This window comes from Hemicordylus capensis, chromosome 4 (assembly GCF_027244095.1).
Source record: "Hemicordylus capensis ecotype Gifberg chromosome 4, rHemCap1.1.pri, whole genome shotgun sequence".
Taxonomy (NCBI): Eukaryota; Metazoa; Chordata; class Lepidosauria; order Squamata; family Cordylidae; genus Hemicordylus; species Hemicordylus capensis.
Window position 1 is genome coordinate 189,414,965 of NC_069660.1, and position 144,179 is coordinate 189,559,143.

General features: G+C 43.7%; 1 long non-coding RNA gene and 1 other non-coding gene across 2 annotated transcripts; one reads left to right on the forward strand and one right to left on the reverse strand.

Moving 5' to 3' along the window:
* The first annotated feature begins 13,004 nt into the window (after positions 1-13,004).
* On the forward strand, positions 13,005-116,038 carry LOC128324503 (uncharacterized). The gene is made up of 4 exons (XR_008306904.1): positions 13,005-13,074; positions 75,430-75,535; positions 80,152-80,197; positions 115,467-116,038. It is a non-coding gene; the product is annotated as an uncharacterized LOC128324503 (long non-coding RNA).
* TRNAA-GGC (transfer RNA alanine (anticodon GGC)) lies at positions 50,642-50,719 on the reverse strand. The gene has a single exon. It is a non-coding gene; the product is annotated as a tRNA-Ala (tRNA).
* Positions 116,039-144,179: the final 28,141 nt, after the last annotated feature.

Here is a 144,179-nt window from a genome sequence, read left to right on the forward strand (position 1 = left end):
TCTCGGCAAAAATTGGAAAGGGACAGTCTTGCTTACAGGTTCACAATGCAATACATTCAGTTCTCTTTTCATGTTTAAAAGCATGCTGCTCCTCTTTATGGTTGCAAAGACTGGGGTTGAAGTGTCAAGGCCAATGCCGGTTGACATCTCAGTGATCAATGGGTGAGCTTTCAGAGACTTGTTTTATTGAATAAGTATACCTTTGTAAAATAATTTAAAATCCATTATTTTATATTGCTTGCAGAATTTAAGTTCTCTTAGTGCAAAATTCTAGTGCAGAACATTAAAAATATCACTGATATGGAAGGAGGCTCTCAGCCTAAATGGAATGGAGTTGGGCTTGGATTTAATCCAAGACCTTTTCTTAAGTCAAACCCAACCAAATCCTATTTAGACCAAGAAATTTTCAGGCAGCCTTTATTTCTGCCTCTTGCAAAGACTTGAGAGAGCCCAGTATGTCGAGCAACCTTTATGAAAATAAAAATGAGATGAAGTTGGATGGACTGTATTCCAGGTAAGAAGTTGCTGTGATTTTGTTCTAGGGGTGCTCTTTGGACTGGACATCTGGTCTGAGGTCTGGTCCTCCATCGGAGGAGGTCTCCAAATGCCCCCCTCCTGGGGGGCCTAGATGTCCTCCTGTGATGGTGGGAGGCCATGTGTGTGGGCTTCCAGTGGCCATATGCATGCCAAGACCCACTGGGGGCTCTTCAGTGCCCTCCAGGGCCCAGATGTCCCCCTGTGTTGGTGGTGCCGGCCCATGCTGCACCGCCCGGACAGCCATGTGTGTGGGTGGTCATGTGTGCAGCAAGACCCATGAATTTGTGCTGAGGGCAGCCACAGCCCACTCAATCTCCTCTCTCTAGTGTGGGGAGTGTAGAGAGTGGAAGAGAGGAGGAGGAGTGATGTTGGAGGAGGAGGAGGATGACAACAACAACAACAACAATCGCCAAGCCAGAGGCTTCCTTGTTCACCTGACAATTTAGTCTCTTCCCTGCTTTCTGCTGAAGTGATTTTTCTTCCCCATCTAGTGAGTTCCTTATGGATTTGGCACTTGGCTCCAGGGTTGCGTTTAGTTTTGGTTTTGTTTCTTTCCTCAGGCTCAGAAGGCAGCTAGCCCTGGCTGAAAACATTCCTGGAGATTCCCTATCCCACCCTGCAATATTTCTTCACAATATCAAGTCATTAACAAATCCAGGGTCTGTTTGTTATGAGGTGGCAAGCAAAAGGATGGGGTGAGGGGCAGGGTGGAAAGCAAAGAGTCAGTGAGACAAGCCAGAGGCTTCCTGGCATGCCTGTGAATTTAGTCTCTCTATACACACATGCACCCATATATGCATAAATATACCTGTTTTACATCCTTGTGAGTAAAGAACCCATGTGTTAAAATACTGTGTGTGTGAGCACGCATGTGTAGGGGGAGGATGTTTATCTTGCAGTGGTGGTGGGGGCGGGGGAGGGAAATGGGTAGGGGAAAGATGAGGAGAGCAGTCAATAAATAGTAAACTGGATGTTTTCCAGCCTGTCATCGCCTTCTCAAACTCAATATACAAAACCAAGCTCCGAAGCATCTTCAAGAAATAAATAAAATCGCTGGGAGACAGAGGCAAAGAAGTGTCTGGACAATGGATATGAGAGTCCACAATTTTGAGCGGCTGAATAAAACTGAATTATGGCTGTGTATAAAATGGCCTTGAGATGAACGAGGAAGATATGTCTTTTGTCTTAACACTAAGATATATGTCTTGTGCAGAGGATATGCAAATGTGGGGATACAAAGGGCATGTAACAGCACATACCCTCTAACATTTCACCGTTGGAAACAGGGACAATCTTGTGTGCATATCACCTCTATTCTGCTTTCTTCCACCAAAGATCAGTGCCTGAGTACTCCTCCCATATTACGCATTGCTAATGTTTCCTCTCTGCTTGACATACACTGGGCTGGTTCTCACGATTTGTGCAATGCTGGAGGAATGGGAAAGCGAAAATTTGCAAGATGTGCATGCTCCTGATTCAGGAGCATGACTGCGTGGGGACAATGCAGTGGTGGAGAGATGAGCATCCCTTGGCCACCAGGGTCTGGGGGATCCACCAAGGCACTCCATATGGCCACCAGGGTCTGGGTCTCCATATGGCCACCAAGGCACTCCATAACACCCGCGTCCAGCCGGCAAGTTCTCTGGCTAGGAGCACGAGGCGTGCCCCTCTCCTTCCCAGCCAGCATTTCATTGCTGGCTGGCTCAGGGCTCCTCTCCCTGCCTCACTCTTAGCATCCCCATGCCCAAAACATACTCCTGCTCCTAACCTTCCCACACTGGCAAGTTTGCTGGCTGGGAATGTGCCCCTCTCCTTCCCAGCCAGTGTGTCTATGAAACACTGGCTGAGAAGGATCCCTAGTGACCACTCCCTCTGCATCCATGCCAGACGCAGGAGCTGTGGTCAGTGCCTGGACAGGACCATTCAGCGCTGTTGTTGACTTCCCCCACCCCAGTTAGTGGTTCATTGTATTTCTGACTGGGAGCTCCTCACAAGTCTTCTCCACGATTCTCCCCTTTACCATTCCTCTGGCATCATGGGGACCGTGAGAACCAGCCCATTGTATCATTTATTCTTCAGTGTCATGCACTGGCTTTGGAAGCAGGCTGTGTTAGTAACCCTATCAACCTCCCTCCCTCCCCAAAACATTAAGAATGTTTAGTTTGACATTGGATCATATAGAATAATTCAACCGAAGCACATTCAACAGCATTGCCTATTTGTATAGGCAATTATGAAGAGGAAGTAGAGTACCAGAAGGCATATTTGCATACACTTTTTTTAAAAAGGCATTCTCAAAATTCTCTCATAAGACAAATTTGTGTTATTAGTTTGGCTGTCGGTGACTGTGAGTGTTCCGAGTGTGCCTTTGAAAAGTGACATTCTTTAGCTCATGGGAGGGGCAGAGAAATAGTGTAGCGGCAGTTTGATTTTTGACAGAGGAGGAATTATGGCCAACACTGCACAATAAGGCAGGGCTATTCAACTGACCCTCTTGCTGTTTTTGGACTAAAGCTCCCAGCATCCTCAGCCACAGTGACCAATAATTGGGGATGATGGGAGTTGCGAGCCAACATCTGAAAGAGGGCCAAAGTTGAGCAGCCCTGCATTAAGGCAGCTACTTTCTTTGGGTGCCTGATACAGGATGAGTGCATCAAGTGGCTGGGGATTATGGGATTTGTAATCCAAAACCAGCTGGGGAGCATAAGTTGAGCAGACCTGCTCTAGCATAATGGTATCCCTGAGTGCCTTTATATTCTTGCATATAAGTAAATGGCTGCCATTGATTCCCACAGGGAAAAGTAAAAAGCACTGAGGACATAGTCACACCTTCTAAAAGCTGCCCTCTGCTTTTCTCACAGGGTGGTAGGGACCTACTGACAAGGGTTCCAGGGGGGCGGGTGCTGTGAATCTCAAGAGCAGAGCACAAGAGATGCCCTGTGCCCCTCTGGTCCATGTGTTATAAAGACTGTCCCACCACATCTACCATAACGAGGGACATTCAACCATGGATGAAGCCAGAATGGAACTGCCAGAAGAAATTCACTATCTTGGCTGAAATATTTTGCTGTAGTGGAAGAAGTAGAGGGAGGCTATACCCGTGACTCTCATTTCATTCCAACTGCTTTGAATTGATTCTCTTTCCTCCCCCTGCCTTTTTAAAAAGAAAGACTAACATAAAAATGGGCTTTTATTTAATTTGTGCCTTTCAGGTTTGGGATTTACAGTTAGCAGTTGCCTGACAGTAGCAAAAAAAAAAGGGCAAAAGCAACAGTTTTCATGAGTACTGTAATTAATTGCATGGTAGGATTACATTTAAGAAGTCAGCTCAGGAACACCTGGCCCCCACCAACACCCTCTTATTTTGTAAGTGAAATTACCTCATTGGTTCAGTTATTGTTTTAATAGTAAAACCTTCCTTGGTTTTTCTTAGATTTTGTCCCTTCTTTCTGTGCTAACAGAGGTCAGATTTCTTCCCTATAATTTGTGAGATCCACTGTTTTCATCAGTTTTAGGTTTTGGAATTTTAAAATACCATGTTGCACAGTTTCAGGTTTCCATGAAAACTTTCCAGTACCATAAGAGCTATTTTTAATTTAAGAATGCATGCTAGGCAGGTAACTATGAAACTGCCTTTTCAGCAAGGTGCTAGGAAATATGCAACCTTTATGCCCAATCGTTTTGGAGATCAAGCCCTGGTTGTAGATGGGAAAACATGGTTTTTACAAATTTTATCTGGTGTTGATCCCTCTTCACATCAAATATCTCAACAGATACAGGCTTCCTGGTACAAGTCCAGCACATTACCCACTGAACCATACCAGAAGGTAGTCTTAAAGGGGAAGAGCTTTGCTATGCTCCCTCCTTCAGTGTTTTTAAGAAACAATTGAAGACGCATCCTTTTGGAGAGGCTTTTAAATATTTTATCCATTGCTGCTTATATCTGGCAGGTTTCTTAGTTTTTAGTTTTTTATTTATGACTTTTAATTTGAAACTTTTAACACTTGAAACTTTGAAATGTGGTTTTGGCTGGGTCTTTTAACTTTAATTTTATCTATTTTTAGCCTACTTTCCAGTCAGCTTATGAGAGCACCTGGCATTCTGTGTGTGTGTGTGTGTGTGTGTGTGTGTGTGTCCCATCAACTTCGCAACACCTGGACCAATATGAACCAAATCGGGTACAGTCGTAGGGACAATGGCATAGTTTGCGTCTGCCATCTTGGATCCACCCCAATCCAAGTTGGCGGACACATAAACTTTGGAGGTGCAAGTGGGCTAACTTGTGAACCACCTAACCGATTTGAACCAAATTTGCTACAGCTGTAGGGATACATAGAAATGCCCAAAGGGCATGGTGGGTGATGATGCCATCCACTCCAATTCAAGATGGCAGCGCATGAACATCTGAGGTGCAAGCGGGCTAATTTGTGGACTGTCTAACCAATGTAAACCAAATTGCATATAGTTGCAGTGAGTGACACACAGGGACACCTTAACAGCATAGTTTGTGATTATGCCATCCCTCCCAATCCAAGATGGCTGATGCATACACTTTTGAGGCGCAAGTGGGCTAACTTATGGACCTCTGTCTAACCCATCTGAACCAAATTTGATACAGTTGTAGTGAGTGACACACAGAGACACCTCAGTGGTATAGTTGGCAATATGCCATCCACCCTGCAACTATTTTGTTGATGTTGTAATCCACCCCCAGCAGTAGTGTACAATAGGGGTGGGGTATAAATATTTTAGAGACATAAATAAAAATAAAGGGCCACAGGAGTGTTTGTGCACTGCACATCTGCCCCTCTGCAGTATGTAATGTATACTGTGCTTCTACCCCAGGGCTGTGCATAGGGCATGGCAAGCAGGGTGACTGCCCTGGGCGCTGCTCTTTTAACCCCCATTAGAATTCACTGGAAGGGGGCTCCCCCCTGGCTGATTGGCCCTGGGCCCCGCACCCTGCCAGGGCTCTCTAAGGACAGCCCTGCTCTACCCTTCTTGCCCATCCTTACCAGGAGTCACACTGTTGTGGGACTAGTGTTGGCCATGCACTATGCACTTTATAGTGCTACTCGATACACACCTTGGCAGATATGGCTGCCTTCCGGCTTGATTTGCTTAGTTTAACAGGCAGCAATGTCACCGATGGGCCTGAGAGTGTGGGAAGCCGCCAATGCCCCTTTGCCCGGAGTCTCCAGGGCCTGCTGGACACTGTAAATCTGCGGGATCCTTTTATGAACAACCTTTTCAGGTATCTTGGCTGCTTGATAAGCAGAAGGAAAGGCTGCACAATTGTTTCTCCTACAAATAAAGAGCAGCTCAGGGGGATGGCTGAGGCAGGATCTGCTAGACTCATTGAAGAGGCTATGGAGAGAAGAAGAGTCCCATCACAGCTGTTAGGCAGGAGTTCAGATGAGATATTGTTTTGGCCTGAAAGAGCTTTCGAAATGCAATGCCAGATCAGAGCTGTTGATGGGGCCTTAGAGAAGCATACATCCTAAACCAAATGCTGCAGTCCCAAATGACATAACTGGCCCTGTTTGTTGCAACCCCCACATCCGGGAGTTTCTCTCAGTTTAAGAACTGCTTTCATGATTGGGCTGGTAGGCACAGTAGAATTGACGTGGCACTGATATAGATACATGCTAGATACAAGAAAAGATACAAAGATCTAGATACAAGAAAAGTCTTCGACTGTGGTGTACATGTAGGGATAGTTTACATATAAATACCCTGGGTGTCCAGTGGGTTCTGCACAGAATTCTACTGCATGTGCATTTACACACACACATGCCCTTTTAGTGAGGCAGAGCTACAACTGGTATCCCCATGCACAGCTCTTTACTTTTCCCCACAGGGAGAAGTGACAACCATTCACTTATAAGGGATTAAAGGGGTGCGCTTGACAGAACTGAGGTTAGGAGACAGAATTTCCTCTGGGCCACTAAAGGTCAAGTGTGCCGTCAAGTTGATTTTGACTCCTGGCACCCACAGAGCCCTGTGGTTTTCTTTGGTAGAATACAGGAGGGGTTTACCGTTGCCTCCTCCCACACAGTATGAAATGATGGCCTTTCAGCATCTTCCTATATTGCTGCTGCCTGTTATAGTAGCAGTGGGGATTCGAACCAGCAACCTTCTGCTTGTTAGTTAAGCATGTCCTTGTTGCACCACTTAAGGTGGTACTCTGGGTCCCTAATTGTACCAATAACCTGGGCCATTGAAGGTAATCTAACTACATAGCCTTGGGGGAGGCCTCTTCAGAGCTCCCTCCTGTTGGAGTACCATATGGTCCCCACCATCCTAATCTTTAGGTGCCAACTGAAGACCGGGCTATTTTGAAAGCTTTTTGGACTGGATGAGCTTGTCTTTGTGGTCTGGTTCCAGTTGACTGGTCAATGGGTGGCTTAATTATGCTTTTAATTATGACTGGGTTTCTGTTAATGGGGCTCTGTCTTTTGCTGCTGTTTGCAATAAATTTTCTATTGTAATTACATGTATTTTCTTGTGTTTTATTCTTAGTGGGTTTTTTTAAAGCCATCTGGTATTACTGTATAGCTAGAAAATAGCTCCACCCATTCATCTGCATAACACCATCATGAATTCAGTTTCTTGGTCACACTAGAATGTGACAAAATACAGGACAATAGTGTGTGTCTGTCACTCAGCAAAGACGATTATACTTACATCTTATTAAGCATTTAATGTTTTCAAGGCTTTATTTTCACGTCCCTACTCAGTATAAATGGCTCCTGCTTCCTTTTTAATTTGCATGCCTCCTTCTGAACTAACTGAAGCTGAAAATACACTGATTGAATTTTTTTTTTTTTTTTTTTTTTTTTTAGCATTTTGTAAAATAGGCTTAGGGTGGCGAATTGGAAAGGTCTTGGGGTTCAGTATGGGGCAGAGCCAAATACTTGCAAGCAAACCTTTGTTTTATTTCTCTTTACTAAAATGAAAGGTCAAGTAATTTTGAAAGCATTGTTTCATATCTAGCTTTAAGATGACTGCTAAGAAGCTTTTTTCCCTCCATTAATCAGAGAGGCTTCAAGAAAAAAGTATCCAGTTACATGCATGCCTTCTGAATGCATTATGTATGAGTCTTGAGAAAAGCAATAGGAATATAATAAATTACAATACATTGTAGATTAAGTAGCCCCAGTCAGATTTGTGGCTCTTGGAAGAAGTCCAGTTGCTCATTTCTCTCAAAGGTGAAGAGAAGCTCTTGACCAGTTTCTGGAAATGGAACTTGCTGTGCTACATTTTGTGTTGGTGACTGTTGCCATTATTATAGTGTTTACCAACCCTCCATCACTGGCTCAGAAGAGGAGAGGCTCCTCTCCTCCAGGAGAGGCTCAGAAAATGGATACACATCCACATAGGGCTGGTGCTAGGGGTTCTGGTGCCCCCCCCCCACAACCTATAAATCCCGCACCTCTAATATTTTAAAACTGTGAGCAGAATGAGTTTTGTTCTGGGTGGCAGTATCAAGGCAGTGTGCGCACAAGTACATTGTTAGGTGCTACTATAGATAATACAACACGTGTGTGCACAAGAACACACACACACACTCCAAAGATATGAAAGGGGGGAAATGTATTTTACAATTCTATTATATTTATTATTGGTTGAATTTGCCAATTGCAAACAGACTTCCCTTCCTCTCAACAGTTATCTCTACACAACCCAGCTAGGGCACCCCTTTGCAACCCCCTAGACATGCTGCTCCTATTCCCACCCCAGTCCTGTACTTTCCCAAGCCCAAGACAGGACTGCCTAAACCAACCAGCATTCTCTTCTACCATTGCAAACTCCGATTCGCAGAGAGGTAGAACCGGCAGACCTTGTCACTGTGGAGTAAATTAGTGGCAAGGGAGCATTGGCAAAGGCAGCTGCATGCAGGAGCCTCAGACAGAGACACTGATAGGAAGGCGGCAGAGGCAATTATTTTTCCTCGCAAACGGAAGAGTGTGTGTCTTGCTGGTGAAGGGATGGGGGAAAGTTTGGTTGCTTGCACAAGCATGCTCCTGCACTTTAGCAGTGAAGGAGGGAAAGGAGAGAGCAGGAGCGGAACCAGGCTGGCGGCAGCCCATATGCGGCTGCCATGGCGGCCCTCTGGCCCCAACCCCCGTATCTGACGTCAGATGCACCCGGCTAGCCATGCCCACATCTGATGTCAGACGCGGGGATGTGGTCTCCCTTCTAAACGAGGCTGTGAAGCCCCATTTGGAAAGGAGATCAGCCCACGCTGCTTTGAGCAGAGCGTGCCGGAATGACTCTCCCTGCCGACTCTCTCCTGCCAAGACTCTCCTGACTCTCCCCTGCCAATACAGCATGGGCCAATCTCTCTCCTAAATGGGGCCGTGTGGCCCCATTTGGGAGGGAGGGAGATTGGCCCCACTGCGTTGGCAGCAGGACCAGGAGCGACTCTCCCTGCCTTTAACACAGGGAAAGCTGCTCCAGCTATGCTGCCAACCCAGCGCGGGCTGATTTCGGCTCCAAATGGGGCCACACGGCCCCATTTGGGACCAAAATAATGCTCCTGAATCTGACATCAGATGTGGGGTGTGTGTCTGGGGTCACGCTCGCGGCCCCTGATTGGGTGCGGCCCGGGTTCTTTGAACCCATTCTCCCAATGGTGGCTCCACCCCTGGAAGAGAGATGTCTTGCCTCAGCACTTGGAAGCCTCACTCATGACTTGAGCTCAGCTAGTTTCTTATGTGAAAAGAGAGTTAGGGCTATGGTACTGCACACTGTCATCCAGCCAGTGTTCTCTGCTGCATCAAGATCACCAGGATCATATGCCCTGCCTATTATCCTGGCTGTGGCCACCGGCTCTGTCCAACGGCAGCTTGCTTGCTGGCTTCTGCTCCAGACCAGTGATGGCTGTGCCACCGCCTGCCTGCTCCTCCTCATCCTGACCTTCTCCTCCACCGCCATCGCCATCGCCATCCATCTCCACCGGCAGATATGGAAGTCTCATGAGAGTGTCCAAAGTCCGAGAGAAGTTCTCATGAGACTTCGGACAAGGTTTATGGCCAGAGCTGGAGAGGACGGAGGAGATCCAGCTGGGCAAAGGAGAGAGCGGGAGAAAGAGGAGGCGGTGGGTGGGGGTAAAAGGGCGTTAGTGGGGCCATAACAGGCTGGGGTGACCCGGGAATGGTTCTGGTGGTGGGCCAGTCAGGGAAATGAGGAGGAAGCTGAGCAAGCAGTGAACCAAGGAAGGGATTAAGGGAATGATGAAGAAAAGGTGCAGTGGAGATGGGAGCAGCAGGCACGCTCCCAACGTCGGTGCCCCCCACCACCATGCGGTCCTTGCTTACTGCATTCTGCCAGCCCTGCATCCACAGACTATACTATCATGCAGCTGTCTGCTATTACACTCTATTCTGTTTCTCTGTCAATGCAGCAGCCCCTGTGATTGGTTAGGTATGGTCAATGAACAGTCTGTGGGCAAGCTCCAGCACCAATAACATTTTGTTAGCCCTCCTGATGGTTGTATAGCTTTTTGTCAAGGTGTTTGGTCAGACGTTTGTATGCTGTTGGGTGTATTTGAGCACAAGTTCCTTGTGAAAGAGCACAAGTCTCTTACTGCTAGATTGTGCCAACTTTATTATAAGGCCTGGTCATTTATAGCTAGATCAGAATGTATGGCAAATACATATTTTGAGACTATTCCCTGAGGAATAAAGTGGTGCATAAGAACATGGAGTTGGGCAAAGATGCATCTTTGTGATAGATATGTAACTAATAAGGGACACAAACTATAAATGCAGGGATTGGAATGAGAGCCCTCCCCCCCCACCACTTGAAAAACCATATTCCAATTCAGGTTGGGCCCAGAGCCCTTTTGAGTGTCAGTACAACTTGAAAAGGGATTCATTCCTCCCTGGATATTAGCTAATCCCCTTCCCAAGTGAATCCCCTTACCTTTGACTCTCCTGAGCATGATCACGAGGTTTATTTATTGCCAGGGATCATAGGGTTCCCCCTTCTGCCACCTCAGTTGAATTGCAGACCTCATGCTCTACAACAGATTATGACAACTTGCTCCCTGGCAATCTTCCTTGCTGCATGTTATCCCCCCCCACTTCAATAAAGGTGAGATTTTTTCACTTGGGAGCGGGAACTGACAGGGGATGTGTACTTCACCTATTTGGACTTTCAAGTGTCCCCCTAAAGGTTGAGTATTCAAGAGGAACATTCAAAAAGCCAAAATGGTTTGCGGTGAGCTGGGCAGAATTACACATATAGGCCTAAATACAGTTTTATGTAAACATGTACCTAATCATAGAAATAGAGATCATACATTGTGTTGTTGAATTATCCAATTCTATCCCTTTTTACCCCCCACCCCCCCACTACAGTCCTGCTATGCTGCCTCATCGTGGTGGTGGTGGTGGTGGTGGTGGATGTTCCTGGGAGGGATGAGGAAAGTATGCCAGGAGGTATACTCCCAGTAGGGTAACCAAAAGCGCAAAGGTCATTCCAGCTGCCCAGGTAAAGCAAGCAGGAACCTATATTGAGCAGCAGCGATATAGGAAGGTGCTGGAGGCAGACGATCACTTCAGTGACAACGACAAAGGCATCACTTCATACTGCACGGGAGAAGGCAATGGTAAACCACTCCTGTATTTTACCAAGAAATCCACATGGATAGACAAAATAGAATGATTTTTGATGTAGTGCCGGATGATGGGCCCCTCAGGTCAGATGGTCCTCAACATGCTACTTAGGAAGAGCTGAGGAGATCCGTAAAGACCTTGAGGATGGAAATAGACATGGAAAAACAAGGAAAGTTTTCCAAAAGATCTCTGAACTCAGAGGGAGGTTCCATCCTCCAATTGGTAGATTAAGGGATGCCAAAGGACGGATAGTAACTGATTAAAAGAAAATCAAACAGAGATGGAAGGAGTACACTGAAAATCTGTACAGCAGGGATGTCAACATCCAAGATACTCTAGAAGATATTTTCTACTTGCAAGAATCTCTAGTACGGGAAAATGAAGTCAGATCAGCACTCCGGTCATTACCAAGTCAGAAGGCTACAGGAATTGATGGAATAGCTACCGAAATATGGCAGGCAACAGAAGAAGAATCAGTCAAGGCTCTAACCAAACTATGCCAGCAAATTTTGAGAACAACACAGTGGCCAACAGATTGGAAGAGGTCAGTCTACATACCCATACCAAAGAAAGGAGACTTAACAGAGTGTGCAGACCATCACACAATCTCCTTAATTTCACATGCTAGCAAAATAATGCTCAGGATCATCCAATGCAGATTAGAGCCCTACGTGGAAAGGGAAATGCCGGATTTTCAAGCTGGTTTCAGAAAAGGCTGAGGAACAAGAGACATTATTGCTGATGCATGCTAGATAATTGAGAAAGCCAAAGAATACTAGAAAGAAGTCAATGTGTGCTTTATTGACTACAGAAAAGCCTTCGATTGCATTGACCATGTCAAGTTGTGGAATATCCTTAGGAAAATGGGCGTCCCAGAACACCTCATTGTTCTCATGAGAAAACTATACACAGGACAGCAAGCCACAGTCCAGATGGAACATGGTGAAACAGACTGGTTCCAGATTGGCACAGGAGTAAGACAAGGCTGTATACTTTCTCCCTCTTTATCCAATTTATATGCTGAACATTTACTGAGAGAAGCTGGATTGTAAGAAGATGAGCGTGATTTTAAAGTTGGAGGAAGAAACATCAATAACCTGCTCTAAGCTGATGACACCACTCTGATAGCTGAGAATGCAGATGATCAGCAAGATCTAGTAATGAAAGTCAAGGAGCACAGTGAAAAAACGGGACTACAACTAAGACAAGACAACTAAATGGGACTACAACTAATGACAATGGGTACAGCAACCAGTCTCAGAATTGACAATGAAGACACTGAAGTGGTGGACAGCTTCTGCATTTTTGGATTGACTATGCGGAAGCATGCAATGACAGGAACTATATGAAGAGATGCATGCTAAAAATCATCATGTCAATTATTAGTAATATTAAGTTGCATATTTTCAGCCATGTAAATGGGTGTTCTTATGCTAGCTCTTCATTGACCACTCATTCTGAATTTTGTGGTAGTTTGCTTTGAAAATGTTGCCAATCCCTGAGGGGTCAAATATAAAAAATGAATTCTGTGTATGTTCTTTCCCAGCTGTATTAACCTTGTTGTGTTTGTGTGTTTCAGAGTTCCCATCCCCACTTGAAAGCCTTTGTTTGTGTTTTTGTGTTCCATTTGGAACTGTGTGAGAAAAATAGAGATCACACAGACACTTGAAGTTTCCATTTGTGTAGTCTTCCCTTGTTTGTGCATGAATGAGTGAGAGATTTTTAACTTTAAAAAAAAAAGATTTCCTAAGAGTATAAACTTTGTAGTGTAGTTGCTAACAGAGTTTCCAGCAGTACTACAGATCCCAGCAGTCTGTGCAGCCGAGACAGGAAGTGGCCACAGAGATAGGATGTACCCGCACAGAGACTCAGAGACAGAGATTGGTAGAAAAGAAAAGGCTTGGTAAACATGGTAAGTGAAATGTTGTTGTTGTTCGATACCTTAATATAGTTTACAACTCTATTTTTAAGGAGTAAACAAGAGAGTACACAACAACTGGAGACTAATGTGAGACATCAAACACTCACATCAGCGTGGCTCACTCTGCCCTTGCAGCCCCACAGCCTGTGAATATAAATGAAGATGACTTGGACACAGAGTACAAGCTGTGGATGGACTCTTTTACATTCTATGAAATTGCTACCAAATTAGATAAGGAAGATGATGAGATTAGAAGAGCAACATTGTTGCATTGCTTGGGAGATCCGATATAGCACATTTTCCCCAATCTGCCAGGGTAAAAAGGTACCTTTTTACAAACTAAAGCTGCTTTAGAGAAGTATTTCATTCCATGCAGAAATGTTGAAATGGAATGCTTTAAGTTTGGACATAAAATACAAGCACCTGGTGAATCTGTAGATGCATATGTTAATGCACTTAAATAATGCGCTAAATCCTGTTAATATGGAGAATTAGAAGCCAATATGATTTGGGATCAAGTAGTGGGAAAATGCATATACAAAGATTTACGAGATAAGTATTTGCAGCAGGATGATCTGACATTAGATGAAGCGATTAAAATGGGCAAGCTGTATGAGAGTGCTCAAGAAGAAAGCCACTTAATGTCTGCACTAGGGATGTGCACAAACCTGTTTGGAGGCCATTTTACAGGCCTCCGAACAGGTTCGAGCACTGGGTGGTTTGAAGTTTGAAGGCGGGGGGTGGGATTGCACTTTAAGAGCGGAGGAGTGTGCACTTACCCCTCCTTCCGCTTTCCCCCCGCCAGCGCCCAGTATTTCCCAAGTCCTACAGGGCAGCAGCGTACTTCCCTTCCACCCCGTTTGCTCTTTGGCCGGAAGTAGCTGGTGCATGCACATCGGGTGGGCTTGTGGATGCTCATGATGTGCGCCAGCTACTTCTGGCCACTTCCAGCCAAAGAGTGAATGGGGTGGAAGGGAAGTACACTGCTGCCCTGTAGGACTTGGGAAATACTGGGCGCCGGCAGGGGGAAAGCAGAGGAAGGGGTAAGGGCACCCTCCCCCACCCTTAAAGTGCACCCCCCTGCCATCGAGCCACCCACATGTGGTTTCATGCACATTCCTAGTCTGCTCTAAGTAGTGACTCTGCAGACACTTCTGTTAGCCATGCCACTCATCAGGTAAAGACCAAACAATTTGTTAGAACTTCTAGGGGTAGAGCATTCCATGATACAAATACGAAAAATAGATACCGCTTTTCAACAAAAATTTCCCAAAGTGGTTTGCATAGATATGAATGAATGAATGAATAATGAATGAAATGGCTTGAAATGGCAATGAAATGAAAATCAGCCAATTACAGACACTCCATTTTATCATTGAATTATTGAACCACACTATTGGTCAATAATCCAATAGTGTGGATTGCTGAACCACATTAGAGAACAGTGTGGTGCCCTTGATGCTACTTGCTTAAATCATAAAAAAGTTGGGCACTTTGCTCGTGTCTGTCAGAAAAAAAGGTAAGGATCCATTATACAACCAGGACACAAAGCAAACCACAGTCAAAGGACAAATTGATTAGAGCTGTATTGGTGACTGAAAGTGATGATGATGAGGAAAAGTTTGTTTATTTTGTGGATTCTGAAAGTAAAGTAAAGTGTACAAGTAATAGAAAGTAACTGGTCATTGATACTGGGAGTGAATGGAACTTTATTTGCACTAAGCTTTATTCTACAGTATTTGCAAGCACACGGCCAAAGTTGCTACCAACAAAGAAGAAATGTTTTGCTTAAGGTCAGTCCCACGCACTCCCATTTTTTTGTTGCTTTGAGGCACAATTTGCTTGGAAGAACAGTGTGGTAACTGATTTTATATATGTTATTGAGGCTGACATGGAGCCCCTCCTTGGTTGTAAGACTTGCTTTGCTCTACATATCCCTCGGAAAGGAGACACTGAGGTCATTCACACAATCAAAGCTGTGCTCTACCCGGGTTTGGGAGCTGTGTGTGCTCCCAATTTTTGGTTGTGTTGAAGCAAGGTAGGAGGAAAATCTGGGTAGAAGTGATTGTGTGGAAGCAAAGTAGGAGGAAAAGCTACCCAGGTTTTCCTCCTATCTTGCTTTTCACACAATCACTTCTATCCAGGTTTTCCTTCTACTTTGCTTCCACACAACCAAAAATTGGGAGCATACACAGTTCCCAAACCTGAATGGAACACAGTTTTTGATTGTGTGAATGACCTCATTGTGAATAATTTTGCAGACACAGCTGCCCACTCCCGGTCTTGCCTCAATCACCTGGTGGGTAAGTTTAGCTTCTTGTTTAAAGGCCTTGGGCAGATAACACAATACTCCTATAAAATTACAGTAGATAAGTCTGTTTCACCTGTTGCTCAGAATCTGAGATCTTTACCACATGACCTTTTAGAAGCAGCAAATGAAGAATTAGACAATATGTTGGAGAATGGCGTTATAGAAGTACAGTTGTCCCTCATGAACCGCGATGGTTCAATTCCTGGAAACCCCTGCGGTTGGCAAATATGCGGATGATGAGGCATAGCAATGCATGGGAAACAGAGGATTAGGGGAATTGGGGTTGGAAAAGACAGAACAAATACGGTAAAAAATAGAAAAACTGCTCACTGAACCCGGAAATGATCCCTGACCATCAACAATTATCCCCAGCCCCCCAATCACTCCTGCCCCCCCAATTTGCCCCAAACCCCTGAAAATTGCTCCCTGACCTCAGAAACAACCCCCTGACCCCCAGAAATGACCCCAGAAACCACCCAAATCTGAAAAAAATGTCATCAAACAGTGGATACTTGGGTTGCAGTTGGCGAGGGTGGACACAATTTCCCAGTCGCGGATACTCAAATCTGCGATTGGGAAATCTGTGGTTGGCAAGGGATGTTTGTACATGAAGGTAGTAACTGGGTTTCAAATATTTATTTATTTATTTAACAAATTAATATACAGTCCAAAACTTAAGTCTCTGATGGTGATGATTGTGCTAAAGAAAGACTCAAATGAAATCAGACTTTGCATTGATTTGAGAACAGTGAACAAAGCTGTCGTGCAAGAACATCATCCTGTACAAACCATAGATAATATCTTACATACTATGTAAGGTGCAAAGGTTTTTTGCCAAGTTGGATGCCACCAAAGGCTTTTGGCAAGTGGAACATGCACCAGAGTCAAGGAATTTGATAACCTTTATTACACATGGAGATTGTTACAGATTTTGTAAAGCTCCCTTTGGACTTTCAAGTGCCCCAGGGGCGTATTAAAAAGCTATGGATTCTATTTTGCAAGGTCTTCCTGGGGTAGTGTGGTATTTGGATGATATGTTTGTGTATGCCACAAGTGTTGAAGAGCTCTGTGATAGATTAAAGATAGTTTTTGAAAGATTCCAAAAGAGAGGACTGAAGCTCAATACAAATACATGTCACTTTGGCCTTGACAAAACTGGGATCTTAGGCTATGTTGTTTCAGCTTAAGGGATCAAGCCTGAGAAGCCCCCAATCTTACAAGCCCCCAAACCCATAAATTTAGAACTACTGTGGTCCTTTTTGTCAACTTGTGGCTATCTCATGAAATTTGTTCCTAATTATGTAGATATTTCTGAACCACTTCGTTTGCTGACTAGAAAATGAGTCACTTGGAATTGGTCTGCAGAGGCTGACTCTGTGTTCAAGCAACTAAAAACTGTATTAACTAAGGAATTTTTCGGGCTTACTATGACCTGCGTAGTAAGTAACCTCCTGCACCCACATAAAAGCAGTATTTTACCACCTCACATTCAGCGTCTCAGTTGGAGACTGCAACTTTATGATCTTACTGTTGATCACATCGCTGGCAAACGGAATGCAGCTGATTCATTGTCATGTCTTCCTCTGACAAAAGCTCAGGTTCATTGTTGGATAATTCTCTTCATAAGGTTATCGATACATGTATGCTGTATTTTGAGGCACTGTCTTTTGAGGAACAAGACTTGCTTCTCAGCAGGATGCTTCACTGACTATGCTTCAACATATTCTTCAAACCAACAAATGACCACAGAACTTCCTGCTCCATTGTGTACTTTCAAGCATATTGCTGCTGAGCTTTCAGTACATAATGATCTTCTGTTGAGAGGTGAACAGATTGTAATACCTGAATCTAAAGTGCATAGACTGTTGAAGATGGCTCATGTGATACACCAAGAACCAAGCAAATTCTGTGTGCCAAGTTTTACTGGCCAACCTTGGACTTGGAGATTGCACATTTTATTAAGAACTGTGCCATTTGTGTACAAACTCAACTCTTGCACAAGGATCAGCCTTTATGCCCTCTTCAGCTACCACTTCATCCTTGGACCAAACTGTGTATAGATATTGTTGGACCAATCCAACAAAACTACGTGCTTACTGTCCTTGACTATTATTCCTCTTACCCAGAAGCAATCATATTGCCAAACATTTCTTCGGACATCGTTATCAACATACAGCAAGGATTTTTTGCTTGTTTTGGATATCCTTGTGAAGTAGGTACTGATAATGCTCTTCAGTTTGTGGGTTCCCTTTCTGTACAGTTTTTCAGCTCTTGTTGTATCAAACATATCCATGCTTCCCCTTACTATACAAAAAGTAATGGGAACATTTTCATTGATATTTAAAGAAAACCCTCAAGGCAGCTCACTGTGAAGGGAGGAACTGGAAAACAGAATTGCCTAAGATTCTAATGACATATTGTTCTACTGCACACAGGGCTTTACAGGAGACACCAGCCAGATTGCTTCTGTCACATGAGATTCGCACTAAACTTCCTAGCCTTGGCACTCAAAGAGTGGTGGATGATTCATATGTTAGAGACCAGCACCAACACGACTAACACCAGATGAAACTTTATGCTGATGCCACCAATAGGGTTAAGGGCCATAGTTTTAAAGCTGGGGATCTTGTCTATATTGCTAACAATACTGCAGGTGACAAACTTCAGCCAACTTACTGAAATGGACACTACGTTATTCTTTGGAGCAAATCACATTCTTTCCTTTAACTTTTCAACACTCAAGATGGCAGTGATTTGATTATAAATGTCAAACATCTGAGAAAAGTTCCATCTCAACCAAAATGTGTTGATTTCGCAGTCTCTGGTAACTCAGATTTACATACTCCTGTGATGCAGGACACTGAGGAATTCTCTGAGAACAGAGACAGCAGAGCAGTTGATGAAACTGATACTCCTGATGTAGAACCTACTCCAGAGAAGACTACAAAAAGTGGATGAGTAGTTAAAAGATCTTCCAGATTTAAGAATATGGTTATGTAGGTTTTGGCAGCATGTTAAGGGAAGAAGTGTTCTCTTCCAAAAATGTTTTTAAAGCTGGGCAGTGTTTTATGTTTACGTTTGTTAAATCTAACAAAGGGAGGGGTGTAGTGTAGCTGCCTACAGAGTTTCCTGTAGTACTACAGATCCCAGCAGTCTGTGCAGCAGAGACCAGAAGTGGCAGCAGAGTTTGGAAGTACCAGCACAGACAGAGACTCAGAGACAGAGACTGGTAGGAAATAAAAGGCTCAGTAAATATGTTAAGTTAAATATTATTAAAGACCTTAATATAATCTACAACTCTGGAGCTATTTGTTGAAGATTAAACAATAGAGTAAACACCAAACTTGTTAAAAAAAACCCTCTTCTCCCCTCACTCCACCCCACAATACATCTTCTTGTGAGGAAATAATGGATAATCCAGCCCTGTGGATGCCCATCCTCACACATTAGACATATTAGGGGACCTACACATTATACACAATGCAAATATGTTTCTATAGATCTATCTTGGAGGTGTGCAATTATGAGAGTGCCAAGGGCCTACAAAGACTTCAATCCGGCTCTGCCTATGGGACTAACAAGGCTGCTGGGCTCCTAACATGTATTAGTTTTGTTTAAACGCATTATAATCTGCCTTTTTTGTGCACACAATCGGCATAGTTAAAGACGTTTCTCCATTCTTTCAACAGAAGCTCTTGAGTAATTGTGGACAATTGTCCCATTCTAGACAGAAGCAGACCTGCCACACGAGATGAGGTACTGCTTCCATGCTCAACAGTTGATCAGTCTAATTTTCAGTTTCTTCTTGTTCTTTTTTTTTAAAAAAGGCTCTTCAGTTAGCTCTGTTTGAACCAGAGCTTGTGTTTGATGAATGCAGAGCCAAAAGGGAAGGGTTTTCCCAGGTTAGTTAATCTGGATGGGGTGGGCTTGGATATGTCTGATGAATTTCACTTTCTGAAGTACATACTTGTAGTACTTTTTTTCTTTTCTTGCCTAGCTGCTCTTGAAATGCAGGTGATTTTCCTGATACCAATCTAAATCTGCTTGTTGTGAGTTGATCCTATTACTTTTTGCCCCAGGCCGCTAGAAATTTACCAATGTAGTTTACAAAAAACAGGTTAACATAATACTAATCCAAATACAAAACAAACAAGAGGAACATAATGTCTCTTTGGAAGGGGGATATCCTGCTTAGAAGAGAGGGGTGAAACTGAAAGAGGCACTAATAGATGTGGTTATTGTCTAAGCTAATAAACCCACTATGGAGTAAGAAAGAAAATGGAAGGAAAGGAGAAAGAGAAAATGGAGTTGTTTATTGAATAAAGTCTTAGAGGCTGTACTCCCAGGGAAGTCCAGCCTGTGTTAGTCTGCATGTGAAAACTGCTGGGATTGGGCCTGATCCCGGCGAGGCACCACCGCCTAGCCTGACTTTTTAACCCGGCTGTCAGCCGAGGTGAAGGGAGCGAGTGCTCCAGCCCAACCACACACAGAGAAGGGGAACCCATCTCTTGGGGGAATCCCCCAATGCATTGTGTGTGTGTCACATAGGGCATTTTGGGATTCCTAGAGGCCGGGAAGTGTCGTTCCAGCCTCTGGAGCTGCATGCTGTGCCACACAGCACTACTCATATGGGAGTATGGTCCTTGCTCCCAAAACAAGAACTCGCTTCTCTTGGGGGGGGGGGGAAGGTGAGTTAAGCAAGTCTGCCCTCCCTCCTGCACGCCTGGAGGTGTGAATGACAAGCAAGCATAAGATTCCTTTGTATTTATGAGGGAAGCAGGTACAAATCATTTGGAAATGAGATTTTGAACCAGCTATGTGTGTGAGCCTGCAAAGCTTGTGAAGGTACCTGCATCTTCATTTCATTGCATCACTGGGCCTATGTTCCTGAACTGCTGCATTCTACTATTGCTGGTACTGATTGTTTCTCCAGCTTCCTGATCTGTACAACCCATGAAAGTACTTTCCCCTTCTCAATCCTGGATTCTGTTGTTCACTGGATGCCCAGTGCAGCATGGCTCATATCCTGCCACCAACTATTTTTCTTCTCCACCCCAGGAGAACCTGCTCTTCCCTGGAAACAATGGAGATCCTATTTCTTCAAATACCTCCTCATTACACAGAGCCCTGACAATTTAATTCCAGCAAAGCAGAAGGCTATATTTCTTCACTGCCTGGATCCTTAAGGATAATATATAATCATTTGTCCTTTTCTTGCCAACTTGAGAAGGGGATGCTAATTCTTATGAAGCTACTCCAAGCCTTAGATGATCATTTCAACCCTACTTTGAATGTGATTGCTGAATTATAAGTTCTATTCTAGATCCCAACTGCCTCGTCAATCTATCAATCAGTATATCACAGCATTGCATACCTTAAGTGTAACCTGTGAGTTTGCCAACTTTACTGATGAAATGATCAGGGATCAGATTGTTAAGAAAACAAACTGCTCCAAACTGTGAAAAACTGCAACTGGAGCAGAAACTTACTTTGGATAAAGTTATAGAGATGGCTAATAGAGTGGAAAATGCTTTTCACTGTGCCAAATTGCTCTCTTTGGTATCCCAAAACCTACTTCCTGAAATCCAGGCTGTTCAGTCTAAACCCTTCCAATTCCATCTTCTCATATGGCATTGCCCCAGAAAGCAGCAGCACAAGAAAGGATGAGCTACAGCTGCTACTGATGTGGAGACTCTGCCCACAAAGCCAATTTTGCTCACTGTCCTTCACAGAAGGTCACATGCAACAGATGCAAAAAAAGAGGCTACACTTTGTTAAGGTCTGCAAGTCTGTTGTCCTCTCCATTACTGATTCACTGAGGTGGGTTTCATGATCAAAGAGACCCGCCTGGGGAGGGTGAGCAGGGAGAGCGGGCCTGGAAGCTCCAGTATGCCCTGTGCGAGCATACTGCTGGCACAGTATGGGAAGCTGCTTTTAAGCTTCCCGGTCGGGAGTCTCCTTGTGAGTAGCTGTGACACGGAGCCGCACTGCAGCTATTCACAATCCAAAAAACTGGGTCACTTGAACGGGTTACCAGCTCAGGAACCACCGGGCTCGCAGTCGAGCCCAGTGGTTCACACGATGAGATGATATCGGGCTAGCAGAAGCTAGTAGGATTTCATCCTATCGTGTGAATAGCCTCACTATATAATAAGGATGAGGCAGCTGAACCACTTCTTGACAGCATTTTAAGTATAACTCAATGTTTTAAGCAGAGTTAGGGTCTGCTTCTACACATTGTCAAGTTAAACTTAACATCCATGAAGTGCAGATGCTGGCTGATTCTGGTTCTCTGTACACTATCATTTCTCATTTACTTTACAAGAAACTCCTTGCTACACCATATCTGCACTTGCAGCTTTCAGACATCCACCCTTGGAGATATGGAGGTTCCCCTGTTGCCATAAACAGATATTTAACTGCTGTTACGGAATACAAAGGACGTTCTGCAGAAGGGAAAGTGTACATTTCACAAAAAGGAGTCTCAATATTGGGCTGGAAACACCAGAAAGATCTATAGATAGTGTTATACCCAGGAACCTGTATGACAGATGATGGAGCATGATTTCTCTGATGTTTTTGCTGATACTCCTGGCACTGTCATATATTTCAAACATAAAATTCAGATAAAGGCAAATGCAATACCTGTACAATGCACTGTGAGGAATGTACCCATAGCATTGTGCCAACCACTTAGGGAGGAGCTTTCAAGACTACAGAAAGCTGAATCATGGAAACTTATGATTCATTAGAATAGATCTCTCTCATTGTTCTTGTATGAAAATCAAACGGTACCCTTCAAATGTGTGTAGATTTAAGAGATGTGAATAACATGATAGTGGATTGTCATCCATTACCCAATATCAATGCAATGCTGCTTACTTTGAAAGAAGCCTCCGTGTTCACAACTTTGGACTTGTCTTTGGCCTGTCATCAAACTCCTCTGCTCAAAAGTTCTCACAAATACATAGCCTTCATTACCACAGAGGGTCTTTTTCAATCCCAAAGCCTGCCCTTTGGATTAACCTCTGCAGCTTCGGTATTTCAAAGAATGATGTATGTAATTCATACATCAATAAATGGACTCACTTACTTTTAGGATGACATCTTAGTGTATGGCAAAATCATTGAGGAGCATAATATTAAACTGACAGAAGTCTTAAGAAAACTCCAACAACACGTACTTACTATCTCTGCAGAGAAATGTCAGTTTTGCACACACTCACTGATGTACTTACAACACATAATGGCTGCATTCAGACATAATGTGAAACCGGAGTTAAACAGGGCAGAGGTTGGAACTCTGTTACATCCAATTCCATGAAACCATGGTTTTGAGCAGAGAGCGACCCGCTGTTTGCCTCACCAAACTTCAATTTGAATCTTCTCTTTGCAGTAAAGTTCCCCACCGAAATGTGAGGTTTAGCTGCTGCAGCATTATGTCCGAACATGGACGGCGTCATCACCACAATTCCTTGGAGTTTCTGGAACCGCAATCATAAGAGACAGTGGTGCAGACCTGCCCATGATTGCGCCCTCTCCATGTCTATGGTGATTCTCACTGGCCACCTCCCAAAGCACTTGCACCACCCCTCCTGACTCCAATCCAACAAGATAGTAGCCTGGGAACAGGGAGGCCACCATGTCCCAGTCCTTGCTTGTTAATCTGTCAAATGGCAAAGTCTCACTAGGGCATTCCCTCTTCCCACTCTGTCCCTTATTCACCCCTCCTGGCAAGCAAGAGGGAAGGGGGACAGGTTGACAGGATGGGCACTAAGTGCCTTGCTCCCTGAAAATGAAGTGACAATGATGTATGTTCACAAGCACAAACACTCCAGGTGGCAACATAAGCAGGGCATCCCATTAGAGCACCAGGATGGAAACTTATGGCAGGGCAGAGATACCCAGGGTCGGATTTAAAAGGCAGCCCCAACCAGGGATTCTTGAATGGTCAAGGTTTATTTTTTTATACAATGATGTTGGGGAAGGGGAGCCCAGCCCCTTCCCCTTGGGGGTACCTGTGCAATCCCTAGGCCTACTCATGAGAAGGGCTGGGCAGCAGGATCATTATTGCTCCCAGTGAAAGGAGAGATTTCTCATCTGTGATAATGATGGATACTGTTCCTGAGTGGACCATTCATTCATGAGTGTGTAAGGCCATGGGGATACCCCCTCACAATTCATGAGAAGAACCATCTGTGAGGACAGGGTATCAGGCTGAATCACAATAATGTGTGACAACAATCTGCTTTCTTCCACGGATTGCTCTCTCACAGGAGTATCAGACCATGGGGGCTGGATGGCAAATGCTACCAGGTTGCTCTATACAAGCTAGCAGTGGGGACTGGCACCCCACGAACATCTCTCTCTGTTTTGGTGACTGCCACCAAGAAGCTGTCAAAGCATGCCCTCTGCCCTTTTGGTCATGACCACCCTTGCTTGTGCCCTGAAATGGTCACCCCACTCTCCTGGGGTTGCTGGAAACTGGGACTCCCCTCTCCCACAATTCCTCATGGCGTCAGGTCTGCATATCATCCGGTGCCGGTCCAAACCTGGGAATTTTGAATGAAAGTAATCAAAATCTCCTTTGGGTCCATGCCTGGCTTTCCAGGGGAGGAGGGGGTTGCAGTGCAAAAGTTATATCATTAGCCAGAGAGAGTGGGGACCACATGCAAGCGAGGGGCCCTTTGTTTTGTTTGCTCAATTCACAAGCACACAAGTCCGACAGGATACCATGAGTGTTTGACCCCAAGGTCCTCCCAAGTAGCCTGGCCATCTCATGAGAGTGCTAGTTCGCTGTGGTTTGGTCTGCATGAACTGCTTTCCTGGGGTGAGCCCTTGGTCATAGCAGTCCTGACCCTGCAGGATCCTTCGTTCTCCAACATATACATATCTGCTCCTACAAATTCATCATGTTCAACTCTCTTTCTTGAGTAACAGAAAAACAGTGCCCCACAAGATTGCCCCCGCAGAAATCATGCATGTGTGAGACAGGTTTTTTATTTAATTTTTTTTGACATTTTGTATTTTACAATATCTTTCCCAGTCCCCACCCCCACCCCCTGCCCCTGAGCCCAACCTTCCCTTGAGTTGAAATCACTGTCAGAAGAAGTGCTGGCATGGCATGGCATTTAATGGGATGTAAATTCCCTTTCCATGCCAAAGGCTGATGGGCCATTCCGAAAAGGCATGATCGTGCTTGGCACGCCCCCTTTAAGAAAGTGACCAATCGCAGCCATGCTAGTGATGTGATGATGCCTTGCCCACAGCTTGGTGATGCAAGCTCTATGGAGCTTGCTCGCATGTAGCCTCAGCGGGCCAGGAAGAGGGAGCATCTCTCCTGTCCTGAACTGACAATCTCCAGTTTTGCATCACATGCAAATGCAGCCAATATTTCAGAGTGGAGTACATCCCAAAACAGAGTTGGTGAAAGCTATTTGGGAAGCACCAGAGCCACACAACACAGACACACTTTGATCATTTTTAGATCTCTTTATTACTCTAAATTTCTTAGACAGTCTACCTCGAAAGTTGTTCCATTGTGGCTAGTTTTCAGACTATAAAATTGGCCATTGCTGAAAGCCCTGCTTTCACTTCTTTTGACACCAACAGGCACACTATTGTAACCTCTGGTGCTTCTGAATATGGTTTGGGTGCTGTCTTGACCCAGCAAAAAGGGGACAGGAAAGTTACAGTTGCCTTTGCTTCCAGAGTGCTTATTGCATCAAAGAAGATGTATTGTGTCATTGAAAAAGAAGCTCCAGCATGTTTTGAGGCAGTGAAGCACTTCAGGACTTATTTTCGGGGCAGAAAATTCACTTTACAGTCAGACCATAAACCCCTATCTGTTTTATTTACTACTCGGGGATCAAGTTGAGTAGTTCCCCAAATAGCCAAATGGATCACCACTTATGGACTTTGATTTCCAGGTGGAATACCTGCCAGGTGTTTGGAATACAACTGCAGATTGTTTATCTGAAGTTCCACTTCCAAGAAGAGGATGAAGGAGTAGTAATTTCACAAATAGCTTCATCCACTCATGAAGTGATCATGTAGTCTGAATGGAAAGCAGCCCTCAGTGCTGATCAAGTGCTTACTGATCTTAAATCTTACATAACTAAAGGATGATCACAGAAAAACAAAACCTGAACATCTTCAAACATATATGTATGTAGCCAGTGAACTGTCCTTTCTCAATGAATTGGTACTGAAGACTGATTGATTGGTGGTGCCAACCTCCTTACAAGCAAAAGTGATAAAAATTGCTCACAAAGGTTACCTGGACATGAACCTGACTAAAAGGTGAATCAGAGAAAGTTTCTGGTGGCCAGATATGGACAAACACGTTGAAAATGTAATCAAGCACTGTATGGCTTGTGCTGTATCTGACAAATTGCAGAAGAATTTTACCACCCGCTTCACTCCAGTAGAGTATACCAGTGATCCCTGGGAAAAACTTGCTCTGTATATATGGGACCTTTTGATAACCAACCCACAAAACAAAGATATGTTATAGTGATGGTGGATTACTGTTCCAGATGGCCAGAAGTTTAATTTGTTGGCAACATTACTACAAACAAGGTGATCCATTTCATGGCAGCAGTTTTTTGTTAGAGAAGGTCTTCCTAAAGAACTAATGACTGACAATGGGACACAGCTTACCTCATACGAAATGGAGCAATATTTGCATAACCATGGATAAGATAGAAGACTATTTCCTTGTACTATCCTCGATGTAATGGCTTAGTGGAAAGAATGAACAGATTATGAAAGAAAGTTTACAACTGGCTACTACACAACAACAACCCTGGAAAGAAACAATCTGTGAAACTCTATTTGTTTATTGAACTACTCTTCATTCTACCACAGTAAAATCACGTTTTGAACTGCTGAGAGGACACAAAGCTACCACCAGTCTTACCCAATGGCAACAATTTCCGTGCCATCTCACCCTGAGGATGCAGAGATTAGTAATTGGGTAAGAAAGAAACAACAAAAATATAAATTGTATGTGGATCAGAAATGAGGTGAGAAACAGTGAATATTCCAAGTGTGGGACTTTATTTGAGTATGACTGCCTTATAAAGTGAGAAAGGGATGTTATGAATATTCTGGACCAAAACAAATAAAGTCCAAGGAGATTCTGTCTGTCAATCAATCAATCAATCTTTATTACCGTCACAGACCAGCACAAAGTATAAGGGCAATTACATATTAAAAGTGGGAGTAGATGAAAAGTGATTACATATAAAATAGTACATATTAATACTACAAGGACTAAAAACACTAAATATACTAAAAATAGTAGCTAATATACCAAGGGCATGAGGGCCCAAATGCCTGAGAAATGGTAAAAGTCATAAAAGTGCATGAAGGGCATAAGGGGGGGGGCATCAAAATGGTTGCAAAAAAGTTAAAATACTTGAGAAGACAGAAATACAGGTGAAACTCGGACCTCTGAAAAGTATAAGCATGCATATGTATTCAGTACTTGGTTTGGGCCCCTTTTGCAGCAATTACTGCCTCAATGCGGTGTGGCATGGATGCTATCAGCCTGTGGCACTGATGAGGTATTATGGAAGACCAGGATGCTTCATTAGCGGCCTTCAGCAATTCTGCATTGTTTGGTCTCATGTCTCTCATCCTTCTCTTGGCAATGCCCCATAGATTCTCTATGGGGTCAGGTCAGGCGAGTTTGCTGGCCAATCAAGCACAGTACACTGTATACTTTTCAGAGGTCCGATATTGTTCTATTCTTCAATCCTTGTCTTCTTGGTTCCATGTAATATTCTAATTTTCTGGGATTGTGGATTTGGGGTTTTCATGAGCTGTACGCCATGATCATCACAATTATAACAAATTAAGGCTTGACTTATCTCGCTTTGCATGTAATGCGTCTGTCTCATATATCAGTTTCACCTTTTAATTTGCATTACTGAAATTAATGGACTTTTGCACGATATTCTAATTTTCCGAGTTTCACCTGTATATAAAATCCTGAGTAATAAAGCTGGAAAGCTGCCAAATAGAGGTTATGAGGAGCAATAAAAAGGGAGGTGCATGAGCAATAGCAGGGCCTGCCCAGAGTCACCAAGAGTCAGATTAAGACTGATAGGACTCACTGTCTGTCATCTGCAAGCAAATTCTGTCATATTGGATGATGCAAAGAAATGGAACAGTTTGAGACTTTCAAGCAAGCATATTATGAGAAAAGAGGGAAGGGAGTCTGATTTCAAGAGAAGGAATTTGATCTTGCAGCCAGTTTTGACCTCATGGATGAGGCTGATGAAAGTGATGGGCAATCCTCTGTACCAGAAAACAAATCCTGTACCAGAGACCCTAATAATTAGGAGAAGTGTGGATGACAGGGAGACCACCTAAAAGACTTCAAGACTTTGTCACCAAATTTTAATCAGTGTAATCATGTTTGTTATAAAGGGAGGGAGGCGTTGTATTCTATCTAGTAGTGCTTTATGTTCTATTGATTAGAAGTTTGTCTTAATGGGGATCCAGTAGAGAGTGGAGTGGAGTCAGAAAGAAAAGAGAGGGAAAGGAGAAGGATAAAATGGAGTTGTTTCTGGAATAAAGTCTTAGTTAAACAAACATAATATTGCTTTGTACTTACAAGGGAAGCAGCTATAACAGATAGGTACTAGGAAATAGAGACAGGTGTAAGATTCAAATTTCTGGCTTTTATAGGTTAACTTTCATTGTTATGTTTTGGACAAACTGTACTGATCTCCCATACCCAGGAGGGCTCAATAGCTTTGAAAGCTTCACCTTGGTATTCAGATCTGATGGTAACAACAGAAATGAGGAACAATCCAAGTTTGTCCTGCCCTCTTTGCAGTTTATTAGCACCTTTGTTCCACATAAAATTCCTTTTCTATGTACAGTTGACTTGTGTGAGCTGGCTCGCTTTGTGAACTTTCCTAAATTAGATGTGACCAAAAATGCCTGCAGCACTTTGCTCTAACTTGTCTGTTGTTAAACTCTCCCCAAAGCCCTATTTGATTATGAAAAGCTGCCCTAAGGAATGAAGTTTGCCTCTGGTTTATGGAAACTGGTTGCATCTTCAGTAAGTGACTTGTGGAATTGGCATCTAAGTGAATGACTTGTCCAAAAAAAAAAAAAAAAAGCTAATCTATGATTTCCCCCCACCCCTTGAGATAGTTATATTTTGATTTATACTTTTTAATTAAACAAAATGAGAGTTTCAGTGATGATCTGAATTTTAAAAAAGATAAGAACAGTAACATAAAATATAAGGCAAGTACTTATTTCATAGGATTGTGAGGCTTTGCAATATAAGGTTCAGAATAATGCAAGTACTTTGGCATTATATATTCTGAAACTTCAGTGTGTACTAGAACCTGCTACTGTGATGCAAACAATATTTTTGTTATTGATCTGCTAGTAACCCATCTGATGTGTTTTGCCCCCATTGCTAAGTGATCTTAGACCTTTTCATATGATATTTTTCCAATGATTTTCATAGATTAGCATCATGATTTTTCTTGGCTTCCATGCCACATTGTCACTGAGCACCAGTTGACATGTTCTTGTTACCAGGTAGATGCCTCTTGAAATGGCCTCTGTACAGTATCCGCTCTACACCACTGCCATTACATGTAGCAGAACTCACCCCAAAGTCTACTTCCTTGTCTGCACTTTTTTCCTTCTCAGTAGAGTTGTACTGGCCATTCTGAGTAAGGGAGGACATGGTGTGTGTGTGTGTGTGTGTGTGTGTGTGTGTGTGTGTGTGTGTAGATAGATAGATAGATAGATATAGTAGAGGCCCAATGCCCCCTTCACTGGATAACTGAGCTGGATTGAGTCACATTGATTTAATGGATAAGAAAGTACCAACTTGTATCATACAGGTGACAACCTTGATCTAAAATAACCCAAGGAAAGCAGGTACATCACAAATGGAATGATATTGATAGACAATATTAGTAGTTGTGTCTATCACCCACCTCCCCCAAAAGGCTCCTATGTTAATAGAACTGTGTCTGCAGGAAGAAGAGAATGACATACATCTAACATAGATAGTTAAGTACTGAGAACTCTATCACATCTTATTGGAAATAGTAGTAACCCAAGTTGAAGTGTGGCTCTCCTGTGTTTCTAGACAAAACAACCTTTGTAGTTTAGAGCCTGTTATACTTTTGGCAGTTGGTGACTCGCGTCTTCCTTTATGGTGGAAGTCCCTAAGCCTAATGTATCAGCAAAACCCTCCATTTTAGCTTGGTAAAAATGGGACATCCCCCCCCCCCACACACACAACCAATACCAAGGACAGAATAGAAAGAATTGGGTTTGAATGCACATTTGCATAAATTTACAAGGAGAAGCTGCCCCCAAGTTTGGGGTGCCTCTAGCCTTGGGCAGGAAGCCTGCCTTGTCCCCAGAGCAGCAGCACCACTTGCATTCACTGCTAGCCTCCCAAATGCAGTGAGTGCAGTGGGGAGAATGGATTAGGGATCACAGTACAATCAATACTCAGAGCAGTGGTCAACATGTTGAGCAGCCATCCAGTGCTGTAGCAGAGCTGTGTCCCTGCACAGTGAGGATAGATAAGTTTATTCGGTCATTGACTAGCAAATTGTGAGGATGCCCTGAGCTCAGCCAAAAAGCCTGTGTGAAGGAGCATTTATTGGTGACCCCCCCCCGCACCTGCACTGGTGCTCTTTGCTTCCTAGAAATGTGTCCCTGAGGGGTGCACAGCCTTCCAGTCTGGAGTCTAACACTTCTCCTTTGCTCCATCAAGTTTCTCCTGGCCTACTGCTGGCACCAACTTGGAGGAGATCAAGATATTCAATGTGAAAGAGGCCAGTTCATTGGGAGGCTGGCTTAGGCTCAGTAAGTGCTGGCTCTGGGCTCTCCAGTTCTGGGCTCTTCCAGCTGGCAGGCTTTGGCTTCAACCTGGTGTCAAGGCTTGGAACCAGGCCTGAGACTGGAGCTCTCTCCTCCAGCCTGACTTCTCATCTCCCTTTAAGGTCAGGCTCTTCACGACTGCTTAGGAATGGGTTCATGACACTCTGCAGAAGCAAGCACTGAACATTTCTCCCCATAATCTCAGGAGAACCCTGTGTGACAAACAAGCATTGAACAAAAGAAGAGAGGATGGGGTATGACTTCAGAGTTTGTTTGCACAGAGAGCATGGCTAGCCAGCACACTCCCATTGCCTTTGTGCCTGGGTGTAGTGTATCCACTTATGAACACATGAAGAGGGCTAGGATGGCTGGGGAAAAGTGAGACAAAGTAGGCAGTGGACTGAAAAGCAGATACCGGAGGGAACAATGGGTAGTGGAGATATGCAGCTGAAGAAAAGAAGAGCCAAGAAGGAAGTAGGGCTGGGACAAAACTGAGTGGAAAGTAGGACTGGGGCTGTGCTTTGTTAGCAGGACTGAAATGGGGAAGCAAGGGTGGTTTTCAGGGCAGGGGCTAGGAGGCTTGCTAAATTTAGACCCTGGCAGGGGAATTGTGCCTGTTTGTGGCTTTTACAGTAACTGCAGCATTGTAACCTGGTGCCTCTCGGGAGCAAGGAGGGCCAAAAAGCTGAAGAGGTGGGGTCTGTCTTCGACAGTGACAAGTGATGAAATGATGGGCCCACCACAGTGTATGGCCTTCTTTAGCATGGAGGAAAGCACAATGATTTGAATTAAGCAGCCAGTTATTTTGCTGCGGGCTTCTAATCTTCCAAAAATACTTTAAAGAAGATTGGGCAGGAGGTAGTGGTGGATATATATATATAAAGATACATATATATATAATATGTAATTCTGAAAAGCCGTATTGTGATACAATTTTCCAAAGAAGCCTGTGGGTATTATGCTTTGGGATATCTTTAGTTTCAGGAAGTTAGAAAATAGTAGTTGCTACTTACTGTCGACATGAGTGACACAACGGATTGAACTGAGGATCTCTTTCAAGCAGATGGACGTCTATAAAACAGTCATAAGTAGTTGATTTAAAGGTTTCCCCCCACAAGGGATGTTTAACATATATAAAATATATCTGTAAAGATTCTCTTTTGTTACCACATCGTTTGTGGTTATTTGCATTTCAGTTCCCCATTACAGTTTTCTTACCAATTCTGTACAGCAATTTGTATTTCCTGTTTGTTGCTCCAGGGATCCACACTTTATATGGGGCACTGGGAACAAGAGTATCCTTCAGTTCTTGTTGACTAAACTGGGAATGTGTGTGCTGTTATTACTGTCATTTCCTTCATGACAGAAATTGCCACCCCATAGCTGTGTCAAAGAGAAAGCATTCTTATGAGGCACTTGGCTTTGAAAACACTCAGGGTTTTGTTACTGGGGTGACGCTGTCAACAGAACTGGGAGAGTTGATTGAAGGAAGGAAACAGTCAGGGGAAGAAGCCTGAATCTAGCAGCTGTCTCTGAGACTTTTCAGGAATTGGTATATTGGAACCAAGATTCTATAATGCACAGCCTGCATGTATTTTTATTTTGTTGTTTGTTTGTTTTATTTATTTATTGTTAAATTTTTATACTGCCTTTCATTAGAATAATCTCAAGGTGGTTTACAAAACATTTAAAAACAATATAGAAGCATGAAAAAAAATACACAATAAGAATTAAAATGGAATAAAACTACACAAGAATTCAAATTGAATATATAAATACAAATCTAACTCAAAAGTTTAAAAACTTGTACAATATAACCATAAGATACAAAGCAGCAGCAAACAGGACGTTCATTTAAAAGCCTGGGTTAAAAGCCGAGATTTTATTTGCTTTCTAAAAACTGTGATGGAGAATGGGGAGCGGATGTCCAATGGGAGAGCATTCCAAAGTCTGGGGGCAGTGACTGAAAAGGCCCTGTTCTGCATACACGACAGGCGAACGTCCCTTATTGTTGGCACATGGATCAGGGCCCCCTCTGATGACCCTGTCAGGTGGGCAGAAACCCTTGGGACCAGGGCATCCCTCAGGTATCCAGGAACCAAAGTATTTAGGGCTTTAAAGGTCAAAACCAGCACCTTGAATTGGACCTGGAAACAGATTGGCAGCCAGCATAGCTCTTTCAAAATGGGGGTAATATTTATTTATTTTATTTATTGAAATTTCTTATATACTGCCTCCTCCAAAGACTCTAGGTGGTGAACAACAGAAATATGGCCCCAGTGAGCTGCTCCAGATAACATCCTAGCTGCCACATTTTGCACTAGCTGCAGTTTCCGAATCTTCTTTAAGGGCAGCCCCATGTAAAGCGTGTTACAGCAATCGAGCTGTGATGTAGCTAAGGCATGGGTAACAGTGGCCAGATCTGCCTTCTCAAGAAATGGACACAGCTGACACACTAGCCGAAGCTGTGCAAAGGCACCCCTGGCCACTGTCTCCACCTGAACTTCCAAAAGCAGAGCTAAATCCAGCAGTACCCCCAAGCTGCACACTTGCTCACTCAAGAGGAGTGCAACCCCACCCAGAACCAGTAGAATCTCCTCATCCCGATTGTCTCTCCTACTGACCAACAGTACCTTCATCTTGCATGGATTCAATCTCAGTTTGTTAGCCCACATCCAATGCATCACTGCCTCCAGCCCCCGATTCAGGACATCCATTGACTCCCTAGCATCAGGTGACAAGGACTGATGTTATCAGCTAAGAACATAAGAACAACAGGGCTGTTCTTATGTTCTTATCAACAGCTACTAGTCTGAGGGCTACAGGCCACCTCCAGCATCAGAGGCAGGATGCCTTTGAATACCAGTTGCCGGGGAATAACAGCAGGAGTGAGGGCATGCCCTCAGCTCCTGCCTGTAGGCTTCCAGCGGCATCTGGTTGGCCACTGTGTGAAACAGGATGCTGGACTAGATGGGCCTTGGGCCTGATCCAGCAGAGCTGTTCTTATGTTCTAAGGAGAGACAGAGCAGCTGAGTGTCATCTGCATATTGTTGACAACTGGATGACCTCTCCCAACGATTTCATGTAGATGTTGAACAGCATGAGGGACAAAACGGAATCCTGCTGGTCAAGCTCCCAACGTAGGTAATTCACTAGAGTGACCAAGGCAGTTTCAGTCCCATATCCAGGACAGAATCCAGATTGAAAAGGCTCTAGATCAGGGATCCTCAACGTTGGGCCCCCAGATGTTATTGGACTTCAAATCCCATAATCCCCAACCAAAGGCCACTGGGGCTTGGGATTATGGGAGTTGAAGTCCACTAACATCTGGGGGCCCAACCTTGAGGATCCCTGCTCTAGATAATCCATATAATCCAAAACCCTCTGCAGCTGGGACACCATCACATGCTCTATCACTTTGCCCAAGAAGGGAAGGTTAGAAACCAGTCTAGGTTGGAGAAATAAAGGGAGGGCTTTTTAAAACAAAGGTCTTACCATCGCCTCCTTGAGCATGGTGGTAGTTTGCCCTCCCTTAATGAGGCATTGATTATAGCCTCCAACCACCTGCCTATACCCTCCCTGGCAGATTTTATTAGCCACGAGGGTCAAGGGTCAAGAGTGAGTGTGTGAGAGAGATCCCATCCCCAACTGAAAGCCTCCCTTGATGTGTCTCTTCCCTTTCCCCAAGACGTTTGGCTTGTGTGAGACATTTTTAACTTTTAAAAAATGATTTTAAATTATTGGGTTCTTCCCAAGAAGTCCTGACACATGTGATCTTCCCCTCGGAATTTGCAATGAGTTGTTTTCCTCTCCATGGAAAGGAAAGCAGAATGTAAGAGAGAGAGCACGAGGGGGTGGTGGTGGAGTTTATTGGTTGATCTGTAGTGGTGCTGGTGGTTCTTAAATATATATTCATTTGTTTTTCAACCAACAAGTTCTCGAAATAGTATACATAGCACAGAGAGAGAGAGAGAGAGAGAGAGAGAGAGTTTTAAACTTAATTTTTTTTCAAAGCAGCACAACAAGGTGCCAAATGTAAGCCAAAACTATTCTAATACAAACTTGTAATAAACCCTCCCCACCCCAATAGTATACCTTCTTATGAGGACATTAGTCACTACAAAAACTATCAAGAGCTTTAAAAACAACTAGCTTAACCCTCACAGAGCTCCCCTCACCCCTGCAACAGCCCTCCTCACCTTAAAGATCTCTCCACCCTCACATGAGCTGCACTTCTGCTCCTCCTCTTCCATCCAGTTGCTTCCATCCCCCTATCCCTCTTGGTCACTCCTCCATCCCTTTACTCCACCCCCCTCACCCCTCTTGGTCATGGCTACAGCGTTGCTGGTGACTATTGGCCAAGCTGCAGCCCCCTATCCCCAGAGACCTCCTCACCTGAGCCCCACTCCTGATCCGCCCCACAGGAGCAGCAGCAGCAGTGGTTGACCAGGCCCTTCCTTGCTGCTGCTATCACCATGGCTGCTCATTCCCCTCAGGCCTCTGAAGGTCCTGGGCCCATCCCTTGCCTGCCTGCTTCCCTCTGCCAATGGCCTCAGTAGCCCCAAACAGCAGCAGTGGATGACTGGGTCCTTCTTTGCTGCCAATAGGTGCCACCATGGCCACTTGTTCCCCTCAGGCTGCTGACAGGCTTTGGCCTGTCCCTCACCCTTCCTTCTTTCTCTCTTCCTCTCCCTTTCTCTCTCTCTCTCCCTATCTCCTCCACTCCCTCTCCCTCCTTCCCTCCTTACTGAGTTAACAGATCTTGTTCATCTTGTTTCCTCATCTAATTCACACAATGGCAGCTCCTTCTCCTGAAGGGGCTCTTTCCTCCCTCACAACCCCTCTCTTCACAGACCCTTGCCTATTATCTATCTATCTATCTATCGTCCTCTCCTCTACAATCAAGAACATCTTCTGACCAGTAACAGTTGCTGACCTTAACCATCACAGGCTCCTCCTCCCTATCTGCATATGGAATCTCCACTGCTCAGTCACCATGGTGCTTTGGCTTGCGAACTCTTGTGAGAGCTGCCACGCACGGGATTAGCCACGGGTACACCTTAGAATTATATAGATAGAAGATAGATAGATAAGAGAGAAGAAAAATGCTCTAACAACATAGATATTTTTCTGTTTTTCCTTGCCTTTTGGTTTATTCAGTGCTGGTTGTTGGACTTGAAGACTGGATTGTTAGGGGTTGTATGCATGCATATATCAGGTCACAGTAGTAAGTTTATGTTAAAAATGTTTCTGAGCTAGGAGAATATGTGTACACAAGTGTGTGTGTGAAAGTATGCATATATGAAGAGGGTGTAATATTATATGCATAGAAGGGAAGGGAAGGGAAGGGAAGGGAAAGGCATGCTAAGAATCTTTTTTTCATTATATCCTTACAGTTTTTCTACAAAAAATATACGGGGGAGGAGGGAAACAAAAAAGATGGGGAGCAAGGGGGCCCATCTTCACTTTTTTTGTCCCTATGCCCACTCCAGCATTGCTATGTCCCTGAATTTATTTGTTTGTTTGTTTGTTTTTTTATTTATTTATTTAAAATATTTATACCCCACTGTCCACTGCACTACTGCTTGGGGCAGCTCACAACAATAAAATAGATACAAGACACAATAAAAGTAATAAAATTAACAAACAAGTAAAGAGTCAGGTTAAAACCACACTCATTATTAGGTTCAAATCAAAGGTTATTTTAAAAGCTGATAAGTGAAAATTATAAAAAGCTAAATAACCTACCAGATATAACAAAAAATGGAGCATTAAAAAGTCTCCTTAAAACTGTGTTTTACATGTTTTTTAAAAAACACTGAGTGAGGGAGCAAGGTGAAGCTCTTCAGGGAGGGTGTTCCAAAGCCGAGGGGCCACAACCGAAAAGGCCCTGTCTCTAGTCCCTGCCAACCGGATCTCTGTTAGTGGTGGGGTCATGAGCAGGGCCTAAGACGATGAGCAGAGGGCCCTGGCAGATTCCATATGGGCAAACATGGTCCGACAGGTACACCAGCCCCAAGCTGCGTGGAGCTTTAAAGGTCAAGACCAGCACCTTGAATCTAGCCTGGAAGCGGACTGGTAACCAATGAAGCTGCCACAGGATGGGTGTGATACTCATGAAATGACTTGTACCCATGAGCATCCTTGCAGCAGCATTCTGAACCAGCTGAAGCTTCCGAACAGTCTTCAAGGGCAGCCCCATGTAGAGCTCATTGCAGTAGTCCAATCTGGATGTTACGAATGCATGAGTGACTGAGGTCAAGTCTGACTTCTCCAAGTAGGGGCACAGCTGGCATACCAGCCATAGTTGGTAAAAGGTGCTTCTGCACACTACTGCCACCTGCGCCTCCAAGGACAACCTCAGGTCCAGAATCACCCCCAAGCTGTGAACTTTGTCTTTCAGAGGGAGTGTGAACCGCAGCCAAGACCAGATTTACCTCATTACTCAAATGATCAGTTCTACCAACCCAGAGCAGTTCCATCTTATCTGGATTAAGTTTCAGCTTGTTTGCCCCCAACCTATCCAGAACAGCCTCCAAGCCCCGGTTCAGAGCATCGACTGCCTCCCTGGTGTCTGCTGACTTAAAAGATAGTTGAGTGTGTGAATGCAAGGTAGCGTCATGATGTCCCCAGAATCTCCCTGATGCCAAAAGAGGACTATATTTATACATAAGTATATTTCAGCAGGGAAAGAATGACTAGGATAAAAAATTAACACACACCCACCTCCTTATATTTGAGGTTCTGCTATGGGGAACTGGGACTAGGGGTGTGCAAGGTCCGGAGGCCCCCTGGTCCGGCACGGGGGGGCCTGTTACTTTAAGGGGGGTGGTACTTACCCCCCCGCCTGCCCCTGTTGTTAGTCCTGAAGGCTTAAAAGCAACGACCGCTAGCAGCGCGCATGCACCCTGTGCGGCATGCGTGCGCCAGTGTCAGAGGCGTGCGCGCGTGCGCGCCGCGCAGGGCACATGCACGCCGCTAGCGCTCGTTGCTTTTAAGCCTTCAGGACTAACGACGGGGGCAGGGGCGGCAGAGCTCCCTGCCGCCCCAAGAAGATCTTTAAACGGAACAGCGCAAGAGGGGAAGAGCGGCGGGGGGGGGGGGAGTACCACCCCCCCTTAAAGTAACAGGCCCCCGCCCATCCGGACTGCCGAACCGGTCTGGAGGTCTGTACAAGTGTGCCGGACCAAACCATGCACACTACTAACTGGGACTGGTCTATACAACATGGCTGCAACAAGGAAGCCACTTTCAATGGCTCCACATGGTAACTGCTCCATGCAGGAAGCTGTTTGTGTGCAGCAGCTTCCCATGCAGACAGAGGGATTGTCTTCACACCTGGGCAAAATCATTTTTAGGCTTGTGTGTTAATGTGGAGAAAATCCATTGGATTTACATTGCAATGTGCACGAATGGTTCGTTGCGTGGTGGCAGCTGCCATGGCGAGCTTTTCAAACCAGCCTTTGTTTTGTGCCTGCCTGTGTGTCCACAGTGATTCTGTGGCGGTTCAGAACAAGCTCTGAGCTTCCTGAGAATCTTACCTGATGTTTCAGGATGCCCTCATCTCTTGCCTGTGGGCTTCTCAGAGGCAACTGGTGGGCCGCTGTGTGAAACAGGAAGCTGGACTAGATCAGTCTTGGGCTTGATCCAGCAGGGCTGTTCTTCGGTTCTTATTTTGTTTTTCCTTCATAAAAAGCACGTTTGTAGCCCTTATGACTGTGGAGATATACAGTGTTTGAAAGGTAAACTAAAATTGTAGAAAGCAGACGATATCCAGATGTAAAGATGCTGTATGCAAGAACAAGCATCAAAGAAGTCCTGCCCTGGTCTGTCACTCACCCCTGGCAGTGTGCCCGTCAGTTACAGTGGCACTCATCTAAAGAGGTGAAAGCCATATCTGCGCTGGTGGCTGCTTCTGTGATCAGGAGGCTGGGGTGCCCCTGATCATTAGGGCATGATTTTTTGTTTTTAAATGCAAGTGCACATAGCCTATGGGAAACACCTATATCAGGCAGCAGTGATATAGGAAGATGCTGAAAGCTCATACTCCCTGGGAGATGGCAATGGTAAACCCCTCCTCTATTCTACCCAAGACAACCACAGAGCTCTTGGGTTGCCAGGAGTCGACACCGACTTGACGGCACAACTTTACTTTACCCATAGCCTAGCCTCTAGTGCCAGTATTCAAGGTCTTTCTCTCCCTAAGGGGTGGGGCCATGGCCCAGAGATAAAGCACATGCTTTCCCAGCAGAAGGTCCCAGGTTCATATGCTGGAGAACTGTTACTAGTCAGTGCCGAGTCGACAATACTTCCCTGCTAACTGAGCAAAGAGGCACCTTTTTTTAAAGTGGTGATTCTTTTTATTTAGCAGGGGGAGAGCAACTGGCCCTATCCATCCCCAACACAGCATCCCTCCAGTGGCTGTTGCTGGTGTCTATCCTATGTTTCTTTTTTTAGACTGTGTGCCCTTTGGGGACAGGGACCCAGTTTTATTTATTTATTTATATCCATGTAATCCGCTTTAGGAACTTTTTGTTGAAAAGCAGGGTATATATATATATCCGTCATATTTGCATACTGAGCTAGATGGGACAATGACTTGACTCCATATGAGGCACCTGTACACTCTCTCTCTCTCTCTCTCTCTCTCTCTCTCTCTCTCTCTCTCTCTCTCTCTCTCCCCCTCCCCACACACTTTTTCCTTTAGGATTTCAGTAATCAACCTGCTGGTCTTTATTTATTTAAAGAAAGCAGGCAAGATACGCTATGCCATTCAAGTCAATTTATGGAGTGACATTAAGAGTCAGTCTAATGCTATTTCAATTTCCTTCTCCAAATTCCCTCATTCAGAGCAGAGCACATTGCCTAATTTAAGTGGTACTTAGATATGTATCTTAATATCTAATTATGTTAATAGGATGGATTAGAATAAGCCTCTAAGAAGAAAAGGGTTGACCTGCCTGGAGATTGTCAAGGAACTGAATTTTAGAGAACCGTAAGACAAACTCCCCTTGGCCAAGCTCCAGGGTCCTGCAATTGCTGGCTTTCCCGCCTTTTCTATGAGCAGCAGGGAACCTTTCTCAGATTCATTTCCCATGGCTTCATATGCACCCACATAGTGAGCACATTTCTCTTGCCTTTTTCATGAAGGAGAAAGGAGAAACTCCTGTACAGGTGGGGCTCTGTACCCATAATTAGAATTGAATCGTAACCATCAGCTATGTCCTAAAATAGGATTAATGTACATACATTGCTATGAGAATTAAATGGACCATATGACTGAAATGAAGAATGAAAAAAGTCACAAATGGATGAAATGAGAATGAAAAAAGTCTGAAGCCAGATTAGTTTTGAATGTAACATTGCCGTATTTATATAAACTTTTTGAATAGAAACTCTTCACATGTATTAAGGAATCAATTTGCTCTAACAGGGCACCATCCAGGTGACAATGGCTGGTCTATGTTTCTCTTTAGTGTTCTTTCTGTCCTTCTGGAAAGAGAGAGAGCAAAAGAAATAGCTGTAGGGATTAATGTTAAGGTTAATACTTTAGAAAATTTGGTTAGCTTAGTCAAATATTAAGAAGCAAAATATTAGGTCAAGGTCTGTTTTCCTCAGGACGATGCGTTTCTATGTACAGTATGTGTAACCTGGGTATAATGCAATGTTTGTTTCAAAACAGAAACTAGACTTTGTAGAGCAAACAGTGAATGGGTGAAAGACTGGCCAGTCAAAGGAACGGATTAATCCTCCCACATAGCTTCATTATCTTCTTTTGTGTTATGATTTTGCTGAGGCTTTGATTCCTGACTGGCAGTAAGAGGGCACATTGCTAAGGCAGGACATCTAGCTCAGGATAGTTTACTGCTGAAGCTAAGCCTGGTGCTGTAAGTGGCTTGGATACGAGAGATTCATAACTTTAATCTATTCAGAGAAAAAATAGGATATGAAACGTTTAAAAAGAAAAACCCATTCAGAATCAGGGACAGGTGAAGAATCAGCTGGATGAAATGGAAGTTTGCAACCAAACTATTGCCTGGCCAATTCCAATCAATATGCTAAATTCAGCACACACCCCAGACCACTTATTGGCAACCCGTCAGGGTTGACAGGTCACAATGTTTCTATTTACAGTAAAAACCACTAACTGGTAGATGTCCAGAAGTCTCCTATCACTAGACCTAGCAAACTTAAGTATTCCCTACCCCACAGTCCCCAAACCTGCTTTGTCTGCCCACTTATTGCTTGCTAAAGATAGACAGCCCAGCCCTACTTAGTACTTTCTCCTTGGGTTCTCACCCATAATTGTCCCAGGTTTTTGCTTTTCCACCTTTTTCCTTTGTAGCAATTCTTTTAACCACTCTGATTCTTGATCACCTCCCAAGCTCTCCTCTCTTCTCCCACCATATCACATAGCCTTTTCTGAACTTCATACTAGGAGGCTTCTTTAGCACCTTCTTTTTCCCTGTCTCCTCTGCCCATTTCCTCATGGCTTTCCCTTTCCTCAGGTTCCTCTTTCTTTGTCCACTGCCCACTCTGCTCCCTCCCCTCAGTCTTCTTGTCTCTTGGTTCCCTGTCTCTTATGTCCTGGGACCTCTTTCCAGTCCTCAGCCTGTAGGGTTGCCCTATTCAAGTATTCCAAATCTTGGCACCCTAATTTGCATGCTATGCAAATTAGATTGCAGGGAGAGGAGAGCTGGTCTTGTGGCAGCAAACATGACTTGTCCCCATAGCTAAGCAGGGTCTGCCCTGGTTGCATCTGAATGGGAGACTTGATGTGTGAGCACTGCAAGATATTCCCTTCAGGGGATGAAGTCGCTCTGGGAAGAGCAGAAGGTTTCAAGTTCCCTCCCTGGCTTCTCCAAGATAGGACAAAAAATTTTTTTTATAGGACAAGATTTTTTTAATTGAACCAACAAACTACCAAAGCATACGGTACGTTGCCAAAGCACAATTATATACAAAGTGGTTGTTTGTACATGATATATCTACAAAGATTTACACACAAGGATTTGGAAACCCACAAGGTTATGAAGTATATGCAGGTAGTACTGTAACTCGGGGGTGGGGGATTTCAAGGCACATCAGGTAATCGGGGGGGGGGGGGTTACAGTCCGATGTCCATTTCCACAATTTGTCCCATTGTTGTTTAGAAGAGATACTCTTGTCTTTTTGCACATATCCATACAAACTTTTCCAGAAGAGATTTACTGTCTCATCTGCGTGAACCTCTTGGTCACGTCTTCCATTCCTATTCCTATGCAGGAGCATTGCATAAATGACAGACATGTTTACTAATCTGATTACGAGAAGGGGAACGTTCCAATTCCCTCGTATGAGGGCACCCGTTCCGTCCCGTTTCCTTGAAGGTTTCTTTCTGGGACCTCAAAAGGAGGTTCTGTCGCTCAAACCCAAGGTTAGTTCTTCCCAATTCTGTTTTTCCAAATCAGGCCACTCTAACAGCTTGCTTACTCCCTGCCACACTTTTTTGGCTACCACACACTCTTTTAAGAAATGTGAGTGGGTTTCCCTGAATGTTTTACCTAGCTCCCTAGCTTTCTGTTTGCAGGTGATTTTAGGGCACTCTTGCTGGTCCTCTGGGAGCCATGGCTTAGCCGCATTAAGTGGTAGTACTTGATGGTATAAGCGCCACCTTGTTTCCCATAAATGGAAAGGGACTTTTTTCTCATTAAAGAGAGCGATAGGGTGATCGGGTTGCAACAAGTACTGTGAAGTGCATGTTTGAAAGAGAAACTCAAGTATGTAGTATACCGCTCTGGGCTCCTTGGAGGAAGAGCGGGATATAAATGTAAAATAATAATAATAATAATAATAATAATAATAAATAATAATTTACGTTCTAAATCAGATTTTAAGAAACCCACTTCTAGAATCTCTCCATAAATTGTTTTCCTTAGCTGCTTAACTGAGGAGGATCCTTTAAATACATCCGGATCAACCTTCCATTTTTTAAGTGTGAATAACAAATCTCTCAAGTAGTCCGGGTGTTCTCTTTTTAATACTTGTGTGATATTACCATTGAAAGATCCTTTCCCCCACCATGCTATGCCCCATGCTGACTTGCGCCAATGCAGAGCGAAAAGCGAGACCCAGGTTTTTTGCAGGAGGTTGGACATATTATGGACATTCACGAAAATCCAGTTTCCAAAATTGTAGGACATAAATTCAGTTACAAAATAGGGTTGCAGGGCAGGTTGGGCTAGGCCTCCCCACTCAACCTCCTTAAATGCTACTGCACGGGCCAAAGGGAAGGACGCTGTGTACCATACTAGATGGAAGATCTGGCTTTCAACTCTCCGAAGGAGATCGAGCAGGGGAGGATAGACTACCGCCAGGTTGTGCACCGGGGGTATCAGGTAAGTCCGGATGTAAACCGCTTTCTGGTACATGGCAAGGCTCCATTTTTTCCACATGGTGATTTTAAGCATTACTTTTTCTTCCCAATCTGTCCAATTTCCCCCCAGACTTTTTCCTTAATCCCATATTCAATCCCCAAAATCTTTACTGTATCTACCCACTTCAGTTTGGACTCTGGGGCCCCTTCGCTTTTACGTTCAGAGATGGGTAGGCACGAGAGTTGCTGGCGTCCGGGGTCCATTTTAACAAATACACTTTTGTCAGCATTTAATTCTGAGCCCGAGATCTTGCCATATTCCCAGAAGAGGTCTAGTATTACAGAGATTTCATTTTCATTCGATAACAGTAATGTAACATCATCGGCATGAGCTACAAATTTTACCCTAAACTCAGTATGCGGTTCTGAGTGGACAGTTGGTTCGGCTATCCCATCACTCTCCCTCCTCCTCCCTCCCGGGAAGATGTCGCAGGGCGGAGGGATAGAGACCGAGAGTCCTTGCAGATGGGGTTCTCTCTGAATCCTGATCGGGATAGGATCCAGGGCAAAAACATAAAGTAATGGGCTCAGTGGGCATCCTTGGTGGACACCCGAATGCAAAATGATCGGGTTGCCCCGCCATCCATTAATCTGTGGCGTCACCTTTGCATTTGTATAGAGCAGCTGTATCCAAGTCACGAATAGGGGTGGTATACCTTTAGCTTTCAACAATGTCCACAGATAATTGTGGTTCACTTTGTCAAAGGCCTTAACTTGATCCAATAAGAGGAGGTGACCTTTCCAACTTTCATTCTGTATAGAGTAAAAAAGTTCTCTCAGAAGACACAATGAGTCTGTCATCTTTCTTCCTGAGATAGCGCTTGTCTGCAAGCTGTGGACCAATTTAGGGGCCACTTTCGCCAATCTATTATTTAGGATTTTGGCAAAGATTCTGTAATCGATATTTGTGAGGGTTATCGGTCTTCAGTTTTGTGGTAAAGTGGTGTCACCTTTCTTGGGGGGGGGGGAAATTAAGAGGCCGTCCCCAAAGGGCCTATTTAAATGCCCATTGTTTAGGACAAAATTAAATAATTTTACTAAAACTGGTAGTAGCTGGTCTGCGTAAATCTTATAGAAAGGCCATCTCAGATTATCAGGCCCCGGGGCCCGATGTGTTCTTTCCCGCTGAGATAACTGCTCTGACCTCTTCTATCGTTACAGGATGGGTCAAAGAGCTCCCCCCCCCTCAGTGAGGGAATAGCCGAGACCATATTCATTCAGACTGCAGAACCTATCTAGATAGGATTGAATGTCCTTTACAGAAATATCCTTCAATGCATGCAATTTTGTGTAAAACTGGGCCATGATCTTTAACATATTGTGGGGGTCGGCCATTAGTGGGCTACTTCCATCTGATCGCAGGCCTTGGAATGTCAAACTAGATGCATGCATCTTGTCCTTTGCCCACTCCCCCTTTTCAACTACAGACCCTTTGAAGCGATACCGCTTATTTTCTAAACGCCTGTGCCGCAGCTCATTTTGAAATGTCCTGATTGTCTCTTTGTAGTGGCGGCATGATTCCACGTCGAAGGCTTCTCCCCTGTTCATCTTATCAACAATCCTCAGATGTTGGGTGATCGCTTTCTGATAATTTTTGACCCCTATCTTATATGTACGGCTGGTCACTGCCCTAGTATGGCAGCCCACCCTCTTTTTAAGTGTCTCCCAGGCTCCCAAAAGATCATCTTCTGCCTCTAATAGCCGAGGGGTCTGTTGCCTCAGTTCTGATAAAAGGACACCTTTGAGATATTCATCACTTAACATTTTTGGGTGTAATCGCCACAAGGGCTTACCATGTGGAATTACCTCAGAGAGATTACAAATAAATCCCACAGCCACATGGTCTGACCATGGGGTAAGTACTAGTTTACACCCGTAGACTTCAAAAGAAGGGGGATCCCAGAGTCTATCTAGCCGGCTAGCTGATCTCGGGTGGTAATATGTAAATTTGACTCTGGTTTTAAATTTATGTCTATACTGCGATTTAAAGTTCTCTTCGTGACAGATTGGGAAAAAATCCAAATCATTATATACCCCCAAGGCCTTATCATCTAAACCCAGAGTCTTACTCAGAAAACGTTGGAGAGCTTTTTCCTCATTCGTTAGAGAGGGACTTGAGGGGGAGACTGGGAGGCCTCCCGAAAAGGCTTTCCTGTCACTCAGTTGGGCTCTGTTATTAAAATCCCCGGCGATCAGGAGGTGGCGCTTGGTGTCACATATATCTTTTAGTTTAGCCCAAAGAGCCTTCCTAAGGTGTGATTGTACCAGGGCATATGTGGCGCAGAGTCTAAAGGCTCGGTCGGGCCTTTGAGTGGTTGCCGAGCTTGGGTCACGCCTGACAGTAAAATCTACATACATTAGTCTGCCCTGATCAATTTCCAGTACCCTCTCGATTTTGAGATCAGGTCTGTCTTTGAACAATATCGCTACCCCTGCATTGCAGCTCCCATCGTAGGACCAGAAGGATGGGCCCACTGTCCATTGCTGTTGTGCCGAAAAGCGGTGGCTCTCATTTTCGAAATGGGTCTCTTGCAGAACATAGATGTGATAGTTCCATTTTGTTAAAAAGTGTAGGATCTCTTGCCTACGATTTGGTGACCTTAATCCATTAACATTCCATGTAAGTATATTATAGGAATTGGCCCGACAACCCATGATAGGAGGGTGTTATGTGTAAGGCATGGACCCATTCAGACAAAGAGTCGCTGTTCGTGTAGAAGCTAGGCAATAGAATAGTAGGCATTTGTTCCTTAGATCTCAGATCGTGTCAAGTATTGTTCAAAGGGGCTTATTGGGTTAATTCAACCCTTACCTCCATGTCTTCCATGATAACAGTATTACCTCCTACCCCTTCCACGTTTACTTCACGTGAAAGTGTAGACCTACTTTGAGGCAGAAGGGCCCTGGGGAGGGTTGGTAAGGGGTAGAGGGTTTGGGGTTCAGAGACGGGAGGCAAGGCAGGGTGGTTTGGGATGAGAATAGACCCATTTTTGCTCCCAGGTTCCTGGGAGGCCTCTAAGGGATGTTCTTTTTCTACATTTTCGTCCAAGCTGTTTTTAGGATCTGTCCCTTCTTCCACTAACATATTCTCTTCTGTCATGATACAATCATCAGTAACACCATTTTTGGCCAAGGTAGTTACTTCGTGTCCCTGTTGGGGGTCCTCTAGGATGCTTTTAATTTCTTCCATTTCCTCCTGTATGTTTCTTATCCTTGCAGGCTGATAGCTGTAACTCGAGTCTATTGACTTAAATTCTGCGGTATCTTCACTAATCTGGGCTAGGACTAGGTCCAATTTTTCCACATCGGGGTCTTTCTCCCATGAAGTTTGGATTGATGGGTCTTTTGTTTGTATGGCTTGGCATAGGGCTGACTTTTCCTCTTCATGTTGTTTTAGAATGCTCTTGTATTCTTTCTTTAGGTTCCATATTTTTGCTGCTTTGTCTTGTTCCACCCTCAACTCTTCCTCCAGGTCGGTTACAGTTTTGGCTTATTTAGTTTTCTTTGGGTGCAGTGGCATGGGTGGGTCTGCACCCCCCTCACGACGATGCCAGAGCAACAGTGACTTGAGTGCTTCCGTCCAACCATTACACCTCTTGGGTGACATACAAGGCATTCTCCTACTTAATGCTCTTCAGGAACCTGGAGACCACAGGGCCAATTCAGATTTGCATGGTATTACAGCAGAACATGCTTTCTTTCTTTTCTTCTGAGAGAGATTCCTGCCTGCAACCTTGGAGAAGCCGCTGCCAGTCTGTGAAGATAATACGGAGCTAGATAGACAAATGGTCTGACTCGGTATGTGGCAGTTTTCTATGTTCCTAACTGAAGCACAAGTCAACTGGACAGTGCTTCAGTTAATTTACATAAAATGCAAATTTGCTCTGGATATCTACCAACCATCGTTGTGTAAGCTCTCTTTACCTGGCTGTTTACCTAAGCATCAAACACCCAAACTTTATATCCCAACACTTTCTAATATACAGGTTCAGTTTTTAACCTTGTTTAGCTGTGTATAGTGCTATCATGGATTCCTCACCAACTGCAGACTACCACCCCACTCCATTTTCAAATTCCTGAATATGCTATTTATTGGTTTAAATGTGCTAATTTGAATATGCTACATATTGTTGAAGGTAAAGATACCAGATAAGATTGATGAAGATACGAAATCAAAACTCATGCTGAGGAGCAGTGCTGAGTACCTTTTCATCATCACTAAATTCCACAACTGACTCTACAAAACTGGTACTAGGGATTAAGGCTGTCATGCCTGAGCCTTGTCATGGTCACCATTTACATCCTGAGATAAGTACATAAAATGTAACACCAAAATTACTCCTTTTGATTTAGAATACTAGTATAGGCTGGAAAAGAGCAGGGAGAATTCATGGTGGCTTAAAGTGTATTCTGCTAAGAAAACCACATGGCTTTGTGGTCGCCAGGAGTTGACACAGACTTGACGGCAGAAAACTGCCGAAACCCCAAAATAATATCTGTAGAAAATAAATGAAAACTACTGTATACTAAGTTTGAGATATTAATAGCAACAATAGAACTCCCCACAACAAAAAACAAAAACCCCCAATGAGCTTTTCAGTTAAGGCTGCAATCCCATACACAGTTACTTGGGAGAAAATCCGATTAAAACCAATACTACTTGCTTCTAAGTAGGCATGCACAGAATGGATTGCATTATAAAGCAAAACCCCTTAAACATTACAATTCACAAGTAAGCAGTGATTTGCATCAAAATTAAGCTATCCTCTCAATTGCCCTGTAGAGATCCCCTGCTGACAAAAACAAAGGCAACATTCCTTAGGGGGGTTACTTATTGTGTGAACCTCTCCCACCCAGCCTCCTGTGCTTCACCTGCCTTTCTCTAAGTGCAGCAGTTGAACAGAATAGTGACTGCACTTTTTGCTTCTTAACTCCGCACCTACAAGGGCTAGAGTGCAGGTTTTTATTTTATTTAATGAAAGCAGGGAGTCCAGGCAACCTAATGGGCTGACAGCCTGCCTACATGTGAGATTTTTGTTCACAAAACAAAACTTGTTCACAACATTAACAACTTTCCTTTCCTTCATAGAAGGTGGAATGCAAACTATGTTTCCTGAACAACTGAACATTCTGAGGAACCCCACCAAACAATGTTGGAGGCTTTACCACCACAGCTGTGATGCAATATTGACTATTAAATATATATCCATGTGATTGCATAAATATCGCAGCCTTGGAAACACTAGGGGGAACTTAGGAAAATATCTTTCTCCTTTGATAGAGCATCTAGGCATTTTGGAGATCTACAACTAGTAACTTCATAGTTGTAAACAGGTTAGAGATCAGAGAGTGGAAGTTGATGACCTTGACGTAACCTCTGATCCTTATTTTTGAAGATTAGTGCAGAAAATAGTTGGGTTTGGAAATGCTCTCTGCATTTCTGAGAAACACCCCTCATCATGACAGTCTTTTGCTCATTAACAGGAAATGCCCTACCTTTATACCATCTGCCATAGTTCTTAAAGGCATTGCAGTATTGCTGAGTGCTCAAGATGGTGTCTGCGCATGTGCAGATGCTATTTAAGTGAAGACGATACCTGGAGGATGCTGGGAACAGGGATGTTCCTGTTCCCAAACAGGAAGCTCCTGCATGGTGTAGCTTGTAAGAATGGACAGCGGGGCTGTTTGTTATGGACAGTGCTGCGCTGGGGTGGCAGAGGAGAAATGGAGGGGCAAATAAGATCTGCCTCTGTTTTTAAAGTGCCTGCTCCCCCGCCCCCGACTGAAACGTTTCAGCTGGAGGAACTCGAATTGTTTCAGCGCTGCAAATTAGAGGCGCCAAAATGATTGGTGCACATCCCTACTTATTAAGGTCATTCACACAACCAGCCCTAACTGAGTTTCCACAGCTCTACCCAGGTAGGGCTGGTGGCGTGGAGCACTGGCATTGGTCCTAATCCCAGCACTCTCCAACTGGGTAGCCCAAGTTTTCTACCTGGGCTAAAAGTGAGGTCAGAAGGGGGCATACATGCTCTCCAACCTCCTCTCCCAGTTGTGTGGGTGAGCGGGCTGCCCACTCAACCATAGAGCTGGGACAAAGGAGTGTCCTGGCAGCTGGTATTCCCCTGAAGCACTATGCAAACAGCACAGTGCATTGTGGGATTCCTGGAGGTAGGGCTTTGCTCTTGCTGGCTCCAGATTGCCATGCCACTTGCCACAGATCATGTAGGCGAGTGGTGCATTGAAGCAGGAAATGAGCTATGATTGTGTGAGGAAAGGTAGGTATAATCCCCAGTCCTCCCTAGCCCCAGGGATTTTGGTTGTGTGAACGAACTTACTGTCATCCAAATCATGCTCTATGGCAATGGGTGTGTTTGCTGTTTACACCTATGTTCCCTCTGAAGAAGTGTGATGGGGAGATGCACATCTCAAAAGATAGAGCAGACACATGCCAGGAAGCTGGATCCTGTTGTGGCTCTTTGGAGCAATTCTAAACCCATAGCCATGGTAGCCTGTTGCACCCATGACCTGCTGTGTGATACCTTAAAGACTAAAATATATGTATTGTGGCAATAGCCTACTTCACCTGACACATCCTTGGCAAATTTTCCTGAATGTTATGGAGATGTTCATCTTGTTGTTTATATTTAGCATATTCCACACACAGAATAACCATTCTGTCATAAATATGTCTTCTGCTTAAAGTTTTAATTGGCCCTGGGTGGCTTTGGTCAGCTCACTAATTGCTCAGTCTCATATATTTGAGGGGATTTTTGGCACAATAAATGAGTTGAAAATTGTAGCGGCCATCTGTATGTGGAAAAATGCTATAGAAGTGACAGATAATACAATGCTTGGATTCTGTGAAACTGACCCCAAGACCTTTTCTGAGAAAAGTCGCAAAAGAGAGCTATTCTTATGTGAGCTTATCATGAGGAAATATGATCAGATTTCACAGATAGCTTTCTAATGCTGTTTCAGCTCTAAAAATGTTTGCAGCCTAGGGTGGGTTTGAAAGTTGATGAGTTGGTAGGCATCAAAAGACCTCACTGTTGTCATACAACTCAGGATTCAGGAGTAGGGCAGCAATGGTTCAGATACTCTCCTCTGATAAAGATAAGGGCAGAGTCCATCGGGAAGCTCTCCTGTGAAAGTCCCATTGAAATGGATGAGAGCTGCTCAGAAGGCACAGCACTGCTGTTTTGCAGTCTCCCATTCACTCCAAAGGGCCTAGTGCAGGGCAATTTCCTGAAGGATTTTGGTCCAGTGGAACAGTGAAGGAATGTCTGGAAACAAACTTCGGGAGGATTGTTTGGCTTTAATGTTTCTAGTGCTTATCTCTTTGCTTTGCTAGTGCAGTGATCTTTAAATAATAAATAACAGAAAGATTAGGATTTTGCCTTGACTCCATCTTTAGCCTAAGGAGATAATTAAAACATGCTTTTCTCAGAGATGTGAGCAACTTAAAGGTTTAGCCTCCAATGCTGATGCAGTGTTCAGCTGATCTGGTTTGGTTTTTTTTGTCCAGAGTATTAGCAGTTATGGTCTTGCTGTTTTAAAATAGGTCAGCACTGGTATAACTGTGAAATAAGGCATGGTTGCCAGGGAAACATAAAGTTAGGAGGAAGCCAAAAGGCAATCTAGCCGGACTCCTCTTCCACTCCTACCTCCATCTTCACTGTGTACTGTGACATAAACCAAGAGTCCCTGAGCACTATACCCTCTAGGAGTGGGCGGGGGAAACCAGGTGCATTTCATTTCCATTGCCTGAAATATGAGTAATACCTTTATCATAGTGAAGTGTTAGCAGGTGAACTGAGGGATCATAGGAAGCTGCCTTATACTGAGTATAAGTATTGGGCCATCTAGTTCTGTATTGTCTACACTGAGTGGCAATGGCTTCTTCAAGGTTTCAGGAGTCTCTCCCAGGAGGAGTCTCTCCCAGTCTCACCTAGAGATGCCAGGGATTGAACCTGGGACCATCTGAATGCCAGGCAGATGCTCTGCCACTGAGCTACGGCCACATCCCCATCTAGAGGTTCTGGAAATTGCCATGGTCTAATGAAGAATTTTGAAGAAAGTATCTTTCTGTGCCACCTACAACGTGTGTGTGTGTTTAGAGAGGGTGGGGAGACAACATTTACATATTGCACCTATGGCAGGATTGGCGTTGCATGCCCCCTCTTTTCCATAAGCCGCTGCACAAATTTGGAAGTCACTTGGGAGTGACCTGTGTGTAGCACAAGAAGCTATGCACAGGGCATGTAGGAACACGGGAATTACAGAGCCTACATGCACACCCAGGGGATTCTTTTTATCCCAGGCCTGTATATATTTCAGTGTATCATGCAGACTATGCACCCAAAGTTAACACATTCCCCGCAGAATTTATGTGTGTACGTATGTTTTAAAATTTAGATTCTGCCTACTTCTTGGGGAACTCAAGGTGACTTGCTGTAAAAATGGTGACACCATAAAATACAATAAAAACACAAATCATTAAACAATGCACATGAAAAGCAGCATTAAAATCAGTTGTTTAAAGTAGCCCCCCCCCCAAGGGGGGAAGGTTAAAAAAATAGGAGGCCACAGAAATAATACAAATCTTGGAGAGCCTGCTGGAAGTTGCTGCTTAAAACATGGAGAGGAGCAATCCAAATTCAAGGAGGACAGAGTTTCAGAGAGCAGAGGCCATCACAAAGAAGGCCTACTCATGCTCCACAGCTGAAGCTCAGGTGGCGGCAGAACACGTGGAGATCTTCTCCAAAAGAGGGCCAGACATCCAATGTGTGTGCTTTGCAAAGACATAAAACCAAGTACAAAAGCAAAAAGGTTGCATTTTTCTCAAACTGTAGCGTTGTTAGGATTTACTCCAGTATTTTGTAAAATAAACCAGTCAATGAGAGGAATAAAACTTGGTTTATAATCTTAAACTCTTCTATGTTTTATTATTCTTAGGTAAAGGTAAAGTGTGCCGTCAAGTCGGCGTTGACTCCTGGCGCCCATAGAGCCCTGTGGTTGTCTTTGGTAGAATACAAGAGGGGTTTACCATTGCCACCTCCCACGCAGTATGAGATGATGCCTTTCAGCATCTTCCTATATCGCTGCTGTCCAATATAGGTGTTTCCCAGACTATGGGAAACATACCAGCAGGGATTCGAATCGGCAGCCTCTGGCTTGCTAGTCAAATTAGGTAGTTTTTAATTGTAAGCCACCTTGAAGACCCTTATGGGCAGAAAAGTGGGCTACAGGTATTAATTTTAATAAAATAAGAACATTTGCTTCAAAGCACAATGACACCAATAGTACTTTTGAGCAAGTATACTTAGGTTGGTGTTGTCACTTGCATGATTAGTCAGTCAGCATATCTGTATGAAACTGAGCATTGCAATTCTTTGAAAGATTTGGCAATCTTCTAGTTACTGCTGCTGGCTTCTTGCCCTGCTGCAGCTAATGGGAAAATGTAGTATGAATTTAAGATGTCTTACAACCAAGTGCAAAATAAGGATGTGCAAAACCACTTGATAAACTTGTCTTGTCTTACAGAAACTTGCTTGAAAATTCTCAGATGTTTTGTCCTGGAAATAACCCTGAGATTTGCTTTAATTTTCCCTCTGTGAAATTTCAGTACTAGAATATTAATTTGGTAGTGTGTTTGCTAAATTGGTGCAGATGGAGGGTTGGTTGTTATGTATCTCCACCCAAAGCCTCATTTGGAAGGAACATCCTCAGAAGCTGAATCGCCTTGAACCCTAGCATGTATAGGGGAAGGATGGCAGTTCAGTCCCCAAATAGCAAAGCAAAACACGTTTGGTGAGAAAGCAGCAAAGCAAGGGGTCTTGAGACAGTTCTTTAGTATTGAAGAACTACAAGGATTTATTTTTTTAAAAAAGGTTACAAACAACTGAGAAAAAGCCTGCAGCTTAATTTCAGCTGTAGCTCATGGCTGAAGAGAGTGACCAAAACAAACAGCCATCTCTGGACAGACAAAATGGAGACTAACACTGGAAGAACAAAGGGGAAGAGTCCAGCACTTTTATCCATGACCCTAACCCCACCCCCCAGTGGTCACTATGAGACATTGCAGCTGATAGCTGGTGCTGCCAGGGTCCTAGCTCCAACAGCATGAACCTGGCAGACTTTGCTGTTCAGGAGGATCCCACTGCAGGCCACAGTACTTGACACACCCTGGTGGGAACTTGGGACACCAGCCCAAGAAACTCTGTATACAGGGAGTCTTCAGGACTGGGGGATCAGGAACACACCAACCAATCACACACGCTAGCTTCAGACCCATCATAATAACCTTCAAGATGTCAGGAGCAGAAACAGCAATGAGCTGAGACCAGAAGATACAGTACATGGGTTTCTGTGTTCTGCTTGGGGGGAGACCAGAGATGTAAAAAAAACCCACCCCTGTCCCCTGCCCCCAGTATTTTTCAGATTTTGGGGGAAATAGAAAAATATGCAATACTTTTTAAAAGTGCCATTTACAGATGTAAAGTCATAGAGCCTGGGCTTGGCTGCTGGTGAGAAGTTCTGGGATCCTGGTGGTGCCAAACCCAGCACCGAAGCCCGGCTCTTGGATGAAGTTAAGGATGCAAACACACTCTTAGCAAGGCTGCTGGGATTGTGTGTCAGTTGACACAGAGACAGGTGCCTAGAGCACCCATCCCCTGGAGAAATCCCCCAGTGCACCATGCTCTGTGCACTGTGGGATACTCGGGGGCCGGGATAATGAGTTCCAGCCTCTGTTGCTCCACGCTGCTCCTGGCAGCACAGGCCATGTGGACATGTGGCTTGTGTGCAGCAGGGTCTAAGAGCGGTCATCTGGGGGAAGGTAGGTTGAACCCTGCCTTTGCCCCTGGCCGCATGCATGGTCAAGTGTATAGCCCCACATTGTTTCTTTAGGAGCATTTATTATGTATAACCTACTTTGCTCGAACATTGGTCATGTTTAGTATATTACATTTAGAAATATAGTTTATTCAATTTGTCTGAATGTAGTAATTTACTTTTAAATGTTATATAATTTTCATTAGAAATGGATTGTAATTTGCTGATGTCCAAGGAATCCAACATCTCTGTAAGCCAGTTTCTCCTGTTTTGAACATCAATTTTTTGCCTGCTTCTCAGACTGTCAAAAAGTGTTTATAAGAAGCAGACAAAAAGTTAATGTTGGAAACAGAAAAATAACTGGCTTACATATAGCACAACATCACACCAATTAGAGAGTGGGGTGAGCATGTTCATTCTGTGCATTCCCAAACGATGTCCTCGCTTTTACCAAGCTCTCAGAGTTTCAATTTCTATCACTATCAGCAATTTCTGCTTCTTCCGATCCTTCATTTTTATCATTTTAATGACTTCCGAAAACTGAATTGCCTGAATTGAGACAAGTCTCTCTACCTATTCACATGTTCCTTTATTTCTTGATCTGGTATATTTCCAAACACAGACCAATTTCTTTCCCATGCTGCAGAAGATGGAGGAATCTGAAGCAAGCAAGAAGCTTGGGAGAGTAATGGCCAGAACACCTCGCTTTATATGAATATATTTGAAAACCAATATTTTTTTCATAATTCTAAAAATATTTCACAATCCAATTTTTTGCATTATGATTTGGATTTTTTTTGGGGGGGTGGACCCACAAAAAAGTCCTTTGGAGATAAAATTGGGGAAATACCCCCCCATCTTTTTCTGTCTCCCACCCCAGGCCTTCACAGCTCTAGGGAAGTCTCGCAAATCCAAGTAGCCACCTAATCAAGGCATGCTCAAGGAAAAAGTGGAGAAGCAGGCGCAAATCAGCTGCAAAACCTTTCACATTTTGTGTCACTAGTGTGACACCTTTTCTGACCAGTTCCTTGTCTTTAGAATCCAACTCTAGCTATCTGGATGGACAGCTACCATCTCAGCAAAATTGTCCTGAAATATTTCTTGGCCAGCTTGGCTACTTCCCTACCTTACTTGATAGTTGGAGAATCCAAGCCTTCCAGCTCTCTTAGTGGCAGGATTAAGACACTGAGGTGATTCTCATGACCACCAAAAAGTGGGCTAAGGGAGCCTAGCATGCTTTTTGGCGGTCGTATGCTGCCACAGGAGCTGAGCGGCTCCTGGCAGCAAACCGCCCTAACTACCCCTCCCCTTAGCCCTAGTTAGCGAAGTTAACACTCCGCTAACCAGGGTTAATGGATCATGTGCTGCCATGGCGTGGCTCTGCGCCATGGCAACTCATGAGGAGACTCCCAACCGCGAGGCTAAAAAGCAGCCTCCTGGCTTGGGCGGTCTCTCCAGCATGCTTGTGCAGAGCATGCTAGAACTTCCAGGGGCCGCGTGGCTGAACTCGCAAGCCCCTGCCGGCTCCATAACGGAGGATGAGGGAGCTCCATAACAGAGGATGGGCTCCGTAACAGAGCTGGCAGTCGTGTGGGTGGCTGATCTGGACGCGTAGGGCAGACTGCAGGATCGTCTGTGGTGAGGGTGGGCTAAGCCCGCTTTCCCTCCTTAACCCCATCTGGCGATTCCCGCTGATCATGGGAACCGCCTCACTGCTGCCCCACAACTAAACCTATTTAATTCCGGCCACAGTGGAGCAGAAATATGGATCAACTGCACTTTTGTTACCCTATTCCCAGCTAACACAGGCTTTATTTTGAAACCTAGCCCTGACATCTGTTTTGAATGTTTCGTGATTTTCTCACTATTTTCTCACTATTGGGTAACCACAGCTCACTCCCCCGAGATGATTGAAAAAGGTAGGAAGGCTTCAAGGTGAGTGCATCACTTTCAGATAGACTTGAGCTCCAGAACTTCTGTATTGTCATTGTCCACAACATATGCTCATCTGAGAAGCCCTGCAGTCTTACCAAATAACACATGTGGCTCCTTATAGATTGTAGGGGTGTGCATGGTACCTTTTTTGCTGGTTCAGCTTGAATATGGACCAGGTTTGAACTGACCAGGGCTGGTATCAGGCTCGGCCGAACTGGTTTGGCCATTAAAGTGGGCTGAACCAGGCTCAACCAGTCTGTCATTAGGGAGGCCAGAAGGGCACGTGGTGGAGCCCCTGCCGCCTCCGATATCTCTCGTACAAACAGTACACTTTCTCTCGCCTCTCCCTCCCACCCCCACTGTCAGGTTAGAGAATGCCCTTTACTTGTAAAGGGGAATCCTCGCTGGATCTCCCTTTACAAGTTTCCCCCTGTGAGCCAAGTGGAGAGGCAAGACTCGGGAGGCCTGTGCAGTCAGTTGGGAGGAGGGAGGGCAGCTGGAAGGAGCTTGCAGCCAGCCTCCCATCCCGGTTAAAGGGGGAACTCTCTGCTCCTCACCCCTCTCGCTGCAGCCTCTGCCACCAGCGCTGCACCCCATCCCACCCTCCCTCTCTGGGTAAAAAGGAGTTAGTTGGTTAAGGATAGCTCTCCCCAACTTGCCCCCCTCCTCCCCGCAGATACAGTCGCTGCTTTGCAGCAGCGTTTCTTTTAAAATTGCCATCGGGGGACTTTCTCCTCACCCCCCCCCCCCACTCTCTCTGCAGCTGCTGCACCCTGGGCAAAGAGGGAGTTTCCTCTTCACCACTCCCTCCGCACAGTGGCATTTTTTGCAAAAAGCCCTTTTGCCTATGGGCGGCAAAAAGTCTAATCCACCCCTATTCGGACCGCCTGAATTGGGCCAGTTCAGTTCGAACCATGGTTCAATTTGAGCCGGCTCACACACCCCTAATTGGACTGCCTTGCCTCCCATAGAGTAGTGTAACATCAAGCAAGCAAGCAAGCAAGCAAGCAAGCAAGCAAGCAAGCAAGCAAACAAACAAACAAACAGTTTGTCCAAGGAAAGAAAATACAGCAGAAATAAAGAACAATTCATATTATACATTGACATTACACACGCATTTAGAAAGCAACTAAATACTGCTCTTTACAATACTAACAACATTGCCTATAAGGAAATTATAATAGATTGAATTTATTTCAAATTGTCCCTAAAAACACAAATAGTTTTTATTTTATTTTTAAAATGCACATTCCACTCTTCTTCAACATGATCATAGCCAGGGCTGTCCTTATAGACCTCTGGCAGGGTGCGGGGCCCGGGGCAAAGCAGCCAGTGTGGGGCCACCTACAAGTTAATTCTAATGGGGGTTAAAAGAGCGGGGCCCGGGGCGGTCGCCCTCCTTGCCATGCCCTGGCTTGGCTGACAAAATTCAAAACAATAAAGACACATTAAAAATAAATACAATAAAACTAGCAGCATAGAAATAACTATCTTGGCCAAAACAACAACAACAACAACAACAACAACCCAAACCACTAAAAAAGCAGTACAAAATTAAAAACTTCTTGGACAGCCATCTGTTGCAACCCAGGGACGTAGCAAGCTTGGAGTGGGCTCTGGGACAAAAAACGAAGAGCTCCTGCCTTTCCATCTCTCTGACTACTCCCTCAGGAGTGGGGAGAATGAAGAGCAAGCTGTCACTCAGCAGGTGGGCCCCCCTCTCCCTCAGGGGGCAAGGGACTTTTACTTTCTCCTTGTCCAGTTATAGCTACACTCCTGCTGCAACCCCAAAGGCCCTGTCTCTAGTGCCTGTCAAGTGGATGGAAGTGGGTGAAGGAGCCAGGCCTCCAAAGCCACTCTAAGGTCTCAGGCAGGTTCATATGGGAGCAGGTGGTCGTTAAGGTAAGCTGGTCCTAGGCTGTGTAAAGATCCATATTGTGGAATGCCCCCTCCAAACAGGTACACCAGGCTAGTTTCACCCAATCTCTTAAATAAATGTGTGTGTCCCCCACACCCCTGCTCTTTGGCCAAGCTTTTACAAGTGTGATCTGACTGGTTTGACTGTGTAATATATCAGTTATTTCAAATCAGTATATAGAAATATTGATGTATTTTAATGCTGCTTTGGTTGTTTTTAAAACTGCATTTGTGTGGTAATGCTGCGGATAGATGTTGGTGGATAGACATTTTTTAAAAAAATGTATATAAAGGGGTGGCTAATTCTTCCAGTGCAGAGCACATTCAGGATAAGTGGTATGGGGGGTGGATTATTCCCCAATGGCCACTCATTTCAAACATCTGGAGAGGGATTCTGTGGTACAGTACAGTGATCATTGTATGTTTTAATCACACTCTCACATATTCAAACAGCTTCCTTGCAAGAAAACAAAACACACCCTTGCAATCTCTTAGATCTTCCGAATCTCACCTGATAAGGTTCACCTGCCTTATTTCTCCTTGTTCCAATCATAGTTTCAGGTTCCTTATCCTTTGACTCGACAGATATTGGATTACTCTTTGCCAAGTTACTCTATAATAAAAATGGAAAGCAGAGCATTACTGCCCTTAATGCTGTTAAGAGACTTTAATATAGTGTAATATGATTACATGGTTCTCTATTTATTAAAACAATTGACATAAATGTGTATACATCCAGGGCTGCTTGTTCTGCCTCATAGGCACAACTCTGCTTTCGGGTTGGCAGAGTCTGCAGCATTACCATGGTTACCTCATTCACTTTCAGAGCAAATGACAGAGGATAGTCAAGATGGCAGCCTTGAAGGAAAGCTCCTTGCCAAGAGACAGATTGATTACACACACCCTGTAGTTCTCTTCTTCAGCTTTGTGGGAGAAGAATACACAACTGATTTACAAGGTTGAACATTTCTGCTAACTGCGTAAAGAGGCACCTTTTAAAATAGTGATGCTCTCATATAGCAAGGCCCTATCCAACCCTAGCACAGCATATTTCCAGCACTGTTCCCTCTAAGGCATGAGCACATGCACACGCTCACAAGTTTTCTGATGTCCGCTCATGTAATTTTAGATTCTGCTCAGGTTGAAGTAGGAAGGCCCCACTCTGAATTAGCATGTGTGCACACAGTGCCTTGATACTGCTGCCCAGGACAAAAATCATTCCGCACAGAGATGAAAAAAAATTAGAGGGATCACTGATCTCCAGTGGTTGTTGCTGGTGTCTGCTTTATGTTTATTTCAACACCATGAGTCCTTTGCAGACAGAAAGCCATCTTATTTATTATTTATTCCCATGTAAACTGCTTTGACAACTCTTGTTGAAAAGCAGTATACAAATATTCATAGTTGTAGTAGAAACTCATTTCCCTCTACAAAATGGTGACAGTTGGGCCTACTTTACACATCCAATCCAATATGTAGCCAGCGTGGTGTAGAGGTTAGAGTGCTGGACTAGGACCGGGGAGACCCAAGTTCAAATCCCCATTCAGGCATGATACTAGCTGGGTGACTCTGGGCCAGTCACTTCTCTCTCAGTCTAACCTACTTCACAGGGTTGTTGTGAGGAGAAACTTAAGTATGTAGTACACCGCTCTGGGCTCCTTGGAGGAAGAGCGGGATATAAATGTAAAAATAAATAAAATAAAATAAAACACTGTGTGGTGTGGGAGCACATCTTGGGCATGTGTACCCTCCCTCACCATATGCAGAATGTTATGCGTAAGCCAAAGTATATGTGTATAGGCCCTTAAGCATGACTTCTGCATATTAGAGAAAAGTTCTGACCAAATCCAGAAATTGAACCATTGTCAAGACTAAGAAGAAATACTTGTTCCTATTTACCTATTCCCTAGTTCCTACTGAATACTTGAAAACAGTAGCACCAGTCGTCTGCTGATAACTAAGTGTTTATTGCTAACAACTTTCTAGAAAGGGCAGTGAATAAAAATTGAGACTTACAGGAAAAGAAAAGAAAAGAAACTTTTCTGCAGACTGTCTCTCTAGACCATTTGGACCTGGGACCTGGGACATTTCAACCCTTGAGATCATACAGGTCCAACTACTTGCATAGGCTGCTGGTGCAAAATTGATTTTTTTTCTTCAGTTCTCTCTCATAGGCTGAATTCACACGTAATGTGGAATTGGAGTTGAAGTGGCCAGAGGTTGCCAAACCTGAACATCCGAATGCAGAACTCCAGTTCCATGCAGAGAGCAAACCAAGGTTCTGCTCTCTTAACTCCAATTTGAATTAACTCCTGTACCCTCAGGTTGAAGTGAGTTTCGCCACCCAACCCAAGGTTTAATGCAGCCTGTGTACATCCAAATTCAGAAGCGCAGACTCGTTCCCTCAAACCGGAGTTGAGAGAGGAAGTTCCTCCCTCTCTCTGGCTGTCATTGGCTGTCTGTCATGAAAGAAGGAAGCCTGCACAGCCAGTTTCTCCTCATCTCTGCAGTCTCACTGACTGGAAGCTCTCTGCTCTCCGTTACGTCCAAATTCAGACTGAAGAGCGGGGTGGAGAGGGGAGTGGAACTACTGGGCCCGCAATTCTGCATTACCTGCAAATGCAGCCATAGTCTTCTCATCCCAGCGTCTTCAGTGCTTGCTTCTTAAAGAGATAGTACATAACATCCTAGCCCTTCTAAATCACTGGTCCTACTTTGCTTTTGAGGAGGTTTTAAAACATACATTAGAGTAGTCATTCTTCAAATTCCACCTTTAGAAATGAAATATTTTATTTGGGGAAAGATACCTCTTGACACCAGTAAACATGTATATATGGAAGACAGAACATATCTATGGGCTCTCAATCTAAGCAGAGAAAAGTCTTCAGCAACATATAATTGTGGGGGTGAGGAGGAGGTACTTGGGCAGTGTTCCTTCATGTAAGAGCAGTGCAGTTATAAGTACACAAGTTTAATTTGTAAAACCTGGGAGTATATGAAAATATAGCCTTAAATTTGTCTTTCTATGGCAACAGCTAATGGGTGCCAAGCATGCACATATATGTCCTAATCCTGCAAGGAGGAGAGATCCACTCACAGAAACGATTTTGGCAGAGATTCCTGGACTGGGTCAGGAACTGGGCATACAGACTGATGTGGCTACTCATCCATACAGTTAGGTACGCGTGGATGCATCCAGCACAGCTCCATTTGCACTACAAGACATGGATGAGGGTATGTGTTTCCATTCATGTTGCAGTAGGGAGAGAATGTGTATTCCCAGCCCAATCAAGCTCTATGTTCACGGCTGTGTATGAGTATATCTGATCCAGGGCCATATCTTGTAACTTTAAAAAAATAAGATACCTCATGTCAGCTTCAGATTCTGAAAAAAAATGTCATTAGATATTTCTAAAATGCTTGAGTTGACATTCTTCCCTCCGCAGAGAAAAACCAGCACTGAATGAATGCGCACACAAAGACATACACATTTTCTACTAATGCTGCTGCTTGCCCTTTAACGAACAACTTCAATTAATGGTTATGTGCCCAGACCTTATCCACTGTATTAAAAGCTTTGCTACTTGGTTCTTTCTGAGCGCAAGCCTCGCTGCTGAAGAAATGCTCTTGTGAAATCGCTCCAAGCTCTTAGTTCCTATTTTTACCACTAAATTTGCCTGCAGCTGCCAGTTTGAATTACTTCCATTTACTCTATGCCTAGAACAACTCAAAAGCTGCTATTGTAGGGGAGTAAATAACTAAAGGGTGTGGGACTCTTTTTCAAGGTTTTCATTTGTAAAACCTTAAAAAAAAATACTGCAGAATGCTCACATTCAGAACTTCTATGCTCCACATTTTCTTTTCTATCAACTCTCCTCTGGGGGAAACCAAAACCAAAACTAACTATCATCCAATTACTAAAATCTAACCCAGCAAAATGAATGGTGACACATACATACACGTAAGGTCCAGCAGCAATTTTCCTTGAATCGTGTGTACTATTTCTTTGCAGGGTTGAAGAGTTCATCTTAAGATGATTCTTTTCTTCTTCTTCTTCTCCTGAGCGGATTTAAGGTTGCAATTACAGAAAGTAAATATTTCAGTTTTAAACACTGCCCTGATATAGTGTGGGGCGGGGGGGGGGAATGCCGGGATCGGGCCCGATCCTGGCGGCACTGCGGCAGAAAACCTGCCTATGAAGCCACCCTCCAAAATGAGGTTGGGAGAGAGAGTGTTCTCTTAACATTGTTTTAATGATTGTCTACCAGTCACGGCTGGCAGACTGAGGAAATCTTGGGGAAGGGAGGGGGAGCCCCATAATGCACGGCGCAATTGTGTGGTACATTCTTGAAGCTCTGGGGGATATGGCAACGTTGGGCGACACAGCCTGGTACCCTGGCCCTTGAAGCGACCAGCAGCAGCCGGTAGTTGTCTGGGTGGGCAATCCACTCGCTGAAGAGAATCTACCCGCTAAAGAGAAGAGCTCTTTGGGGCTCCCTCCCCGCTAACCCTTTTGCTCTTTCTCACTGCTCATGAGAAAGGGCTCATACTCTGCTTGGATTTCTTTACTGTTTGTGATCTGCAAAAGAATGAGACATACCTATCTCTTGCATTGCTAGGCCATCAGAGCTCATTATGTGTTCTCTCCCTCTGCCCCAGCGGGGGGCCCTCCCCCAGTTTATGAGCATTTAGGAGGGGTAGAGTGAACAGAAATACTCATCTATGCACCTATTTCCCAGTGTGTGGTAGTGGTTAGCGTGTTGGGGTAAGACCAGGAAGAACTGGGTACCAATCCTCATTCATTCATGAAGGCTTTTGTGAGAACAGAATTAGAGAGGAGGAACCAATGTTCTGAACTCTTTGCAAGAAGGGTAGGATAATTAGAGCACAGGGCTGTACTTTAGCCCTCTAGCCCTTTTTGGACTACAACTGCCATCACCCCCCACCAGAGAGGCTAATAGTCAGGGATGATGGGAATTATAGCCCAAAAAGAGCTAGAGAGCTTGTGCAGCCCTGTTATCATGGAATGTTTGAGTTGTAAGGGACTTTGGAGGTCTTGTTGTCCACCCTCCTGCTACAGCATCAAAGACAGATAGTTGCCCAGCCTTTGAAAACTTCTAGTGGAAGAGAGTTCACCACTGCATGGGGCAGATTGTTTCACCGTGGAACAGTTCTTACAACTGACAAAAAGAAGAATAAATAGAAATGAATACATTTCAAACTACTGCTAATACACCCCCCCACCAGTCCATACTGGTTCAGATTTTTTCACACACACACACACACACACACACACACACACACACACACACACCTTTAAGTAGTGGTGCAAACTTTTAAGTTATACACAGTTCTTCTTTTGACAAGTATTTTTTCTATTTGTGATGGAAGAAATGTTCTATATCCAAGCCTGTATTTGGGATCAACATAGCAACCACCTTTGTTCCCTGGAGCAGGTATAGATATGTACCTTTCTTTATGGCTTCTGTAATATCCCAATCTCTACCGTTATTGCTTTGTCCAAGTAAGCTCAGCAATTCTTGCATAGAACAACAATTTGTTTTTAATTGTGCAGTGCCCTCAACAAGTTTGTTCAATTATAGATGAATGGGGAATGAAAAACTCTTCGTGGAGATGATAAATGACATTCTCTTTTTAGTTCTTAGATCTATAGAAGGCTTCCTCCTTTCTCCTCATCAATCTTTTGGTGGAGACAGTGATAAGGCTAAGATGAGGTTAGTTTTGAGATAGATTGAATCTGTCAGTGTATTGTAAATTTTGGCATGGCCCCAAGCCTGATAGTTGGTGAGAAGAACTGAAGCAATGCTCTGTGAAGCCATAAACGAAGGATGTGTCAGCATGTTGATGTGGTGTGCAGGCCATTTGTTAGCTTTCAACAAAGGAGGTGGCACTTCAAGAAATAATTTTCCTTTGCAGGCACTCACTGAGGTAGGATTATTGTCTACCTGGCAGGGATATTGCTAAATACTCTTCAGTTAATTCTTCAATGGCACAACTGTACCTGATGTGTGAGATCTATTATTAGGGCTGGTGTGTGTGTGTGTGTGTGTGTGTGTGTGTGTGTGTACTTTGGTGAGGGAGAACTGAATCAGATTGGGACTGTGACACAGAGGGAGAGGGGCCTTGGTTCTTTCCCCCATGCTATTTTCTCAACTGTTGCTATTTGCCTTGTTGGGGGAAGCCACATAGCAGTTACAGGGACTGGGCTCAGAGGAAGTTTGCTCTGCAGCCTCACCGGTCCAACCATCAGTTCACAGGGTTAAAAGGAAGAGGAGGCAAAGGAAGAAAGGAGTAATTTTGTAGCTTCTCATTTGCATCTATTTATTTACAAATAGATAGAACCTGTGAGAACCAAGGAGGCCTATGGGCAGGAAATGCTAGGACCAGTCCCAAAAGGTAACACAATATTTTTATAGCACCTCAAAGCTGCTTCCTGCCAGTAGCTTCAAAAATTCAAATTCTTTTCTTTTTCTCTGGGCATATTAAATCAGCCTCTCCCACTCTTCATGCAGCACGTACATTTGCAGACAGAAATCTAGCCTATGGCCTTATTGTGGACAACAGGCTGCCAGGTACTTTTAATACCTTTAGACAAATATTAGGCTCATGGGACATGAGCAGCTTGTAAAGAACCAGCAGTAACATGATATGGCCAAAGTTGAGCACTTTTTAATTCAATTGTTTTCACTGGCTTACATCCTAACAAAGCCCATATCTAAGGAGCCTCTGGGGATGTGCCAGGAGCCTGTGTGCAACTCCCCCAGCCCTCCTAAGCATTTGTGCCAGAGGGCTAACACTTCCGAGCACTGCCTAGACTCCAGAAACACTCTGTGAGATTGGAAACATGTTGCTGAGGGTCCGCAATGGGCTTCCGATCTTGCAGAATGCTTTCAGGGTATGAGCAATGCTCAGAAATGTTAGCCCTGTGGCACAACAACACATGCTTATCAGGACTGGGGAAGTTGTGCACCAGCTCCTGGCATAGTCTCACAGAACCTTCTTTTACCAATGTGTTTTGTTAGTCAGGCAGGCAGCTACTGGGAGAGATACACGCTTGTGCCAAGTTCGCTCACTGAAATCAATGACAGAAGAGTGTTTAACTTTGCCTGGATCATGTACTTATTATTCACCAAGCTCTACAAGAACTGAAAAACAGAGAGGGATTTATTTGTACCACCCTTCGTCCCAAAACCCCAGGATGGCACACCAAAATCGCATGCTCCATAACAAAGGAATGTAAAAGCATGGGATGCGAAGGACATGTGATACAATATGTGTATATGTTATAGATGTGCATTGGCTTTGGATGAAAATGGATTAAAACATATCTAAAATACAGACAGTCTAGTGTTAAAATATATAGCAATAGCACTAGCACTTACATTTATATACCGCTCTATAGCCGGAGCTCTCTAAGCAGTTTACAGTGATTTTTTAGCATATTGCCCCCAACATTCTGGGTACTCATTTTACCGACCTCGGAAGGATGGAAGGCTGAGTCAACCTTGAGCCCCTGGTCAGGATCGAACTTGCAACCTTCTGGTTACAGGGCGGCAGTTTTACCACTGCACCACCAGGGGCTCTTATGTGGATGTTATATTAATAGTAAAGATGTACAAATAGATGCACTGGCAGCCCCCATGCACTTAACATTGCTCACTCGGGTAGATACAGGAGTACTGTAACATGATTTGGTAGTGGATGAGGGGACCAACCTGGCTTGTATAAAGGAGACTTGGCTGGTGGAGACTCATTGCCTGGTTTGGGCTCAGCTTCTCCTTGCTTGCTGAGGAGCAGGTTAGGGGGAGTGGTGGTGCGGGGGAGTGGCCGTGATCCATAGGAATAACATCCCCCCTTACCAGAATCCCTGTGAGAGAACTGGCCTATATTGAGTATGTATTCCTTAGGCAGGGGTACAGGACGGTCTGCCCCAAAATGGCCATTGGATCCCATAAGATTCCAAGAGGCCTTGGAAGGTTTTAGAGTTTGTTTCTGCTGGTGAGTTCCCTGTTCCCGTTCTCCACTCGGGCATCAACAGAATCACCCCTAAGCATCTTTTCCATTCTGCTTCTAAATTGGCCCTGTGGTACATATAACAGCTATGGGAGCTGAAGTAGTAAGGGAGAAAACTGGAGTGCAAGTGGAGGAGAACATGACTCGAATCTGACAAGACATGACATAAAGCCTATTTGAAGGCTTACACTGTGGTAGAACTTGCAGGAAAGAAGCAATTCTGTTCTGCACGTACTGAGTCCACCAGTTCACATCTAGCAGAGTTGTTCAGAGTTGTGAGGGGATTGACTCAGGTTCCCTCTTCTCTGAACTAGGGGTCTGTGCAGAACCAGTTTGAATCGAACTGGGTTTGGTTCAAACTGGCCTGGTTCAACCAGTTCAGACCAGATCACCTCCCCCCCCCCCAAGGGGAGCAATCCAAGTTTGAGCTGATTTGAGTCTGGTTCAGACTGAACTGGTCCGACTGGTTCAGCATGTTCATACAGGAGAATCCGGTAAGGATTTCCCTTTACAAGCAAAGTGGGAACTCTACCAACTTAAATGGGGTTGATAAGCGTGGGTGTGGGTTATCAGGATTTCACCCTATGTGCTACGGTGGTAGCTCCTCAGCAGTGGTGGGCTTGTGGCAGCTCCCCTAGGCCTCGCCAGTGCTTACTCTCAGTGCTGGCCACCAAGGTCACAGTTTGGGCCTTCACGCATGTGCAGAGTCCCAAACCACCCCTGCTGGCCCACACTGAGGGGGGAGCGGTGGCAGATCCTAGGAGAGCCATTGCTGGCCCACTGCTGCCTCCACCACCAAGGAGTCGTGGCAGTGGCACATAAGGTGACCTCCTGCCTGCCCCCACCCACCCTTTTCAACCCCATTAAGTTTGTATGCCCCCCCCATTACTTGTAAAGGAGAATCCTTACTGGATTCCCCTTTACAAGCATGCCAAACTGGTTTGACCTGGTTTGAGTGCACAAACCGAACTGCCGGCTGCTCCTAACAAACCAGCTTGTGGACAGGTGGTTTGGTTCAAATTCAATTCAAATTTGAACCAAATTGCCTGGAGTGGTTCCATGCACACTCCTACTCTGAACTTGGATTGGAGTCTTCATCATCCCATTGCAATGGTTTTAATAACTCATTTTGTGGATAAAACCTCTTGCATGCAGACTGACTTGGACTCTGTGGTTAATGAAGGGTCAATTGCAGGGGTGTCCAGAAACAATCCTGGTGTGATAAAAATGGATCAGTTTCAGTTTGTGTCTCCTGAGGATGTGGACAAGCTCCTTGAAAGTGTTTGGCTTACCACCTGTCCTCTGGATCTGTGCCCAACATGGCCTATATAATCTAGTAGGGAGGCTGTTGACATAATAAATGCCTCACTGATGGAAGGCAGGATGCCTCCATGTTTGAAGGAGGCAACTGTGAGACCTTTACTTAAGAGGCCTGCACTAGAGCCCTCAGTGATGGATTAACTATAGACCTCAGCCTCCCCTAGGCCTTGCCTAGGGCCCAGGCTCCCTTAGCTGGGCAAAGTGATCAAGAGGATGGTGGCTGATCAGGTAGTTTTCAAGGACACTGATTATCTAGACCCATTTCAAAGTGGCTTTAGTCCTGGCTATGAAATTGAGACAGTCTTACCAAGGAATCAATAGAAGGAGTGTAACCAGAAGGAGCAGGTGCGCAGCTTGGGAGTACTCCTGGACCCAGGCTTCACCCTGGTCTCTCAGGTGGAGGCCATGGCCAGGTGTGCTTTCTATCAGCTCTGGCTGATTCAACAGCTGCACCCATTCCTTGATGAGCATGACCTCAAAACAGTGGTGCATCAGCTAGTAACCTCTCGGCTTGACTATTGCAATGCGCTCTACGTGGGGCTGCTTTTGTACGTAGTTCGGAAACTTCAGTTAGTTCAGAATGCAGCAGCCAGATTGGTCTCTGGGGCAACCCGGAGAGACCATATTATGCCTGCCTTGAAACAGTTACACTGGGTGCCAATATGTTTCCGGGCAAAATACAAAGTGCTGGTCATTACCTTTAAAGCCCTGAATGGCTTAGGTCCGAGTTATCTTAGAGAGTAGCTTCTTCTGCATGATTCCCCCACACATTAAGGTCATCTGAGGAGGTCCGTTTCCAATTACCACCGGTTCGTCTGGTGGCAACTCGGAGGCAGGCCTTCTCTGTAGCTGCTCCTGGGCTGTGGAATGTACTCCCGGCAGAAATCTGCAATTTGAATTCTTTACTAGCCTTCAGGAGAGCCCTTAAAACCTATCTGTTTGGCCTGGCCTTCCAGGATTTTTAAATGGTTGTAATTGGTTTTAATGTTGTAACCTGGTTTTCAGGGTTTTTTAATTGTTGTGATTGTAATAATAATAATAATAATAATAATAATAATAATTGCTGTTTTATGATGTTTTAATTGTTAATTGTTGTTTTATACTGTTTTTTATTTCTGTTTTAATTATTAAATGATTTTAATGGTTTTGTTTTAATTGTAAACCGCCCTGAGCCATTTTGGAAGGGTGGTATAAAAATTGAATAAATAAATAAAATAATAATAATAATAAATAACTCTGTTGGTTCTCTTGGATCTCTCTGTGGCTTTTGATACCATTAACCATGGTATTCTTCATGATCAGATGAGGGATATGGTAATAGGTGATACTTGTTTGCAGTGGTTCCGTTCCTATCTCTTGGATAGATTCCAGATGCTGTCACTAGGAGACAGTTACTCTGTGAAATGAGAGCAGTTGTATGGTATGCCTCAGGGCTCCATCCTATCTCCAATGTTTTTTAACATCTGCATGAAACTGCTGGATCTTTAGAGATGGATTTGGGGCAGAGTGTTATCAATATGCTGATGACACCCAAATCTGTTTTTCCATGACACCATCATCAGGAAATGATATCGTTCTCCTAAATGCCTAACTGCAGGTGGGATTGATTGATTGATTAATAATAATAATAATAATAATGGGATTGATTGATTGATTAAGTGCTGTCAAGTCGGTGTCAGCTCTTATTGACCACATAGTTAGAGTCTCTCCAGGATGATCTGTCTTCAACTTGGCCTTTAAGGTCTCTCAGTGGTGTTGCTGTTGTAACCAAGTCCATCCACCTTGCTGCTAGTTGTCTTCTTCTTTCCTTCAACTTTTCCCAGCATTATGGACTTCTCAAGGGAGCTGGGTTTTCGCATAATGTGTCTGAAGTATGATAGTTTGAGCCTGGTCATTTGTGCCTCGAGTGAAAATTCTGGATTGATTTGTTCCGTGATCCATCGGTTTGTTTTCCTGGCTGTCCATGGTATCTTCAAAAGTCTTCTCCAGCACCAAATTTTGAAAGCATCAATACTTTTTCTATCTTGCTTCTTCAAAGTCCAGCTTTCACATCCATAGAGTGTCACAGGAAAAGCCATTGTCCAAACGATTCTAATTTTTGTAGGTATAGACACCTCACAGCATCTAAATACCGCCCTGAGCCATTTTGGAAGGGCAGTATATAAATAAAATAAAATAAAATAAAATATCCTTTCCAAGGCCTTCATTGCAATCCTACCAAGTGCTAGTCTGACTGCTGTCAGTTGGGCTAGCTAGTCAGTCAAGTAGTTCTTGACTGTTGTATCCTTGACTGTTGATGATTGATCCTAAAAGACAGAATCTATCCACCACTTAAATGTGGATTCTGAGGCTGGTTGCTATACCCATTGTCATTAGCTGAGTCTTCTTTACATTTAGTCATAGTCCCATTTTTTCACTGTGCTCCTTGACTTTCATGGAATAGATGATGGATAATAAATTGAACTCAATGCAAACATAATTGAGGTACTCATGGTAAGGACATGTAATTTGTGGGATGTGATAGAACCTCCTGTTCTGGATAAGGTTGCACTCGCCACAAAAAAACCCCCCAGATATATAGTTTGGAAGTGCTTCTAGATTCAGGCCTCACCCTGGTGTCTCAGGTCAAGTCTGGGGCCAGGAGTGCTTTCTATCCACTTTGGTTGATATGACAGCTGCGTCTATTACGTGAGGATAATGATCTCAAAACTTTGGTACACTCACTGGTACCTTCTAAGCTTGACTGCTTTGTTGCACTCTACATGAGGCTGCCATTGTATATAGTTTGGAAACTTCAGTTAATTTAAAATGCAGCAGCCAGATTGATCTCTGGGGTTACTCTGAGGCACAATATTATGCCCATTTTGAAACAGTTGTACTGGCTGCTGATACATTCCTGGGCCAAATGAAAATTGCTGGCAATTCCCTTTGAAGCCCTAAATGGCCTATGACTGGGTTACCTGAGAGAGCGCCTTATTCAGCATTATCCCCACTGCACATTAAGGCCATTGAGAGAGAGGTCCATCCCCAGCTGATGCCAGCTTGCCTGGCAGGCACTCAAGATTAGACCTTCTCTGTAGCTGCTCCTAGGCTGTAGAATGTACTCTCTGTAGATATTAGAGGCTTAAGATATTTGCCAGCCTTCAAAAGAGCCCTAAAAACATATATTTTTAGCTTGCCCTTTATTGTTTTAACTGTTTTGATTTTAATTGCTTTTAATGGGTTGTTGTTGGTTTTTTTGTTTATGTGAACAGCCTAGAGCCATCTGCATGAGGTGGTATAAAAATTTAATGAATAGATAATAAACCTCAGACCAAAATTCATGTGGATTGCAGCCATGATCTTGCATGAATTCACAGTTTTGACCTCAGATTGGCTGTATGAGTAGCTTGCTTACATGAGCAGTTCTTATAAAGTGGAATGCAGCATTCCATCAGATCCATGTAAATATATAACAATGTTTTTCTGAAGGCATACAGAAATCTTGTTGCTTTGAAGCCCGAAGTGTGGTGGAATGATATATTCAGCAATCAAGGAATGATGCTTCAGTACCTTGCTTTCTGTATCTTGTGGAAGAATATGTCATGTAAAAACAACCCAACTTTGTACATGTAAATTATGCCTATACTTTGTAGAATTCAGCTTTAGCCTTATGTAGAATTCAAGTTACCATCATGCAAAAATCTGGTTGGTTTTTTTTTTTTTAAAGCACAGAATTATGCACATGACTGCTTATAGCTTTCATTCCATATTACACCCAGCAGTACTCATTCCATCTGGAATGTTTGGACAGTCACTAGCAATTACATCTGTCCATATATTTGCCTCTTGATTTTCCAAAATCTATGCAAAGATAAGACCACCCATATCATTTAAACTTGGGTGACCTCAGCAAAGGAAAGGAGCAGGTTTTCTTCATTAAAAGGGAGCAAGGAGAGCATGGGATGCATTTTTGCTGAATTGCCTGCACTGCATGTCATCGTGTCTCATCAACTTAGGCTGTGACATGAAATAATATCCCTGGCAAAATGCAATATCATGTCTGTTTTGCCATCAAAAGCAAAATATTTTTTCAAGCTAGGTATCTGTTTTTCATTTGGAATGTAGAAACCTGATCCGATCTGACTGCATAAGTAGGAACACTCCCAACTGCTATCTTTCTGAATCGACATGTATTCTGACTTACTAACATTTTCCAATTATTTCCTGCAAGCTTTGTTCAAATCTGTCAAATTAAGTTTTTCTGCCAAGCGTAGCCTTGAATCCATATCTGGAATATAATGCAATCAAACTATAATTTTTAGATTTTTTTCCCAGGCAAGTTTACATTTTAGAAAAGAAGGAAACAGGAGCAGGATTGATACCACTGTCAAAGAAATGAGCTGGCTAGTTTTAAGGGCAACTCTTCCCACGAGCAAAGTCCAGCTAGATTATTATTGAATTATATTATTGCTTAAGGGCCCCACATGTGATTGGGTTCCTACTGTGCTTGAATTATCACTTAACTGTTGGTTTTAGAGAGATAGTTGAGCAGCACTTTCCTAGAGTTTAATAATTTTCTTGCATTTGTGTTGCCAGAAATGTTTAAATATGAACCAGCATACCCTCTCCAATCTCCCTGTCTTTTGATGTTAGTTGATGACGACCAGGTTTCCGCAAAAGCAATTTGGAACAGCATGTTTCAAATTCAAACCAGGTGTGTAAAAGGCAGCCTTACTGACTTCATTTCAGACTGATACCATCTGTTATGAACTTGGCTATCCCAAAGTGCCACAGGAGCTAATGCATGACCTTGGGACATAATGCTGCACTCCCTCAGGTTCATATGTTGACAAAATTGTGCTGTACATTTCAGAAACATGAGTTTTGTGCAACAGACACCATAGGGACAATTCTGATGCTAGTGATATAATTATAGGGTGGGATGTGGGTGAGCCTCCTTTGCTTTTGTAGTGCCTCCCAGCTACTGATTTGTGATTTGTGATTTGACTTAAATCGAGGAGGGGGATCAGTGCTTGTGAATTTCATTCGTGAACTTCACTGTGAACTTCCTTCTATCTCTTCTGCTCTGCTGTAATTCAAGCACTGATATAAACCCCATTGAAATTAATTGAATCAATTAACAGAAGAACACAGCTGCACTCTTATGCCACTGTTCATATGAATGGAATATGCAGAAGAAGATTGCAATGGAATGTGTTCCCAATTCAGATATGTGAAAACAGACAAAATGTGAGATAATTAAAGTGGCAGATTTTTCTCATCATTGATAAGTGATTTCCAGTGTCTGATGTTTGCTTTCAAACAGTGCTGGCTGGAGGGCTTATTCTGCTCGAGGTGATGCCAAGAAGCTGCTGGCCCCACCCCCTGATGCTGGCCCAGCCCTCTAATGCCCATGCCCATGTCAGGAGACAGGGACAGCCTTGCCTCCCCTTCCTGTGCTGCCTTTCTTCATCTCCCAGCTGCCTTGTCTTCTGGACATGCCACAGTTTTCAGCTCCAGGTCAGTGGCAGAGGCAATGGAGGAGAGAACAGAGCTTTTAACTTGGAGTGATGCACTGCCACTTTGCTATCTGGGTTGCTTTCACTTTAGCTCTTTTCTCCACTGCCTTCTACCAACAGGCTTGTGTGCTGCACTTTGCTTTCCAAATGGAGCAGACCAAGAGTACAAGCCTGTTGGTGGAAAGTGCAGGGGAAAGAGAGCAAGAGAGAAAATGATCCAGCTAGTGAAGCCACTGCACGATGCTAGAAGCTCCATCCTCACCTCTGCTGCTGCTGACCTGAAGTTAAAAATATTGGTGTGTCCAGAAGGTAAGGCTGTGGGGCTGGTCCCTGCTGGCTTCAGCACCAGGGGGCTGAGCAGGGACACAGTGGCTGAATTCAAACGTAGCACAAAACTGGAGGTTGGCAAACCCATGATTTCAATTTGAGAATTGAAATTGCACCGCAGATGTTCATCCAACCATGGTCCACCAACCTCTAGTTGCAGGAGAGGGGAGGCCCTCCCTGCTGCTCGGCTCCCAAGGCCAATCCCAGCAAGCTCTAAGGCCAGATTGTGGGCAAAGCATCCACCACATTAGCAGAGCGGCTGCAATTGGCCATGATCTGGAAGGGGCTGTGGCGAGCACGATAATGCATTTTCAGAGCTGCCTGCCTGCCCTTGGCATGGAAAGGGCATTTAAATTGCTTTAAATGCCATGCCAGTGATTCTTCTAACATTGATGGCAGGGCTGACCTCCTAAGAGCCCTGCACCTAAATAGTCAAGCACAAGCATGATTTTGGGGTAAGTGTGATAAGGGGGGCACTATTTCCCTGTTAGTCAGGAAAGGGAAGGGAACATGAAGATTTCCCGGGAGGGAGGGCAAAGGATCCTGCGGGCTGTGTGTGTCTGTCCTGCCATGACCTAGGATGCTGTTGCAAGGCGACACCCCATCAAAGCAGTCCATTCAGACCAAAATACACTCCTGTGGGCTCTCTCTCTCAAGAGAGGGAGGACCATTGGGTAGAACACCCTAGATCTCCTGTCGGATTTCATGCTCATGAATTGAGCTTATCCAGCAACAGGGGCCCTGCTTGTGTGGGCCTCCCTTCTCTGTGAAGCCTTGCACACACCCAAATGATATTTTTGTTGGAGCTGCTCCCTGGCAGCATCTGCATCAGCTATCAGCTGCAATGTCTCATAGTGACCACTGGGTTTTTTAAAGTTCATGGATGAAAGTGCTGGATTCCTCCCCTCTTAGTTATTCCAGTGTTAGTCTCCATTTTGTCTCTCCAGCAATGACTGTTTGGTTTGGTCTCTCTCTTCAGCCATGAGCTGCAGCTGAAATTAAGCTGCAGGCTTTTTCACATTTGTTGAAATAAATAAATCCTTGTAGTTCTTCCTTCCAAAAAACCTGTCTCAAGACTTCTTGCTCTGCTGCTTTCTCACCAGCCCTGGCCAAACACAAAACCCACTAGCCATTTGTTTCCCTCCTGGTGCTGGGATGGGGTACCCTGCTTATGTTGCCACCTGGAGTGTTTGTGCTTGTGAACATACATCCTTGGCACTTCATTCTTGAGGAGCAAAGCACTTACTGCCTGCCCTATCATCCCGTTCCCTTTCTCTCCTGCTTGCCAGGTGTGGGGAACAAGGGACAGAGTGGGAAGAGAGCATGCCCCTCTGTGACGGTGCCACTTGACAGGTTGACAAGCTTGGGATGGGACATGGCGGCATCCCTGTTGCTGGGCAACTCCATAGCTGGATAGGTGACAGGAAGGATGGGACTACTTCTTGGAGAGGCAGCCAGTGAGGAGTGGTCATGTTCCCGGGTGGGTTTGCACCGCCATCTCTATGATTGCAGTTTGAAAATTGGCACAACTGTCTTTATGGTGGCATCCAGGATCGGAAATAATACTTCGGCAGCTGAACTAGAGGTCTCGGTGGCAAATCTTTGAGCAAAATGAAGGCTGAAATGGGAGTTTAGTGAGGCAAACTGCAGGTCGCTTTCGGTTCTAAACCACTGTTGCACGAATTTGGACGTTGTGGAGTTTTGCTCCGTTTAACTCCGGTTTTGTGCTACATCTGAATTCAGCCAGTGTGTGTGAGGGAGCAGAAAGGGATGGTGGTGAGACAGCAACTAGCTGTGGTGTAGTGGCAGGCTGGCAGGTAAGTCAATGCCCATGTAGGATGGGAAGTGAGATCGGATACTCTGCTTCCAAAGTTTCCAAACTTTCTCAGACAATCTTTTCACCAAGAGCAAAGTCCTACCTGTGGTCACATAAAACAACAGAGTTATGGATTTGACTGTATGTTAGCATATCTGAGGACTCAGAAACCTTGTAGGCAACTTTATTACTGTATAATTGATAACCTTAAGTTAACATGTGAATGCGCTCCCCTTGCCTTTGAAATGATACAAGAGCTCATCTGTTGGCCGTGTATATTATGTCTGTGATGGCCTGTTCAGTTATGATTTGCATCTTGCAGTCAGAGAAAACTGCAGGGAGACCATCTTGGAGCTCCAAAACCAAAAATCTTGAATCCATAGTCTGAGTTTTCCTATTAGGTTTGGAATTGAGCTTTTCATATATTTTCTCCAAACTCTGTATTCCTTTCTGGGAATAATAGTTTCATCTGAGTAGTTTACATTGGTCTGTGTTAAAACATGTGCAAGCATTCCTATATGTATGTGAGATTTATTACCTGTAGGATATTATGGAAGAAAAGGGCAAGCTTCTGTAGATACAAACAAAACAGCTAGTCTGTGTATTTAACTTCTTCTGACGCCCTAGACAGCATGATGTTTGAACAATTTCCTGGGGACTAGCTGTAATATTCATCAGCCACTGTGACACATTTTCTCTTGGAGCAATGTCATGGAAGGATGTCTTGAAAGGAAATCCAGCTGCAGTGATTAAAAGAATCATTCACACTAACATAAAAGCAGGTATCTGGAGATTTAGTACAGCACTGAAATGTACAGTTTTTAAAAAATGTATAAAGAGGTGAGGAATTTTGCCTTCAATCTATAATTAAACACAGACTTTCAGAAAGCTTATTTGTGACCCTTTCTGACCTCTTTTTTTTTAAAGCAGGATATAAAAACTAATTACAAATGGCTGCCTTCCTCCATGCATTTCTTAACAACTGTTAGTTAAAGTGGTAGTGGTGGTGGTGGTGACTGGAATATTTTTGACAGTAAACTTCTTCTTTTTTTAGGGTAATACTTCAGTATCTGGATAAGAATATTCAAGGATCTTGATCACAAGTTTTGGAATGAAGCTGGTCTGGTTATGGAAATAAAAGAAGAATAAAGACTTGGCAGGTGGTTTCAGATCAAAATGAGAACTTCAGCCTTCCTTGTCTCCAACTCTCCCATCAAATGACCCCCTTTCACCACCTTCTCCTTCCCTCTTTGAGCTCTTCTTTCTTAATCCCTCACTCCCCAAATCTCCATTTTTAGTCCTTGTGCATACAGAGAAAGATACTTTTGCCTGACTGATTTCCCTCTCTGTTGACAAGATGGCAGCTCAGCCAATCACTGCCAGAGGCTTCATCACTACCACTTAGCTAGCAATTTGTTAGAACTTCTTGTCAGAAACAAGATAGGCTTTTATCTATGAGCTCATAGATCTTGTTGTATATGTCTTCAGTGCTCAAGGGTCTACCACTGCTTCCAGTTTTCCTGTTTGTTATATCAGAGACAGTCCCTGTTTTGGTGTCCTGTTCCTGGTAAGCCCCTGTCCTTACTGTGCTCTTCCTTTGCCTTTTGGTGATGCTTTAAACATTTTTTTGGTAGTGTGCACACAAACATGCATTAGAATTGCTATTGACATTTTACCCTCACATCCCCAAATCTGTAGAACTTAAATTTGTAAGTGTAGTGCAGATTAATTTTTACCGTTACCAATGTGTCACACCCCTTTTGCTTTCAGATCACATGACTAGACCCAGTTGTAGTGATGCTAGTTTCTTTTTGGTGGTCCAAACAAAACATGGCAGTCCACTGTTTCCTTTCAGCTTCCTGTTCAGTCGGATCATGAAGGTTGCTGAATTGTTTGATATGTTGCAACTGTTCGGTAGAAAGTACTTTTAAATGAATATTGAATACAGCAAGGAGAGAAGAGCCTCCAAGCAATGAGTCACCGTGGAGCAGGGAGGGAGGTGTGCTCAGGCAGTGGTATCAGAAAAAGGGTAGAGTATCCATGCATTAAAAAGTCCCAGTGTACATCTGTGAATTATATAGACTCCATCTGTCCCTATTCAATATCTTTATTTTGGTCTTTGATCAGCATAAGATAAAACCTATCAACAGTAGTGGTAAAAACAGTACCTGTGAAGAAAGTAACTGTAAATTTAAAGTTAAAATCTTATTGTTGTCAAACTAAAATCTAGGGAGTGTTACAAAATTAATTAAAATATGATAAAGTAAATGCATAGAGGCTAAGAAGTTAGAGACTGAGTGTCAAACTAAAATCTTTGAGAAGCTATAAAATAGTTAAGATTAAAATTAAATTTTGATTAAAATATGATAAAATGAAAACTGTATAACTGGGTAGCAGAGATGGCAGTGCAGGCATGAACTGTATCTGGTCTCATTAATTTTTGTTGGTGGTCATATCCCGGTGAATTTTGCATGCTGCTACTCAGAACTTGGCAACATAAAAGGGTTACAGTCAGAAAATAGTAGGGAGTTGTAGAATTGCCCTGTGCAGCCTGGCAACATTGCAAATAATGGGAGAATGAGGGTAAAGCAGATGTCCCTATAAAATAGGCAGTGTAGGCAGAGGCGTATCTAGGGAAAATAGCGCCTAGGGTAAACACTGAAATTGCGCCCCCTGTCCAAGCATCTGACACCCATCTTTCAGATATCTTTACCATAATATCAGCTGAAAAATACAAGTCAAGCTCGTTAATCTTTTAATATTTCAAAAACTATTTAGCAGTGGACTTAGCCAGACCAAAAAATGCTGTAAAACTACAAATTTCAGTATGTGGGGGCTCATGAAATACCCAAATACTATGTGGAGATGTACTTGGAAAACTAAACAGAAGTGCCTGTCTAATTCTCTACTATGCATTGTAGCATCACTATTACATAAGTTTTAAAAATCAATGGAGAATTTGACTTTTCCCAGATACTCTGAAAATAATTAAAGGATATGCAGAGTAAACTGTGTCACTGCTTGGAATATATTCTAGTCTTTCAGAAAGACAGTTAAAATGAGAGAAAGAGAGCAAGAAACTCCCAGTGGGCCTTAATATTAAGGGTTTCACACTGATTCAAAGACAAACTCACTATTAATAGCCATATTAGCAAGACATCACATTTAACTCACTTATCAGAAGAAGCAAAGTAAGAGCAAATGAATACAATCCTAGCTCTTAAGCATCAGCTCAGTATTCACAAGCCCTGATTCTCTGTACATAGTGCCAATCTGAATATGTGTACAGTGTCTTATATTATATTATTATTATTATTATTATTACCTGTAGCCCCTTTGGGGGGCTTCCTAAAGGCTGGAGGGGTTTGCAAAGATTCCCCCTCACCCTGCTGGCCTCTAGGGCCTCGCAGGGACCACTTGAGCATGTGCAGTGGCCATTTTTTTAAAACTTTTTAAAGGCCACTGAAAACAAAATGGCCACTGCGCATGCTCAAATGGCCTCTGCAAAGCCTGGCATGACCTAGAGCCTCACAGAGGCCATTTGAGCATGCACGGTGGCCATTTTGTTTTTGGCAGCCATTTTTTAAAAAAAAATTTTTTACAAAATGGCGCCCCCTTTAAGTGGCGCCCGGGGCATGTGCCCTGCCTGCCCTACCCCTAGATACGCCCCTGAGTGTAGGAGGACGTGCTCAGTGATTTCAGTTTGCCCAATGTTGCAGGGTCACAGATGTTTCAGGAAGGGGATCTTCTTGTATCTTCCGTCTAACACAGCCAAAGGGAGGGCACTGCAGTGAGCTAGGGTGAAGGCTTTTCTGTGGTTGGGGGCCCCTAGCTGTCTTAGATATGTAGCAGGTGACATTATGCACCTTAGGCTTTCAGTGATTGGGAGGTGTGCCTAAGTCAGTTTGGTGCTCTGTGTCCATTATGTGTGGTTTAAGAAGTGTCCTGGCCTGCTCATAACTCAGGGAAAGTATTTGTGGGGCCAAAGTGATGCTAGTTTCACAAGCAGGGTTTGCTTCCAGGTGTATTGGTATCCATCCTCCAGCATTAAGGGGGTTTGGGCCCATTGGGAAGAAGCATAGTCTTAGCCAGAAACTGAGCATGGACAGCCATACTCTGGCCTTCACTGACCATCCCTCTTTATTACAGAAAGTCCTTAGTCTGTTGAATATGTCTCTGGTACACCACCGTCTCTGTTTTTGCCCCTTGGGGATGCCTTGTTTAATGTTTTTCATGTGAATTGCTAGAGTTGTCATTCTTCAGGATTCAGATCCCTCAGTGGGTGAGTGGATGCATGATGTCTCAAGCACACAGCATCTAGCAAGTGGAATCCAAGCTTCAACAATGTGTACAGGGGCATAGCTATAACTGAACAAGGAGCAGGATGGGGGAGCTTGTTCTTGGGTCCCTGAGGGAGGGTGGCCTGTCAGCTAGGTGATAGCTTGCTCTTCATTCCGCACCGCTGATGTATGAATATATGAGGTGATTGCAGTGGAGGCTCCTACCTGAGGGCAGCGCCCCTTAAAATTTCTGCATCCACCATTTTGTTCCTGCTGCCTGCCATCATTTTGTGTTCAGTGGCAAAGGGAGGCTGGTGGTGGCCTGGGTTCAGCCTGCTGCCACGGCCCCCCCTAGCCCTGCCCCCTGCATCAGACATCAGCGTCTGATACCAGAAGCAGGGGGCAAAGGTTAGACACGCCCCCTACGTCTGACGTCTGATGCAGGGGGGTGTAGTTTATCTTGCTAATGGGGCCGCGTGGCCCCTTTTGCAAGCAAAATTGGCCAGTGCCGCATTCGCAGAGCCACTTCCGGCTATGCTGCGAATGGGGCATTGGTGGGATTTAGCTCGCAAATGGGGCCCCATGGCCCCATTTGTGAGCAAAATCGGCCAGCGTGGCAGTGCATTTTAAAGGCAGGGAGAGCTGCTCCGGCCATGATGTGAATGCAGTGCTGGCTGATTTTTCTCGCAAGCGGGGCTGCACAACCCCACTTGCAAGCTAAACCATGGCCCCCATGTCTGGCGTCAGACACAGGGTGCGTGGCTGGGATGCAAGGTGCAGCCCCTGAAGGGTGGCGGCCTGGGCTCTTTGGACCTGTTTGCGTAATGGTGGTTCTGCCCCTGTTTGTGTTCCTGTCTCTTTGCTTTCTCCCACTGTGTTTGTCTCTGCTCCAATAGCCTCTTGTTTGCTGCTAAAAGAGTGCTTGGGGGTATCAGTAACAGTGCTCAAAAACTGCTAATCCAAACCACCAGTAGCAAGTACAAAATAGTAATATTTATAAGCTGACAGCCACTCATAACAGTTTCTTTTGTTTCTGTAAAGTGGGTGGTCTCTCAGTTGCCTTCTACCCAATCAGAGAGATGACCAGGATAATTGACACCTCAGACATCCAGTCAGAGCACCTGTAGGGAAGGTGTTTTGGAGGCAGACACATTGTGTATGGGAGTAGAAAGCAGCAGCAAACACCATTTTTCTTAGAGGTGGAGAGTCGGTGGTGTGATTCTTGTGTTAGTCCTGCAGTATAGAGTGGAAACATGGTTGAGACAAAGAGAGTTTTTCTGACTGAGCTAGGAATGTTTGAAATAGGAAGCAAAATTATTCCAAGGGTGGGGGAGGTTTACAGAAACAGGAATGATCGTGATGGTGGGGTGGGGTTGGAGGCGAGGGACTTCTGTCCCAAGTGCTCTGCATATGAGGAAAAAGGTTGCTTGCCTTGCTTCATATTAGATGGGTTTTAATATTTTCAACCCACCCTTGTTTCATTTTATTTATTTCAGACTTTTCATCCCACCCTTCCACTCCACAGAGCACTTATAAAAAAAGGTATTTACAAAAATACAATATGGGTGTTAAAAGTCTCACTGGTTTTTTAAAATTGCTTTTGTGTGGCATCCCCCCTTCTTTCCACCCATTCTCCTTGCACGTTGTGATTTTTTTTTTTTTTAAAAAAAAGCTAAACCAGAATTAATCCTCAGTAGGCAGCACCAACTGTCCATTAGCCTGCCCTTCTGAAGGTACAAGGGTGGTCTGAGAACCTCCCATCATCACTCTGATGTCATGTTAGCCTAGTGCGTGGGCAGAGTGCCAAGGCTCAGCACTGCCGTTGGGCTTCCTCCGAGGCCAGACTCCGAATGGCCAAGAGAGCTCCTGTCACAATGTGGAAGGAAACTGAGGAGGACAGCAGCCTGTGAGAACGAGGGAGAGAGTGGCAGGCAGGAGCAGGATTTTTAAAACTCTGTGTGGCTTGCGGTGGGGAGGGAGAAGCGGAAGAAAGCTTGCTTCGAAGGCGGAAAGGAACGGCTCACTATAAGAGCAGGATTAGAATGGAAATGGGTTGGGATCCTGTTTTCCTGATTTGGTGGTGTTCTCTCCCCCACCCTCCCCTCTTCAGTGTTGTAACTGCTCTGTTAAATATCTCTGCTTCCTGGTCAGAGCAGCTGGCTAGGGAGGGAGAGGCATGGAGGAAATTCACACCACCCACTGGGCTTCCTACTAGCAGAGACTCCAGAGCTGGGCACAGAGGAAGAAGAGGAGTGAGGGGTCCTCACATCCTTGGTTTTCCTGGGGTCATCCCTTAGCTTAGAGCCTCTAGAGGAGGTGGCATGAGGCATGCATGTATACTGGAAAATCCTGCAGTGTTTGGCATCAGGCAGGAAAATCTGCTCTGGTGACTTTAAAATTCATTTATACTCACCATAGTAACAGCCTTTTGTAACTGTTGGTGCTGTATTTGTGGCATACAAATCTTACATCTAATCTCTTTTTTTTAATTCTTATGTATTTATTGTATTTATATAGTACCTCATTTAACATCTCTGGGCGGTTTAAATCCCACTTCTGTTATGTACACATCCACATTCTAGTATAGTCCTGTTAAACAGCTTTTGAACTTTAAACCAACAGGTGTTTTCCAGCTTCCCTCTTTATCTGTTCTGATGAGCAATATGTCTTTCCTGCCTTAAACAAAATGCTGGCTGCTTTCAGGATCATTTAATTTTCCTCTTCTGTTTGCTGGACCCATGGGAAACCATAGCATGATGTTAAATGCATCACTTCAATGTATTCCCTGCATTGTTCCTAAGGAGCCCAAGATGGTAATATTTGGCTTAGCCTGATACACATTTTTCTATGCAGAGAAGGAAATCATAGATGATGATCACTTTTTATTTTACTCATTCCTCAGACTTTCTTTTATTTTCTATTTATATCCTGCTCTTCCTCCAAAGAGCACAGAGTGGTGGTTATGTTTATCCTCACCACAACCCTGTGAGGTTAAACATAAGAATAGCCCTGCTGGATCAGGCCCAAGGTCCATCTAGTCCAGCATCCTGTTTCGCACAGTGGCCCACCACATGCTGCTGGAAGCCACAGGCCGGAGTTGAGGGCATGCCCTCTCTCCTGCCATTACTCCCCTGCAACTGGTTCTCAGAGCCATCCTGCCTTTGAGACTGGAGGTGGCCCACAGCCCTCCGACTAGTAGCCATTGATGGACCTCTCCATGAAGTTATCCAAACCCCTCTTAAAGCCAGCCAGGTTGTTGGCTGTCACCACGTCCTGTGGCAGAGAGTTCCACAAGTGGATCACACATTGTTTGAAAAAGTACTTCCGTTTGTTGGCCCTACACCTCCTGGCAATCAATTTCATGGAGTGACCCCTGGTTCTAGTGTTGTGTGAAAGGGAAAAGAATTTCTCTCTCTCCAATTTCTCAAAACCATGCATGATTTTATAGACCTCTATCAGGTCTCCCCGCAGTCGTCTTTTTTCTAAACTAAGAAGCTCCAGGTGTTATAGTCTTGTCTCATAAGAAAGGTGCTCTAGGCCCCTAATCATCTTGGTTGCCCTGTTCTGCACCTTCTCCAGTTCAACAATGTCCTTTTTAAGATGTGGTGACCAGAATTGTATGCAGTACTCCAAGTGTGGTCACACCATAGTTTTGTATAAGGGCATTATAATATTAGCCGTTTTATTTTCAAACCCCTTTCTAATGATCCCTAGCATGGAATTGGCCTTGTTCACAGCTGCCACACATTGAGTCGACACTTTCAATGAGCTGTCCACCACGACCCCAAGATCCCTCTCCTAGTCAGTCACCGACAGCTCGGATCCCATCAGCATATACTTGAATTTGGGGTTTTTCATCCTAATGTGCATCACTTTATACTTGCTAACATTGAGCTGCATTTGCCATTTTGTAGCCCACTCCCCCAGTTTGGAGAGATCCTTTTGGAGCTGCTCACAATCCGTTTTGGATTTCACTACCCAGAAGAGTTTGGTATCATCTGCAAATTTGGCCACCTTGCTACTTACCCCTGCTTCTAGATCATTTATAAATAAATTAAAAAGCACCGGTCCCAGTACAGATCCCTGGGGGACCCCACTTCTTACTTCCCTCCATTGTGAAAACTCTCCATTTATACTTACCCTCTGTTTCCTGTCTTTCAGCCATTTGATCACGCATCAAGCTAAAAAATTAGGGTTTGCAGGCTTTCCACGCTTATGGGTTGCTGTGTTACAGCTATGTGAGCCACTGCATGTTCTCTCACTTATGAAACAAAGCCCTACCTTGGGTAAAATATGTCACATTCATCAGCACAGCACAGTACCAAGGGAGGGGTTGGTTGCTCTCTTTTCCCTGCTTGCAGGCTCCCAAGGGCACCTGGTTGGCCACTGAGCAGGGCAGAATGCTGAACTTTTCCTATGTTCTGAAGAATTATGTGTATATTCTTAGATAATGTTATCTTCAGTTATTGCAATCTGTGCTCTTAAAAAAGAATGACTCTACTGCTCCTGAATTGTTCTTTGCATTCCAGAAAGCTAATTTATGTTGAAGGCTGGATGGTGATGTATTTATTTTCCTCCCCCTCCCCCGGTATCATTCCTGTATCCTTCCTCTTCATTGACCCTCTAACTACCCACTTTATGTTGATGCTGCTTTCTGCTAAGACATAATAATACTATAAATAAATAATAATAAACTTTATTTGTTAGCTGCCTCATAACAAACTGTTCTCTGGGCGGCTCACAACAAATGTAAGGAAACCTGCTAAAAGGAGAGACAGAAAAAAGAATTACAAAAGACTCATGTTTAGTATTTATGTGATTGATTGATTGATTGATTGATTGATTAAGTGCCGTCAAGTCAGTGTCGACTCTTAGTAACCACAAAGATAGATTCTCTCCAGGATGATCTGTCTTCAACTTGGCCTTTAAGGTCTCTCTGTGGTGCATTCATTGCTGTCGTAATCTAGTCCATCGACCTTGCTGCTGGTCTTCTTCTTCTTCTCTTTCCTTTAACTTTCCCCAGCATTGTGGACTTCTTAAGGGAGCTGAGTCTTCACATAATGTGTCCAAAGTATGAGCCTGGTCGTTTGTGCTTCGAGTGAGAATTCTGGATTGATTTGTTCTATGATCCATTTGTTTGTTTTCCTGGCTGTCATGGTGTCCTCAAAAGTCTTCTCCAGCACCAAAGTTCAAAAGCATCAATGCTTTTTCTTTGTTGCTTCTTCAAAGTCCAGCTTTCACATCCATAGAGTGTCACAGGAAAAACCACTGTCCGAACTATTCTAATCTTTGTAGGTATAGACACATCATGGCATCTAAATATCCTTTCCAAGGCCTTCATTGCAACCCTACCAAGTGCTAGTCTGCAGCGTATTTCTTGACTGCTGGATCCTTTACTGTTGATGGTTGATACTAAAAGGCAGAAGCTATCCACCACTTCATTGTCTTCATTATCCATTCTGAGGCTGGTTGCTGTACCTGTTGTCATTAGTTTAGTCTTCTTTACATTTAGTTGTAGTCCTATTTTTTCACTGTGCTCCTTGACTTTCATTACTAGATCTTGCAGATCATCCGCATTCTCAGCTATCAGAGTGGTGTCATCAGCGTAGCACAGATTATTGATGTTTCTTCTTCCAGCTTTAAAACCACACTCATCTTCTTCCAGTCCAGCTTCTCTCAGTATATGTTCAGTATATAAATTGAATAAAGAGAGAGAAAGAGCCTTGTCTTACTCCTTTGCCAATCTGGAACTAGTCTGTTTCACCATGTTTCGTCTGGACTGTGGCTTCCTGCCCTGTGTATAGGTTTCTCATGAGAACAATGAGATGTTCTGGGACGCTCATTTTCCTAAGGATATTCCACAAACTTGACATGGTCAATGCAATCGAAGGCTTTTCTGTAGTCAATAACATACATATTGATTTCCTTCTGGTATTCTTTGGCTCTCTCAGTTATCCAGCATGCATCAGCAATGATGTCTCTTGTTCCTCGGCCTTTTCTGAAACCACCTTGAACATCCAGCATTTCCCTTTCCACATAGGGCTCTAATCTGCGTTGGATGATCCTGAGCATTATTTTGCTAGCATGTGAAATTAAGGAGATTGTGTGATGGTTTGCGCACTCTGTTTAGTCTCCTTTCTTTGGTATGGGTATGTAGACTGACTTCTTCCAATCTGTTGGCCACTATGCTGTTCTCCAAATTTGCTGGCATAGTTTGGTTAGAGCCTTGACTGATTCTTCTTCTGTTTCCTGCCATATTTCTGTAGCTATTTCATCAATTCCTGTAGCCTTCCGACTTGGTAATGACCGGAGTGCTGATCTAACGTCATCTTCCCATATTAGAGGTTCTTGCAAGTAGGGAATATCTTCTAGAGTATCTTGCCGTCCCTGCTGTACAGATTTTCAGTATACTCCTTCCATCTCTGTTTGATCTTCTCTGAATAAGTTACTAAGTACTTTTGTAGCCATTTGAAAATTAAAGGAGCAAAGTAGGTGCATGTACATGTTATGCATAATGCCCATATTATCTGTGTATACAATTTATGCACATACAGATCAGTACGCACACATATACATGCTCACACTTGTACTCACACATATACATGCTCAACTACATGTTGCTTTTGAGGGGGCCTGGACCCAGCTTCATTGCTAAAATCATCACATGTGCAGTCATTTCACTGAAAACTTGTATGATATGTCTGTATGACCACTGCGGGAAAACCTATGAGCGGATTGCATATCAGATGATCTTTAAAGGAATTGTGTGTCTTTCTTGCTTCCCCAACCCTGTCCTTTAATGTACTTTGTTTTGGAACAGCATTTTAACACCAGCAGTTCCCTTTAAAATTGTATTTATTTATGCTTCAATCTTAGTTGAGTTCCCTGGATATTGCTATAGTCCTAATTCTGCTGCCAGCTCCTCTCACAATTAGCTCCACTTCTTGCCCTAGCTCCACCTATAATGAGCTCCATCTTTTGCCCCTGGCTCCACCCATCACTGCCTGCTCTCCCTAGCGCCCCCCAGTCCCAGGAGCCACCAGCTGCCACTGGATGATTATAGTAGGTATAAAAGTTAAAAATATGTTTCTGAGCCAGGATGTGGAAGTGTCTGCTTGCTGGGGAGTGTGTTGCTATTATTTGCACAGTAGTGAGAAAAAGGTCATGCTGAGAATGTTTTGGTTTTCACCATGTCCTTACAGTTCTTCTGCAGCAAAGGCGTTGCCAGAAGAACACAGCAGAGGGGGCAGGGACCCATCTTTGCTTACTACAACAACCAATATTTATATACTACTTTTCAACAAAAGTTTCCAGAGTCATTTACACAGAGAAATAAAAAATAAATAAGATGGCTCCCTGTCCCCAAAGGGCTCACAATCTAAAAGAAACATAAGATAGACACCAGCAACAGTCACTGGAGGTACTGTGCTGGGGGTGGATAGGGCCAGTTACTCTCCCCCTGCTAAATAAAAAGAATCATTCATATATTTTATTTATTTAAAATATTTCTATACCACCCTCAATTTGCATCGCTTGGCAGTTTACAATTAAAAGCATTTAAAACATCAAATCAATTAACAATTAAAATCATTGAAAACATTTTAAACCCAATATTAAAAATATTAAAACTATAAATCTAATTAAAAGCCTGGGTGAATAAAAGTGTCTTCAGTGCCTTTTAAAAAGTTGCCATGTTAAATCATCATGTTAAATGTTGCCATGTTAATCATCATATTAAAGGTGCCTCTTTGCCCATTTAGCAGGGTTTCTTGTCCCAGAGCCACTCCAACCTTGCTATGCCACTGAATGTGTAATAGTGGGTGGGAGGCTTGGGCAGTAATCTTTAGTATGAGAACTGGTTGTTAACAAGTATATCTCTATTTTCATCTATGAAATGTTGGGAGGGGATGGAAATATTGGCACATCTGTGACTTCTCTTCCTTTGCTGAAACCATTTACCTTCCCATCTCTCCTCTCTTCTGCCCTTGCAAGAGTGTTATTGGTGTTTTACTGCCTGTTATAAGGAATTACATACAAAAAAGTGTGCTTAAATGTTTCCTTCATTTTTTCCTGAGGCTGAATTTCATTAACCTCCATAAAATTAGCATGGTGCACACATTGGAAGCCACTTCATTTGGTGAACATGTACAGAAGGGGGGGAAAATCTATATGAAGGTAATGTCCCTTTTAATTAAAAAAAGAGTACTCCTCAGCATAGATATGACACATTCTGGGGCCATTACCGTTAATAACCAGTTGAAATGTTGTAATGAAACAACCAGTGGCAATGAAAACTTCATTAATGGAGCCAGCTCTTAAGAATATATATGATAAGGGTGAGGCGGTTTGGTACAACTCACTGGAGTGAAGTGGCTGTGGGAAAGACCCATAGCTCATTGTTGCATGGATGCCTGTAATTTGGTTAATGTGTGGTACATTACTAGAGAAGGAAGCGATCCTCATGATTGCATGAGGAGACTACCCCCTTCTGCGGGGAGGAAACCCGAAAGCGCTTACCTCCCCATAGAAGGCAGCCAGGCCTCCCCCGGAGCCCTAGTAGTGCTCTGTGTGAGTGCGCGGTGCATTTCTCCCGCCTCAGTACATCTGCCGCAGCTGGCAGCAGCCGCAGCAATCACACGATCCGTTAACCCATTTTGGGGGCATGCTTGGGTGATGTGGTGGCTTCCATAAGCGGGCTTGCTGCCGAACTGCTGCCGTGAGCTGTGTGCCTCCGGTTGCTGCACATGAGTAGCAGAAACCGAGCTGGGCTCCCTTCGCCCGGTTTCTGCTGCTCGTGAGAATCACCACAAGAACGAGTTATTGTCATAGGAACATAGGAAGCTGCCATATACTGAGTCAGACAGACCACAGGTCCATCTAGCTCTGTATTGTCTGCACAGACTGGCAGCTGCTTCTCCAAGGTTGCAGGTTGTAAGGACCTTCTATTTATGTCAGACTAGATCAGGAACACACAACTTGTGCTTTATCGATTGGAGTACAGCATGCCATCCATGTATTGTGGCCTACCAGATACTATATACTTCACCCACTCAGTTTTGTTACCCCAGGCAAGAAACAAAACAGGTTTATTGAACCTTGGCTGTGATATCATGCATTCTGTATTATCTCTGTTCACCCTTGTGGGTCAAAAATGTTGTACAGGCCTAAACTAGGCAATTATCTGTAGAATTAATTGATGGGGTTGGGGAGTGGACAAAAGAGGGCTTCTTCTCTCTGGCATTTCTCATGTTCCTTCCAAGCCCATTCCCCTTACTCCATCACTTTCCCCTTTCCGTTCCCCCCTACAGTGCTCTGGACTGAGCAGGATTTATCACTGAGAATCCCCCAAATACTCCTGGAACTGGCATCAGCAAATGAGAAGCGAGGCATTGTCTCCCGCACTTAAATGATGTATTGTGATTTCTGGTTTTTTGTCATTTGCTAATGAAATGTGCTTAGAGCATGAAAAGGAGAGAAAATGTTTGAAATCAGATGCTATTGCTTTAAGGGTTTTTTTAAAAAAGAAAAGAACCATCTTGGCAAGAGCCAGAATGTTTGTAAGTCTACATATGTGTTTTGAGTTTTCCCCCCACACCCTCCCCGCCTGTGAGTCAGTCGATTCTCTTACAGTGTCCGCTGATCAATCAAAAATACAATCTTGTGAGTGTCTGGTGCAAAGAAAAGAAAAGAAGAAAAAAATCCCAAATTCTCTTACAGTGTCCGCTGACCAATCAAAAGTACAATCTTGTGAGTGTCTGGTGCAAAGAAAAGAAAAGAATTAAAAAATCCTGGGCCTGAATTAGTTACAAAAGCAACTGCACTGCAAAAAGGAAAAAAAATAATGTCTATCTTGATTGTTTCACTTCCTTGAAACTTATACTTGCTACATATCTACCATGCATCTCTGCTTCCTGGCCTCAGCTAAGTTCAAATGATTGAACTTTGCTATTTATCAGTTATTTTGTTAACTGTCTGCAGCTATTAAATGTCAACAGTCCAAATACACATTGGTGTGGAAAATATTTACAGTGACAATTGCAAAATTATCTCACTTGCGAAATACCATGTTCTTGTCGATTTCTTGTCAAGTGCTTTTTCTGTCACAAAACCAGCATCTCACCACATAAATCTTGTCCCTGGGGAAAAAGTGAAAATATGTGTCCATTTCTTTGCGTGGAGCATATATATTTGTAATCCATTTATCTGGCAATATCCATTTATCTGTACAATATCTGAGAAATTCCTCGATGGATACGTAAGAGATGGATTGCCAGCCCAGTAGGAAGAGAGAACAGCTTTGCTTCATGAGCTTTTCTTGATCCACAACAGCTAGTCCGGCCCAACTCCTGTGTTTCCCCCCTGCCACATGCCTGACACTGTGCAAACCACACACATTCTATCTGCACAAAATGGAAGTGTTTAAAATGAAACTATAATACATTGAAGAGATTAAATTGTATGAGTGTGGGGGTTGGGGGGACATTGAAGAAACTTTTAGGAGCTGCTTGATTTTATCTGGTTTGTATTTGTTTCTTTGACCCCCTATTTGTGTGACAACAGAAAGGAAATTGTAGCGATGGGATCTAGCGTGGTGATGAGGGCTTGGGACCAGCCCCACCCAGGAATGTTCATGCTCTGTAAGGTAAAGTGTGCGTTCAAGTCCATTTCGACTCCTGGCGCCCACAGAGCCCTGTGGTTTTCTTTGGTAGAATACAGGAGGGGTTTACCATTCTCATGCTCTGTAGGTATAGTAAAACCAGTGGAATGCTTCCTTGTGGCATAAAATACCTTGGGGCTGCTGGACTGTCTCTTAGGCCTTTTCTGGAGCCACAGTCCTAAGATAATGAAACTGGTTTTAAGCTGCCTTAAAAATAACAAATGTAAAATATCCCAACTGGCCTTTTCCTGAAATTAGTGAGCAAACTTAACTTTTCAACTGTAGCAGGATTTAGTGTGAAAGCATCAGTGTGTAAATATTGAACAATGATGATTCTCTTAAGCCTGTGTTTTTATCCCTTTCCTTTCTTTTTCTTACTCAGAAAAGCAGAAGTCAAGAACTGTAAAGTACTGGGTGCTTTCTCTGCAAAAATACACCAGCAAGTTTTACTTCTGCTTTTGAGTTATATTTGTAAGTTTTCATTTGTATTGTATAGAAGGAACTTGTTTTTAAACAGCTTTGGCTGCATGTTTTGCCCAGTCAAGTCTTTTGGACAGTTCCTCTTAGTATTTGGATGAAATGGCTTTTCTTTTTCTCTTTTTTTTTGCTAAGTGAAAAGTTCATTCTATTTTTGATGCAGTGGAAAGTAATCCCTTCCTTCTGTAATTATGAACCTTAAGCAATGCTTTTAATTTTGGAGACTAAGCAGCAAGTAGTGATTATACTCTTGCATTTATTATATGTACTATGTCTGATTGGAAAATGTTGTCTCCAAATATGGAGATTAATATCAGAACGTTGTCATCAATGGAATGTGTGGTGATGGCATAATACAGCTGTCAGCAAGAATCAAAATGCTTCACTTAAATTTGCTTCTTAAGTATGAAGTAATAGTGTTTTTCTTAGGTAGGAAAAACATTTGTTTGCAAGCAATGCCTTAGATACATTATTAAAGGAATGTGTACCTGAACATTACAGTCCAGAGTGCTTGGAAGCCAACTCCATTTTGACCCTACCCACATTGCAAACTTATATTAGTTTTATATTACTTTGGGCTTCCCTCCCAAAATCTGTTCAGTAATAGTCGGCTAGAGATCTTTAGCCAATTACAATTCCCAAGGTTCCCTGGGGAGAGCGAATTACTGTTACACTAGTTTAGGCCCATGGTGTAGATGGCCACATTCGCATGTAACATGAAACCACAGTTAAATGAGGCAGAGGTTGGAATTTTGTTACATTTGAATATGTGAGACCACAGTTTGGCAGCAAAAGCAACCTGAGGTTTGCTTCGCCAAACTCCAGTTTGAACTTTTAGTTTTGTAGTGAGTTTCACTGCTGTAACCTGATGTTTTTTGGTAGCAGTGTTATGTTGGAACATGGATGGAGCCATAACCACAGTTTTGTTCACTTTCTAGAACCATAATCATAGAGACGGTGGCACAGATCCACACAGGATTGCACCCGCTCCATGCCTGCAGCACTTCTCACTGACTGCCTCGCTGAGCACTTGTCATGTCCTGTTCCCACCCTGTCCTTTCCTCCCCCCTCCTGACAATCAGTAGAGGAAGGGGACAGGATGGCAAGATGGGCACTACGTGCTTTGCTTTCTGAAAATGAAGTGATAAAGATGTATGTACACAAGCACATGCACTCGAGATGGCAACCCGGCAACCCCATTAGCGTGCCAGGATGGCAACAAATGGCAGGGTAGCGAAACCCAGGCAGCCCCAATCAGGAATTCTTGAATGACTAAGGTCTATTTTTTGTATAGTGATGTTGGGAAAGGGGGGACCAGCCCCTTCCACTTGGGGGATTGTGAACGATCCCTAGGCTTACTTATGAGAAGGGCCAGGCAGCAGGATCAGCATTGCCAGCACGGACGGGGGAGATTCCTCCTCTGTGATGATGATGATGATGATGGATGCTGTTCCTGAGCGGACCACTCACTCATGAGAGCATAAGGCCATGGCGATGCCCCTTTACAACTCATTAGAAGAACCATCTGTGAGGACAGGGGTGTCGAGCAGTGTTCCCTCTAACAGGGATTCCCAGATGTTGTTAACTACAACTCCCATAATCCCCAAGCAAAAACCATTGCAGCTGGGGATTCTGGGAGTTGTAGTCAACAACATCTGGGAATCCCTGTTAGAGAGAACACTGGTGTCGAGCTGAATCGCTAATAATGTTCAATGACATCCCCTTCTCCCATAGACTGCTCTCTCATGATAGTGTCATGCCACAGAGACATGCATGGGGGCCAGATGGCAGATGCTGCCCAGCCAGGTTGCTTTGTACAAGCAAGCCGTGGGGACAGGTATCCCAGCAACTGCTCTCCTTGCCTTGGCGATTGCTGTTAAGTTGTCAAAGCATCCCCTTGGCCAACCCATTTGAACATGCCCATCTTTGTTTTTGTCTGGAATGATGACCCCACTCTCTTGGAGTCATTGAGAATTAAGGCACCTCTCTCCCACAATTCCCTGAGGCAGCAGATCTGCATACGGCGCAACCTGCAAAATTTGGCATTGCAATCTCTGTCAAAGAAAGGCTTGCACAGCATGGCATTTAAAGGGATTTAAATGCCCTTTCTCTGCTGAGTGTGGGTGGACCATTCTGAAAAGACATGGTCATGTTTGACTCACCCCCTTGAAGATTGTGGCCAGTGGCTACTGCGCTGGTGACATACTGATACCTTGCCCGCAGTCTGGCAAAATGAGTGCTACAGAGCTTGCTGGGATGCAGCCTTAGTGGACCAGGAAGTGGGAGGTGCTCCCCTGACCTAAAAATGGAGGTTGCCAGACTGTGGTTGGACGAACATTTGCTATGTGATTCACAGTTTGAAAAATTAACCGTGGGTTCGGCAACCTCTAGTTTCACATTACGTGCAAATGTGGCCTATATGTCCTTTGACTAGCTTTATGTTTAGTTAGGGTTATAAGCCAACCAGAAAAAAATGACCCTGCCACATTTATTTGCTTTGGGACCAGTTGCCATAAAAGGTAAAGGGCAGGCTTTCCTACTCAGCCATATTTGCATGGATCGTTAGGTTTTGCACTGGGTTCAGTTCTTGACCCTGAAGTAATTTTTTGGTTCTGTACATGGGCACATAAAACAATGCTGAATTCTACCCCTGGACCCTCCCTAGGCGCTACTTCCAGCCCAGTTTAGTACCAGAATTGTTTGTGTGAAGAGCTAGCAATGGCACTCAGCAGGGTCATAGACATCATGGATAGGATGGGGGGGGGATGCCTGGGGGCTGCGGGTGTTGAGGGGAACCAGTTGCCTCCCCCCGCCCCACTGGGTGCTCAGCCCCAGTTTTTGCCAGCCATGTCTGTTCTGTGAGGCAGAGCTGCCGCATCCTAGTGAGAACAAGCAGCCCCTTTAAGATAGGCTTGTTCTTGCTGTCATAGGCACAGCCCTGCCTCCCAAGCCAGTGCAGGCACACTGGTTCAGTGATTATCAGTTTGTGCTGGCTTGATCAGAGCATGGCCATCCTGGTGAAAGCATGTGGTGAGCGGCAGGGGGGACAGGTGATGAAGGCAGATCCGGGGGCAGCTTCAGATATCATCCCAGTCCCCTCCAACCTTGCTACACCCCTGGCCTTCAGTTCTGATTTTATGCCCAGGGGCTTATTAGTGCAAAAGAAGCTGTTAATGTGAGTGCTCTATATAGATTAATAGAGTGCCAGAGCCAGCGTGGTGTAGTGGTTAGAGTGCTGGACTAGGACCGAGGAGACCCGAGTTCAAGTCCCCATTCAGCCATGATACTAGCTGGGTGACTCTGGGCCAGTCACTTCTCTCTCAGCCTAACCTACTTCACAGGGTTGTTGTGAGGAGAAACCTGTGTAGTACACTGCTCTGGGCTCCTTGGAGGAAGAGCGGGATATAAAATGTCAAACAAACAAACAAACAAACAAACCAATGTGGGATTGTGACTCTTCCATGGGGGGGTGGGGGGTTGCAATTTGCTATAAGCATTTTGAGTGACACCTGTTTGCAACCCAGTGAACTGGCTCATGGAAGAGAGAAGCCTCTCTTGACTTTCTGCTCAAAATGCAGAGTACTTATTGTAATGTATTGTAATTGTCCTAATGTACTATCTCTTAATAAAGTAATCTGAGGTGGCTAAATGACTGAGCTACAAAGCAGGACCTTCACTGGTTTGACGCTTGCCTCTGCTGTGAACTCACTAGGTGGTCTTCGGCAAGCGACTCTCAGCCTCAGCTTCCAAGCTGCAATATGGGACTAATAATACTTGCATACCATGCAGGAGTGTTGTAAGGATTATAAGAGAATTCATGTGAAGTGCTTTAAACACTCAAAAGTACTATATAGAAATACTATTGATTTGATTTGATTTGATTTATATATAGTTAAAAGCAGATTAAAATTACAGCTAAAGTTAGATAACAGTAAAACTCACTAGCTTACATTTAAAACAATTATTGCCTTTCAATGTGCAGTATTAGAATTTCCTTTAAATCAGTGGCTAAACTAGAAAGCACGCTGTGTTTAATTTATTTGGTTACATGTTTAAACCTAATAAAAGAGCATTGTATAGCGCTTTTGAGTGTTTGAAGTATTTCACATTAATTATCTTGTAATCCCTACAGCAGCCCTGTAAGGGAAGTATTATTATCCGCATATTGCAACTGGGAAGCTGAGGGTGAGAGGGAGTGGCTTTGGGGTGGTGCCAGGGGCTGACCAAGTCAGGCATTGGCTGGGGCCCCAGGATCTTCAGAACATATTTTTGAGAGTCACAGTCAGCTTCAAAAGGAAGGGGAGATTGACAAAAATGTGTTGCATGTGCACGGCCTCGCTACACCTGTTCTTCATTAGTTGGGATGTCAGCCATTATCTTTAATTTCTGTATCACTTTTCTGCACTGAGTGTGCCCAAAGCAGCTCACAGCATATGAGCAACATCACTTCATAACAACAATTCATTTCAGAAATGAAAATAATACACAATAATTCATGATATAATACATAATATCAATCATTTGGGCTTAATCAGATGCTTTTACTTACTGGATAAAATTATGAGGTAACAGCTATCAGTGAGGTGTTGCTCTGAAAACTGCTTGGCCTACCCCTTGTGTGCTAAAATTCACCACAAGGTAGTTTTCTGAGTGGGAAAAGCATGCTGGATCAACTAGATCAGCCCTTAGATTCAAGACATCATTTCTTGGCTCCTAAATAAATCATTTTAAGTCCCCTTTAGACTTATCTTTCCAAGGTAGTGTTATTATTGCAAGGATATTGGCAAAGGAGAATTTATCCCCGAGGGAGAGTGCGTATTGCTCCTTATTCAAATAACCTCATATGTTTCCTCTGACACCCTGACTTGAAACAGCAAGTGGTGAATCTATATATTTAATTCTCTTGGGACCATGCATGCCCAGGATTTGGCGGCGGAACTCTCGCGACACGCTGCGAGAGTTCCGGCAGAGTGAGGAGGAGAAAGTGCCGATGGTGGCTGGCGGGCAGAGGAGGGGGAGAGAAAGGCGGCGGTGGGGGGGGGAGAGAAAGGCAGCAGCGGGCAGGCGGGGGAGAGAAAAGTGGTAGCGGGCAGAGTGGGGAGAGAGAAAAGCAGTGGCAGCGGGAGGACGGAGAGGGGAGAGAAAAGCCATGGCAGGCGGATGGGAGGGGAAAAAAACCCGCGGCGGCAGGGCCCTTCTTGGCTGCCCGCCTCCCGGTGAGGCTCTGTGTGGGGGGAGGAACGGGAGGGGAGGAATGCTGGAGAGCGCGGGGCCAGAGGGAGGGGAAGAGAGGAGCGACCAGGGCAGGAGGAAGAGGGAGGGGAAAGCAGCCGGCCCCAAAGTGCCACACAGATGCTCTGTGCGGGGTCAGCTAGTAACATTATAATAGACTAGCTGGGCCGGGCGCAGAGCATCTGCACCTCCGGCTGGCCCACCCACCGCTGCTGTTCCCCCCCACCATGCCGGCATGCCTGGCCTTCTGGCTGGCCAGCTGGCCGGCCGCTCCCCCCCCACCGCTCGCTTCCCCCCCACTTTCTGGTGGGCCGGCTGGCTGGCCCGCTTCCTCTCCCTCCCCACACCACACTTTCTGGCTTGCAGGCCGGCCTTCCACCTCCTCCTCCCAGCAGGCAGCTGGGCCAGGGCCAGGCCGGCCCGCCACCACCACCTCCTCCAGCTGCCCGGCGGCTGGGCCAGGGCCAGGACGGCCAACCACTTCCTCCTTCTGCCTCCTCCTCCCGGTGGCTAGACCAGGAACAGGCTGGCCCGCCGCTGCCTCCTTTAGTTGACCGGCAGTCAGGCCAAGCCAGCCCACTGCCATTGTCTCCTGTCCCAGTCGCTATCCCTCAGGCAGCTGCTCTCGCGAGAGCTGCCAAGCATGGGATTAATGACGGGTACGTTTAGGAGAATTGAATATACAGATGGCTCTTAAATGCTTGCAAAATTAACAAGTATTTTTTTGAAACTGAACTTCAGATGCCATCTGTACCTCTGAATAAGATTGAATTGATTTTTGATATTGTACAAATATAATGACTTCTTAAACTGTTTTGCAAAAGGAGAGGATTGAAATGTTTTATTTTTAGCTTCTACACATGTTCTGCTTAAAAGGAAAATATATAACACAAAGTAGGTTACCTTTGGGTTATACTCACATCTTTTAGGGTCAGATAACCGTTTTGTGGACATTGATTATCATGTTAGTGGCAACAGCTGCTGGGTACTGAGACACAACATGCCCTTGTTCCTAAGATCTAATTTTAAAACAAACTGGGGAAGCAGGACATAATGAAGGGTTGAGGAGAGAGGTGGTATTTTTCTCGTTTGGCTCTTTTCCATTCATAAAACCACATATGAGATTACTCCAGAGCTGGTTGAGAAGCAGCATTCTCTTCCTGAGGTGAATTCACAGCGTTCAGAGACAAACAGAGCAGATTTGAACTAAAATGTAGCTGCATTTCAGAAATTGCATTGGGGGAAAAGGAAGGAGCTGCATAGGAGGAACAAAATTTGATGAGAAGCAGCAGGAGCTGAGGTGGTGAAGAGTTTGGCATTCTGTTGCCTTAGCAACTCTTTTTATAGTGAAGAAAAAATAAGCTCTTAGGTAGTCATGTAATCTCAGTGGTGAAACAAGGACACTTGTTGAGAAAGATGCTCCAAAGAACACCACATTTTTTTCATTTATTATATTTATAAACCACCTGATATAAACCTCTCCTGACAGTGTACATACAATTAATTTTTTTAAAAAAGCTGATGGCTTCTTCTTGAGTGTTTTCCACACCTTCATGACTCCACATTTTCCCTTAGAAAATGGTCGTGCTGGAAAGCAAGAGAATTTGTGAGTAGTCCTGTGGTGGTGGAATTATGCCTCAGTCTTGTGTCTTCTCTCCAAATCAGGGACTGGTTGGCAATCTGCTTAACTGCACATCTTTTTCTGTACCTCTTACCACCAGTAGCTACTTTTCTTCCAGCCCAGACACAGGTTTGCAGTGGTGGGGAATGAGTGAGAGAAGGATTTGTGGGGATAAATTATTGAGCAGGGGAAGAATTAAGCACCTTCCTCCCACCTGCTGCCTTTCTGCTTATTTTTATCTGAGAGAAGAAGTAGCTGGCTTTGAAGACATGTTGCTGAGACGGAACTTGTAATTCCATCCTAAGAGTCACACGCATGCACTGAAATGCATTGTTAAAAGGCATGCTTCCTATCAAAAGTGTGTCTTTCTCCACAAAATATATGTATCTTTCTCCACCTCAACCATACATTTAGGTGCACGTTGAGTTTCACTCTGCATCTGAAGCAACCTTTCATTTCAGCAAGTAATGAATGCTTGATAGGCAATAGTATTTTCTTTCTTGCAGCTAGGCTTTCAGCATGATTTGGGACAGACACAGTACATTGTTTGAAGTACTGAAGTCATTAAAAATATATATATCTCTACATGGAAAGTGGATCTCTTTGTCCAAATGACAAGGAGGGATATCTATAATGTCCATAAGAAAAGGAGAAGCACTGGTAGACTATCAAGGGCTTTGCTTTGGTTTTGGAGGGAAAAGGTTTGTTTCTGCAGTGGCTTGTTTTGATGTGTGATTGGGCCCAAGACTGAATCTGCCCAAGCATAATGAACCCTCCAAATAAGAAAGCAAAGATATAATCAAGGGAGTATATACTCTGCAGTAAAACAAAATATCATAAATTTCTACCAAAAATTGTATTGCTTTTATTGCTGCTGCTGCTGTTAAATATATATACTGGCCAACATGATCTGCAGCCCTCTGGTGATGGGGTGCTCTAGAGAGATGAAGGTCTGCATGAAAAGTCCCTGCGCTGAAGGCTTCTTTATGCAGGGGCCCGAACATGGGGAGGGAGGGAAGAGTGATTTTTTCATATCTTCTCACCCTCCAAAGTCCTGTCCACTTGTAGAAATATGTTCCTGCGGGCACTGTTACTACATTCTAGAATAATGAAGTGTGCATGCCCCACAGGGGGAGATTTTTGCTGATTTCCTCTGCCCCCAGAAGCACTCCCTGCAACTCAGAAGTAGGTTTCTGAGAGCTCTGTGACCCTCAGGGACCCACTCTCAGGTTCCAAGGAATACTTCTGGGAGCAGGGGAGATTGGCAAAATTGCTTGACCAGCAGAGCTGCACTAGTCTAATCCAGCGCTTTATTTATTTATTTATTTATTTACATTTTATATGCTGCTCTTCCTCCAAGAAGCCCAGAGCGGTGTACTACATACTTAAGTTTCTCCTCATAACAGCTCTGTGAGGTAGGCTAGGCTGAGAGATGTGACTGGACTAGAGTCACCCAGCAAGAATCATGGCTGAAATGGGGATTTGAACTCAAGTCTCCTCAGTCCTAGTCCAGCAGTCTAACCACTACACCATGCTGGCGCTTTATAAGAAGAACTGATGTTCCATTTGGATGATGGCCCAAACTGACAACATTCTTAGATGGAGCAGTTAACTGACAACATTCTTAGATGGAGCAGTTAACTGATTCAGTATAAGGCAGATTCGGATGTTCTTTTGAGACAGTTGCTTTAGGTACTGCTTTTAAAAGACTGAATAACAGAGGACATGGTCTGGCTAAAATTCAGGAGGGATTCTGGGGATAGAACCAATGGATAAAGAGATCCCTACATTTCCACCCATCATAATTTGAGCATTAGTCTTCTTTGGACTTTTATACCTGTCATATGGGACATATGGGTTAGAAATTTGCCTTGAAAAATTTAAAGAAAGATAAGTTCTCAGTATGTTGTACACTACCAAAAATGTGGAAGTAGATCCGCACTTATGCGATGCTTGGGTGTAATTCACACAGTCCTTCATATAATGGAGAACTGACACGAGTATTAACTTTTATTGAAACTCTCTAAACTTTCAGCTTTCATACAAGAGATAAACTATCTCATATTTACTTTACTTTATTTATTTATGGTCAGTGACCAAAAGAGAAATGTGCAGTCATTAATAACTCAAAACCACATAAAATCCTTAATATACCTAAAAATGGCAGGTTTTTTTTTTAAAAGAATACCCTCATGAGTTTAAGACTCTTATTTTAAAAACCACATAACAGTACTTAGCAACTGTTCTGGAGATTACTGAATCTTCATTGGCTAATAAGTACTTTAAAAGAAGATCCCCGGTTTTCCCCTTCACATTATTTAGCAAGGGATGGTTTAATTGCTGCCTTGCATCCTGGTAAAGTGGGCACTTTAATAAAATATGGGCCATTGACTCAATCTCCTGGCCGCAAGGACATATGCACTTATCATAGGGCAATTTGTTATACTTCCCATATAAAAGCGCTGAAGGGAAGGTGTTAAACCTCACCCTAGAGAAAGCCCATCTATGATTGCATTGAGTAATCGTAAACAAGTAGGTAGCTGGGCTTAAGTCTGTTTTTAGCTGTACAGATTTGTAAAACTAAGGTAAAATAGCCCTCTCATTTTGTATTTCGATATCGACCAGTCTTTGCTGCATCAATTTGTGAGCCTTGGGTTTGTTTGTTTTTTAAGCCACTGAAACTAGAGGATTTTTTAAAAGTTGGACATACTTTGGGCTAAGCCAGAATGCGCAGCCATGATACGGGCAAAAACAGAGTCATGTCTGTACTGGTTCCTGATATCCCACAGAGACTTCAGAGTAAATGCAGCTAATATGTGGATTGGCACACTCCATTCCAGAGGAGATTCAAAGTAAAAGCCATGTGTGTAAAGCCTCCTGCTGAAATAAGAGCCTCCCCATCTCTCACAACTTTTTAAAAGGCTGTTAAGACACATTTGTTCATCCAGGCTTTAAATTAGACTTAAAGAATTTGACACTGTTTTAAAATTTTAAATTGTTTTAATGTTTTGATTATGTTCCAGTTTGTATTGCTTTATTGTAAACTGCCCAGAGACATGAGTTTTGGATAGTATAGAAATATGTTAAATAAATAAATTAAATTAAATAGACTCCATGTTTCCTCTTTATCAATCATGCACCAAGGCAATGATCCAAATAGACTACACATGCAAATAAGAACTGTGTGTATACAGTCAAAACCTTTGTTAAGTTTCACTGTAAAAAAAACAAAAAACCATTGTTGAAGAGTTCAGCTGCTGTTCAGCTTAAAAAGTGGTTTCTTGCTTCAGCGGTTGGAGCTGATGGTACAACCAAAGAGGCAAACTAGGCAATGACATGGGGTGCCAAAACTCCAGGGGTGCCTGCCTCAGCTATAGAAATATATTAGGCAGTGGGCAGCTGCCTCCACTTTGAGATGAGATGCACAGAGCATCTTAGCTACTCATAGGCTGGTGGATATCTCCTGCATTCCTGGGGACATGACTGAAGGCTTTTTACTGGTCATCTGGAGCATAGACAAATTTTTCATGGGGAGGAAATAAATAAATGACAGTCTTAAAAATTAAAATGACTTGTCTTTACAAACGTAATATGATAATTTGATATGTTCTGAGAAGCAGAATTAATTATGGCTATAGACCTTAGCACCATAACAGACTGCTGTACCAGTAGGACAGATGTGAAGAAAATCTACAACATACTAAAAATTGCATGAGGTCTTTCGAAAATGGCCTCAAGAAAATAATATAGTTGATTTATGGAGAAATGAAATAATAATAATTTAAAAAAAAAAAAACCAGCCACAAAGGATGACATTTTTCCCTTTAGGAGTTCACCATAGCTATTTGTTTATAGACCATAGATCTTTGTCTTATTTTTTTAAATTAAGGCAATGCAGCTTAGCTTCTCAAATCTTTTCTGATCACATTCCTTTCACAGAAACGTACATAGAGCAGTTACAAAATATAATATGTTTAGGTAGTGACTGAAGACATTATTACTTTTTAGCCTGGAGTTTCAGGAATTAAAAAAAAAAGGAAGAGTAGATTATTCTTCCAAGTCAATACAACCCAAGACAAGTCATTTCACCTATTATGGGATACTCATGGAGTAGTGAGAGAGTGGGGGGAGGCAGGTAGTACAACAGGACCTAGAATTCTTGATAACTATTCTTGAACAAAAACAAACACTTTATAGACTAGTTCTGGTAGCTAGCAGGGGTTGGGGAAATGGGATACAGATTTATACCAGTTTACTGGTAGAAAAACTCAGCAAAAACTGGATTTTGTTAGAAACAAAAGGTTTTGTTAGAAATGAAAAGAAATGTGGAAAGAAGGCTGACTGACTGTTAACTTGGAAATTAGCAAAGAAACAACAATCAATCTGCATAACAATTGTATGCCATTATTCTTTACAATATACTGATAAGAACTGAAATAACCTATTTAGCATTATGTCCAGCCTTAAGTGGTGCAGCGGGGAAGTGCTTGACTAACAAGCAGAAGGTTGCCAGTTCGAATCCCCATTACTATTATATCAGGCAGCTGAGATATAGGAAGATGCTGAAAGGCATCATCTCATACTGTGCAGGAGGAGGCAATGGTAAACCCCTCCTGTATTCTACCAAAGAAAATCACAGGGCTCTGTTGGCGCCAGCAGTTGTAATTGACTTGAAAGCACACTTACCAATCTTATACTTTACCAAACTGACCAGCTGAATACAGTATCACTAATTTTCTTTTGAATGCAGTAAATCTAAAGATACAGGAGACTTTTTAATTTGACTATTAAACTATTAAATCTTTTAAAAACAATATGTTATCTGCACCTGATGGTTTCTTGTTTGAATACAAATGATTTCCAAATGCTTTGGCATCTGCTGTTGCTAACGTTAAGTAACAAGTAAATCACACTAAATAAATTAATGGAATCATGAAATTAAGCTAAATTGATATAGGACCCTATGGCCATATTCAGACATAATGCAGAACCAGAGTTGCATGGGGCAGAGGTTTCCTTACCCTTTCATCTGAATGCATGCAACTCTGGTCCCACTCCTCCATCGACCCAAGGTTCTGCTTGGCAGACTCCAATTTGAACCCTCAGTTTGTAGTGAGTTTTGCTGATTGTTACCAGGGTTCCCTCTGCCAAGCATGTCATCTGAATGCAGCACTAGAGGCTGCGTTCAGTGAAACCAGAGTTGAGCGAGGAAGAATGTGATTGGCTGTGTGGGCTGTCCTTCAAGCAAGAAGGAAGCCCACAGCCAGTTCTCCCTCCTCTCTGACAGGAGAGTGGAGGTGGGGGAGCAGAACTGTGCATCCATTGGACCTGTGGTTCTACATTATGTGCAAATGCAGCCTATATGTTTTCTCCCATAAATATGCAAACAATTGTGGACAGATTTTGAGTGGAAAATAACAGAAAGGGAAAGGATTAAGGCAGTCTCTTTCCACTTTTGATCCTAGTCTCCAGGGGTGCTTTTCTTTTTAAAAAAAAAAAAGCTGAAAGAATCATACAACTGTGAATCACATGTTGTAGTTTGACCTTAATCTCTGCAATACTTACCCTACATTAATAAAGAAGAACACTTAAGGGATTTTTCCCTAGGAGAGAGAAATGGCCTCTCATTACTCAGTCTGAACAAGAAATTCATTTTGCTAAGGAACAATTGAATAACTTACAACAAATACTTAAGATGTATTTTAGACACTATTTACAATGTTTTATAAATTAGTGATATCTTACATGTACTTGGCAGACAAGCAGAGATTAGTAGACAACTAACAGTATTTAAAAAACTTGATAATTCTTTCAAGGGTCTAAGGATCTTTTAAGGAAATATATTGGGCAGGATCAGGCTAAGTTAGTAACAAATAAAGCCCAACTGAGACATTTGTAGAAAAGCCTGATGTAAGCGTGTACAGCGGGCAAACGGAATCATAAGTCCCACCCTCAGCACGTCTCCAGTGTGTCAGTCATCCTGCCGTCAGCAGTCTACATGCTTAGTCTGAAGTGTGATTGCTGTCATTTCTATGATCAGCAGGCTGGGACTCCTGCTGATTTGCAGTGTGAATACATATGGAATTCTAATTTACAAATCTCATTTGTAATAAATATGAAAATGAACCTTTATAAAGTTTGGCTTAAATTAGGGGTTTTCAAACTTGGGTCCATAAATGTTGTTGGAATATGACTCCCATCATTCTCAGCCTTCAGCCATGGTAGCTGGGGATGATGGGAGTTGTAGTCTAACAACATCTGAGATCCCCAGGCTTAGATGGCATTTAACACCTGCAAAGTTGGGGCAGATTTATGCTGTAAATATAAAACATTGGAAATATAATGTGAGGAATGCAGGCTATTGTCATAGTTGTTTGCCTTGTAATAAAATCCAAGGAGTTTGTTGTTTTTTGAAGAAGAAAATTGCAGCCATAACAAGATATCTTCTGCCTATGCATACTGTGTTTGTTGTACAACTAGGATATCTGAAAGGTATGACTGAAATGTGAAAATTAGCTTTATGAGTTGCAGTGGAAATGTGTATTTTGAAGTTACTCTTTCCAGTATACTTTGCTAGGCATCCTGAAAACAGATTGCTCACTTGGCAGAGTAACACTCCTTTAATTGTGTGTCTGTGTCTGTGTGTCTGTGCTGGTATTGTTATAGAAACAGTGACTAATAAGCCTTATAAATAAAACCAATATATGAGTCCCATTGTTCATTAAAGGCACTTTTTAAAATGCATTTTTTTCATTGGGTGTCAATACAGAGACCTTTCCCAGAAAGGCTAGGAGGCAGGGGCATATGGACTTTTTCTCTTCCTGCTGTCTTACAGGGAAATCATTACCTGCACTGGGGTAATGGGATTAAGAACAGGGGCAGTGAGATACGTTCTATATACTTCATTTTCAATAAAGCCGTGACTATAGTTTATCACAATCCTGGCTGTTATGTCCTTCGATTGGAGTTGGAGAGCAACGAGCATCCAAAAAGGCACCCTTAGCTACCTCCATGGAGAAAGGGGAACAGAAACTTTAAAGACCCTTTGGCTCGCATATGATAGATCAAGGTCATGTCTGCGGCAAGTGTTCAGACAAAGGAGAGATGTGCTTATGCTGCTATTGCTGTGAATAAAGGATTTCCATTTCCTGTGCTGTCAGATTGGTGATCTCATCAGCAATAGCTTAATTTAAAAGAAGGGGGGGGAGAATTAAAGATAATTGCACTTCCAAAGTCAGTTGTGAATGAATAGAGTATTCTTCTTTTCAAAAACCTGCTTTCTGGTAGGGATTTTTGTATTGGGGTTTTGGCATTTAAAAAAGACAGAAATCTCTGAATAGTAAAGGAGAGAGAAAGAAAAGTGGTGGTTATCTTAAAATAAAGTGGGTTTTCTTTGCTATGTAGGCTAAGGAAAAGTTTAATATTGGCTGTGATCTATTAAAACCATGTCTACATGCACCAAACATTGCAGACACTCAGGTGTTTGCACTGAGTGTGGTCACAGAAATGGGACCTCTATGCTTTGGTTTCAACAGGTGACCACAAAAAGTTACTTTATATTGTGTTATAATATCAGTCCATCTAGCTCGATATTAGCCACCTAATGGTGCAGCAGGGAAATAACTTGCCTAAGGAGCAAGTGGCTGCTGGTTCGAATCCCCACTGGTATGTTTCTCAGACTATGGGAAACACCTATATGAGGCAGCAGTGAAGAAGATGCATCTTTCAGGAAGATGCTGAAAGGCATCATAGGAACATAGGAAGCTGTCATATACTGAGTCAGACCATTAGTCCATCTAGCTCAGTACACAGACTGGCAGTGGCTTATCCAAAGTTGCAGGTAGGAATCTCTCTCAGCCCTATCCTAGAGATGCCAGGGAGAGAACTTGGAACTTATATGCTCTTTCCAGAGTGGCTCCATCCCCTAAAGGGAATATCTTACAGTGCTCACATGTGGTCTCCCATTCAAATGCAACCAGGGTGGACCCTGCTTAGCTAAGGGGATGGCAATGGTAAACCCCTCCTGTATTCTACCAAAGACAACCACATGGCTCTGTGTTGGCCAGGAGTCGACACCAACTGGACGGCACAACTTTACCTTTAGCTCAGTATTGTCTACACAGTATTGCGGCTGGCTTCTCCAAGGTTTCAGGCATGAATCTTTCCCAACCCTACCTGGAGATGCCAGGGACTGAACTTGGGATTTTCTGTGTACAAAGCAAATGCTCTACCACTGAGTTATGGGATGGTTGGTTCCTGTGACTTCAGGCTTAATTAGAGGTTATGAGAGAAACAGAGCGGTTGCCATACCACCGCTTTAAAAAAAGAGAGAAATGCAAAACATGACATGACAACATCATTCTGTCTGTTGCCATGCCCCTATCCCTCATGATTGGCTGCTGGGCATAGGGGCTGTGGCTGCTGGGCATAGGGGCTGTGCAATGAACAGCACAAAGATCTCATGTCAGGTATCATGTTTACCTAGAGATGAAGAGGAGGAGGAAGAAAGAAAAAGAGACAATGGTGGTTGCTGGCTGCTTCATGTCTCTCCTAAATCTAGTTAAGCCCTAAGGGCATTTCCAGAGCTAAAAAACCGTTTGATTAACATCACACTCATGCCAACTCTGATTCAATGCCTGGAGTGTATGATAGCCAGACAATTTGTCATGTATTGTGTGGGTGGGAGGGAGTCTTGCTGCAAAAGATTCATATCTCTAGATTGCTGCTGTTTTAAATCTGGGGGAAAGTACATTCTAGGGCTGGAGTGGGGTGTGTGTGTATGTGGCACACAGACTTCAAGGAGTGATATTAATTAAAACATACACACACAAGAACTTACATTGTGAGCCATTGCAGTGGGACGAGGTAGTAGTCTTGCTGATGTAGCCGTTTCTTTAAGAAATGAACACAAAATAAAGCAAGCATGGCATTATCATAGGTTGTAGGGTCAGGAGAACAGGCATATGTCATAATTCTGCTGCTGAAGCAAATTGAGGGCTATTCTACATATTATTCATATTATTAGAACTGACCTGCTTAATTTTTTTGGACTAAACAGAAGCTGTAAAGGATGATTTGGATCAGAACCGGGGGGGGGAGGATTAAATCCCCTCCCGCCCCATTCTGTGGTCGTGATTGAAACCTCTTTGGTGGCCCCTTTTTTCTAGCTAGAACAGAAAAGCGAACATGCCATCTCCAATGATGTGATTCATGCAATGTGTAGATTGGCCCTAAGCCTGGGTGGGAGGCCATCTGGGAACTGTATGTAAACCACTTTGGTCTTCTTGGAAGAAAAATGGGGTAGAGTGGACTCCACTGGCTAACTAAAAGTGCCCTGAATACAACCACATTTCACACAGCACTTGCAAACTCAGTGGTAGAAGCACTATCTTGTGGTGGGGGAGTCACATTTTATATATTTATTTATTTATTTATTTATTTATTTATTTATTTCATTTAATTTTTATACCGCCCTTCCAAAAATGGCTCAGGGCGGTTCACACAGAGAAATAACAAATAAAAAAGATAAACAAAATGAATCACTGTCCCCAAAGGGCTCACAATCTAAAAAGAAACATAAGATAGACACCAGCAACAGTCACTGGAGGTACTGTGCTGGGGGTGGATAGGGCCAGTTACTCTCCCCCTGCTAAATAAAGAGAATCACCACATTAAATGGCGCCTCTTTACCAAATTAGCAGGGGTATTTTAAGTTTAGGGGGATCCAGAGTAAAAATTACATTCATCAAATGCATTTATTAACTATTAAAGAATTATATATTCACCATAGCTGGTAACTGTAAGCCTCTTACTAAATGCTGTATTTGCATTTGGAAGCAGACACCTACTGAATGGTAGGTAGCCTATAAAATGTATGCATCCCATCCTCATTATTCAGAACTCGGTGAGTATTTCAGTGTTCTCAGTTAGCACATCCCCATTATCCATTACCCATCACTCACAGCAATGGCATGAACCAGTTCTGCCTGCACAGTGAGGATGTATTTGCAAAACCTCCCTCTTGTTTCAGTGAAAGGGGAAGTTCTTGCATGTGTGAAGGTTTACTTGTAATGATCCTCCGGTAGGTAGGTGCAAGGAGCCCCTGAGACTGGCTCGAGGAGCAGAACTCTGGTTGCCATGCTTCAGGCAAACTGATTTAAGACTAAATAGAAAAGAAGGATTCCTTTAGCTCAAATTTTCCTTCAGAAGTTATAACATGGCAAGCTGCATGCCCTCTTTTGTAATGTTGTTATAGTTCAGTTCCCAATTTGCATTGAAAGCATGCTTGTAAAGAATGTTTCAGTCAGTCACTGATGGTGAGTAAGGAATCAGGCAGTGAAACTTTTCAGAGGTTGATTCTTTTCTTCTTTTAGGCCCTAAATAACAAACACAGGCATGTGTAGGGAACGTGGGCTAGTAAGCATTTTTGTAGTACCTCTATTTGCGAGGTTGGTATAAGGTATGTAAATATAGGAAGTTTAATCTCAGGAGACTTATGTAAAGGCTAAAAAGAGAGAGAATGTCTTTGTGCTGTGTGAGATGTTCTCTGGCTTCTCTCCTGAGACAGTGAAGCCGTTTAGCTCTCTTTGTGAGATGCCAAAGTAGTCTCCGTCAGCATGGAGAGATGATGCCCTTGAGAGATGGGGCTTCAATTCAAATATAGATTCAGATAATAGCTGCAGCATGTAGCATGAATCTCGAAAGTCTCCAAATAGCAATACGCTGAGGCAGGGGGCTCTCCCTTGTCAGGGGAAAAGGAAGGAAATTTGCATTGAAGAATGGTTTTAAGAAATATGTATTTGGCACGGAAGCAGCTTTGTGTGTTGTATGTTAAGAAATAGAATTTAAAGAGCTTGATGAAACATTTTGAAACTTGAGACACAAATTCAGTGTTGGTCTCAAATTACATTCAACAGTGAGAGAAGACTTCTAAAAAAGAAAAGAAAGGCAGGAGGTAAAAAATGTAAATATAAAGCTCTCGCCATCCCCATTCAAAGTCACCTTGCTGTAACAGCAAGATGCTGACAGATTACAGGTATTTATTCTACACCACTTCACACAAGATTTGTCCAGGAGCAATTAGGAGCTAAAGCTTAATGTTGCTGTGCCACTGGAGTTTCATTGATCCAGTACTCTAGGGAGGCAGGTACTTAAGGCTGAGCCCCATGAGATCCCAGTTCTTCCTCCTCCTCCATCCTACTGATGATCACAGCCTAATAGATGAATATTTCTTTTTTTTTTCCCCTGCCATAACTCAAAGTACTATTATTTATTTATTTATTTAAACCTACACAGCTAAAACAGTAAAGACATTTAGATTTTTCATGTTTTTAACTGGTTGTATTACATTTAGTTTTGAAGGTTGGTTTGTATGCTTTTTGGGCTATTATATCTGAATTTACAATGGGCGGCATACAGATTTGATAAATAAATAAATAAATTTCACTTTACCTAAGCTATCCACACAATCAAGTGCTATCCAAAATGGATGCCAATATTACTGTCCCCAAATACCTGCTCTTTGTTATCATGAGAAATATATCACCGAACCCTATGAAACTGACATTTCTTAACAGAAAGTTGATGAATAAGACAACTAAGGAAGTTGTTGATGAAGCATTATGGGGTCATTTGGGGAAATACAAACAAACATGGGGAACATTATAGTAGGTGGAGGAACACTCAGTGTCCAGGCTGGGCTACCAAATGCCTAGTATGTTGGACTTATCTAGTGACCTTGAGGGGTGCATCTAGTGTGATGCACTTAGGGCATCACCATGAGGGGGAAAGGGTACACTTGACTGGAGCCTGGAGATCTAGGTGACCCAGCATAGGCTGCAACCAGTGTTCCCTCTAAGGCATGCACATATGCATGCAAACACACATTTTTTGGTGTCCGCTCAGTTAGTTTTAGATAACGCTCAGATAGAATCAGGATGGTCCCACTCTGAATATACATGCGCACACACTTCCTTGATACCGCTGCCCAGAACAAAAGTCATTCCGCACACAGATGGAAAAAAAATTAGAGAGAACACTGGCTACAACCCCATTACCTTGAGGAAAAATACTGATGATAAACTGTAGATCATGCTTGTGGATATTTATGTAAAGTTATGTACTACCCATATGGGATGTCAAAGTTGTGAGATTTGCTAGCTCAAAGTCTACTAGACTGATTACATGCCCAAGCTGACTCAATATCTCTGTCATCTCCATGCTACCTGTCATGTGGTGCTTAACAAGACTCAGGGAAACTTTGGAGTTGGCCAGTGAGTGATTACAGCCTGCTATATAAAAGGTTGATTATATCAAGAGCATTAGCACATTAATGGCTCTGGTAGCAACATATAGAGAGCAAGAATTGAAACTGCATCTCCAAACACAAAAACGTTTGTTGCACTTTGTGTTCTACGATGACATTCAAAATTATTCATATGACTGTTGTAGTACATGGATCATCAGTTACTCAAACAAAAGGGTGGCCGAGCTTGTAAAGATCTCCAAGAACATGGATTTCATCACAGTTTGACAGGGAGTCCATTCTCAACAATTCATGGTGAACATGTAACTGAATCAATGGTAAATAAGGAAGTTAAGTGGGGGGTCAGGGGATAGAGATGTGTACAAAACTGGTTTTGCCGATTGGATTTAGTCTGGTCCAAACCAGTTCAAAGTTTTACTTGTAAAGGGGCATCCAGTGAAGATTCCCCTTTACTAATAAAGGGGCAGGGGGGTTCCCTAAGCTTAGAGGGGGCAAGAGGGGAGTCATTTAGTACTTACAAGTACTAGCAGCAGTGGTGGCTCCCCCCCCCCCCACTGCTGGCCTCCCCCAGAGTAGCCAGAGCCGCCGCCGGCCTGGTTCAGTCACACAAATGGCCTCCTTGCATGCGCAAAGGTCACTAAAATGATCTCCAAATGTGTGTGGAGGCCCAAACTGGGCTGGAGAAAACCTGAACCAGGCTGCCGGTGGCCTTGACTACTCTGAGGGAAGAGGGCAGGGGTGTGGTGAGCCACCTCTCTGCGGCCACTGCTAGTACTTGTACGTGCTAAATGACTTCCCTCCTGCCCCCTCTAGGCATAGGGAAGCCCCTCCACCCCTGCCCCTTTATTGGTAAAGGGGAATCCTCACCAATTCTCCTTTACCAGCAGAGCTCTGAACTGGTTCAGTTCGAGCCAGGCCCAGTTTGGTTAGAACTCGGACCAGCCAAGGCCTGTCAACATCGAGCAGGTTCAACGTCAATCCTGATTTGAATTGAACCAACTCGCACACCCCTATTGGGGGACCTCATCATGGGGGTAATAAAACAACACAAGAAGCTCACCAAAATTAATTCTCACCATGTTGCCAAGAATGAAACATTTGTCGCGGGCGGGCAGGGAGGGACTGATAGCAGAACGGAAGAATTGTAAAGATGAATTGGTTGGCCCTGGGAAAAATACTGCAACAGTGCGGCAGTTAATTAAGGCAGGCACATGATAGAGGTGAACAACTTTTACAGCAATTCATCAAAGAAAGAATAACTGAATATAAAATCAACTTATTTGTTCCACAGTCAAGAATAGGAACTTTGGCTGACATACAGACTAACAAATAACATGTGCAGTGTGCTTCATTTCAGACTAAAGCAGCATGGGCACTTGCGTGTGTCTGTGTGTGGGGATAGTACTTGCCACTCTCCCCTTCCCTCTGAAGTGCTCTATTGCACCTGAAAATATGTCCCTTAGGGCTGTGTGTCTCTCAGGGACATATTTTCAGGTGCTAAAGAGCGCTTCAGAGGGAAGGGGAGATTAATTAAAATGGTCCGTCTCTATGAGTGTCTGCACTGCTTTAGTCTGGAAAGCTGCACATGTACTTCCTTTCCTGCAGGTGTGCTTCATTAGTCTGGGTGGTAAATGTTAAAAGCAACAGAAGAAAATGACATTTCTGGCCTGTATGCAAAAGGTACAGACAAGAGGGAAATGCTCTTTTATTCCTTTGTCCATTGCTGATCCTGTTAGTGGTGTGCACGGAACCACCGTGGTGCAGTTTGACGCTGTGTGTGTGTTCCTTTAAGGGGAGGGGAGGGTGCATTTACCCCTCCTGCCGCTTTCCCCCCACCGGTGCTCTGTTTTTAGGAAACTTCTTGGGGCGGCAGCATCCCTCCCTGCCGCCCCTTCTCCTGTTCCTAGCTGGAAGCAGCAACTGCGTGTGTGCCTGCCACGCACACGCCACACACGTCACACAGATGCTCATGCATCTGTGCGACGTGCGTGGCGGGTGCACGCGCAGTTGCTGCTTCCAGCCACTTCCGGCCAGGAATGGGGGAAGGGGCAACAGGGAGGTATGCTGCCGCCCCAAGAAGTTTCCTAAAAATGGAGCACCGGGGTGGGGGGGAAAGTGGTGGGAGGGGTAAATGTACCCTTCCCCACCCTTAAAGGAAGACACACACCCCCAACGTCAAGCCGGCACCTGTGCAAACCTGTTTGGAGGTCTTTTGAATGGCCTTCGAACTGATTCGTGCACACCACTAGATCCTGTTGGCAACATGTGAATGGGTCAGAAGTCAAGCCTCAGGAATTTCTTCATTATGGAATACAATGCAAGGGCACTATAGTGCAATAGTGTAATTCTGCAAATCCCTGGTTTTTAGCACAGTTAAGCCAGTGTCTTGCACTAGTGCAAATTTGCTCACTTCACCAGTGGTTTGTTGCTCCGGATGTCAGACAGTGACACCAATTTTATTCTTTTGTATATTTGTGTCTCATATGACCCATAATGCTTCCTCAGTGACTTCCTCAGTTGTTTTATTCATTGACTCTCTTCTATTCTGTTGCCCATTTGGCTGGGTTAGGTGATATTGGAGAATAGGTGCTTGGGGACATCCATATTGGCAACCATTTTGGATTTCAGGTAGAACTCTGTTGAGGATCACTTACGTAAAATGAAATTCAGATTCAGCAACCCCCCAAAAGTAACAACCAACCTTCAAAACCAATATTAATACAACTGCCCTTAAACAAGAAAAATCTATCTGCCTATTAATAAAAACACAAAACAAATACAATAGAAGGTTAAGCAACAAATAGAACAACTTTTCAATGCACAAGCGAACCAAAATATCTTCACTCTGTACCAGAGGTGGCCTGGTGGGCCTTCTTGAGAAGCTGTGGTGTCATCACAAAGAAGGCCTTGTCTGAAACTTGATATTATTTTATGTAGAAAAGGGCTTGGGTCTTTTGTAGATCTTAAATGGTGGGGAGATTCATATGGAAGCAGATGTTTCCACAGATATATGAATGAGTTCTTCATATTAGCTCCTCAAATGTATTGTTATCGTCTGTAAGCCATTTTAACTGCTACTTTCATAATGTGACGTCGGAAAAAGAAGAAGAAAAAGCAGTCACATTAGGCACAAGGGATGTGTATTTGTGGATCTCTCTCACTTCAACACATTAAAAACATGTGGAGATTTTAACTATAAATTGATTAGTACTGAGATGATTTCAAAAAGGCTCTCAAGAAATCCCAGGGCAGTATGACTAAGTTAACAGACCAGACAATTAATGTGGCATTTTTTGGTATATGTGATACGTTCTCATTTTAGTGTTGCATTCTCTCTAGAGAGGAGCCTGGGCAATGGATACCTCTATGTGTGATGTAGAACGGCTTCATGTTCACACACTGTATGCCTGTCTGAAGGTCAGTGGGGAGGGGCTTATTGGATTTCCTGTAAAGATCCCCTCTTGCATGTGGGAATACATTTGTTAATGATGGGCAGTTTTTGATTTTGTTTCTCATAGAATATCTGTCTCCTAGGTTGAAGACGTCTTGTAGCATATATCATGTATATCATTATTTAGTAAAATACAAATTCACAAACCATATGAAATGTGTAAAGGCACTGTATATAAACTGAGCTTCAGAATGTCCTCCAAGCTGGCTGTGCTCCTCAGACAAATACTTCTTGTTTTCTGGTGAGATGAATATTCTCATTGGAATAATTAATATCTCTACTGCAATTTCACTTAAGCAAGCTTGTTTTTGAAATTCAAGAATCAGACCTCCAAGGTTTTTGGTAAATAAATTAAGTTCATCTTGTACTTCACAAAAATGTTTGTTGTATTCTGTCGAGTAGTCTTTTATGTTTTGTGATTTTAGAAGTTTGTCCCAGTGGGGATCTGGTAGATAGTGTGGGGTGGAGTCGGGGGGGGGGGAGGGAGGGAAAGGAGAAAAATAGTTGTTTCTGAATAAAGTCCTCGTTAAACCAGATTAAGACTACTTCAGGTTGATAAGGGAAGCAACTATTACAAGTTTTTTTGTTTTGAAAGAACAGAAAAAGAAGTGGGAAGCATTTTCGGTAAAGCATAGCACAAGTAGCAAACCAGGAGCTCCAAAAAAACATAGTACAGAACCTCCCTTCTAGGGCTTATTATGGTGAAAAGTGGGTGTCTACCTGCCACTGATGCCAATGAACAAAGCTCCTGCAATGTATGGTCCACCTCCAAAACTAGATTGCATGGACTTTGCTATAAGGAATACTGTGAAGCACTAGTGGCCAACTGTGTTGGCAAGTGTGCCACACACAGATTACAAACAATGAGATGCACTCCAGTGCATGCTACAGTTTTGGAGCAGTTTGCCATACCTTGGCATGCTTTTTGAATCTAGTCTTCTGATCTGGGGAACAGGCTGTACTGGGGAACTGGCTGCTGTGTGCAGTGTAGGAGGGGAAGATGGGCTCCTAGATGGAACAGAAACAAATGAGAAGCCCAGGGCGATGTTTATAAAGAGGACAAAGTCTTCTGAAGTTGCCTGCAGCTGTAGAGGGCTGCCAACTGTCCAGTCCTATTATTCTCACTTGTTTTTAAGGTAAGTGGATGCTCAACAAAAGGCAATCAAATGGTGTAGCAGGGTGAAGGTGGAAGACATAGGCTAGGCCTTAGAGGTGGAGATTATTTGCTGCCTTTGGGGAGGCAAGACCTTGCCAGGAGGCATGACCCCCTTAATATTGAATGCCCCCCTTGGAAGTAAGAAACACCCACAGTTACCAATTGGACTCCATGATTCAGGAAGTATATGTATTTTAAAGCTGGACACTTTGAGGTCTAACATTCAAGCCCAATCTTCTTCATTGTGAAGCCCGGGGGCCAGTGTTGCTCCCTGATGAATTGTTTATTGGGCCTGTGTGAAGCTTCAGCCAAAGTTGAATACTCTGTTCAGTCCCCATAGCACCATGGAAAGCTGACATTCCCACCATGAAGTGCTGCGCTTTGCTCAGTGCTGGTTGAGGCACCACTGCACCATCCTGGAAGGCATGCATTGAGTGCTAGGAAATGTAGCCCTTCCCAGCACTTTCTCCATAGAGCTCAAGAGAGGGCTCTGTCTGTCTTACTGCACCCTCCCAGCCCTGAGAAAAGTCAGTACAGTGGGTAATGGGTCTCCTTACTGCACCCTCTCAGCATTGAGAACTGTCAGCACAGCAGGAAATGGGTCTCCCATTGAAGGCTTTTCACCAAAGTGGCCCGCACTTGAAAAATAGTGAAGATAACTTCCGTAGCCACTTCACAACACTGGCTTTTGCTAAGAAAGAGTGTTTTTTAAAGAGCTGAGCTGAAAGTGTAAGAGCAAGGCATTTAAAAGCAGTCCCTTCTCTCCAGCCTGCTGTGACACTCACTCACTGGTCTCCTCTAAGAGTCGGTTTAGGATTAAGACTTTATGATGTGATGATCTCTTAATTAAGCATGGGAATGAGACAAATTCCTTTTACACGAGTTCTCACGCAGCAAGGTACAACTCCTTGCAGTAAGAGGTTAGTCATTATTGGCATGGCATTTTTAAAATACAAAATAATTTTCGCTCCCACATAAATAATTTGTGATACTTCTGAATTCCAGTAAAAGGGGGGAAAGTTATAGATTGTATAGATGAGGAAATAATTGGGTCATTTTAATAAGCAGCGACGCTTCTTCTTTCACATAGTCAAATCTGTCTTACAACATCCATATCCTGCAAAGACCTTTCTTGTTTTCATAAATCTTGAGCATTTAGAGTGCCTAGTGTAGTGTGAGTACAGAAGAGCATGTGGTGCCTCAGCAGGAAAATAAATTATTCTTTGAACTATAGAGATAATTATGCAAAAGATTTTGTACAAGGATTTTTCAGTGGAGTATAGTACTTTGTTGCCCAAGTACTAAGAATTTCTTTACAAAACAGAATTCATTAGCAAATTTGACTGTAGCAAATTTTCAAGTTGATATTATATGTACCTACTGGCAAGAGAACATCTCCTAATATAAGACCATATTTTTACAGACCCTTAAATATTATAGTGTCTGAAATATGCAAAATATGTCAGTAACAGAATCAGAAATGATGTCCAAAAATTCGGATTCTGTTACCGATGTATTCTGCATATTTAAGACACTATAATATTTAAGGGTTTTGAAAAATATGACCTTGTGGAACAAGATGTTCTCTTGCCAATGGGTATGACATAAGCTCAAAATGTTGCTTATAGCTACAGTCATTGAAAAATGGTAACATGCTTCATTCCATTATGCATGGAATTGCCCAGTTGTCCCCTTCCATTTGGTTATGCAAATCATGTGCTCCCGAGATTATTCAGAAGTCATGTTTAATGCAATGTATGTACAATGTTTAATAGAATGTATATACAGTGTTTAACACATACTTAATGCAATTGATACTTAAGTGCATAAGGGAATTGTTTTTGGTGGAGGACATTGTTGATGAAGCCTCTGGTACTGACTCAATGAGCTGGTGTGATGACTTAGAATCAACAAAAGGCAATTTTTTGTTTTTTCTCTTTCTCTTTTTTGAGAATGAAAAAGGCTGGAGAATGAAAACAGACAGTCCCATCTGAGGGAAGTGAGAAGTCAATTGGGCTGGAACTCAAACCTCACAATGGGTTGTGATGGCAAAGCAGACTGGCCGAATAAGAAGAGCTCCCAAGAGGCAGGAAGGAAAAGAGCAGAGAGAGAAGAAACTGCAGGCCAAAGGAGAGGGGAAGGATCAATGATGGACTGAGAGAAAGAATCTGAGAGGAGAAAAGATAGAGGGGATACTTGTTATGATTCTGGGCAATTTATGGAAGCAGGACTGACTATGCAGCAATTCCCTTCCTGCTATGCATAGAGGGTGGGGTTGCAGTTCAGTGGCAGTGCATCTGCTTTACATGCAGGTGATCCTTGCTTTAATCCCTGGTACTTCCAGGTAGGTACAACTTAGATAGATTCTTGCCTGAAAGCCTGTAGAGCTACTTCCATTCAGTGTAAACAATATTTAAAGGAGGCAAACCATTCAAAATCCGGGGCTAGGTTCATTAGTATTCTCTGGTTCAGTTCTAGCTCAGATACTAATTTTAAAAAGAGGGTTGGTAATCATTTCAGACACTACGCATATAATTGTCTACAGAGAAGAGCTGTAGGATAATTAATAAAGAAAAGAACCATAAGCTCAACATTTTCTTGCTTTCATTTGGTGACAGGCTTTTATGTATTATTATTTATCGATTACATTTCTATACCGCCTCATCCAAAAGGCTCTGGGTGGTTTTAAAAGCACTGCACATAAGGGAATAATTGTTCCCCTTGTTCAGCGGCATAGGTTCCCCTTGTTCAGGGGCATAGGTGTCCAGTTGCATGGGGTGTGTATCTGGGGTTGCAGGGTTCCCCCTGCTCCCCCCCTGCACTGGTTGCTCAACCCCAACTCATGCCAGCTGCTCTCCAAGCTGACACGACTGTCCTGGGAGGCAGAGCTGCCCTGATCCCCATGGCCCCTTTAAGGCAGACCTGTTCATGCTGGCATTGGCACAGCTCTGCCTCACCAAGCTGGCATGATTGTGTTGGCTCAGTGACATCATCAAGCCTCTTTGATTCGACTGGAGCACAACTGGGAAGTGAAGGCAGCAGGCAGCCCATCTTTGGATTTTGTCCCAGGGCCTCCTCCAACCTTGCTATGTGCCTGAGTGGCATTATCTCATCTAGAGACATTTGTATTTGTTACATCAATGGTGAGGTTGCATAAGCTATGTATACTTCCTTCTCTGCTAAAGACAGGTTGTTTGGATTTCTGACATCAGAAACCCAGCTAGACCTAATTATAAGCTATAATTGGCTTATTAGACCCTCCATGATGGTCTTTCTAAGAGTAGAAAAAGCATTTTTAACCTACTGAGAATCACTCAGGCTGTTTACAGATTCCTTGACATAGACTTGGAGGAGATGCTGTAGAGCTATCATTGCTCACAAGATGAACATTCACATTTCCCCTCATCACAGTCTCATGTCAAACCAGTTTTTAAATAGTGCAAAGCTATCCACTTCTACATGGCATTGTCCTGCTATATCAAGAACATTTTCTTTCTTAAAAAATAATAATCCATGTTTCTTTGAGCAGAGTGTGTTCTCCTTCTCTCTCCAATATATTCAAGATGGAGTTGCCATGATGATGATGAAATGGACACTCAACCTGCTTCCACAGTGCTATGCCATTGCCTTCGCAGCAAATTGGAGGCAAACGCCTTCCAAGGCAAGAGGGGCAGCATATGTAGAGCAGTGCACACTAGACCACAGTGGCTTACACACTTGATTTGACTGATGGCACAGTTGCTAAAAAGAAAGTTGGCCATCACTAGATCAAGAAAAACACCGGCAAGTTAGTAATAAGGAAAACAGGCTCTCACCATTTTGTTGTTTAATTATCGAGCTACTGATGCTGGATCTGGACTGCCATTAAGAAAGGAGAAAATGGATCCCACCTTTCTAGAAAAATGATTGACTGTACAAGCCTCATCAGAATCTCTGCAAAGGCTCTATCTACTCTAGAAATGCATTGGTTGGTTTCACACCATGTTCATTGCTATTACTTCAGTGAGAGTATCCTGGACTTTGTACATCTAATTATCATAAAAAGGAGATGAGGTAGACAACCTGTATCTGGACTGTACCATTTCAGACTGAATTGGGGAAGGGCTCACATGATTGAATGTTCCTCCATATAAAAATGCCCACACATAGCAGGGGAAAGTCCATGTCGGAACCTTTCTTCTGACATCCAGTTTTCTACAAACAGGGAATTTCTTTTGTATGCAGCTCTCAGCTGATGAGCTGCTAGGCTACATACATGCATGCCTCATCTGAAAGTCAAAGCAGCAGCACTCTCTACAAACTGAGGTAGGTGCTCCTGAAAAGTTGGCATCCCAGGGGGTTGTCAAGATTGCTTCTCTGATTGGACTGTCCCTGCTTGCTGGCAAGGCAAAGCTGAAAAGATCACCCAGTGTGCTCTAAAAGGATGATATTTTACATGGGTTTCCTGCAGCTTTTGATCATAAAAAGATGGGAGCCTGTGGTTTTCCTTTGTTCATCAGTGTCTTTCCCTTCTGTACACAAATGACTGAGTCACTGCTGAGTAATCCCAAGGGTTGTGCTGTCTAACAATGAAATCAGACACAACAAAGCCATGCATTCTCCCCCCAAATTTAAAACAGGGCATTGCATGCATATTCAGAAGTGCCACATAGTAAAGTGAATCTGACCTTGAATGTATGACACACAGTGCTGGTGGTGCACTTTAATATGCGTTTTGATGCCTGTGCCACAATTTGGCAGCAAGTCATTAGAGGGGAGAGGGGCAGGTCCTGCTGCTGGGTAATGTCAAGTTGCTTCAGCAAGTGTCTGACTACAGGCAGATTTAAGTGAGCTGCTAAGTTGGATTCATTGGAGCAAAAGAGAACAATATCTGTTAATGAAGGAAACTGGTTTGTCAACCAGAAGTGGAAAGACTCACTTTGCTTTATTTCAGCCACTGTTGGTGACAGAAGAGACAAAGGCACATCTCCTACACCAGGAATGGCAAACCTTCCTATGGTTAGAGGCCATTCTGTTCTCTAGACAGAGGTCCAAGGGCTGAAAATCTATTTTGTGTCACAAATGGATCCCCTCGTGAGTATTAGGGCTCCATAGTACTGCTGGCACCACCTAGGAATAAGGCAAACATTTCACCATACTTTAATTAAAATTTGGTCAAGCAACCATGGGCCAAATGAAACTGCCTTTGGACCCAGTCTAGATTGTGGGTCACATTCCTGAAGATAGTCAAATTGCCAGCAGATCTTGAGGACAGAGAAGGCAACCACCTTGTATTTCTCTCCTAAAGAAGATATCAAGCAAGGAAATCAGCCAACCAACCAAGCAACAAGAAATCACGGGGAAAGCAGAAGCTACGTTTGTAAGTCTGTCAGGGCTAGCAATTTTCTAGGATTTGATTTCTGGCTGGCTAGAAGTGTGTTCTTTTTGAGAGAGCAAGACAAGTTAGCCTGAATGGGGAATAAATTCAAGGTGAGTGACTCAGCTTGTGGGAGGGGTCACATTCTTGAGGAGAGTTAGATTGCCAGCAGATCTTGAAGACAATGCTCAGACCAGAGGAGCTTCTCTACCCGGAGGTTTGTGAAGAGGAGTTTGCAAACAGTTATTGAAGGCGTTTTGCGGGAGATTGGCAGGGAAGTCTGTGGGGAAGTATACAAGCAGTCCCCATTTATCACAGAGGAGACACACAGCACATGGATAAGGTGAGTACTACCTGACCTTTGTAATTTTCTTGGAGGACAAAGCTTAAAACCTTTATTTAGCTGACAACTGCACCCAGTATGGCTTCTTAGGCTTTTGGCTAAGATGAAGGACCGGGTCTCACGATCAGTGAGTCCTGGTTTGGGGCGATGAGCAGGGAGAGCGGAATAAGCCCACTCTCCCTGCACACGAGCAGGGAGGGAGCCCTGGGCAGCTGGATCGGCCACCCACACGATTGCCGGTTCCATGACGGAGCCGGCAGGGGCTGGGGAGCTCGGGGGCCACATGGTCCCTAGAAGCTCCAGTATGCCCTGTGCAAGTGCTTTTTGCAGAGGCAGCTTTTCGCCGGAGCCGGGAGGCAGCTTTTGCCTCCCCTCTGGGGGACTACTCCTGAGTAGCCGCAGCACGAAGCTGTGCTGCAGCTACTCACAATCAGATAGCCGGGGTTTGTGGAGCGCTCATTCCGCAAACCCGGGCTAAGTGGAGGGGTACATGAGCGGGTTACCCACTCTAGAACCACCGGGCTTGCAGCCAACCCCGGTGGTTCTCATGATCAGTAAAAATCAGGCTAGCGGAGGCTAGCCCGATTTTTGCTAATCATGAGAATAGCCCCCAAGTATGTAACTGCACCCAATACATGGCTTCAAGTAAACAATCTATATCTATTCTAAATAGCCAATCAAACCAGTTATACAGGTAGAATGACAGCAGGGGAGGGGGTGCATCCCAGTGTATTACACAGTGTGTTGCATGTATGACTCTTTGCCTGAGGGGCAGAAGTCCTAGGTGTGTGCTCAGTGTAAACAGCTCCTGGCTCTCACGGAACACATTCATTCCCTTGAAGCCAAGGTGGCTGACCTGGAGAAGCTCAGAGAGAAGTGTGAATGAGACCCTCAGAGATGTGATAGAGGCATTCCACTCCCAGGATGACGGTGCTTCTGCTGTCATGGAGAATGAGGATCTCAGGAAAGGAGGACTTCGGTCTGAGGAAAAGGGAAACACTCCCTTAGAAGGGACCCCTTCCTTGGGTGATGCACCCTTATCCTCTCACACAGAGGATGCTCCTCCAGGAGGTGGGGGGACCCTCCTAGTAGTGGGTGATTTGATCATTAGGGGCATAGAGAGATGGGTCTGTGACCCACATGTATATGGCACGGTGACTTGCCTGCCTGGTGCGAAGGTTGCAGATGTCACACTGAGTCTAGATAGGTTGTTAGGCAGTGCTGAGGAGGAGTCAGCTGTCATGGTGCACATTGACACCAACAGTGGAAGCCAAATCTAGGTTGCTCGGTAGCATACTAAATTCCAGAACCCCCCAGGTTAGCATTCTCTGAAGTGCTATGTGTTCCACGCACAGAGAGAGCAAAACAGGCAGAGCCGAGGGGTTTAGATTTGTTAGGCACTGGGATACATTTTGAGGGAAGCGAAGCCTGTACAAAAGGGATGGGCTCCACTTGAACCAAGATGGAACAAGACTTCTTGCATTTTAAAATTTTATTGATTTTAACAATACCTTAACAATCAAGTTACACTTAATTAAGTAAATATTGACTTCCTGCTTACCAGTCTGTGCGGTTCTTGTTAACTATACATATAAGCCATTGCTATAATAATACAAAACATATATACTCCATCTTACAATTCGATTTTACCCTACCCAACCTGCTGTAATTACTAAATTTCAAACCCTGCTGAAAGGTCCATGTTAGAAAAATAGTTCTTTAAGTAAAGCAAGAAACGTTCCCAATCTTCTTTGAAACATTCCAAGTTTTCATCCGTTATAAGTGTTGTAAGTTTTGCCATCTCCACATATTCCAAAATTTTTATCAACCAGTCTTCTTTTGAAGGCATTTTATTGTCTTTCCATTTCTGTGCGTATACTATTCTAGCCGCTGTGGTTGCATATATAAAAAAGTTAAGTTTCTTCTAGAGAAATCTCCTTGAGTTATTCCCAGCAAGAAGGATTCTGACCTCTTAGGAAATGTCATTTATTTTTTCTTTTTCAACTCATTATATATCATATCCCAAAAGGCCTTTGCCTTCCCGCATGACCACCACATATGAAAGAAAGTTCCTTCACATTGTCCACATTTCCAACATTGTTTTGAAACATTTTTATACATTAATGCTAATTTTTTCGGTGTCAGGTACCACCTGTACATCATCTTATAACAATTTTCTTTTAAAGTATAACAGGCAGTGAACTTTAAATCAGTTTTCCATAATTTTTCCCAAGCTGCCATCTCTATATTATGACCCACATCTTGAGCCCATTTTATCATAGTCGTTTTAACCACTTTGTCTCTTGTCTCCTCCAAAAGCAACAACTTATACATCTTAGAGACTAATTTTTCATCATTTTCACACAGCTCCTTCTCAGATCTTGACATCTGATCCTCAAATCCAGCTTTAAGATCCTTCTTGTAAATTTTGTTTAGCTGATGGTACTGAAACCAGTTGCTAACCAAATTTTGGACTTCAGCTAGATTTTTTAATTTACAGCCCTTATCTTGAAAACATAAAAAAATCTCTATAGGCACCCCATTCAGACTGCATATTTATCTCTTCACGTGCCAAAGCTTCAATCGGGGATAACTATAATGGAGTTTTAGGTTCCAGCCATGTTTTATATTTTACCCACACTCGCATTAGACTCCTTCTTACATAGTGATTAAGAAAATCTTTATGCACTTTAGTTTTATCGTACCACAAATAAGAATGCCATCCAAACCTTCTATGAAATCCTTCCAAATCAAGTATTCTGGGATTTCTTAATTTTATCCATTCCTTTAACCACGTCAAACAAACAACATCAAAATACAACCCTAAATCCGGCAGGGTAAGACCACCTCTTTCTTTAGCATCTGTTAAATTTTTAAATTTAATTCTTGGTCTTTTCCCTTGCCAAACAAATTTAGTTATGTCCTTTTGCCATTGCTTAAAACAAGTTAACGTATTAATTATAGGAATAGTCTGAAAAAGAAACAACATTTTAGTTAAAACATTCATCTTGAAGACTGAAATTCTTCCCATTAAAGATAAGTTCATTCTAGACCATCTTTGCAAGTCAATTTTTACTGTATTCCATATTTTGACATAATTATTTGAAAACAACAAAGAATTTTTTTGTCAGCCAGACACCCAAATATTTAATTTTTTTCTCCACTTTCAATTCGCTTATTTCATAGAGCCTAAGACGGAACAAGACTTCTGGTGCTTAAAATCAAAAAGACTGCAGAGCAGCTTTTAAAATGACACCTGGGGGATTGCCAACCGTAACTGGGTAGTATCTGGTTCGGCCAGCAAAATGCCTTAAGATGTGAGGGTGCACATGTTTCGAATAAACCAGAAGGGGACAGAGTAGATCCAGGAGTTGAGCAGAAGGGAACACATGACAGCTGGCCGAAAAGGTCAAATGATGGTAAGGGAGATAGCACACGCAAAGCACCAGGTGAGAGACTCTGAGTATAGGTGTCTACATACCATTGCCAGAAGCCTCCGAGCGAAGATGGGTGAGCTGGAATGCTTGGTTATGAATGAAAATATAGATATAATGGATGTAACAGAAACTTGGTGGCACAGCAGTGGGACACTGTTATTCCTGGATATAAACTCTACAGAATAGACAGGGAGGGGAGGATTGGGGGAGGAGTAGCCCGCTATATTAAAGAAGGTTCCAACAAGCTAGAAAACCTAGGTGGACCAGACCAGAGTCCTCCACAGGATCATTATGGGTGACAATACAAGGACTGAAAGGAAGCATGTTACTAGGGATGTGCTATCACAATCTGGATCAAAATGCTGAGAGTGACCTGAACTCTCAAATAAAAAAGGCGTCAAAGAGATACAGGTCAGTAATAATGGGTGACTGCAACTACCCACTGGTTAATTCATATTCAGGTTATTATTTATTTATTTATTCATTCATTCATTCGATTTCTATACTGCCCTTCCAAAAAATGGCTCAGGGTTGTTTACACAGAGAAATAAAAAATAAATAAGTTGGCTCCCTGTCCCCAAAGGGCTCACAATCTAAAAGGAACATAAGATAGACACCAGCAAGAGTCACTGGAGGTACTGTGCTGGGGGTGGATAGGGCCAGTTACTCTCTCCCTGCTAAATAAAGAGAATCACCACATTAAAAGGTGCCTCTTTGCTAAATTAGCAGGGGTTGAAAGAGAGGCCAAATTTCTAGACATGCTAAATGACTGTGCCTTAGAACAGATAGTCGCGAAACCAACCAGGGAGATGGCGAACATGGACTTAATCATGAGTGGTGCTCAGGACCTGGTGCAAGATATCAGAGTTGGGGAATTAAAAAAACTCTTTAAAAATATCAGAAGTAGAAAGCCTGCCAGGGAGGCAGTTTGCCCCTTAGACGATGAGGGCGTGAAAGGGATTATTAAGGAGGATATGGATATTGCAGAGAAGCTGAATGAGTTATTTGCATCTGTCTTCACAGTGGAGGATACTGACCATATACCCTCTCCAAAATTGAGCTTGTCAGGTTTAGAGGCTGAAGAACTGGGCCAATTTGAGGTGACAAGGGAAATTTTCTGAACTGTCTTGAAAAAGTAACAAGTTGTTCTAGTAAGAACTAATCAGCCTACTTTACTTGCACTGTCTCTACATCTGGACTAAATTTGGTACAAATCGAGGTCCACAAATTAGATCTCTTGCGCCTCAAATGTTCATATGTCCGCTATCTTGGATCAGGGTGGATGTCATCATTACAAATTGCACCATTGAGGTGTCCCTGTGTGTCATTCACTACAGCTGTCCCAAATTTGATTCAAATCAGCTAGGCGGTCCTCAAGTTAGTGCACTTGTGCCTCAAAAGTTTATGCATCTGCCATCTTGGATTGGGGTGGGTGACATCATCACAAACTACACCACTGGGGCATCCCTATGTGTCCATTCAGCTGTAGCAAATTTGGTTCAAATCAGTTAGACTGTCCATAAGTTAGTGCATTTGCACCTCCAAAGTTTACGTGTCCACCATCTTGAATTGAAGTGGATTACATCATCACAATCTTTGCCGTTGAGGTGTCCCTATGTGTCCCTACAGCTGCAGCGAATTTGGTTCAAATCGGTTAAGCGGTTCACAAGTTAGCCCACTTGCACCTCAAAAGTTTATGTGTCTTCCATCTTGGATTGGAATGGATGACATCATGACAAACTACGCCATTGAGGTGTCCCTATGTGTCACTCACTGCAACTGTACCTAATTTTGTTTAAATTGGTTAGATAGTCCACAAATTAGCCTGCTTGTGCCTCAAATGTTCATGTGACCGCCATCTTGAATTGTAGTGGATGACATCATCACACACCACACCCTTTGGGCATCCCTATGTGTCCCTAGATCTGTAGCAAATTTGGTTCAGATCAGTTAGGCGGTTCACAAATTAGCCCACTTGCAACTCAAATTTATTTATTTATTTATTTATTTATTTATTTATTTATTTATTTATTTATTTATGCATTTTTATACCGCCTTTCGTTAAAAGATAGCCCCAAGGCGGTTTACAAAAGTTAAAAACATACAATAAAAACACAATAAAAACATCATACTAAAAGTATAAAAACATATAAAAACAGGCATAAAACAATACAACAGATAAAAACACCCAGAAGCAGCAGTAAAAACGATTATGTAAAAGCCTGGGTAAAAAGCCAAGTCTTTACAAGCTTTCTAAAAGCTGTGATGGAGTCCGAGGAACGAATGGCCACTGGGAGAGCATTCCAGAGTCTGGGGGCAGCAACAGAGAAGGCCCTGTCCCGAGTGCACGACAGCCGGGCCTCTCTCATTGTCGGCATCCGGAGCAGGGCCCCCTCAGATGGCCTCGTCTAGCGGGCAGGCAGTCCCTCAAATACCCCGGGCCCAAACCATTTAGGGCTTTAAAGGTCAAAACCAGCACCTTGAATTGGACCCGGAAACGAACCTGTAGCCAGTGCAGCTCTTTCAAAAAGGGGGTGATATGTTCCCAATGGGCAGCTCCGGATAAAACCCTCGCTGCCGCGTTTTGCACTAGCTGTAGTTTCCGGATATTCTTCAAGGGCAGCCCCACGTAGAGCGCATTACAGTAATCCAGCCGCGACGTGACTAAGTCGTGGGTAACTGTGGCCAGATCTGCCTTCTCGAGAAAGGGACGCAGCTGGTGCACCAGCCGAAGCCGTGCAAAGGCACCCCTGGCCACCGCCTCCACCTGAGCTTCCAAAAGCAGAGCCGGGTCCAGTAGTACCCCCAAGCTGCGTACTTGCTCCTTCAAGGGGAGTGCAACCCCATCCAGAACTGGTAAAATCTCCTCATCCCGATTGGCTCTCCTACTGACCAACAGTACCTCCGTCTTATCCGGATTCAATTTCAGTTTGTTAGCCCACATCCAACCCATCACGGCCTCCAGCCCCCGATTCAGGACATCCACCGCCTCCCTAGGATCAGATGACAAGGAGAGATGGAGCTGAGTGTCATCCGCATATTGCTGACAACTCAGTCCAAATCCCCGGATGACCTCTCCCGGCGGCTTCATGTAGATGTTAAACAGCATGGGGGACAAGACCGAACCCTGCGGGACCCCACAGGCCAACGGCCACGGGGCCGAGCAGTAGTCCCCCAGCACCACCTTCTGGACCCTCCCCCCAAGAAAGGACCGGAACCACTGTAACACAGTGCCTCCGATTCCCATACTCGAGAGGCGGCCCAGAAGGATACCATGGTCGATGGTATCGAACGCCGCCGAGAGGTCCAGCAGAACCAACAGGGACGCACTCCCCCTGTCTAGTTCCTGGCGTAGGTCATCCACTAGAGCGACCAAGGCAGTCTCAGTCCCATACCTGGGGTGGAAGCCAGATTGAAAATGGTCCAGATAATCCGTATCATCCAAGACCCTCTGCAGCTGGGACACCACCACACGCTCCATCACCTTGCCCAAAAAGGGAAGGTTAGACACAGGTCTATAGTTGTCCAGGTTGGAGGGATCAAGGGAGGGCTTTTTTAATAGAGGTCTTACCACTGCCTCCTTGAGGCATGATGGCATCCTGCCCTCCCTTAATGAAGCATTAACGATCACCTCCAGCCATCTGCCTGTCCCCTCCCTGGCAGCTTTTATTAGCCATGAAGGGCAAGGGTCAAGAGCGCACGAAGTCGCCCGCACACTGCCCAGGATCTTGTCCACATCCTCAGGCCGCACCAACCGAAAAGAATCCAGCACAACGGGACCAGATGGTACCAAAGGCACGTCTGCCGGAACTGCCAAAACTCTGGAGTCCAGGTCAGCACGGATGCAAGCGACTTTATCTGCAAAGCGACAGGCAAACCGATCACAAAGAGCTGTAGATGACTCCTCCCCCATTGTCTGGGGGGATGTGTGGAGCAAGGTTTTCACCACACGAAACAGCTCTGTTTGTCTGCACTGAGCAGACGCAATGGAGGCGGAGAAAAAGCATTTCTTCGCCGCCCCCACCGCCACGGCATAGTCCCTAAAATGGGCTCTAGCCCGTGTTCGGTCGGATTCATGACGACTCTTCCTCCAGCGTCGTTCCAGCCATCGTCCGAGTTGCTTCATCGCCCTAAGCTCCGAGGAAAACCAAGGAGCAGAACAGGCTCCACCAAGCCGGAGAGGGCGTTTGGGGGCAACCGTGTCGACGGCCCGGGCCATCTCTCCATTCCAGAGATCAACCAAGGCCTCGACAGGGTCACCAGCTCTGGACACTGGAAACTCCCCGAGAGCCATCTGAAATCCAAGCGGATCCATAAGCCTCCGGGGGCGGACCATCTTAATCGGCCCACCACCCCTGCAGAGGGCAGATGGAGCAGTCAAACTAAACCCCACCAGGTGATGATCTGTCCATGACAAGGGAGTGGTCTCAAATTCCCCCACCTCCAGATCATTTATTTCCCGGTCGGCAAAAACCAGATCCAGAGTGTGTCCCGCCACGTGGGTAGGGCCCGATACCAATTGAGACAGGCCCATGGTTGCCATGGAGGCCATGAAATCCTGAGCCGCACCCACTAGGGGGGCCTCAGCGTGAACATTGAAATCCCCCAAAACAATAAGCCTGGGGGAACCCAAGGCCACCTCCAAGACCACCCCCGCCAGCTCAGGTAGTCAGACTGAAGTGCAGCGGGGTGGTCGGTACACCAACAGAATCCCCAGCCTATCTCGGAGGCCCACCCTTAAGGACAAACACTCAAAATTCTGAGATTGCCTGACCGGGCACCTGGAAACGGGGAGGGTCTCTCGAAAGATGACTGCAACGCCTCCTCCCCGACCCTCGAGGCGGGGCTGCTGCACGATCTGGAAACCTGGAGGACAGAGCTGAGAGAGACCAACCCCACCCAGCACATCCAACCAGGTCTCCGTCACACATACCAGGTCAGCACGCTCATCCACAATCAGATCGTGGATGAGAGATGTTTTTGCGTTAACTGACCTGGCATTCAGCAGCAGCACCCTAATCCTCGAAGGAGTGTTCTCAGAGCTCCCTAGGGTCTGAGGGTTGGGAGAAGGGCCGGAAAAAGGAACAGGCCTCAGTTGCCTGGACCGTTTCCCCCTGTAACGGCCTGCCCAACTCCCACCGCCATACCTCCCTCTGCCCGCTACCCAAGATATTGCTGCCCCCACTCCATATCCAAATTTTCGCTTTCCCAGACACATCTCCCCAGACTAACCCACCATGGCCTCTTGGCTTATTAATGTTTATGCATCTGCCATCTTGGATCGGGGTGGATGACATCATCACAAACTATGTCGTTGAGGTGTCCCTATGTGTCCCGATTTGGTTCATATTGGTCCAGGCATTGCGAAGTTGATGGGAGAGACACATGGACAAACACATAGAATGCCGGGTGAGCTTATAAGCCTACTGGAAAGTAGGCTAAAAATTAACAAATCGCTAGGGCCACATGGCATCCACCCAAGAGTTCTGAAGGAACTTAAATGTGAAATTGCTGATCTCCTAGCAAAAATATGTAACTTGTCCCTACAATCAGGCTCTGTAGTAGAGGACTGGCAAGTAGCCAATGTAACTCTGATTTTCAAAAGGGATCCAGGGGGGATCCGAGAAATTACAGGTCAGTCAGCTTAAATTTGGTGGCAGGTAAATTGATGGAAAGCATACTTAAGGGACAAAATTGTTAAACATACAGAAGAACAGGCCTTACTGAAAGAGAACCAGCATGGCTTCTGTAAGGGCAAGTATTGCCTCACTAAACTTTTGGAGTTCTTTGAGAGTGTCAACAGGCATGTGGATAAAGGTGATCCAGTTGACATAGTATATTTGGACTTCCAAAAAGCTTTTGACAAAGTTCCCCACCAAAGGCACTTGAGTAAACTTAGCAGTCATGGGATAAGGGGGCGGGTTCATGTGTGGATTGGTAACTGGTTGAAGGACAGGAAACAGAGGGTAAGAATAAATGGAGAGCTTTAACAATGGACGGAAGTAGGAAGTGGGGTCCTCCAAGGATAGGTACTGGATCCAGTACTCTTTAACTTGTTCATAAATGATCTAAACATTAGGGTAAGCAGCAAAGAGGCCAAATTTGCAGATGACACAAAACTATTTAGGGTAGTGAAATCCACAAAAGATTATGAGGAGCTCCAAAAAGATCTCTCCATATTGGGGGAGTGGGTGACAAAATGGAAAATGCAGTGTAATGCAATGTAAGCAAGTGTAAAGTAATGCACATTGGGGCAAAAACCCCAATGTCACATATACACTGATGATATCTAAGTTGTCGGTGACTGACCAGGACAGAGATCTTTGGGTCATGGTGGATAAATCATTGAAAATGTTGACTCAGTGTGTGGCAGCTGTGAAAAAGGCCAATTCCATGCTTCAATTCCATTTCAATTCCAGGAATTGAAAATAAAAATACTAATATTATCATGCTCTTGTACAAATCTATGGTGTGGCCACATCTGGAGTACTGTGTACAGTCCTGGTCACCGTATCCTAAGAAGGACATTGTAGAACTGGAAAAGGTGCAGAAGAGGGCAATCAAGATGATCAGGGGCCTGGAACACCCTTCCTTATGAGTCAAGGCTACAGCATCTGGGGCTCTTTACTTTGGAAAAGAGGAGTTTAAGGAGAGATATGATCGAGGTGTGTGAAATTGGAGGGCTATAGGCCACCTCCAGTCTCAAAGGCAGGATGCCTATGAGTACCAGTTGCAGGGGAGTAACAACAGGAGAGAGGGCATGCCCTCAACTCCTGCCTGTGGCTTCCAGTGGCATCTGGTGGGCCACTGTGTGAAACAGGATGTTGGACTAGATGGGCCTTGGGCCTGATACAGCAGGGCTGTTCTTATGTTCTTAATTATGCATGGAGTGGAGAGAGTGGACAGAGAGAAATTTTTCTCCCTCTCTCACAATACTAGAACCAGGGGTCATCCCATGAAACTGAAGGTTGGGAAATTTAGGACCGACATGAGGAAGTACTTTTTCACACAGCACATAATTCCTTGCTGTGGGGTGTGGTGATGGCCACCATATTGGATGACTTTCAAAGGGGCTTAGAGAAATTCATGGAAGACAAGTGTATCAATGGCTACTAATCTGGTGGCTCTGGGCCACCTCCAGCCTCAGAGGCACGATGCCTCTCAATACTACTTGCAGGGAAGCAACAGAAGGAGAGAGGGCATGCCCTCACCTCTTGCTTGTGGGCTTCCCAGAGTCATCTGGTGGGCCATTGTGTGAAACAGGATGCTGGAGAAGATGGGCCTTGAGCCTGATCCAGCAGGGCTTTCTTATATTCTTGTGTTCACCTTTCCTGTTAGACCATGATTGGCTGGATAGTATTGAATTGCAGGTACAATATTTTTTTAAAAATCTGTCTCAGCATGGTAGTTGTCGATATGGGGAGTATCTGTTGATTTGGGATATTTGTGTTGGGAGGTTGATTATTTACCTGGGAATCATTCCATTCTGCAAAAATGTCACCAGTTCTATTACTGTTACTTCCTTAGCAGGTCAGCCTGTTTACTATGTGGGATTTCCCTGCTAAGAGAACATATTTACGAGAACATCTCCTTTACCATGAGCCCCACTGCCTGTTATGATCATCTGGAGAGGTTCGTCTGTGGTTGCTGCCAACACGTTTTGTGGCCTTCTCAGTTGCTGCCACTGGACTTTGTTATGCGTTCCCTGTTGAAATAAGACCTTCCCCATCTCTGGCAACTTTTAAAAAGGCACTGAAGGCACATTTATTCTCCCAGGCTTTTAATTAGGTTTATGGTTTTAATTTTTAATGTTGGTTTTAAATGATTTTAATGTTTAAATGATTTTAATTGTTTAATTGATTTAATGTTTTAAATGATTTTAATTATAAACCACCCAGAGAAGCAAGTTTTGGGTGGTATAAAAATATGTTAACTAACTAACTAACTAACTAACTAAATAAATAAATAAATGGTCATTTATACCCATCTTAATTTCTGCTGAAATCATTGGAACATACATCTGAGAAAACACGATTAGGATGTGATGGTATGGGTCAATCCTCAAGAAATCATTGGCAGAACTCCTGCTGATAACACTGTAGCTATAGCCAAAGTGATAACATCCATATATAAAGGTAACACACCTCTGAATATAAGATGCTGTGGAGAGCTGGCAAGGAAGGCCATCATCCTCGTGTCCTCCCTGGGATTCACACCAAATAGTATTTGGCTGATGGCTGTTGAAACAGAACACTGGTCTAGATGGGCGTTAATCTGATCCAACAATGTAATTCTTATCCATGAATAGTTCTCTCATTTGCTTTACGAACACACACAAACAAAAGCAGTCCTGAAGTTACACCCATCCACCTAGGCCTGGCCTTTTGTCAATATTAGTCTATGTCTTCTCATGGTCCAACGCCATTCACATCCTGCAAATAATCCTCCAAGGCACACAGTTAATGTTTCATGCTCTGCACTACAAAAGCTCAGGCCCTATCATCTTATGAAACAATCGAATGGTGAAAACAGAATGCTGCTAATACTTTCAATTGGGTGGAAACTGGAATTGCCTCAGGGGCCCTTCCAACCTTGCTTGGTGGAATGAATAGCAATAGCACTAGCAATAGCACTTATATTTATATATCGCTTTATAGCCGGAGCTCTCTAAGCGGTTTACAATGATTTAGCATATTGCCCCCAACATTCTGGGTACTCATTTTACCGACCTCGGAAGGATGGAAGGCTGAGTCAACCTCGAGCCCCTGGTCAGGATCGAACTTGTAACCTTCTGGTTACAGGGCGGCAGTTTTACCACTGCGCCACCAGGGGCTCCTATATGGAATGGGTAACATTGAAATGGCTCGTTGTGTTTGGAAGGTGATTGCATGTATAGGCCCTGACACTAGGGTGATAATTCTGTGAGAAAGACTCACACCACTGGTCCCTACCTGCATGACTGGGTCATTTTAATATGATCTCAGCTGCATAGGAGCTGTTATTGTGATGTGCTGTAGGCCAGAGAACAAAGGGAAAAGTCAGGATAGGGTCTGACCCAATCTGCTCCACGCCCACAATTGTTTGTTCAGGGTCCTTTGGACCCTTTTGAAAGTCAGGATCTGAGTCAGAGAAAGCTGGATATATTTTTTTTAAGTACCGTAGCTGTGGATACTCACTGTGAACCCATAAGAAAAGTTATTCCACACCATGGGGGAAGTCATGTAACATCAGATCAGGGCCGTAACAAGGTTGGCTTGGGCCCAGAGACAAGATTTTAAAATGGGGCCCCCACCGCCACCGGTGGACGTGCTCTCTCACCAGCTTGCAGCCCGTCTCAGCAGCACGCTGGAAGTTAGAAACCGAAGGTAGAGGGCTGCCTAAGCTCAGCCAAACTCTACACATCCTCTTATGAGCCAGCCCTACGTCCTGACATCAGCACGAGGCTGTTCTCTTTCTACTTCTTTCTTTCATTGTATGTACATTTAGAAAAAATTAAAATAAAATCCTCGGGGGGCGGGCAGGGCAGGGGGAAGCATCAGCCTGCTAAAGCACCAGTCAGATACCGCTCCAGTTTCTCAAAACATTTTCAAAATAAGAAACTTGACTCCCTTTCCTGAGAAAACTGCAGGAGCATCGTCATCTTCTCAGAAAAGAAAAAGTCTCTCCCTCTTTGCTCCACCCCCCACCCCCACCCCCAGCCCACTCCTCTTTGGTGAGGCCAGGACTCGTTTCTTATTCCCTCAGGAGGAAGGATCCAGAGAGAAACCAAAGTGAAAAATCAAGCAGCATCAGCTTAGCACACACACAGAGGGTGGGAGGAGATGGCTGACCAGGAAACTGCACTGGGGTGGGGAGGAGAGTTAGTTTTAAGCAACTCTCCAACTCTGTGCGTGTGCCTGCTCCGCCCATCAGCAAAGGGAAGGCTGCCGCGCTGGGCTTCCTTGAGTTGAGTGCACCGCCACGCCACCTGCCTGATTCTCTGTTCAGAGTCCCCTATCGAAGAGCTTCTTCCTTTGCCCCTCCAGTCTATGCGTATTACAAGGCAGATAGGGCAGAGGGGCTGGGGGTGAGGCGGAACTGGATGGTTAGAGATGGCAATTTCATTGGCAAATGGAGGGAGGGAGGAATCAGGTCACCCACCGCCCACTGCCACCCCCGCATAAGCCAGCTCGTCACGCCCCAACCGTTTCCTCAACTGTACCTTATTTGGTTCATATTGGTCCAAGCACTGTGAAGTTTTTTTGGGGGCAAACACATGGACACACATACAGAATGCCAGGTGATCTCATAAGCCTACTGGAAAGTAGGTTAAAAATACCAGACTCGCACCAACATTTGGAGCTCTGGAAAGTTCTGATTTTTTGAGAAAGATCTAGATAAATCCGATCTGAACTAGGCTGGCCAAATTCAGATTCTCTCTCTAAACCCCTCTGATTTTCTCTCTGAACCCCTCTAATCTTATTTTGCAGAGTCCTAATGTGCTGTCCAAGTTTTCTAGGTATGAGCTTTGTAAACTCCAACTAGCAGATCCCACCATAGTGATGGGCAAGTTGTCTCAGACTTGAATCAGATTGGCTTGGATTAAGTTGAGTTAATTCTCCCCAACCCTCTATTTAGAAACACTTTAGTTTAGTCTGATCTAATCTGAATGTAATTAACACGAAAACTGGACCCCTGATCAGGGATGTGACATAGATTGATCCTTATATCCCTCCCACCTCAACCGCTCACAACCCCCCACCATTGTTTCTACTCACCAATGATTCTATAAGTCCCCACCCCTTTCCCATTCACTTACTTAAAATACTGCTGATGCTACTATCGTTGTGAGGGAGGGGATGCAGTCTTCCCCTGCCCAGCACAATCTTCACCAAGTGAAAGTAGAATGTAATTTTCCCAAGGGCTATGGGATTAAAGGCCTACTTGTAAATTAGGCATTACTCATGAGTAGGGAGGTGGGGAATGGAACAGGAAATAGGCATGGTAGGTGTAGAGAGTTGTGTGGAAGAGGAAGAGGCTGAGGATGAAGATGAAGTGGTTCTTGAGCTGTTCTACGAATAGAAATGGGGAGACGAGGAGGAGAATGACCATGGATGCTTGCCAATCCTCTTTCTGAGGCCTTTGGCAACTGGTTGTGAGGGGGCACGAGGTATAAGGGAGCGTTTATGTTGCAGACTTTATGCGATAGTTTCCTTGCTAATGATGACTCTAAAGAAGAATGCTTGTGTTTTCTTTTCTTTTCTTTTCTTTTCTTTAGATATTCATATATGTGGTTAGGAATGAATTTATAACGTAATCCTTTCAAGGTATGAAATGGCCAGTCTGATCAAGCAATCACACAATATTGACTTTTTCATGATGCCTCTCTGTATAATGTTTGGGTGGCCATTAGAGCCTATTAATGAAAATGCTACACTGACCTAATCTTCAGTGGCTGCTGCTGTAACAGCAGAATTGCCCTCTAGCAATATTGATTTTCCCATTTGGGTATATTTCAGTGAGGACAGTGGTGCAGACATCTAAACTGTCAATGTGTAGATCTAAGGATATTATGTTATAGCAAGCCCCAAATTAATTGAATGGAAGAATTCAATGTTGAAATTTCAATGTATAGAACACGAGCAAGCAAGCTAAATTATGAATAGATGACTTATCTAGGCAGACTGTTGTATTAGGGAGTAAATACTGTAGGTATCTTGTTCCCCAATGGGAGTACATTTTCCTCATGATTTGTACCACTGAACAATGTACCTGCTGAGCAAGGTAGCTGATAAAATGGGAAGGCAGTAATTGCAAAGTGGTTTCTACCTTAGCCATAGATCTGTGGTGGAAAGCAGGATAGCTGTGAATGGGAGCTTCCTCCTTTCGCCCGACCCAGAACTTCTTTCAAATGGAGGATATGCATATGCCCTTCTGAATGGAATGCACATGCATGTACTCCATTTGCAGTCAGTTCTGGACTGGGTGGAAGCTCCCATTTGGGGTTTCCCTGCTTCCCATTGCCCAGAAGCTTGGGGAGCTTGCAGGAGTCAGTGCCAATGGTGAGCAGGTGGCAGGTGATTGGCTGGTGAGTGAGTGAACGGCAGCAGCAGGAGTGGCCAGCTGGCTAGGAGGACAGAGGCGAGAGGCATCTCCCAGATGCTAGGCAGCTCTTGTTCTTAGAACATATCTGCCCAATTATTGCTCCACCCCTGGTTACTATGTATTTTGCAGAGATGCCCAAAAAATATAACACGTGCAAGTACTGTGGCAAATTAGACCATGAAAGCAATCCTTGCTTACAATCTTTGTTTTTTCTTTGCATTGGTTACAATTTCATTAAAAAAATAATAGGCATGATTAATTATTATTTACAGTGTACATAGTGATCACCCCCTTCTTGTTTTTGAAACTCTTGTTAACTGGATTGAAATAAAACATTGAGTATCCCCTTTTGGATATTTCTCTCTGCTATCCATATTTCAATAGGTAGATTCTTTATCAGTGAATGTTGCATTTTTGTTAGCTATTTCAGACTTCCTGACTGATAATGTGGCCAAGGCATTGGTTAAACATGCTCTTCAAACATTATTGCTCTTCAAACATTATTGCTCTTCAAACATTTCTCTACAAAAAGATACCAGTGTTGATAATTTGGTCCATAATGTTTAACTTTTCAACATTGTGTTCCTGATTTTGTGGAACTGAAACCTTGGACTATATTGATAATTTCTCTTCATTTAAAAGGGACATTAGGCTGAACAACAGGAAGTCCTCACTGCCCCTAAAGCAAAGGATCATGCAGCTCAACTAAAAAGCTGCTAGCTTTGCCAAATGAAATCTCTGTTTATAAGAGCCTTGAGCATTTGTATGATAATTGAGCACGTTTCTTTACAAGATTGTTCAGAAAACAGTGCCGCTGTATTTTAAATCCTCACAGCAGATCACTAGCAAGTAAAATACGATCAGTGGGCATGCCTAAAAATAACTAAATGGACAAACCAAGGTCAGTTGTTTTTGGTATTTATATCTGCGAAATAAAATATGGTACTTTAAAATGCTGTTCTTTAAGCAAAGCTGCAGCTAGAAATGTAAGATTTGTGGCTGTTATGACAGACCCAGTTAGTAGAAATAAAATTCTCTGATTAACAGCTTCATGCCAGGATTTTGTGCTCAGAAGGTTCAGAATCTGGTGGACCTAGACTCCAAGACTAATACTTCAGAATTTGGGTGACAAGTCTGAGTTGGCTCAACTACCACCCACTATAGCTGTTTGTTCTCCTAAGGGTCTCTACTGGATAAAGCTCAAGGCGCTAAAGTCATTCACTTGTACCTCACTGCATGGCTTTAAATCAGAGTATCACCCCTTTAAATTTTTTGTCACTTTACTTCTGGGGTGAAGTTCTAGCAATATTGAGGCCCTGCTTGGGGAAATAGGTGCTCAGCTAAATTTTGGACCTTGCTGGATCAACATCGGCCTTCTCTGGGAGCCCTCTCAAATCCTACACAATCCGCTTCTTCTTCTGGATGACTGCTAATGAAAGTCCCTACCAAGCCTCGCTTACTATGCCCAAGGTTCACATTCTGAAAAGAAAAGGACTACTTTTTGGCCTCACGTAATATATGTGAAAAACAAGTTGTGGGTAATTTTTATAAACCCTTCTCCCATCAGTGTGAAGAAGACTGGAGATCTCTCTCTCTCTCTCTGATGTGCAGGAATCGATTTTTTAAATTCAATTTGTACCCAAACCAAATCACCCCCAATTTGTTTGGGGTCTGAATCTGGCCCACCTGAATTACCCCAAATTCTATTTGTACCTGAATTTTCTGAATCTGAATTGATTTGAGGCAAAAAAGGGGTTCTGGGGCAAAAGAGTGGGGTGGGTGGTAGTGCCCAATGGGTAGAAGCTACCACCCAAATTTGAAAGAAATTTGGCAAAGGGGTGGTTTTAAAGAATTTTTTGGTGTGTCTTGAGTTTTCCCCCCATAGGAAATAATGGGGATTTCAGCAGCCCCATAATTCCACATGGGGGGCACCCGGGTGACCCAGAGTGGGTTGTGGTGTAGTGCACATAGGGTGCCAACCACCCCCAAAACTACAAGCTCATGGGGTACTGGGATTTGTTGTTTTCAATGTTTGAGGTGTTCTGCGAGTAGATTCTTTGTTGGGAAATTATTATTATTATTTCTTGTTTATACAGTCAGACAGGTGTTATTGACTGGTTTGTTTTATCCAGACATCGAGTCCTTCCCAAGGACCTGGGATGCCAGAATTTTATTGTCAATTGTTATAGATATCGTCGCAGAATATAGGCTGTTCCCAGTAAAGCTGCTTTTTGTAATTGGCTGATGGTGATTTCTGTGGCCCCTATGGTGTTGAGGTGCACTTCAAGGTCTTTTGGAACTGCACCCAGGGTGCCAATTAGCACTGGGATTATTTTGGTCTTTTTCTACCACAGCCTTTCAATTTCAGTTGGTAGATCTTTGTATTTGGTGATTTTTTCTATTCCTTTTTCTTCTATTCTGCTCTCCCCTGGTATTGCTATGTCGAATATTTTGACTTGTTTTTCTTTCTTCTCGACTACAGTTATATCTGGTGTATTGTGTGGCAGATGTTTGTCTGTTTGTAGTCGGAAGTCCCATAATATTTTTACATCTTCATTTTCTTCAACTTTTTCAATTTTATGGTCCGACCAATGTTTGGCTACAGGTAGTTTGTATTTTTTGCAGATGTTCCAGTGTATCATCCCTGATACTTTGTCATGCCTTTGTTTGTAGTCAGTCTGTGCAATCTTCTTACATCAGCTGATCAGGTGGTCCACTGTTTCATCTGCTTCTTTACAAAGGCGGCACTTGCTGTTTGTGGTGGATTTTTCGACTTTTGCTCTTATTGCATTTGTTCTTAGTTCCTGTTCTTGTGCAGCCAGTATTAAACCCTCTGTTTCTTTCTTCAAGTTGCCATTCTTAAGCCATTGCCAGGTCTTGGTGATGTCTGATTTTCCACTTATATTGTGCAAATATTGACCATGCAGGGGCTTATTTCTCCATTTTTCTGCTCGGTTCTTGATTTGTTATTTCTTGTAGGCCTGTTTTGTTTCATTGATGTTGAATAGTTTCGCGTTATTGACCATTTTAAGTGCATCTTCTTCACTGTCCCTTATATATTCTTCAAGGCCTCTTTTCTCCTCCTCTACTGTTTGATGGACTTGCAGCATTCCTCTTCCACCTGAGCTGCGAGGGAGGTAGAGCCTATCTACATCACTGCGGGGGTGCAGAGCATGATTGATGGTCATGATTTTCCTGGTCTTACGATCTAGTGTCTCTAGCTCTGCCTGGGTCCAGTCTATTATTCCTGCAGTGTATCTAATAACAGGTATAGCCCAGGTGTTCATGGCTTGTATGGTGTTCCCGCCATTGAGTTTGGACTTGAGGATTTTTCTGACTCTCCTGATGTATTCACTTCCAATTTTTCTTTTAACTTCAGTGTGTGCGATGTTATCAGCCCGGAGAATGCCCAAGTATTTGTAATGTTCTTTATCTTCCAGGTCCTTGATGTTGCTTCCATTGGGCAGTTCTATTCCTTCTGTTTTTCTTATTTTCCCTCTGTTCATTATTAATGCAGCACACTTGTCTAGTCCAAACTCCATTGCTATATCACTACTGAATATACGGACAGTATTTAGCAGTGATTCGATTTCTGACTGGGACTTTCCATACAACTTCAGATCGTCGATGTATAGCAGATGGTTGATTTTACTAGATGTTTTATATGTTTGGTATCCGAGGCTTGTTTTGTTTAGTATTTGTGAAAGTGGGGTCATGGCGATTACAAACAATAGAGGGGATAGTGAGTCCCCTTGGAAAATGCCTCTTCTAATGCTAACCTGTCCAAGTGCCTCGCCATTGATTGTTAACTGTGTACTCCACATGCTCATTGCTTTTTTAATAAATATCTGAATGTTTTTGCTGACACCAGTTGTTTCTAAACATTTTAGTATCCATGTGTGAGGCAATGAATCCAAGGCTTTCTTGTAGTCAATCCATGCAACACTTAGATTGGTTTTTCTTCTCTTGCAGTTTTCTAAAATCATTTTGTCAATCAGCAGCTGGTCTTTTGTGCCTCTGGTGTTCGGGCAATTTCCTTTCTGTCCAACTGGAAGCTGTTGGTTAGTTAATAAGTGTTGCATCACTTCATCTGCTATTATTCCTGTTAATAATTTGAACATGGTTGGCAGGCAGGTTATCGGTCTATAATTACTTGGAACTGTACCTTTTGCTGGGTCTTTCATAATGAGATGAGTTTTCCCAGTTGTTAGCCATTGTTCAATATCACCGCCTTGCATAATGTGATCGAACTGTTTTGATAGTTGTTTATGAAGGCTTGTTAGGTGTTTAAGCCAGAAGCCATGCAGTTCATCCTCGCCTGGCGCAGTCCAATTTTTAATTTTCTTTGCTCTTTCACGTATTAATTCTGGTGTTATTATTAGATCTTGCATTTGTTGGTTACATTTTTTGACCTCTTTCATCCAATCTGCTTTTTTATTATAATCTATTGGATTGCCCCATAATTTCCCCCAGAATTGCACTGTTTCTTCTTTATTTGGTGTTTCTACGTTTCTTGCAGTTTCTCCTTCTATGCTTTGGTAGAAACGTCTCTGATTCGACTGGAATTGGAGATTCTGCCTGTGTTGTGTAATTCTGTCTTCATATCTGCTAATCTTCTTTGACACTGCTGTTATTTGCTGCTTTATTATTTCCAGGACTTCTCTAATTTCCCTTGAATCTAGGTGGTATTTTTGGATCAGATACTGTTTGGTGTTTTCATTCTTCAGCTTCTTGTCTTTCATATCTTTCAATTTACTAGCATCTGATCTAAGCCTGGAGATTTTATTTTCTAATCTTATCTTCCATTTAGGTGATGTACTGCTTTCTTTTTTTACAGGTCCACTGATCTTATATTCGAGCTCTTGTGTTGTTATTGTTGCTGCACTGTACATTAGTTGGTTTGTTTCTTGCAAATTATTGGTTGTTATTTCTGCAAGTGCAGCATTGACATCTTTGAATGCCTGAGCAAGTTGTTTTTGGCAACTGTTTTTAGAGCGGGAAGTCGAACCCTGGTGGTTGTTTGGTTCATGTGCTCAGTTATTTTTTGCTTTAGTTCTTGTTGCTTTTCTGTTAAACGGCATTTGGGTTTTTGAGGTGAAGGCAAAGGGGAGGTTGCCCTCTTTTGATTTTGAAACAGTTCAGCAATGGTGGTATCCTCTATTTCCAACACCTCCTCCATCTGCGCCTGAGCAACTGCTTCAGTTGGTGGTAATTCTTCTTCCATATCTTGAGCCTGTGTTGCTCTTTGCAGTTCTTCCAGCTCAACTCCTGTGAATACTTTATTTCTTATTATGAATCTTCTCTGGTCTGCTAGCCTTTGTTCTGTTATTTCTGTATCTGGATGCTTCTCTTTCCAAATTTGGTACATTCTTTTTAAATAACCTCTTCTAGTTGGACTAGACTTGTAATAGCAGATCATTATTTTCTTGTTGGCATTTTTTGTATATATTTTTTCAGTTAAGTGACATTTCTTCCAGTAGCTTTGGGTCTCCAGCCCTGGTTGCTCAACTGAAGATCCTGAGTCCTGTAGCCCACTTGCCACCAGATGTCCAGGGACTATAGCACCTGGCGTGGTCCTTGTTGACCCAGGCGACGACCGATCCGGTATAGATTTATTAAAGTTACGTCTCACCATATTGTTGATGGGAGAGGCACTCTTTGTCTGGCTCCTCTGGTGAGACCTGTCCAGTATGGTTGGACCTCTGGCATAGCTCTCACCTTCATCAGAGCATACAAGCCCCACAACCACGCCAAGGTAGTGCCTCACTGGGGGTATTATTATTATTATTATTACTACATTTATATCCTGCTCTTCCTCCAAGGAGCCCAGAGCGGTGTACTACATACTTAAATTTCTCTTTCACAACAACCCTGTGAAGTAGGCTAGGCCAATAAGGAAGTGACTGGCCCAGAGTCACCTAGTATCATGGCTGAATGGGGATTTGAACTTGGGTCTCCCCGGTCCTAGTCCAGCACTCTAACCACTACACCACATTGGCTCTCTGAGAAATGAGATTGGATTCTAAGTTCATTCATCATTTTGCACCAAAGAAGATTATGAATGAACAAAGATGTTCATTTATCTTCTTTGGTGCAAAATGATGAATGAACTTAGAATCCACTGTCACTGTTCATCTTTGTTCAGGGGGAATTACAGTTATGGAGAAATGATGGACCCATGTGATTGGCCTTGCTCTTGTGGTACCAGAGGCCCAAATATCACTAGCTGTATTCAAACATTACGTTGTGTGAATGGCTATTCATGCATACATTTTAAAAGTGAACCTGGGTGCTGGCTCCCTCAAATGCAGGTTGCAGATAGGAAAGGCACTGAATGTGCACTGAACACTGAATAACTGTACATGCATAAAAATCTATACATGCATGCCCAGTACCCAGATTGTCCATGCATTTAATATAAGGGGGGCTGGTTCTCACGATCAGGCAATGTTTGCAGTGCTCGGGCAATGCTAGTTATGCTGTTGGGAAGTGGAGGTGCATGTGCTCCTGTGAAAGCCAGTAAAGTGCTCACGTGCTAGCTCCATTGTCAACTGGTACATTGTAGATCAGATTTTTGATAGGTGATTGTGGTTGAATGTTGAGCAGGATGCAGTGCCCAGCTGACACTGGAGCCGGCACACAATCATTTTACTGATGTTCACAGGAGTGCATGTGCCTCTGCCTCCTGACTTTTGTTGGTATAAGTAACATCACCCCATCACAAAGACACACCCATTGTGTGAACAGAGTTGCTGGCAGCATGGGAAGAAACAACTGGAAGCAGCTGTTGTGGTAACTTAAGGTGGACTTTTACCTATCCTACATCCAAAGGCATCCAAAGAAACAGCATGAGGCTTGTCTCTTTATCTGGTAAACAGGCTTTCCTAGCATTTTCCTTGCATAGACTTTCACATGCTGCAGCTATTATCTGAATTCATATTTGAACTGAAGCCCCGTCTCTCAAGGGGATCATCTCTCCATGCTGACAGAGACTACTTTGGCATCTCAGAAAGAGAACTAAACTACATAGGCAGGCAGTGTAATATTTGAGGATCCATTAAAATGACAAAGGGATATATCATGGTGGTATATAGGTATAATCTGAGACAAAACAGATCTTGTGCATAAAGGCTTTCATATGACTATTTTTAGACTAGTTTCTTTCAGCATCGGGTTTCTTTCAACATCAGTCTCATAGGTAGTGAATTGGCAATATTTATTATACTTGCACCCTGGTCTTCCTTGTAGAAAGCTCAGAGGAACACCCCTTTTGTTTCTCTCCCATCAGGTACTGAATATACCCATACTTAGTTCCCATAATGTCACAGCCCTAAGCACTCCCAGACCATTTCCTCAGCCTCCAGACTAGTTAATATGACTCAATGAAATCATAAATGCAACCTTGGTTGCTTTCAACCAATGTCAGAGTGGTGTAGTGCACAGATAATGTTGGGTTTGGATTGGGAGACCTGGGTTCACATCTGTATTCAGCTTTGAAACACATTGGGCAGTCTTGGGCAAACTATTTCCCAAGCTAACCTACCTCACAGGGCTCACAACACTAGAACCAGGGGTCATCCCATGAAACTGAAGGCCAGGAATTTTAGGACCAACAAAAGGTAGTACTTTTTCACACAATGCATAATTAATCTATAGAATTCTCTGCCACGGGATGCTAGTGGTAATGGCCACTAGATTCGGTGGCTTTAAAAGAGGCTTAGACAAATTCATGGAGGACAGGTCTATCAGTGACTACTAGTCTAGTAGCTATAGGCCACTTCCAGCCTCAGAAGCAAGATGCCTCTAAATACCAGTTGCAGGGGAGCAACAGTGGGAGAGAGGGCATGCCTTCACCTGCCTGTGGGCTTCTCAGAGGCATCTGGTGGGCCACTGTGTGAAGCAGGACTAGATAGGCCTTGGGCCTGATCCAGCAAGGCTGTTCTTATGGCTGGGCACAGGGATGTGTGGCCTGAGTTCCTCAGAGGAAAGGCAATGTACAAATGTGATTAATTAACAAACTTGGCCTGAGTAAAGTAGAAAGTATTTACACTGCTATTATGTTGAAATTGTCTTTGGACATTCCTGTCTGAAAAATAGGAAGGGCATTTGCAAATCTGAAAAGGTGGTGATATCTCTACCCTCTGCATTTGACAGAAGCTCTGCATTGGTGGTATTAATTACTACTTTTGGATTGCTTGAGAAATATAAACAAAAGGAGCGACTTTTAAGCCCTGTTGTGCTTTGTGTAAACTGTGAGTCTTATGCCTTTCCCTTAATAACATATTTAAACACAGGAAAGAATTACAACTTCCCTCCCCACTGTATGTTCTGTCCTAAAATATCATCCAATTTTGCCTCTTTCCTCTAATGGTATAATTGAAGTGTTCTGCAGAAGTGTAATCACTGGAGCCATTTGCAGCGATCAGTAGGTTTTAAATAATCTGATAGGAAATGGAAAATGGACTCCTCCTATGCAGCTGCAAGACTGTTCATTTAGTAGCAAATTTGCAAATGAGCAATAAACTGGATTTCATTAGCTAGAGAGCAGAAATATATCATTCACAATCTAATTCAGGACTACAGTGCTAGCATGGGCTTGCCTTGTGCTGATAAATTTCTACCACTTCTAGCCTAGAATGATAGCAGTCTGTCACTTGGAACCATGATGGGTCTAGTTTCTCAACTATACTTTAGGAATATTTTGCTGACATTATGGCTGGCTGAGATAGCTGACAAAAGATAGTAGGGATGTGCACGGAACCGACTGGCCCAGTTTGGTTCGAGGCCTGACTGGTTTGTGATGATGTCGTTCACCCCAGTTCAAGATGGTGGACATGTGAACATTTAAGGCTAAAGTGGGCTAACTTGTGAGGACGGTAATTATCAGTTAAGATTACAGTGAAAAGAAATTAGGCAGATTAGTTTGAAAATTAGGCACATTTTCCTCTGGATCTCATTCTGTCAGTCAGACTGAGGGAAGGGTAGGCTGAGCTTGAACACCTAGTCAAGAAGAGAGGAGGAGGAGGGGGAGCATGGCCAGTGCATACTGTGGAGCCCTGGCCTCAAGTCTTCAGAGTGGGGGAGAAATCCACAGCATATAGTTATTTGGGACCCTGATTCTAGGGCAGAGTTACTTGACTTGTATTTTCTTGCCACTGACACTGGCAAAATTTACAGCTAGGGAGTCATACTTCTTGGCTGCTGCTGCTGCTGCTTCTTCTACTAATTATTATTATTATTATTATTATTATTTTCTTCTTGTTTACACAGTCTGACAGGTGTTATTGACTGGTTTGTTTTATCCAGACATCGAGTCCTTCCCAAGGACCTGGGATGCCAGAATTTTATTGTCAATTGTTATAGATATCATCGCAGCATATAGGCTGGTATTGCTATATCAATTATTTTAACTTGTTTTTCTTTCTTTTCGACTACAGTTATATCT